The sequence below is a fragment of the Pelophylax lessonae genome (assembly GCF_965119305.1).
Source record: "Pelophylax lessonae genome assembly, chromosome: 4".
NCBI lineage: Eukaryota > Metazoa > Chordata > Amphibia > Anura > Ranidae > Pelophylax > Pelophylax lessonae.
The window spans coordinates 626,137,925-626,282,103 of record NC_138771.1 but is presented as its reverse complement, the minus strand read 5'-3'; the positions used below and the strand labels follow the sequence as shown (position 1 = coordinate 626,282,103).

The 144,179-nt window shown below is 44.8% G+C and overlaps 2 protein-coding genes across 2 annotated transcripts; one reads left to right on the top strand and one right to left on the bottom strand.

Annotated features, from left to right (window-relative positions):
• Nucleotides 1-5,309: 5,309 nt before the first annotated feature.
• LOC309552172 (butyrophilin-like protein 1) lies at nt 5,310-51,163 on the bottom strand. The gene is made up of 3 exons (XM_082252986.1): nt 51,065-51,163; nt 21,926-22,327; nt 5,310-5,556 (listed from the first exon to the last, which is right to left on the bottom strand). Exons 1-3 carry the CDS (start codon nt 51,114-51,116, stop codon nt 5,417-5,419), a joined length of 594 nt encoding a protein of 197 aa, XP_082109112.1. The 5' UTR covers nt 51,117-51,163; the 3' UTR covers nt 5,310-5,416.
• An 11,915-nt stretch (nt 51,164-63,078) lies between these two features.
• Nucleotides 63,079-143,885, top strand: CTC1 (CST telomere replication complex component 1). Its single transcript, XM_082256252.1, has 24 exons — nt 63,079-63,173; nt 63,247-63,389; nt 73,541-73,793; nt 76,287-76,492; nt 78,662-78,803; nt 79,966-80,256; nt 80,406-80,534; nt 85,266-85,492; nt 93,134-93,308; nt 95,554-95,706; nt 98,042-98,150; nt 100,320-100,401; nt 111,237-111,534; nt 119,306-119,395; nt 121,264-121,365; nt 121,446-121,504; nt 125,393-125,493; nt 125,565-125,727; nt 128,422-128,493; nt 131,366-131,513; nt 133,184-133,245; nt 140,036-140,198; nt 142,385-142,508; nt 143,661-143,885. The coding sequence occupies exons 1-24, from the start codon at nt 63,144-63,146 to the stop codon at nt 143,807-143,809; spliced, it is 3,471 nt and encodes a 1,156-aa protein (XP_082112378.1). The 5' UTR covers nt 63,079-63,143; the 3' UTR covers nt 143,810-143,885.
• Nucleotides 143,886-144,179: the final 294 nt, after the last annotated feature.

The window sequence follows — 144,179 nt, the reverse complement described above, 5'->3', positions numbered from 1 at the left end:
CCTCAGACCTTGTAACACTAATGAGTCACATGACACCGGGGAGGGAAAATGGCTAATTGGGCCTAATTTGAACATTTTTGCTTAGGGGTGTACTATTTTGTGTTGCCAGATGTTTTCCTGTCAACATATCTGAAGCCACATGATATTAACTTATGGTATGAAGTAGCTGAAATCAAAGTTGATATAATCAATTTAATTTTTTTTTATTTAATATTGACTGCAGCAGGTAGAAAAATAGAAATCACCCTAATTTTTATTCTTATTGGTATCGTTATCATTATTTGCAATGCTATCTGAAAAGGTAAGCAGGCCTAGATTTTGTTCCCACAATATGATTGGCCCTATCAATCATCCATCCTGGATAACTAATAACTGACAACTTTCTGCCTTGAGTTCCCCTTAGTCGTTTCCCATAGGTACTGAGAAAACATCAACAATTGTGAGATTCAAAAACTAAATTTTATAATTGTCACTATTTCACGGTTCTTCTTGTTAAAATAATTCATGAACCCAAACATCTCCTCCACATGGCCTTTACAAATAAACAATAAATCATCAATATATCTCTCAAACCAGATAAAAAAATTTTTGGATGTGGAGCTTCTCCCCCCCCAGCCCATAAACCAGGGAGGGGGAAAAACATGTCCCCATAAAAGCTTTACATCATTCGGGCTAATACTCGTCGATGAAGAGGAAGAAAGTGTAGGTCACCAGATAATGGGGAGAACTCAATATCAAGGCCATCATTCTGACAACTAAGACTTTGTTGCCGCAAGAAAGCCAGTTCTACATATCCCAAAGTCCAAAAATTTACAGCTTTCATACTTTACCCAGTTCTGCAAAACTCCAGTGTAATAAAACCACTTCATTCTCGTGCTTAAACGTTGGTTTATTGTAGAAAACGGTATGCACAGGTAAACAGATGACAACAAGGGAACCAAGATGTGCCTAATCGCAATATACCCTCAGCTGACCACCAATTAAATAACTGTGATTATGTAAACTTACAACTTTTTTTTAATGAAGCTGCAGCTATTAAAATCAGCTTAGTGGATACTTTATTGAAAAATATTAAATAAAAAGCACAAACTACAATTTAAAAGGTTTACATTTTTATTCACATCAACATTTGTACATAATTTATTTATACATCATTTTTACAGTTTGCATTTTAAGATACGGTAACTACCTAGTACAATAAATAACTTCAAACCAAATATTAAGATAAATTTAAAAAAAACAAGTAAAAAAAAAGTAAAAAAAGCATAATATTAATCTCTTGCCACCCACGTAACCCATATGTGATGTGGTTTGGAGAGTGGGCCCTAGTGCATACATGCTACACATATGAGTCCATGGGAATCAGGGTTTCTGTGAATAAACCAAAAAATCATCAACAATTTGAAAAAAAAAAAACAATTATTTTTACTTTCTGCTATAAAACATATCCAATAAAAAAAATGTAAAAAATCAAATTTCTTCATCAATTTAGGCCAATTTGTATTCTGCTCTATATTTTTGGTAAACAAAAATCCCAAAAAGGATATATTGACAAATCAGGAACACAAATGTCTCTCTTCTTCCAGTCAGTCCACCCCCCCCTACCCCCCACACAGTAAGAAAGCACACCAGGGAACACAGTTAACCCTTTGATTGCCCCTGATGTTAACCCCTTCCCTGCCACTGTCATTTATACAGTGACAGTGTTTTTTTAGCACTGATCACTGTATTGGTGTCACTGGTCCTCAAAAAGCGTCACTTAGGCTCCATGTACACGGGACGCTGGAAATGGCCGTTTAGGAGCAGTTGGGCGTTTTTTTCAGAAGCCCCTGAACCCATCTACATTTTATCTTATCTGTCCATGTACACCAGGTCGTTTACAGTCATTTGCAGGCAGTTGCGTTCAGGGACTGTTTTTAGAACGCAATTATTTGCGTTCGAACGTGTGTTTCCCGGCGTTTCAAACGCACAAACGCGTCCGAACGCGTCTAAACGCGTCCGAACGCGTCTGAACGCGATGACCCGCGTTTAGCGTTCGCGTTTTTCCATTTTAAAAGGGGAATAATTTTTTTGACCTCTAGGAACGCTTCTAAACGCAAACGCCCGCAAACGCTGCTAAACGCCTGCTAAACGCGGGTACAAACGCGACTGAACGGACGTTTCAAACGTCCTAAAAATTCCAGCATTCAAAGGGACTTTTAACAACGTCCCGTGTACATGGAGCCTTAGTGCAGGATTTGTCCGCCGCAATGTTGCAGTCCCGTTAAAAATCGCTGATCACCCCCATTTCTAGTAAAAACAATACAAAATAAAAAGTCCAAAAATCTATCCCATAGTTTGTAGACGCTATAAATTTTGTGCAAACCAATCAATATACCCTTTTTGGGATTTTTTTTTTACCAAAAATATATAGCAGAATACAAATTGGCCTAAATTGATGAAGACATTTTTTTTTTATTGGATATGTTATATAGTAGTAAAAAATATTGGGTTTTTTTTTTCAAAATTGTTGGTATTTTTTTTTGTTTATAGCACAAAAAATATACACCTCAGAGGTGAAATACCACCAAAATAAAAGCTCTATTTGTGGGGAAAAAAAGGACATCAATTTTGTATTTTTTTTTTTTTTTTTGGGTACAGCGTCGCCCGGCTGTGCAATTGTCAGTTAAAGCAACGCAGTGCCATATCCCAAAAAATGGCCTGGTCAGGAAGGGGGGAAAACCTTCCGGGGCTGAAGTGGTTAAAGCAGAGATTTAGGGTAGAAAGTCTCCAACACCTCAAGGATAAGTTTCAATGCTTTATTTCATTTATAAAACATTTGCATAGCTGTTCCTCCATCAAAATCTCATGTACATTTGTTCAGTGACAAAAGGGCAAAACTGAATGTTCTCAGGCTGTATTCTTTGCAGATTGAATGAGAATGGGGAAAATACCAGATTATGGCCACTAGTTGGAGCTGCCTATAATAGAAAATACAATAGGTGTGTATACCAGCTCCATCTAGGGGCCATAATGCTTTTTTCTCTATTTATTTTCCCTATTCATATGATTTATCTGCAGAGAATCTAGCCAGAGAACATTCAACTACAATGGATAAACAGCTATGCAATTTTTTTTTTTATAAATACACCACATAATGTCGCATAGGTTACCTTCATCAGGGTGGCTCAGTGACAAATGACATTCCAGTGCTTACAACATAAATAGCAAATAGCAATCTATAGCAAATAATACTCCTCCACCCCCAGTGACATCATAATGGCATCAAAACCAACTAAAACAAACAAAATATACATCTTAACATCAAATAAATACATTTAAATCATTAAAAAAATATAGGTCATCTACAGCATATCTGAGTCCATCCTCATCCAACTGTTCTGGAAATTGCAGAAAACTATTGGAATGGATTCTAGGAATGTCAGGATGCATGCGTGCACAATACAGTGAAAGCCTATGTGCGGTTGCAGCTCTACAAGACTTGTCTTTGTTAGCATAAATTGTTATCAGCTCCATGAAAAGTAGAATAATGCTCCAGCTGCGATTTTTTTTTTTTCCGGGACTGCGACATTGCGGCGTACAGATCGGACCCTTGACTGACATTTTTTACACTTTTGGGGGTACCAGTGACATTACTACAGTAATCAGTGCTATAAATATTCACTGTTACTGTAATAATGACACTGGCAGGGAAGGGGTTAACCTTATTGGTGATCAGTGGGTTAAATGTATCCCTAGGGGCGTGATTCTAACTGTGGGGGGGGGGCGTGGCTTGTGATGTAACCACAGAGACATACGAACCTACATAGCAGGATCGTATGATCTCTGTTCTTACACCAGGGAGAATGACAGGCGGCTTTGTTTACATCAGTCGCCTGCCTTTCTCCCTCTCCAGCGGGAGATCGCAAGTGGCCGGCGGACATCGGAGCCGCCGGTCACTTGCGCAGGGATGTCAGGGAACGAGTGGGGGTGGGAGCGCGCCTCCGGCAGCGCGCTCGTCCCCTAGAGGCTCGTGGGTGAGTGACGTACCCCTACATCACTTTGCCCAGGAGGGGCTGACTGCCGCAGTTTATAGTCATGTGGCGGTCGGCAAGTGGTTAAATCTGCTCGCCTGGCTCACCTCTATTATTGAAAAAATGCAAAATCTCAAGATAAAAACCTCACTGTCTTTTGGTAAACCAGTGCTTAATCATAACAATGGTTAAGCACTGGTTTGCGTGAAATGCATCAACCCTCCTACCTGTCTGTGCTCTTGTGCTTAAATGTTTTTATCTTGAGTTTTTTTATTTTTTCAATAAAGGTATTGGTGATTGCAGTGGAGTGTGTGGGCATTCTACCTTTTATATATGCAGCACCCTCCTAGATAGGTGCTAGGTAGGTATTGTATATTTGCTCTGCCTGCTTATCAGGAGAGTGGCAGGTAAAATCTAGTGACTCTTTCTGCTTATCAAGGAGCAGGATTTCTAGTCAGGCCTGTAGCATGTGTCCATGTGTGATTCATCTGGTCTGAGGGAGTGTCCACACTGTGTCCAATTGGGGAGCCTGTTGGACAGTGGAGGAAACCCAGCCAGTGACACACAGGCTTTTGTGGCTGTCCCAGTGGTTTGGCACAGACAGTGGTGCATCCTGGGATAGCCTATAAAAGCCAAGGGCAAATGTGGCAGGGCATCTTTGGGCGGGAAGCCAAGTCCCAGAAGGAGAGTATGGCTGTTTCTCCTTCTGCAGCTGGGAAAGGTGGTCACAGGTAGTCGGCCTGGTGACCCTGGAGGTGTTGCTGAATGCAGAGGTCCGGTAGATGCTGACAAATTGAGTTTGTAGGCAATGGTGACTCTGGAAATAAAGTGCCTGTGAGTACAGAGGAACTTTCTCAGGGGTCTGCCAGGAAGGGGACCACTCCAGAAGCTAGGGTCAGCAGACAGGCGATGAAAGGGGGTGCCAGTTACAGGACCCTGAAGAGTATAACTAAAACAGGAACCTTTAAAACTATCTTCCCTTCAGTGGCAAGGTGAAGCAGCGGCCTTGCTGCACACTACAGCTAGTTGTCCTCAAGATTGTGCATAGTTCATAGTTGGAGTATTCCACTCATCCCTTCTCCCATCCCAGTTCTCAATAAAAACACAAGACCAACATCCCCTGGATTGATTATTCACTGAACCAAGGACTTTTCAATGCTGTTTGTCTGCTATAAGTTGCTAAGCGTAACCCAGCGGAATCTAGAAAGCGTAATTCTCAGCAGTCCTCTAGGGGGCAGTGCTACATATATATATAAAAAAAAAAGCTTGAAATAGACCATTGGTTGTGCATGGGGATTATGCAAAATGATCTTCCTCGGTTCCTCAAATAAATATTGATAATCTAGATCACATTTATGGGAAAAAAATCAAATTTGGGTTGAGATCCTTTGCTTTCCACACTTTCAGATGATGCAGTTTTTCTCCTTAAACTGGGATTTGTTATTTGGTCCGCAAGTCAACAGGCAGGGAATGATGGCCATTAATCCAATGATGAAAAAGAAAAGAAGCCACATTATCACAAATTTGGATGAAATGCGGTCATCTGTAAAACAAGACATCATAATACACATTAATAACCAGATCAGCTTTTTATTGCAAGTCTGTTGTTTAATGGAGGAAGGGATTAAGCATGGAAATAATACAGTGCACCCTCGGCAAAGTAAACTAAACCTAAAGCTTACAATGCACTAGTAGCAATTCATTAGAAAATGATCATTTTCAGAACATTAGTTTGATCTTCTAATGGTTGGTGGTGTCAAACTGATGTTTGTTTTTGGCCATAGGGAGGAGAAAATTAGAAGGAGCAAGATGAAACATTTTCTTCAAAAAACAAAATTCTAACACTTGTATTTGGTTTTCATTTGTGAAATTCCAATTTATTCCAAAATTGAATGGTAAAAGCAAACAACATTAGGAAAACTACTCTCCAATGAGATTCCTCTGTTGGCACTATGAAATGTGCTTGTAGCACCCTCCTAGGTAGGTGCTAGTGAGAGAGTATAGTTTTTTTGGCTCTGTCTGCCTATCAGATGAGCAGCAGGGAAATCTATATTGCTTTCTGCCTACCAGAGAGCAGGATCTGTGAGTTAGGTCTGCTCATGGTGCTCAGTGTGTGATTCATCTGGTCTAGGGAGTGTTTCACACTGGTCCAATAGGGAGGCCTATTGGACAGTGGAGGAAATCGGACCAATGGGTACACAAGCTTTGATACAATCCCAGTGATTGACATGGACTGATTGTCTCTGTGCATTGTGGGGTGTGGTATAAAAGCTGTGGGGTCTTTGGCTGGTGAGCAGAGTCCAGGAGGGAGAGTGGCGGCTGTCTCCTCCTCTGTAGCAGGGACACGCGGTCACAGGCAGTCGGCCTGAGAACCAGGAAGAAAGGAGCTGAACCCAGAGGTCCATGAGAGCTGCCTGAGGGGGTAGAAACACTGGAGACCCTCAGAAAACAGATTCATGAGTACAGGGGATCGTGTCTAGGGGCCTGACCTGAGGGGGGCCACCCTGGTGTAGGATATTCAGAGGACGGGTGTCAGCAGGTCAAGTGAATGGGAGTACTAGGTGTGTATCCCGAAGATAATTCATCCTAACAAGTAATCCTAAATTCATCTAAGTGGCAAGGTGTATCAGCAGCCTGGCTGCATCTTCAGACAGGAGTCCTTGCCTATTGTGAATAGTTCAAGTTTGAGTATCCCACTCTTCCCTTCTCCCATCCCTAAATTAAATAAAACCACAAAAACAACTACATACCCTAGACCAGTGATGACAAACCTTGGCACCCCGGATGTTTTGGAACTACATTTCCCATAATGCTCATGCACTATGGAGGGAAGTTGAGCATCATGGGAAATGTAGTTCCAAAACATCTGGGGTGCTAAGGTTTGCCATCACTGCCCTAGACTGTTCATTGACTGATCCCGAGAGTAAAGAGTTAAATTGTGCATGCTGCAGTTACTAACAGTAACCTAGGGGGACCCGAAAGTGTAGTATCCAACAGTCCTCAAGGGGGCAGTGCTACATACCAATTAGCTTTTTCATAGAAACATTTGCAATAAAATGTTAAGCTGGGTATACACTAAAAGAAATCAGAAGAAAAATTCCGTACGAGGAAGGATCCTTCGATTTTCGTATAGTGGGCACACAACTTTCGACATCTGATTCAGACTAGCGATTCAGAACTAGCAATTTTCATTTATTGTGTACTGTTTTCACACAAGAAAAATTGGATACAGAAGACTGCACATGAAACATAAAACAACAATAATCTATGCTACGTCAAATACAAAAAACCTTTGTAGTTTGAGAATTTTCATACAATTAGTACCATCTTTGGGTTGGACATGCTGTGAAACATTGAGGAAAACTAGATGATTGTTCGCCCAATTTTCTTATAGTGTGTACCCAACTATGGCAGCTTAACATCAAAGTGTAACTAAAGGCAACATTTTTTTTTAGTTTTGGATAGAGTAGAGAGGGATTAGAACCCTTTTTTTTTGGGGGGGGGGTTTTTGCTGTCTGTGCCCCCATTAGGGAAATTCACTCTATTTTTCCTGTTTATTGTTATCACCAAGAGTGAAAGTGAAAGAAAATCCCAAATTTTGGGTTGTCATCAGAACAGAAATAGTGGGGAAACCTTCCAATGGGTAAAGTGAAGAAAATCCCAAATTTTGGGTTGCCACCAGAACAGGAATAGAGGGGAAATAATAGAGGGGAAATCTTCCAATAGAGAATCTGAAGAAAATCCAAAACTTTTAATTTGTCACCAGGAAAAGAATATAGGAGAAATCGTCCAATAGGGAAAGTGAAGAAAATCACAAATGTCAATTTGAACAGGAAAACAGATAAAAATCGTCATAAAAGGGAAAAAGAAGGAAATCCCACATTTTTGGTTGTGACCAGAAAAGGAATAGAGGGGGAATCCTCTAATAGGGAGTGTGAAGAAAATCACGCATTTTGGGTTGTTACCAGAACAGGAATAGAGGGCAAAGCTTCCAATGGGGAAAGGGAAGAAAATCCCAAATTTAGATTTATCACCAGAAAAAGAATAGATGCAAAATCGTCCAATGGAGAAGGTGAGGAAAATCCCAAATTTTAATTTATCACGACAACAGGAAAAGAGGGGAAATCGTTCAATGGGGAAAAAGAAGACAATCCCAATTTTTTGTTGTCACCAGAAAAGGAATAAGGCGCAAATCCTCCAATGGGGAGTCTGAGAAAAATCCCACATTTTGGGTTGTTACCAGAACAGGAATAGAGGGGAAATCATCCAATAGGGAAAGTGAAGAAAATCACAAATTTTGGGTTGTCACCATAACAGGAGTAATGGGGAAATCTTCTAATGGGGAAAGTGAAGAAAGCCCCACATTTTGGGTTGTTACCAGAACAGGAATAGAGGGGAAATCATCCAATGGGGAAAGTGAAGGAAATCACAAATTTTGGGTTGTCACCATAACAGGAGTGAAGGGGAAATCTTCTAATGGGGAAGGTGAAGAAAAAAAACAAAATTTTGGGTTGTCAGCAGAACAGGAGTAAAAGGGAAATCTTCTAATGGGTAAAGTGAAGAAAACCCCACATTTTGGGTTGTCACCAGAAAAAGAATAGAAAGGAAATGGTCCACTGGGGAAAGTGAAGAAAATCCCAAATTTTGGATTGTCACCAGAACATGAATAGAGGGGAAATCTTACAACGAGGGTTGTCACTAGAATAAAAATAGAGAGGAAATACTGCAATGGGAAAGTGAAAAAAGTCACAATTTTAGGTTGTCACCTGAACAGGAATAGAAGGGGAATCATCCTCCAATGGGAAGCATGAAAAAATCCAAGCTTTTAAATTGTTACCAGAATAGGAGTAGAGGGGAGATCTTCCAATGGGGAGTGCAAAGAAACTTACAAATGTTGGGTTTTCACCAGAACAGGAATAAAAGGGAAATCCTCCAATGGGGAGCATGAAGAAAATCACAAATTTTGGATGGTCACCAGAACAGGAGTAAAAGGGAAATATTCCAATGGGGAAAGTGAAGAAAATGCCATAATCTGGGTTGTCATCAGAACAAGAATGAAAGGGAAATCCTCCAATGGGAAGCATGAAGAAAATCCCAAGTTTTGGGTTGTCACCAGAAAAAAAATAGTGAGGAAAGTGAAGAAAATCCCACATTTTAGATTGTCACCAGAACATGAATAGAGGGGAAATCTTACAATGAGGGTTGTCACTAGAATACAAATAGAGAGGAAATATTGCAATGGGAAAGTGAAAAAAGTCACAGTTTTTGGGTTGTCACCAAAACAGAAATAGAGGGGGAATCCTCCAATGGGAAGCATGAAAAAATCCAAACTGTTGGGTTGTTACAGAATAGGAGTAGAGGGGAAATCTTCCAATGGGGAGTGACATCCATGCAGGAGCATGGCCCTGAATGCACCCTGAATGTGAAAAATATTGTTTTTTTTTTTCAGACTTGTCGCTCTTCTTTTGTTTATAGCACAAAAAATAAAAATCACACAGGTGATGAAATACCACCAAAATAAAGCTCTATTTGTGGGAAAAAAGGACATCAATTTTATTTAGGTACAGCGTCGCACAACCGCGCAATTGTCCCTTAAATTAACGCTGTGCCGAATCGCAAAAAATGGCCTGGTCATTAAAGGGGAAAAACCTTTCGGGGCTGAAGTGGTTTAAAAGTTAGGAGAGTGTTGACCTTCCGGGGCTGAAGTGGTTTATAAGTTAGGAGGCTGCTGACTTTTGACCGGTTTGCGGACCACCCACCGCATATTTACTGCGGCAGGCTGGTCCTCCTGCGCGAAACAACGTAGGGCTACGTTGGTCGCGCGCCTGCAGCTAGGGGGCGCTCCTGTCCCCACTCGGCAGGGGGGAATCCCATGCACGGGGTCGGAGGCTCCTTCAATGTAGGATCACAGGTTTCTGTGATCATTTCACAAGCCCAACCCCATAGCGTTAGAAACACTCCCCTAGGATCACATTTAACCCCTTGATCGCCCACAGTGTTAACCCCTTCCCTGCCAGTGTCATTATTACAGTAATATATACAGAAAGGCTCTGGGTGTCACTGAGGGGAAATCTTCCAATGGGGAGTGCAAAGAAAATCCCAAATTTTGGGTATTCACCAGAACAGGAATAAAAGGATGGAAGGGGTGAAACCCCCAAACCCATACATAACATGCTTTAGCAATATGCGCTGACACACATTCCAATAAATGCGCACTCATACATGTGCATGAACATTATGTGTAACCTAATAACTTTTATGGGTGTGTTTTATAAAAAAAATCATTTTTTTAAAACAGCATGTAAATTAGTTCTGTGTGAATGGAAGCAAAATCAAATGTTATTAGACTATTTCCCATCTGGGGAGAATATTACTAATTATACAGAACTAAAAGAATTAGGCCACATTATGGCCACTAGATGGAGCTGACAATCCTAGTGAAAGTTGTCCTAAAGGCTGAAGGTACTTTACTTACATGCATTCTATGCATTAGGGTAAAAAAACCTTCTGTTTGCAGAGGCCCCACAATCCTTACCTGAGCCCCCTCCCATCCAGGGATGTTCATGAACGCGTCAGCTGTATGGGGGCTCTTCCCCCTCATTGGCTGAGACATCAGTGGGAGTCAATCACAGCCTGAGGAGAGAGCAGGGGTGTGGCCAAGCCATGGCTCCATGTGTCTTATGGACGCATAGAGTGCGAACATGCAGTGGTGCCCCCAGGGCAAGCAGCTTTCTCTGGGGGCACTGCACAAAGGGGAGGAGCCAGGAGCACTGGCTGGGGACCCGAAAAGAAGAGGATTGGAGCTGCTCTGAGCAAAACCGCTGCACAGAGCAGGTAAGTACTGTATACCATGTTTGTTTGTTTGTTTGTTTTTTTTTAAATAAACTTTGATATCACTTTAATCTTATGATTATAGCCCCATCTAGCAGCTATAATGTGGTATTTTCCTAAATTCAGTCTTGTTTATGAAGATAACTTAGGACCTAGTGAGAAAATAGCCTAATAATAATTGATTTTGCCCCCATTTGCGCAGAACAAAAGTACATGCAGTTTCACAGGATGATTTTCTTAAAAATACACCTCTTAAAGATTTGCCATCCCCTTTTGTTCTGGTGACCACTCTAAGGCCTCGTTCACATGGGGGATTTCATCTGTGCCCCATGCAGGGCTGTGTTTTACTGCCACGGGGATGCACAGGGCATGTGTTATATAGGTATCCAGGTTCCTGCCAGAGCCAGTGCTTAACTATTTCGCACCCTAGGCAAGACTAACACTCCCCGCAAACACGCACGTGCACTCCCCTCTGCCCGCACGCGTGCGCAGGGGGGGTGCGGCCGGGGTGACGTTAGGGCCGCGCAGGATCAGGGAGCAGACTCACCGGACTCAACAGCTATGTTCAGAATCCCGCCTCCCCAGCTGTACCACCTCCTCCGCTGATCCCATGCACACCTCCTTGGCTAACCTCATGCCCGCCTCCTCCACTGACCTCATGCCCGCCTCCTCCACTGACCTCATGCCCGCCTCCTCCGCTGACCTCATGCCCGCCTCCTCCACTGACCTCATGCCCGCCCCCTCCGCTGACCTCATGCCCGCCTTCTCTGCTGAACTCATGCCCGACTTCTCTGCTGACCTCATGCCCGCCTTCTCTGCTGACCTCATGCCTGCCTTCTCTGCTGACCTCATGCCCGCCTCCTCCACTGACCTAATGCCGGCCTTCTTTGCTGACCTCATGCCCACCTTCTTTGTTGACCTCATGCCAGCCCCCTCCTCTGACCTCATGCCCGCCTTCTCTGCTGACCTCATGCCCGCCTTCTCTGCTGACCTCACATGCCCACCTTTTTTGGTAACTTCATGCCGCCTCCTCTGCTGACCTTATTCCCACCTCCTCCACTAACCTCATGCCCGCCTCCTCCACTGACTTAATGCCCGTCTCCTCTGCTAACCTAATGCTCACCTTCTCTGCTGACCTCATGCCCACCTCCTCTGCCTCCCTGACTGTGCCTGCCTACTCCACCTCCTCTGCTGTGCCCTCCTCACAGGCTGTGCGGCTGCTGAGCTCCTATGCAGCAGCTGTGATGGATGTCCTCCATGGCTGCTGCTTTCTCTGCAGTCAGTCAGCACCCCAGCTGTGTGTAGGGCCCCTCGTGTTCCCAGGCCAGGCTAAGGGGGAAGTCAGCAGGCCGCGGCTGTCTAGTTCGCCTAGCGGGAGAACCCGTCCTGGTTCTAGCAATCCCATAGCTGGTAAATGGGTTGCAGCAGCTGCACAGATACAGTTTTCAATGTGACATCCATGCAGGAGCATGGCCCTGAATGCACCCTGAATGTGAAAAATATTGTTTTTTTTTTTCAGACTTGTCGCTCTTCTTTTGTTTATAGCACAAAAAATAAAAATCACACAGGTGATGAAATACCACCAAAATAAAGCTCTATTTGTGGGAAAAAAGGACATCAATTTTATTTAGGTACATCGTCGCACAACCGCGCAATTGTCCCTTAAATTAACGCTGTGCCGAATCGCAAAAAATGGCCTGATCATTAAAGGGGAAAAACCTTCCGGGGCTGAAGTGGTTTAAAAGTTAGGAGGCTGCTGACTTTTTACCGGTTTGCGGACCACCCACCGCATATTTACTGCGGCAGGCTGGTCCTCCTGCGCGAAACAACGTAGGGCTACGTCGGTCACGCGCCTGCAGCTAGGGGGCGCTCCTGTCCCCACTCGGCAGGGGGGAATCCCATGCATGGGGTCGGAGGCTCCTTCAATGTAGGATCACAGGTTTCTGTGATCATTTCACAAGCCCAACCCCATAGCATTAGAAACACTCCCCTAGGATCACATTTAATCCCTTGATCGCCCACAGTGTTAACCCCTTCCCTGCCAGTGTCATTATTACAGTAATATATACAGAAAGGCTCTGGGTGTCACTGTGGGGGATGAGGGTTCTAAAGAGAGTTAGGTTCCTGGAGGAAGAGAAGGTCAACTCTAGGAAGGGAGGTTTCTCCTGGAAGCTGGGGGCACTGTGAGAGACTGTATGGCCCTGAATGGGCTGGGGAATCAAGGGGAAACTGGAAGCTCTGTGACAAGCTAGCGGACACTGCAGGGCACTTGATGGTACTGTGGAAAGTTGGGGGGTACTCTGGGTGGTAAGCACTTTCAGGGGGTCTTGGGGCATTGTGGGAGCTTGGGGTACACTTTGGGTACTGAATCACTGTGGGAGGTTAGGGAATTTGCAGCTGGCTGGAAGCCCAGAAGAAGGGAGGCCCTGGCCAGGCCATGGGCCATGGCCCTGTCTTCGAGAACCACTGCTGTTAACCACTTGCGACCGCCGCAAGTACATATACTGCGGCGGTCAGCCCCCGCCAGGCAAAGTGACGTATGGGTACGTCACTAGCCTGTGAGCCAATAGCGGGCCCCCCGGAGGCGCGCTCCCGCCCCGGCTCGTTCCCTAACAAGTCCGCGCGTGTGACCGGCGGACCCGATGTCCGCCGGTCACTCGTGATCGTCCACCGTGAAGGGAGAAAGGCAGGTGGCTAATGTAAACAAAGCCGCCTGTCATTCTTCACTGTGTAACAGCAGAGATCTAACGGTCCTTCTATGTTAGAAGCACGCCCCTAGGGACACACTTAACCCCTCCTTCCCCAATAAAGTTAACCCCTTCCCTGCCAGTGTCATTTTTACAGTAACAGTGCATGTATGTATAGCACGGATTACTGTAGTAATGTCACTGGTAAGCCCAAAAGTGTCATAAATGTCAGTCAAGGGTCCGATCTGTCCGCTGCAATGTCGCAGTCCCGAAAAAAAAAATCGCAGATCGCCGCCATTACTCGTTAAAAAAAAAACAACAAAAATGACAAAAATCTTTCCCTTAGTTAGTAAACGCAATAACTTTTGCGCAAACCAATCAAAATACGCTTTTTGCAATTTTTTTTTTTTTACCAAACATATGTAGCAGAAAACAAATTGGCCAAAAACGTTAAAAAATTTTGATTTTTACATTTTTTTTTTGGTGGAATTTCATATAAAAAAATGTGAAAAATATTGTTATTTTTGCAAAATTGTCGCTCTTTTTTTGTTTATAGCGCATGATCAAAAAATCGCACAGGTGATCAAATACCACCAAAAGAAAGCTCTGTTTGTGGGGAAAAATGGACATTAAATTTGTTTAGGTACAGCGTCGTCCGTTAAAGTCACGCAGTGCCGAATCGCAAAATAGGGCCTGGTCAGGAAGGGGGTAAAATCTTCCGGGGCTTAAGTGGTTAAGTAACAGCTCTGAGTCTGACAGGGCTTCTGACATTGCATCTATGATGGTGGCACCTAGCAAGTCTCAGGGCTTCTGGATGTCTACACAAGGCTTTATCGGTTAAATAATGTGCATAAAATACATTGAATGCCCATAAAATATTGGGAATTTTTTTGTTGAGACGAATGGTCTGGTGACAAGGTCTTGTTAGGTGCCAAGCATAAGTCCTGTAGCACATGACAATCATCACATGATTTACAACAGAGATCATTTCCTAAGCAGTAAAAATCTGATTGTATAACATTCCGAGGCTACTCTGCTCACTAGTAAAAGGTAGCTAGGCATACGGAATGAGGAGTGTTCGGAAATTCCGTCAGTCATAAATGACTTTAACCTTTTCGCCTCTAGAGCACTTTTTTAATTTTTTGCACATGTAAAAAATCTGCATTTTTGCCCCTAAAGTTATTTAAAACTCACAGAATATTATATATTTCCTGAAAGCAGAGGACCTCTAGAATAAAAAGATAGGAGTTTAATTTTTTTTTTTTTTTTACATGATATTTGCCCAACTGTTTATTAAATGCATATTTTCAGGAACATTTTTTTAAAGAAATGAGTTTTAGTGCACATAAACACAATATAATATCCATTTTAGGTAAAAAATAGAAGATGGGGTTGCGCCAAGCAGAGGCGTAACTAGAACCTTCAGGGCCCCGATGCAAGAAACCATGAAGGGCCCCCCTGGCCGGGGCCCTTCCCTTCAAGCCCGGGGCTCTTCCCACTAATCCTGGGGCTCTTTAATCTCATTGCATGGCCTTTTATTATGGTCCCGCATCAGGATCCTTTCACAAGTTCTGCAGTGGGCCCCCTTCCTGCAATCTTGGGGCCTCCCCACAGTGGTGAAATGCCAGGGCCCGGTCGCAAGTGTGACCTTTGAGATCCTAGAAGTTCACCCACTGGTTTGCTACCGGGCCCCCTGGAGCATGGGGCCCGGTAGCGATTGCAACCCCTGCAACCCCTGTAGTTACGCCCCTGGCGCCAAGTAAATAGATACCAAACAAGTCTTAAAATTGCATTCACCTGTGATACCCAGAAATCTCCATACAGCTTATCAGTTTAGCGTTTAGCCCTGGCACCTGAAGTATTGCTCTCACTCTGATGTTCACAGCGATACCTCACATGTGTAATGCTGTCGCGGTTTAACCACTTGCCGTCTGCTCACATTGCTGCTACTGCAGCAATGTGGCTCGTTTTCGTCCAGCGACATAGACCTACGTTGCCGGACTCCTCCCCTTGTGGGCGGCGCACGCGCGCCGCCGGAGGCTCGCTCCCGCTGTGTTCAGTCACAGCGGGAGTCGGGCCAGGGGCCGCTGCTCTTCCCTGATCGTCGGGGAATCGAGTCTGGAGATCCGCCTGCTTGTGTAAACAGAGCGGGCGGATCTCCTAAGTGACAGACAGTGACAGATTACAAGATTCAGCATAGCTGAACCTGCGATCTGTCCCTGTGTCACACAGTCCCCTCCCCCCACACACGTCAGTAAGCACCAGGCATACATTAACCCCTCCCTCTCCAATAAAATTAACCCCTTCCCTGCCAGTGTCATTTTTACAGTAACAGTGCATATTTATAGCACTGATTACTGTAGTAATGTCACTGGTACCCCCAAAAATGTCAAAAATGTCAGTCAAGGGTCCGATCTGTATGCCGCAATGTCGCAGTCCCGCAAAAAAAATCGCAGATTGCCGCCATTACTCGTTAAAAAAAACCACCAAAAATGACAGAAATCTTTCCCTTAGTAAACGCAATAACTTTTGCGCAAACCAATCAAAATACACTTATTGTGATTTTTTTTACCAAACATAGGTAGCAGAAAACAAATTGGCAAAAAATTAAAAAAAAATGTTGATTTTTACATTTTTTGGGGGGAATATAAAAAAACATGAAAAATATTGTTATTTTTTCAAAATGTACGCTCTTTTTTTGTTTATAGCACAAAAAGTAAAAATCGCACAGGTGATCAAATACCACCAAAAGAAAGCTCTGTTTGTGGGAAAAAAAGGACGTAAATTTTGTTTGGGTACGGCTTTGCACTACCGCGCAATTATCAGTTAAAGTCGCACAGTGCCGAATCGCAAAAAGTGGCCTGGACGTAAGACAGCAAAATCCTCCGGTGGTAAAGTGGTTAAATACCCCTTTTCCCCCCCAGGCTTACGATTGCATTTGCGAGTCTGTGTGGCGTAATAGGCATTACATTTTTTTTAAATACATTTTATTATAATTATATTTTTTATATTTTTTAATGTATTTTTTATTTAACTTTATTGCTAGCACAAAGGGTTGACAAACCCTCATGTGATAGCAAAAGGCAGGTGAAAGGTACTCTTTATGGAGACACTGGGGGTCTAATAGAGCAGAGATCTGCATCGGTTATATGCTTTTAGGCTGTATCAGCCATATAATGACAGCTCTGAACCTGGAACCGATGAACTCGTCACCTCCGAATTAATTTAGAACCGAGGAGATCAAAGACTGGATGTTCTTTGGTCTCCTCCCACCTGTCCTTGGAAGCCCACTGATGTGGTCCCAGGCTCCCAGGGAGAGTGGGAGAGCCAGGGAACTATGCAGTTGGAGGGGGAACCATGCCACTTAAAGTGCGACTATACAGATTTTGGATCTTTCACTGTACAGCTGATAAAAACAAGCACAAGCTGGTGGCTGCTATTGCTTATGCTTAAAGTAGAACTGTAGGCAAAACTTTTTTATTTTTTATTTTAGATAGAGTAAGGAAGGGTTGTAGTGCATGTCAGATATTTTTCACCATCTGTGTCCCATTGCGGACATTTCCCTGCACTTCCTGTCCCATAGCCTAACAGGAAGTGAGAGGAAATCTCTGTAAATCAAGGGAATTTCTTGGGGACCCCTAGGCCACCCAAACTAGAATTGCATTTGGGTACAGCATCGCACGACCGCGCAATTGTCAGTTAAAGTAACACAGTGCCGAATCGCAAAAAATGGCCTGGTCATTAAGGGGGTAAAACCTTCCGGGGCTGAAGTGGTTAACTGACAATTGCATAGTCGTGTGACACTGTACCAAAAAAAAAAAAAATGTATGTCCTTTTTTCCATACAAATTAAGGGAGTTCTTTGGGGACCCCCAGATCACCAGACTTTGGGTCCCCATTGGAAGATTTCTCCCCTATTACTTTCCTGGGCAAATTTTAGGATTTTCCTTTACTTTCACTTTTAATGATAATGGTAAACAGGACAAATAGAGAGGGTGAATCTCCTTAATTGGGACACAGTCAGCAACAAAATCTGACAGGGGTTCTAATCCCTCTCCACTCTATGTAACAAAAAGTTTTGCTTTTAGTTAAAACTTTAACCCCTCACTCTTTGGGCGTATTATATACATCCAAAAAGCTGAACTAGTAAAAATTCCTTTTGAACAGGCAGCTATCAGGGCTTGCGGAAAAGTGATGCCATGTTTAAAATGTTCTGACATAACATTATGCAGCCAGCTAGTTTGTTGGCCTAGGGCAGTGATGGAGAACCTTGGCACCTCAGATGTTTTGTAACTGCATTTCCCATAATTTTTATTTTTTTTGTTCTTAGCCCGGGATTTGTGAACACACTCGAACTAACACCCGGTGCATAAAAAAGTGCACACACGCAAATGTGAAGAACACAAAAAGTGCACAGGGTGTGCGGAATGATCCTCCTCCGAAGAGGTTGGACCTATACCTTGATCCCCCGGGACGCAAGACTCCTGACAGGGACTGAGGTACTTCACTTTGGTTTGCCTGGCCGAAACCAGGCAAACCCCGTTCTCTGGGAGGACTGCCAAAACAGCCCACCCCAAGTACTAGGTGGGCCTCCCCCGAAGGGAGACCCCATGAGAGAGGGCGAACTAAGCCAGAAGGCCATATCCACCTCCTCCCAAGACTTTCAAGGTAGGCCCGAGGACCCACACCCTACTCATCATGAAAAAGTGAATAGGAAAGGTGACAAACTACAAATAAAAAAAAAAAAACACACAAGAGTGGGGAAGGGGAAACGGAGAAGTGCAGGTGGTGTCAAGGTGCAGGACCTTGACAGGCCTCTCGGCCAGGAATAAAAAATTCCTCTGGTCCTAACCAAAAGGTCCGTCCCAAGAGGCAGGTGTGAAAAAAGTGTGTGGTGCAGTGACCAAGGTGCCAAAAAAACTCAAGGTGAGCTGCCCCTCACCAGTGAGAATTACGGCATCCCTGGGCTGCCACCCCAGTGGCACGTACACCACGGGCTTCTTTCGGTCCCGGCCTCTGGCCGGACCAGCATAGCCCATCCCTACCAGGAGGCATCGGAACTTAGACGGCTTAAGGAGAGCCTGCCTTCAACTGGGGACAAGCCTTTTGCAAGGCCAGATCCAACCCAGGAGGAAAGGCCCTCCCACCACCATCACCATTCCTTACCAATTACATCCGGGAGCAGTACTAACCGACGTGCGTGCCTACATCGGCTTTCTCGCACCCTTCAAACTGATAGGGGCGGATCCCATTCAAATCAGGAGGCAATGGACCCATCTGGCTTTCTCTGACAGAACCTACTTCCCGGCCCCCTAGTTACGCCCAGGGAGCTCTGGTTCATTTCAGTTCCTGCTGATACTAACCTTTAAGGTCCATACCAACTGATAAGAACAGATACTACACTTGATCTTAGCCAAAAGGCCGAGAAGCGTTTCCCATAATGCTCAACTTCACTGCAGACTGCATTAGCATCATGAGAAATGTAGTTCCAAAACATTTGGGGTACCAAGGTTTGCCATCACTGGTCTATGGGGTATTATTCTTACTAAAGCCCCGTACACGCGCAACGATTATCGGCCGACCGATCGTCCGTCTTTTGTCCAGAGTGGTGTTTTGTTGGTTGGAATGTGCCTAGACTGCACACGAATTTTCTCGCCCAACAAAATTCTACTTCAGAAGTGATGTCATGTGTTGGTTTGCTTTCTTTGTGTTTTTTCTTCTCTGAGCATGCCCAGACTTGCTCATCAGATTTTTCCCTGTCGAAATCTGTACTGACTGCACGAAAATCGGCCGTGTTTTGACGGCCAACAAAAATTTTATAGTCTGCACACCAGATTTTTTTCGGAGTTGGTTGTCGGAAGCATCATACTAACAAGCCGAAAATCGACAGATCGGTCGTCGGACGAAAATTCCCTGCCAATTTTGGACGCGTGTGTACGGGGCTTTAGGGTGCAAGAGGTCCTGGGTTCAAAACCTGGTCAAGCCCTTATTTTAAACACAAATATGCTTCAAGTAGGCCTGTTGTAAAAGAAATGCAGAGGCAGGTTGCCTGGATTCTGTGCTTTAAGACTCTGTCCTGCAAACCAGTATATATAGGAACCAGGCAAACCAAAAGTTTTAACTTGCAAACTCAGATCCAGTTGGTGATTCAGAAAGTACCGAATCCACTGGATCCACATGAGAGTCAGGGAAAAAGCATTTGCAGAAGAAGAGGTCAGCAAAGGTTTATTTGTAAGGTTCATAATAACTTCTCAATCACAAAACAAAAGAGTCTGGAACTTTTATCTGGTGCTATGTCACAGGGAATAAAAAGACGTAGTATTGTTAAAACCATAATTTTATTTCTCAGTATAATCCATTGTTAAAAGCACCAATAACATTTGGATGCATTACATTCCGATCATGATTAAAGCATATGATCACTAGAAACACCTGATGTCCCTGCCCAGTTACATTGACATATCTACACAGCTGTGCCTGTCAGTGTACTTTCACACGTCCACATAATATTGAACAGCTACCTTGTGTAAGGGCGAGGTCACATCTCTCAACCATTATGACTTCTCAGTTGATAATGTAAAGATTATGTTTGAGCTTATGTGAGGTAGATCATCTGAAGCAGGGGTATTCAATTAAAATTCAAAGAGGTCAGGTCAATAAACTTTTCTTCCAGCAGAGACCTGAATCTCATGTGCAGACGAGTCAGCATATATGTAGTCATTCTATGGCATTTCAATAATTTTGTCAGTTTTCTGATGGGGTCTCCAATTAGAGTGCCCTATTATATCAAGTGTCCTCATCAGAGTGCATCTTTATATCAGGTGTGCTTATCAGAGTGCCTTCTTACCTCAGATGTCACCATCAGAGTGCCCCCTTGCATCAGGTGTCCCTCTCAAGTTCCCTTTGTATCAGGTGTCCCCATCAGAGTCCCCCTTGCATCAGGTGTCCCCATCAGAGTCCCCCTTGCATCAGGTGTCCCCATCAGAGTGACCCCTTACATTAGGTGTTCCCATCAGAGTCCCCCTTGCATCATGTGTCCCTATCAGAGTGCCCCCTTGCATTTGGTGTCCTCATCAGAGTGCTTCCTTACATCAAGTGTCCCCATCAGAGTGACCCCTTACATTAGGTGTTCCCATCAGACTCCCCCTTGCATCATGTGTCCACATCAGAGTGCCCCCTTGCATCATGTGTCCCCAGCAAAGTGCCCCCTTGCATCATGTGTCCCCATCGAGTGCCCCCTTCCATCATGTTTCCCCATAAGAGTGCCCCCTTGCATCATGTGTCCCCATCAGAGTGCCTCCTTGCATCAGATGTCCTCATCAGAGTGCTTCCTTACATCAAATGTCCCCATCAAAGTGCCCCCTTACTTCAGGTGTCCCCATCAGAGTCCCCCTCACATCAGGTGTCCCCATCATAGTGTTTCCTAACATCAAGTGTCCCATCAGAGTGCTTCCTTACATCAAGTGTCCCCATCAGAGTGCCCCCTTGCATCAGCTGTCCCCATCAGAGTGCCCCCTTACATCAGGTGTCCCCATCAAAGTGCACCCTTGCATCAGATGCCCCCATCAGAGTGCCCCCTTACATCACATGTACTCATCAGAGCACATCCTTATATCAGATGCCCCCATTAGAGTGCCCCCTTGCATCAGGTGTCCCCGTCAGAGTGACCCCTTACATCAGGTGTTCCCATCAGAGTCCCCCTTGCATCAGGTGTCCCCATCAGAGTGACCCCTTACATTAGGTGTTCCCATTAGAGTCCCCCTTGCATCATGTGTCCCTATCAGAATTTTCCCTTACATCAAGTGTATTAAATATAGTACTACATCAGATGCCCCCATCATAGTGCCCCCTTGCATCAGGTGTCCTCATCAGAGTGTCCCCATTACACCAGGTGCCCCTATAGCTTTGAGCACATACATCTGGCCAGTCCAGACCCACAAGATCTTCTGGCAGTTGGTGTTCCTTACACCTGCACTGAATGACTCACATGTAATAATGTGTCATCGTCATCACTGTTTAGTGTAGTAGTATTCTAAGCCAGTCAGTGTAATAGAATACCCCCATGATAGCCTGGATACAGAAGAAATTGGTTGAATGACATTGGCTTTTGCAGAAAAAAATGCTTTTTAATTTTTACTTTCTGGTCTATTAATTTTTCTTTGTCCAATAAAGCTCAAAAGAGTTAGAAATAATGCCCCCCAAGACATTAATCAGTGGCAGAATCACGAAAAGGCTCAGACCTTCTTGGTTATCTACAGGGGAAGGTGGCTAAAAAAGCGTATTCACAATTCCTTTCAGCCTGTGGAATGGAGAAACATCACTAATTAAAATAAAGAACCCACATAGAAGTAATGCAAATTCTAAGGTTCTGGAAGGTTTGAGAACTATCTTTTACCTTTTACAACCACTTGTTGGGTTGTCTCGTCAGAGATGGCCAGGGTCACCACGCAACACTTATGTTGGCTCCATGGTCCCAGTGGAAGTAAAGTGATCCAGCAGGTATATTTCCCACTGTCCTCTTCAGTCACTCTGTGGAGACTCAGCTTGGCATTTCCATCTTGAAACCAGGTCCGGCCAACCAAAGTGCGGCCCATGAAGTGCTCATTCTGCTTGTCCCCTTCTTCCTTCCCGTTCTGGAAGTGGACCACCAGGTCAATCTCGCTGTGCTCCTTTTGCCAGGAGACTTGAACACCTTCCTTGATTACCCCTTTTGGTGGGGAAAAAGAGCAAGGTAGGTAGGCAGTGCCCCCCAATTTGACGGTGATGTTCTGTTCTTCTTTTGGGCATTCCTTTAACCCTAAGAAAGTTAGAAAAAACAAAAAGTAATAAAGAGGTGATAATAAACAGAACATGTCACCTAAAGTGGAGTTCCGCTTTAAATACTCCTGACCCCCAGACATGCCACATTTGGCATGTCATTTTTTTTTTTTTGAGGGGGAGCGGGTACCTAGATTTGACAGGTACCCACTCCCACTTTCGCTTGGGCCACCTAGGCCTCTCAAGCGGAAGTTCTCCTCCTCCCCTCCCTGTAATCTTCTGAGACACGTCACAGATCCCAGAAGATTGCCCGGCCATTCACGACACGCAGCTTGACTAGCGCATGCGCAGTGCAAACCCTGGCTGTAAAGCCTCAAGCTGTCACAGCTGGGTGCCCACACTAGAGATGCCATCGCCGCTGAGAGGAGAGGAAGAGGAGCGAGGCTTTGGGCAGCCGCATCGCTGGATCGTGGGACAGGTGAGTGTGCGATTATTAAAGATCAGCAGCTACACTTTTTGTAGCTGCTGACTTTTAATAAACACAAAAACGTCTGGAACTCCGCTTTAAGACATTTTGTAATTATCATTAAGGTATATGTACTGTAAATCCCAAATCCTTTTTTCGGTATGGCATCATGTCTTACTGTATGCTGTAGAACTAAAGGAAAAACTTTTTGTTTTTGAGCACTGAGGACTCAATTCTGAAAGGGGTAGGACTGAGGATTCTGATGTGGAAGACCAGGAACTCTGATGTGAACAGGGGGCTCTGATGTGAACAGGGGGCTCTGATGTGAAAGAAGGGGGCTTCTGATGTGATGGAAGGACCCCATTTTACAGTGAGGTGCCTCAAGAGTTTACATACTTTTAAAGGGGTGTAGTAATGTTATGTAATGGTATCAGCCAAATGATCAGACCAGTGGTGATGTGCAATTTCTACTTTACTTAACAATGTAGAACATAGATTACACAGGAGATCATGTGGACAGGGATTTGCAGTACAAAACAGCAATATGAGGAAGGGAGAAACAGGCATAACACACATGAAAACAATTCTATTGCAGTTCTACTAATGGCCACTAGATGGCAGCAGAGTGCTCTGAGCTCAGTCTACTGATAGGATAAAGAGCAGAAGATTCTCACGTGTTCCATAGATTAATCGTTCATTCCGCAGACTGTGAGCTGAGGGGATTTCCTGCTGGCACAGACTTCACACAGGCGCTGCTGATGCTGACTTCGGTCAGGAGGCTCTGGGGGCCGTAGATAGGACCAACCGACTGCTTGGACAACTTCTCCACATGGACTGTAACAGAGTCCTCTCCAGTGACTGGGGCTTGGATAGATGCTGCGTGCTCTTGTGCTCACTGCTGGTGGCCCACACACCAGACTGATCGAGTGAGGACCAGCACCTGGGGACAGCTCACTTGCCCAGTCAGTGCTGTCCCATCAGGCAGGATCTCTCTGAGCACAGTAAGATGGGCGGAGCTGGCATTTATACTCCCTGGGCGTGTCCTGGAACTCAGGGGATGCTGGGAGCCCAGAGGATTGTGGGGAATTGAATTAAAGGGACTTGCACCTGCATCTGGATAAAGGAGCACCCCACTACAGTAACAATTAAAACATTGAAGTACTGGTCTAAATTACTTCTTTTGCCACGAATTGATATTTTCAGAGCTTCCTTTTTTTCATAAAATAACATACCTGACTTGCAGTTGGTTATGTGGCCTATGGTGTCCATTTCATGACATTGTCCTTCTACCTTTGATCTCTATCAGTCTTCATCCTGATGTCCTTCATCCCTCCTTGCAAAGCCATCTGCTCCCTGATAAACTGCTAGAACTAGATTCTCACAAAAATGTTTTGTAGACATCTATATTTAAAACACAGTTCCCCTTAGCTTCATAGTTTTCTTCTCTGCACTATGCACATCCTATAGACCAGTGATGATCAGCTTGCTGATAGTAAACCTCAGACATGAAATATGAACAAAACATATCTCCCTATAGTGTGTACTTGTCTCATTTAGGACCATTAACCACTTGCTGACCGCACGACTATTTACTGCGGCGGTCAGCCCCTACTGGGCAAAGCGATGTAGTACTACGTCGCTCGCCCACGAGCCTCTAGGGGGCGAGCGCACGCCCCTGGAGGCGCGCTCCCACCCCCGCTCATTCAGTAGCATCCCCGCGTGAGTGACCGGCGGCTCCGATGTCCGCCGGCCACTCGCGATCTCCCGCTGGAGAGGGAGAAAGGCAGGCGGCTGATGTAAACAAAGCCGCCTGTCATTCTCCCTGAAGTAACTGCAGAGATCATACGATCCTGCTATGTAGGATCGTATGTCTCTGGTTACATCACAAGCCACGCCCCCCCCCCCCCCCACAGTTAGAATCACTCCCCTAGGCTTACATTTAACCCCTTAATCATCAATAGGGTTAACCCCTTCCCTGCCAATGGCATTATTACAGTACCAATGCATATTTTTAGTACTGATTACTGTAGTAATGTCACTGGTACCCCCAAAAGTGTAAAAAATGTCAGTCAGGGGTCCGATCAGTCCGTCGCAATGTCACAGTCCTGCAAAAAATCGCAGATCGCCGCCATTACTAGTTAAAAAAATAAATAAATAAATAAAAATGACATAAATCTTTCCCGTAGTTAGTAGACGCAATAACTTTTGGGCAAACCAATCAAAATACGCTTATTGTGATTTTGTTTACCAAAAATATGTGGCAGAAAACAAATTGGCCTAAAATGTTAAAAAAAATTGATTTTTAAAAAAATTTTCGGGAATGTTATATAGCAGAATGTGAAAAATATTGTGTTTTTTTTTTTTTCAAAATTGTTGCATTTTTTTGTTTATAGAGCAAAAAATAAAAATCGCACAGGTGATCAAATACCACCAAAAGAAAGCTCTGTTTGTGGGAAAAAAGGACGTAAATTTTATTTGGGTACAGCGTCGCACGACCGCGCAATTGTCCATTAAAGTCACGCAGTGCCGAATCGCAAAATAGTTCACATGTATGTAGATACACTTTAACTACTTCAGCCCCAGAAGGTTTTACCCCCTTCCTGACCAGGCCCTATTTTGCGATTCGGCACTGCATTACTTTAAAGGACAATTGTGCAGTCGTGCAATGCTGTACCCAAATAAAATTGACGTCCTTTTTTTCCCACAATTAGAGCTTTCTTTTGGTGGTATTTGATCACCTGTGCGATTTTTATTTGTTGCGCTATTAACAAAAAAAGAGCAATAATTGTGAAAAAAAAAACAATATTTTTCACATTCTGCTACATAACATTCCCCCCAAAAAAAATGTAAAAATCAAAATTTTTTTAACATTTTGGGCCAATTTGTTTTCTGCTACATATTTTTGCCCAAAAAAATCGCAACAAGCGTATTTTGATTGGTGTGCGCAAAAGCTATCGCGTCTACTAACTACGGGAAGATTTTTGTAATTTTTATTGTTTTTTTTTTTTTTTTCTAGTAATGGCGGCGATCTGGCGGACAGATCGGAACCCTAACTGACATTTTTGATACTTTTGGGGGTACCAGCGACATTACTACAGTAATCAGTGCGAAAAATATGCACTGTTACTGTTATATTGACACTGGCAGGGAAGGGGTTAACCCTGGGGGTGATAAAAGGGGTTAATGTATGCCTGTATGCTTACTAACTGTGTGGGGGGTTCTGTGACGGGCATAGAGATTGCAGTTTCAGCTTAGCTGAAACTGCTGATCTGTCCCTGACTGTCTCACAGAAGATCTTGTCTCTTTTTACCAGATGATCGCGGGAGGAAGGCGGCAATCACCGCCTCTCCTTCCACGGCCTGCTGTGTCTAAACACATGCACTCCAGCCACATACGTATTATGTGACTGGACGCAGCCGAGCCGCTCTGCCGCAGTAATATTACTATGGGCTGTCGGCAAGCAGTTAAAGCACAACAAAATTCTCCTTTTGTTTTCAGCCAAGGAAGCTGCTATCTTGGCCTCTGTTTGATCTTCAACTGCCATGGTGCTGCACATGTGATCAGTTATGACACCCACCTTTTGATGGTTTGACAGTTTGGTTAAGAGCACAAGCAAATTAAACAGTTACATTCTCGGCATGTGTCGGGAATGTAACTTTATTTTTTAAAACGGTTTAATCAATGGGTTTAGTTTTGCTTTAAGCTCATAATAGGTTCCAAATCCTGCTAAACAAAACTTTTAGGAAGGCCACAGTTTTTCCAGAAGAGATTAGAAAAAGAAAGGTTAATGCAAAACAAAAGTACAAGAGTAGCCAAAAATTGTGGCTGAAGCAAGAATAGTTTTTGTTACAGTGCTGTAACTACAAATACTAAACTGTGTTTAATATTTGTAGTTATTGATATTTTTGCCCATAAAGGTAACTAAAAATCTAAAAATGTCTCTTTTGCCTAAAGTTCTCTCTACTATGGGTCTTCCAAGTTCTTAACATTTGACCAAAAATGCACAAGAGTAATCAAGTACTGTAGTTTACTAAGGCTCTGTGTCATTCTTTAGTGGCCCTTTCGGCATGTTTCCATGTGAACTTTATACATAGTGGATGCCTCGTCAAAAACTTCCACTGTTTTTTCAGTAGAGGACGTCTTGGTACCATGGAGAAGGTCCAAGCAAACATTGGAGTCCTTCAGTGGAGATCCAATTGTAAATGATCAAAGTTAACCCATGTGGTGGGCAGCAAAGAGTATACCAACTTTCTACATTATCCAAAAAATCCACAAACATGGTTCCAGACCCTCAGGTTAACCAATTGTTTTGAAAATTATTGGCCCACTTGAGCAGATATGCAAATAGTATGATTTAAGGTTAAAAAAGGACAGTTTACCAAATACCAATGTTTGCAAAGGATACTTGGGATGTTCTGCTTGGCATTAGTGTGCACAAAGTGGAGTTAATTTTGATTCGTAGGGATAGGCGTCAATTTATTTTACACACCTTTCTTCTATCAGTGTCAGAGTTTCATTTCATTCATTTCTAGGCAACACAGGGGTACAGAAAGGAACAGTGACTTAAGGTGAGGTCAGGTACTTTCCATAAAAATGCAGCATTGCAATCCCCTTCAAGGCAGTGTTGTAAGTTGAACAGGGCACATAAAAAATGAATGTATTCTATGTTCTGCCGTCACTAGAGATAATCAATTGCATACAAACGCAAGTCATTGTATTTGGTGTGAATGAGCCCTAAGTGTTAGGGGTTGGTTAAGTATTAAGAATTTAGGTATAGGAGACAAAAAAGCAATCATTAACCGCTTGCCGACCGCCGCACGGATATTTACTGCGGCGGTCAGCCCCTCACAGGCAAAGCGACGTAGGGCTACGTCGCTAGCCTGTGAGGCTCTGGGGAGCGAGCGCGCACCACCGGATGCGCGCTCCTGCTCGGTCACAGACCCCCCCGTGCGTGTGCACTCGCGATCATCCGTTACACCGGGAGAAAGGCAGGCGGCTAATGTAAACAAAGCCGCCTGTCATTCTCCCCTGTGTAAGAATAGTGATCATACGGTTCTGCTATTTAGGACCGTTGATCACTGTTCTTACACACACAGCCACAACCAATCACAGTTAGAATCACGCCCCTAGGGACACACTTAACCCCTCCCTCTCAAAAAAAGTTAACCCCTTTACTGCCAGTGTCATTTTTACAGTAACAGTGCATATGTATAGCACTGATTCCTGTAGTAATGTCACTGGTAACCCCAAAAGTGTCAAAAATGTCAGTCAAGGGTCCGATCTGTCCGCCGCAATGTCGCAGTCCCGCAAATAAAATCGCAGATCGCCGCTATTACGCGTTAAAAACAACAAAAATGACAACAATCTTTCCGTTAGTTAGTAAACGCAATAACTTTTGAGCAAACCAATCAAAATACGCTTTTTGCGATTTTTTTTTTTTTACCAAAAATATGTAGCATAAAACAAATCTGCCTAAAATGTTAAAAAAAATTAGATTTTTACATTTTTTTGGGGGAATTTCATATAAAAAATGTGAAAAATATTGTTATTTTTGCAAAATTGACGCTCTTTTTTTGTTTATAGCGCATGATCAAAAAATCGCATGGGTGATCAAATACCACCAAAAGAAAGTTTGTGGGAAAAAAAGGACGTCAAATTCGTTTAGGTACAGCATCGCATGACCGCGCAATTGTCCGTTAAAATCACGCAGTGCCGAATCGCAAAATACCCCCTGGTCAGGAAGGGGGTAAAATCTTCTGGGGCTTAAGTGGTTAAAATTTGATATAACGTTTAAAAATATCAATCTTTTTTAAGTCTGCAGTTTTCATTAACCCCTTGGAGTCGGCGGTGCCAGCCCCTTAAGGGGTTTTACATGCTGGGAGGCGGGGGCGGGGCTGAAGGTCATGTGACCCCGTTATTTGGCTAAAAAGAGAGTTAGGCCCCTTTCATACGAACAATCCAATCAGATCCGCCTGTCAGTTTTTTAGGCGGATCTGATCGGATCCTCCATGCATCCCTATGGGGCAGCGGATGTCAGCGGAGACACCTACGCTGACATCCGCTGCTATCTGATTCCGATCCTGTCCGTGAAATCCGGACAGATGGAAACCCTATTTTCCATCCATCCAGGGGATGTGCCTTCATTTTTATTATTTCAGACACATACTATGCATCAAAATGTAGGTCTGAGTCTGGTTATTGTGTGTGGTCTCACAATATAAAGCTCTTCGCTGTAGGATTTATCATTTTTAAACTACAACCATTTGAAGATGGCAACCGCCAGTGAAGTGAGCAAGTTGGAGCAGTTTTTTTTTTAACCGCTCTTCTCTGTTCTTGCTCTTTCCCCGGAAATTGTAAGTTTTCTAGTTGATATTGTTGCCCATAATGGTAACTGAAAATATGAAAATGTATTTGTTGCCTAACGTTCACAAAAAATGGGTCTTCCAAGGTCCTTGCACAAAAGTGCACAAGAGTAGCCAAGTTTGCTGAAAGATCCCTGTCATTACTTGGTGGACGCAGGACTGGCCCAAGACATTGTGCTGCCTGGGTCCAAGAATGAAATGCTGCCCCCCCCCCCCCCCCCAAAAAAAAAATGACGCTCACTAAAATGTTGACACGTCTATTCTTTAAATAAAACTAAAACTACACTTATCAGGAAGTCCGATTTCTATGCAACAGCACCTTGTCTATATGCAAAAGTATATGACCTACCATTATGTTCAATTCCAAACCACAAACTCCCTATCCCAGACCCAGACCCCTCTCCATCACAGAACCCCCAATCACAGACCATCCCATCACAGATTCCCCCCCCCCCCCCCTCCCCATCACAGACTCCCTTCCTCACAGACTATTCCATCACAGATCCCTCCCTATCCCATTTACTCCCCTATCACAGACCCCTCTTTATCACAGATCCCCCACCTATCACAGACCCCTCTTTATCACAGATCCCCCACCTATCACAGACCCCTCTTTATCACTGATCCCCCCCCTATCACAGACCCCTCTTTATCACAGATCCCCCCATCACAGACCCCTCTTTATCACAGATCCCCCCCCCCCTATCACAGACCCCTCTTTATCACAGATCCCCCCATCACAGACCCCTCTTTATCACAGATCCCCCCCCCATCACAGACCCCTCTTTATCACAGATCCCCCCCTATCACAGACCCCTCTTTATCACAGATCACCCACCTATCACAGACCCCTCTCTATCACAGACCCCCCCACCTATCACAGACCCCTCTCTATCACAGACCCCCCCCCCCCCACCTATCACAGACCCCTCTCTATCACAGACCCCTCTCTATCACAGACCCCCCCCCCCCCCCATCACAGATCATCACTTTGATCAGTGGCAGTGCTGGGGAGTTGATGGGTTCAGTGACAGTGGTGGTAGGGGGAGGGGATGGGATCAGGGGCAGTGCTGGGGGGTGGGGTGGCATAAGTGGCAGCTTTGGTGGTGGGGATTGTTTGGCAGTGCTGGGTGCTAGGATCAGTGACACTTACTTTCTGTTAGTTTTACACTCCTTTTGCCCTGTAAACATCTCTCAGGCCCCTCCTCTCAGCAGATACCCAGATACCTATTAGGAGATGGGGTCTTCTCACACAGCATCTGCAACCTTTTCCAGCTCCTCCCTTTTTACTGTATCGGGTGAACTGATTTGCGTTCCATCCTATGCGGTTCCCCCGGATAGGCTCACGACTTTCCGGGCAAGGAGACGCACCTGCCTGCCCCCCAAGCTGAGCCTTAGCCCTTCCAAGGCTTCTGACACTCTCCACAGCTCCCCGATCCTCTGCCTGCAGCTCTGGGTTTCATGCCAGCGGCTTCACTCAGTGAGACCGGACTGTCCCCTGTGGATTCCTGCTCCATGAGTCCCAGGGTCTCTCAGCCTCCCATGTCCCTCACTGCTGCCAGCCCCGCTACCTATACTTTTGACAGGACCGAGCGGTCCTCTGCACTTGTTCTGGGTGGGCTGGGCCAGTTCTCTCACCTGTCCTTCCTACTGTAGATGGAGCTGTCAGCGGCGTTTCCCGGCTCCCTGCACCCTGCAGGGCTCCTCCAGCTTCTCCCCCTTTACTGTACCTGGTCTGAATGCAGTTGAACAAATAACTAGGCGGACGCGGCGGAGAGGCTGTGTAAGCGGCCTACTGTGCGGTGCAGTGTTTCCCTGTCCCAACCAGAGCTAACAAGAGAAGTCAGTGGGACCCCCTGCCCTTGAGGCCATGCGCACCGCACACATGAATGATACGCTACTGCTACTTGGGCGTCAGTTTGCCGCCCCTCTTAACCACTTGCCGACCGCCGCACGACTATATACTGCGGCGGTCAGCCCCTCACAGGCAGAGTGACGTATCGGTACGTCACTAGCCTGGGAGGGTTCGGGGAGCGAGCAGGCGCCGCCGGCGGCGCGCTCCCGCTCCCGCGTGGTCACGTGTAAACAAGCTGCCTGTCAGTTCTCCCTGTGTAGAGACACTGATCATACGGATCTACTATGTAGAACCGTTGATCAGTGTAACTACACCTCAAGCCACAGCCAATCACAGTTAGAATCACGCCCCAAGGGACACACACAGCCCCTCCCTCTCAAATAAAGTTAACCCCTTCACTGCCAGTGTATTTTTACAGTAACAGTGCATACATATAGCACTGATTACTGTAGAAATGTCACTGGTAACCCCAAAAGTGTCAAAAATATCAGTCAAGGGTCCGATCTGTCCGCCGCAATGTCGCAGTACCGCAAAAAAAATCGCAGATCGCCGCCATTACGCGTTAAAAAAAAAAACAACAAAAATGACAAAAATCTTTCCCTTTGTTAGTAAACGCGATAACTTTTGCGCAAACCAATTAAAATACGCTTTTTGCGATTTTTTTTTACCAAACATATGTAGCATAAAACAAATTGGCCGAAAATGTTAAAAAATTTTGATTTTTACTTTTTTTTTGGGGGGAATTTCATATAAAAAAATGTGAAAAATATTGTTATTTTTGCAAAATTTACGCTCTTTTTTTGTTTATAGCGCGTGATCAAAAAATCGCACAGGTGATCAAATACCACCAAAAGAAAGCTCTGTTTGTGGGAAAAAAAGGACGTCAAATTCGTTTAGGTACAGCGTCGCACGACCGCGCAATTGTCCGTTAAAGTCACGCAGTGCCGAATCGCAAAATACCCCCTGGTCAGGAAGGGGGTAAAATCTTCCGGGGCTTAAGTGGTTAAGTACAAAAAATGTTGAATACTTTAGTACTTCTACTCAAGTCACTTTTTGATCGAGCACTTCCACTTCTACTCAAGTATGGGTTTTGAGTACTTTATACAACTCTGGTTATATACCAACTATCTACATTATCCAAAAAAATCTACAAACATTGTACCAGACCTTCAGGTTACCAAATGTTTTGACAATTATTGGACCACTGGAGGGAATATGGAAATAATAAGATTTAAGACTAAAAAAAGACAGTTTACCAATAACCAATTTTTGCAAAGGATACTTGGGATGTTCTGCTTAGCATTAGTGTGTTCAAAGTGGAGAGTTAATTGTTATTCGTAAGGATAGGTGTTGAATGACTTTACACACCTATCTTCTATGAAAAAAAAGTTACATCCTAATTTATTTCTAGGCAACAGAGGGGTGTGGAAACCAACAGTGACTTCAGGTGCGGACCAGTACTTTCCGTAAAAATGCAGAATGTCTCCATTTTACATACCACACCGCAACCTACTTCAAGGCAGTTTTGTAATTGGAACAGTGCACACAGAGAACAATTGGGTTCTATGTGCTCTGGCGGTAACCGGAGCTAATCAGGTGCATAAAAATGCAAGTCACTGTATTTGGTGTGAATAAGCTCTAAGGGGTTGAGGGATAGTTAAGTATTAAGAATGAAGGTACTGTAAGGCAGTGTTCACTTTGGCATTGGATTTTGATTTAGTTTTAGCTATAGTCTTTTAAATAAAATGCCATTTAGGGTCTTAGTCCTAATTTAGGTATTTGCAATTGTTTTAGTTTTAGTCATATTTTATATAACTAAAACCTCAAGTACATTTTAGTCGAATAAAAAAAATGTTAGTCAACTAAAATCAAATGTTTTTAGTTAAATTGTAATGCAATATTTAAGCATTTCTATAGAATTTCCAAACTCATTATATACTCCTTCAGTAAAAAAAAAATTGAATATCCTATTATTATTTATGGTATTAAGGTTTGAACAAACTCACAGATATAGATTTAGACACTCTGGATGGTCTGAGGAGGCCTGTAATGCTGCACAGTGCTCTGGACATGGATAGTCTGAGAAGGAGGCCTGTAATGGATTGCACACAGTGCTCTGGACAGTGGTCTGAGGAGGCCTATAATGCTGCACGGTGGTCTGGAGAGGCCTGTTATGCAAACAGTGCTCTGGACATGGATAGTGTCAGGGATCCACTGCTATACACAGGCGCACTGGTGCCGCAAACCGGCGAACGCCTATACGCATGCGTGTACGAAGAGGCGCCTTGAATAGCTAGAGGCTACCTCAGTGTGGTTCGAGGCTACCTCAGTATAGCTCGAGGCTACCAAATTGGCCTATTTAAACACAGCTGTCACTACAGGAAGTTGCTGTGTTATCTTCAGCTCTTCCTTGTGATCCTGTGTTCCTGTGTACCTGTTGTTCCTGATTATTTGACCCAGCTTCCTCTTGACCTTGCTACTTGCTGCCCCCCCTGACCTCTGGCTCGTCTGACTACTCTCTTGGTTAACCCTTGTCTGCTTCTCTGCTTCTGGACCAGAACCTGCGCTCCGCCTGGCTGGGTGATCCTGGGGACCGTGACCTGGTGCTAGCTTGCAGCGTAGTCCATCCCCACCATTAGGGGCCCTGGTGAAAACCAGCTAACACTTAGACTCCACACCTCAGGTGAACCTGTGTCCTTATCAGAGTACTTACCTTGGTGTCCATCCGGCATCCAGCTCTGCTACCACGGCCTTCTCATCAGGTGAGAGTTCTCCCTATTAGTCAGGCTCCACCTGCCATCCTGACAGATAGTCTGAGAAGGAGGCCTGTAATGGATTGCACACAGTGCTCTGGACAGTGGACTGAGGAGGCCTGTAATGCTGCACAGGGCTCTGGACTGTAGCTTTAATGCTACACAGTGCTCTGGACAGTGGTCTGAGGAGGCCTGTAAAGCAGGACGGTGGTCTGAGGAGGCCTGTAATGCTGCACAGTGCTCTGGATGGTGGTATGAGAGAGGCTTGTATTGCTGCACAGTGCTCTGGATGTTGGTATGAGAGAGGCCTGTAATGTTGCACAGTGCTCTGGATGGTTGTCTGAAGGGAGACCTGTAATGCACAGTGCTCTGGGACAGTGGACTGACTCTGAGAGGCCTGTAATGCTGCACAATGCTGGATGGTGGTCTCAGGTCTGAGAGATGTAACATAAAGAGCTGTGGATGCCAGTGGTCAGAGGAGGCCTGTAATGCTGCACAGGGCTCTGGACTGTAGCTTTAATGCTACACAGTGCTCTGGACAGTGGTCTGAGGAGGCCTGTAAAGCAGGACGGTGGTCTGAGGAGGCCTGTAATGCTGCACAGTGCTCTGGATGGTGGTATGAGAGAGGCTTGTATTGCTGCACAGTGCTCTGGATGGTGGTATGAGAGAGGCCTGTAATGCTGCACAGTGCTCTGGACATTGGTCTGAGGAGGCCTGTAATGCTGCACAGTGCTCTGGATGGTGGTCTGGAGAGGCCTGTTATGCACACAGTGCTCTGGACATGGATAGTCTGAGAAGGAGGCCTGTAATGGATTGCACACAGTGCTCTGGACAGTGGTCTGGGGAGGCCTGTAATGCTGCACAGTGCACTGGACTGTAGCTGTAATGGTACACAGTGCTCTGGACAGTGGTCTGAGGAGGCCTGTAACGCAGGACGGTGGTCTGATGAGGCCTGTAATGCTGCACAGTGCTCTGGATGGTGGTATAAGAGAGGCTTGTATTGGTGCACAGTGCTCTGGATGTTGGTATGAGAGAGGCCTGTAATGTTGCACAGTGCTCTGGATGGTTGTCTGAAGGGAGACCTGTAATGCACAGTGCTCTGGGACAGTGGACTGACTCTGAGAGGCCTGTAATGCTGCACAATGCTGGATGGTGGTCTCAGGTCTGAGAGATGTAACGTAAAGTGCTGTGGATGCCAGTGGTCAGAGGAGGCCTGTAATGCACACAGTGCTCTGGATGGATGGTGGTCTGAGGGGAGGCCTGTAATTCGAATGTACACACTCACAATGCTCCCTGCTCTGGATGGTCGTCGTCAAGAGTGGGACTCTCGTCGGGAGGCCTGTAATGTACAGTGCTGCTATTAATGGTCATCCGAGGACTCGGAGGTCTGTAATGCTGGCTGCACAACCTGCTAACTGCTGCTAAGTGAAGCACTCAAGTCGCTTGCTTGCTGGGAGCGAAGAAGACTGAGTTCAGTGGTAACTGGAAGTTCATGAGGGTAAACGACCCTGCCTCACAATTTCGTTTAGTTTTCGTTCGTTAATGAAAACATAATTGATTTTCGTCATAGTTTTCGTCAGTGGACAAAAATGTGGTGTACTTTTCGTTTCGTTTTCGTCATCATAAAAGGGCCACTGACGAAAATTTTGACGAAAATTTTGACGAAAATGTTTTTGTTGGCGAAACTAACACTGCTGTAAGGAATTGTTATAATAGATGTAAATGCAATTACTGATGTGTGTGTGTGTGTATATATATATATAATGCTGATATATCAGATATACATTTTATCAATGTCAATTTTTTTTAAATCTGCACCTTTCATTAAAAAAGATCCTGACATGTTCAAGCGCTTCCTGTTATGGGGTGACCACTTTCTCTCTCAATTGTGTTCCTGTTGTCATCCTGTCACATGCCCCCCTGATACAGACCGCAGCATCATATTTCACAGGCATGGTCCAACACTGTCACTATCCAGAAGCCAGTCCAGTGCAAAGATGTGCAGCCAATGCTGAAGAGAATGCATGTAGACAGAAAGTAGCTGAAACGGGTTGCCGGAGATCAGCAGTACTGAGATGCAAAAAAAAAGGATTTAGCCCCCGTTCACACTGGGGCGACCTGTGAGGCGACCTGGTCGCCTCACAGGTCGCCGCAGGTCGCCTCCCATAGGGAAGCTGCGGACCCGTTCTGATAGGAGCGAAACAAGTCGCTCCGACTCAGAAAAAGGGTCCGGAGCTTCTTTGGGGCGACCAGGAGGCGACCACCATAGACTTCAATGTTACGAAGTCCGTGGCGGCCGCTCCGAGGTAGCGGCGCGCTGCTCGCACCGCGACCTCGGAGGTCGCGGTGCGAAGTAGCGTCGCCCCAGTGTGAATGGGGGCTAAAGGTTAAAACTGTGTTTTACATCAAAAATAATATCAGTTGTTTATGATACACAGCGCTTTAGAAAAGAAAATGGCAGAGTTGGGTTTCAGATCTACTTCAAAATGGAACGTAACTCTCAAAAGCTAGTTAGTTCCTCTTAACCACTTTAGGACCGGAGGATTTTCCTGCTTTACGTCCAGGCCACTTTTTGCAACTTGGCACTGCGCAAATTTAACTGACAACGCCGTACCCAAACGAAATTTACGTCCTTTTCTTCCCACAAACAGAGCTTTCTTTTGGTGGTATTTGATCACCTCTGCGCTTTTCATTTTTTGCGATATTAATAAAAAAAGAGCGACAATTTTGAAAAAATAACAATATTTTTCTACTTTGACAGTTAAAAAATATCCAATATATTCAATTTTTGTCATATATTTAGGCCAAAATGTATTTAGCTACATGTCTTTGACAAAAAAATTCTCAATGAGTGTATTTTTAACCGCTTTAAGACCAGAAGATTTTACCCCATTCCGGACCAGGCCATATTTTGCGATTCGGCACTGCGTTACTTTAATGGAAAATTGCACGGTCGTGTGATGCTGTACCCGAATTAAATTTATGTCTTTTTTTTCCCACAAACAGAGCTTTCTTTTGGTGGTATTTGATCACCTGTGCAATGTTTCCCTTTTGCGCTATAAACAAAAATTGCGACAATAGCAATTTTTTCACATTTTTTTATATGGAATTCCCCCCCAAAAAAATGTAAAAATCTAAATTTTTTTACATTTTAGGCCAATTTGTTTTCTGCTACATATGTTTGGTAAAAAAAAATTGAAATAAGCGTATTTTGATTGGTTTGCGCAAAAGTTATCGCAGCTACTAACTACGGGAAAGATTTATGTCATTTTTATTGTTTTTTAACGAGTAATGGCGGCGATCTGCGATTTTTTTTTTGCGGGACTGCGACATTGAGGCGGACAGACCGGACCCTTGACTGACATTTTTTACACTTTTGGGGGGACCAGTGACTTTACTACAGTAATCAGTGCTATAAATATGCACTGTTACTGTAATAATGACACTGGCAGGGAAGGGGTTAACTTTATTGGTGATCAAGGGGTTAAATGTATGCCTGGTGCTTACTGACGTGTGTGGGGGGAGGGGACTGTGTGACACAGGCACAGATCGCAGGTTCAGCTATGCTGAATCCTGTAATCTGTGACTGTCTGTCACATAGATGTGTGTAAACAAAGCGGGCGGATTTCCTCACTTGATCCCCGACGATCTGGGAAAAGCGGCGGTGATCACCACCTCTCCTCCCCTAGCCCGACTCCCGCTGTGTCTGAATACAGCAGGAGCAAGCCTCCGGCGGCGCACGCACCTCCCACAAGGGGTGGAGTCCAGCTAAATAGGTCTATGTCGCTGGACGGAATCGAGCCACTTTGCCGCAGTACGCTCCATGTGAGTGGTCGGCAAGTGGTTAAATATTGTACAACATCCCCCCCCACACTGAATTCTGGCCCAAGTCAGAATGACATGTACTTGGTCCTGCAACCTCCTGGAATACTTTTTCATCACCTCTCCCAGGAGGCTGCAAGGTCAGGCACCCAGAGCAGCCAGGGAATGAGCCGAAAGGTGGACCAGGAGCATCATCAATGGCTAGCTGCCTGGAGGGTAAGGTGGTTGAGTACTGCTTTAAGTCTAAGAAGTGCTTTTGGATGAGTAGAGTTGTGACTCTTTTTTTTTTTTTGCAGCTATTTTTAGCTCTATCACTAAAAATAGCAGTGCTACAAACTAGCCTATTACCTGTTGAGGCCAGTTCTCAACTTTATTAACCCTTGAGGGGAATTTCTGGAATGCAAAGTGAAATGTACATAGTAAAATACTAAAGGAAAACAATATGTATTGGAATGGTGTAGAGCTTTCTTTTTACCCCCAAAAAAACAATAATATTGCACTTACAATTCAACACGTGTACTACTGTCCTTAAATGTGTAATACTGTCTCCCGATGCTACTCATGACCATTGGCTTACAAATCAAGTGGGGTCTTAAGCTGGCCAAATTTTAGGCAATTACTTGATTTCATCATCAACGCAGTAAGACCCAAATCACACTACCGCGACTTGTCAGGCGACTGTTAGGCGACTGGCTATAACAACATCAGTGTTGTTATAGCCAGTGGCACTAATCTTTCGAGAAAAAACCCGATAGGCTGGTTTTATCAATAGATCGACTTGTGTACAACCAGGTTGTCCATACATGGATCGAAATTTGGCCAGTCTCTGCTGAGTCTAATGATAGTGATTTCTTAATTATCATTAAGCTGTGCACCTGCAGGGCTCTAATGAGAAAAGCTTCTGGGCCTGCATCCCTTTAGATGTCAGCTCCTATTGGAAGAATCTCACCAAAAATGACATTTTTGTTGCAGGTAATGCCTGAAATCTGACTTGCATCTTAGGCAGACTTCTGTCAAAATCAGTGAACCAATCACACAAGTAGGAAATTATACTTCTGGTTGGCGTTCTGTACACATTAATTGTTGGTTTTGGTATTAATACCGCTTTTAAGTGAATAAATCTTGCGAAAAGCACAAATTAGTTTTGAATGGAAAAAAACATAGAGTCACACATAAATCACGGGACTCTAAAAACTTGGTATAAAAAGTGCGTACACATGCAGTAATTGGAGCTCGGTTATTTCAGATATTGTGAAATCATTGCATGACAAGCCTGGAACACATCCATCACAGAATGTTACCTTGCAGCATAGTAATGTATGGTATTTAAAAAACTGCTACAAACTCTACAACATGTAAATCTACATGTATCTTAAATTGTATGTATTTCATAATTAGAAAAAAATCACACATATAAAGTAGATGGAAATTCATACAATAACAATTTGCCTACCTAAATAGTTTTATACTTTTTTAGGAACATATAAAGATTTTACATTGTTCTTTGTGTATTACTATAGGCTGACAAACGTGCAGAAATGTAAAGGAATGCATTTCTTCTATTTTAAGTTTTGTTTTTTTTAATTCTGTAATTGTATCTGACAATTGCAGTATTAAATTAACGGCCACTGAAGTCTGGAGGTGGCGGTCTTCATTTGCAGGCTGAAGGCTTATTATGTCAAGGAACCCTCCAGTCTGCAGATAATTATTATGTCAGAGCTCATATGGCAATCACATAACCTCAACACTCTGGTAGGCTCTTGATCTTCAGAAGAGACCCAAGCTGTAAGTGACAGATGGTATAGAGAGCTACCAGAAGTGCAAGTGTCTGATGGCCCTCAAGAGAAGATTTCATTATTGTATCCCAGCATGGATTATCCCATGTGGAAATGTTCATTTAAAATCTGGGCAGGATAGGGTTTAAGCAAACCTGCCCATCACTCATTCAGGTTCATTACAAGATACCATTGGCAGCAGCATATCTACACATCATAGGACTGAGCAGTAAAATGTGATGGCCCTAACCAATTTGCCACTCTGTTAACAACCTTACTCCATAGAACTCAGCATTTTTCACTGGTGCCCAATGGCCTAAATCAAACATCTAATAATAGCCCCCTTTACCATATTACCCCTAACATAAGCCCCCATATTCCTTATTGGCCATGGCACTATATAGCACCTACTAATAATAATTGCTAACATAAGAGGCCTGTCTTTTGCTAAAACAGATGGCAGTCACACCATGCCCATACCTACCAGGCAAAAACTGCTTGAATAATTGAAAAATCCACAAGGGCTCAGACTTTCTATTCCTTATGACTCCCACTGTTACCAGTGTCATGCACCAATACCCATACCTTAATGTCTGTTGTGGCCTGCCTGGACTCAACTGGTTTAGCTGGGTGGATCTATGCGCAGAACGTAGTCTTTGCTTTTTAAGCTAGCTTTGATTTTTTTCTTCAAGCAGAGGGAATGGAGCAATGAAAAGAACGGGAGGTGAGCTTTTTTGCAAACCCTACATAAGTCCAAACAGGGATACCCTTGCCCCTAGGCCCCCAAGCAGCCACAGTAGCAATGGACCATTTGTATCATCATATGGAGTTGAGGTATTTTGAGCCTTGAATGCGCTGCTGCCTTCTGGTAACCTTTTATGGAGTGCAAATAGGAGTTCTGGTTTGCCTCACCTTATGGACCTGGTAAGGAGATGATCTGAGCAGAGACCTAGTATTACAATGTCATAGTAACAGGTTTACTTTATAGCCAAACCCCCATTATTGCTGATACCTACCTTCCTGATGTTCCCTGGCCACACCGTTTGCCCGCTGGAGAAAAAGCCCTAATCTGAGCTGTGCCGCCCCCCCCCCCCCCTGACAACCCCAATCCCCCCTTAATTCTCCACCCAAATTAGGGTATCCTATTTTTTTTTATCTCATGTCCTTTAGTTGGGATACTTATTGTGCTGAGTCCTCTTCCTGTTTGGTCTTTTCCCAGTGGTGGACAGCACTAGATGATGCAGAAAGCCAACGTGATGACATCAGCACCACTCTGTATCAATACACTGTGAGTGCAGGGCATTATACTTGGGGAGGCAGGCCCATGATATGTTAAGCAATGCCATGAGTCTAGAAAGAAAAAACATATACAGTAGGTAATAGGACTTTAAAGGTAGCCACCGTTAATCCCATAAGGAGAAATCAGTACTCGATTAAATATAAAAATACAAAATTTATTTCGACAAAATAATCAAAAAATATCATAAAAACCACAACATGAATTGTATGCATGAAGTGCTAAACAGCATGCTCCTGTAGCAAAAGAACCCCAAAATTGCCCATCGTTTGCCAGGGTCTGGTGTCTGTGATTCACAGAAACTAACGGAGTGGAAATCTCCATTGTTTCCCTGTCAGAGGGGCTTTTGCCATAGGATTGGATCGGCTAGGTAGAGGAGCCGTGGCTCCCGAATAGCAAGAAGGAAACTGATACAGAGTGGACATTTTCAATATAAGAATATTTCTATCACCATCATCACACTCTCATATTAAAAGTGAGAAGATACCGTATTTATCGGCGTATAACACGCACCTCAAATTTAGGAGGGAAATTTTAGGAAAAAAGGTTAAATTTGAAATAAACAGCATTGAACTCAGAATTTTTTTTTTTAATCAAATGCAGTCTTACCAGTGCCCATGAATGCAGCCTCATCAGCGCAGGGTTCATTCAGCCTCGCCAGCGCAGTGTCCATCAATGCAGCCTCGCCAGCGCAGTGTCCATCAATGCAGCCTCGCCAGCGCAGTGTCCATCAATGCAGCCTCGCCAGCGCAGTGTCCATCAATGCAGCCTCGCCAGCGCAGTGCCCATCAATGCAGCCTCGCCAGCGCAGTGTACAGCAATGCAGCCTCGCCAGCGCAGTGTCCATCAATGCAGCCTCGCCAGCGCAGTGTCCATCAATGCAGCCTTGCCAGCGCAGTGTACAGCAATGCAGCCTCGCCAGTGCAGTGTCCATCAATGCAGCCTCGCCAGGGCAGTGTCCATCAATGCAGCCTCGCCAGCGCAGTGTACAGCAATGCAGCCTCGCCAGCGCAGTGTCCCCCAGTGCAGCCTCGCCAGCGCAGTGTCCCCCAGTGCAGCCACGCCAGTGCAGTGTCCCCCAGTGCAACCTTGCCAGCGCAGTGTCCCCCAGTGCAGCCTTGCCAGCACAGTGTCCCCCAGTGCAGCCTCACCAGCGCAGTGTCCCCCAGTGCAGCCTCGCCAGTGCAGTGTCCCCCAGTGCAGCCTCGCCAGCGCAGTGTCCCCCAGTGCAGCCTCGCCAGTGTCGTGTCCCCCAGGGCAGCCTCGCCAGCGCAGTGTCCATCAATGCAGGGCAAAGTAACAGCAGCCTCGCCAGTGCCATTGCAGAGAGCGGTGACATTGTATTGTAAAAAGGCCGCGTTGAGAGGCAGAGAGGGGCGGGCCAGACCGAGGAGAAGCGAGGACGAGCAGCCGCTGTCATCAGTAGTCCCGGCGCCTAGGATAGACGTTACACATCCCGTGTCCCGGCATTGGATCACTGTGGTGTCTATCATAGGAGGTGGGACTTCCTATGACAGCAACCGCTCTTCCTTCCTTCTACTCGGCCCGGCCTGCCCCCCTCCTCTGCCTCTCAGCGCTGCCTAGACTGTTTTTTTTTTTTAATAGATCGGCGTATAACACGCACTGGTGTTTTGCCCTCCATTTTTAGGAGAAAAAAGTGCGTGTTATACGCCGATAAATACGGGTATTTGATGCCTCGTGGATACTATCCAAACACCAATAGGATCTCCCGAGGAAGCTGTTTAGCGAAATGCATAGCGATCCATTGGTAGCTACACACTAAAATCCACATTGGCCCGGACACGGGAGGTCGTTAGTTTCTGTGAATCACAGACACCAGACCGTTTGCAAACGATGGGCAATTTATGGGTTCTTTTGCTACAGGAGCGTGATGTTTAACACTTCATGCATACCATTCATGTTTATTCATGTTGTGGTTTTTATGATATTTTTTGATTATGTTGTCAAAATAAATTTTGTATTTTTATATTTGAGTACTGATTTCTCCTTATGGGATTAACGGTGGCTACCTTTAAAGTCCTATTACCTACATGTTTTTTCTTTCTACGTATACTTACATTAATTGGATGTGGTGCCACAACAAACAGAGTCATATCTCAATTTTGTATACAATGCCATGAGTCATTCAACCCTGAAGACTGAGAACATCTTGTAGCAAAGAGGAGATACTGTGGGGGGGCAGGCCAGCATTTTGGCTGAAGGTTATTAAGATATTCAAATTTTGCTTAAAAATACCCGATTTGTCTGAGTATGAGGGAAGCATGTAATACGTCTTTCTACCATGGCCAAATGTCAGGCCCGAGCACTGTCACCTGGTGGTAGAAGGAATCAGGGGAGGACTGGCAAGGGGGGCAGGGTGGCAATTGCCCCCCGGGCCACTCTGAAAAATGGTAAAAACTAGTAAAAAGGCCGCACTCAGGGCTGGATTATTGTAGGGGCCAGACACTGTATACAGCTTTCAGTCCAAAACCAGGTGGGCATGGATGGTGAGCTGATTCCATGGTTCAATAGGCCACTTGACTGTACTTGCCCCCCAGGCCTAAGGCTGCCAGCCCTCCCCTGGAAGGAATGCCCTCAGCCCTAAAAAATCTCAGACTCAGGCATCGAGCATGCACAGGGCATTTTTATTTAGCACTGAAAAAAAGTTAGAGTAGCGCAAAGAAGGCCGTATAGAAAGAAGAAAGAAGGTAATGCTAACATTTTACAAGGAGGTGAGCTGTGAGCTAGATAGGGGGAGACCTGTGGATGTGGTGTATCTGGATTTCGCTAAGGCATTCGACACTGTTCCCCACAAATGCCTAATCTACAAGCTAAGGTCTGCAGGCATTGACCCTTAACTACTTGCCGACCGCCGCCCGACTATATACGGCGGCGGTCAGCCCCTCACAGGCAAAGTGAAGTACCGGTACGTCACTAGCCTGTGAGCCATTAGGGGGCGAGCGCGCGCCGCCGGAGACGCGCTCCCGCCCCCGCTCGTTCCCTAAGCAGCCCGCGCGTGTTACCGGCGGACCCGATGTCCGCCGGTCACTCGCGATCATCGGATACAGCGGGAGAAAGCCAGGCGGCTAATGTAAACACAGCCGCCTGTCATTCTCCCCTGTGTAAAAGCACTGATCATACGGTCCTGCTATGTAGGACCGTTGATCTCTGCTGTTACACACACAGCCACATCCAATCACAGTTAGAAGCATGCCCCTAGGGACACACTTAACCCCTCCCTCTCCTATAAAGTTAACCCCTTTCCTCCCAGTGTCATTTTTACAGTAACAGTGCATATGTATAGCACTGATTACTGTAGTAATGTCACTGGTACCCCCAAAAGTGTCAAAAATGTCAGTCAAGGGTCCGATCTGTCTGCCGCAATGTCACAGTCCCGCAAAAGAAAAATCACAGAATGCCGCCATTAGTCGTTAAAAAAAAAAAACAATAAAAATGACAAAAATCTTTCCCTTTGTTAGTAAACGCAATAACTTTTGCGCAAACGTATCAAAATACGCTTTTTGCGATTTTTTTTACCAAACATAGGTAGCAGAATACAAATTGGCCTAAAATGATAAAAAATGTTGATTTTTACATTTTTTTGGGGGGGGGGGAATTTCATATAAAAAAATGTGAAAAATATTGTAATTTTTGCAAAATTGACGCTCTTTATTTGTTTATAGCGCATGATCAAAAAATCGCACAGGTGATCAAATACCACCAAAAGAAAGCTCTGTTTGTGGGAAAAAAAGGACGTCAATTTCATTTGGGTACAGCATTGCACGACCGCGCAATTGTCCGTTAAAGTCAGGCAGTGCTGAATCGCAAAATACCCCCTGGTCAGGAAGGGGGTAAAATCTTCCGGGGCTTAAGTGGTTATGGTTTGTTCTTGGATAGAAAACTGGTTACATGTGCGTGTCCAAAGGGTGGTGATAAATAACGCATACTCAGACTGGTCTGGAGTGGTAAGTGGGGTCCCCCAGGGCTCAGTCCTGGGACCAATTTTGTTGAATTTATTCATCAATAACATAGAGGACGGAATCAGTAGCTCAATCTCAGTTTTCGCGGATAACACAAAGATAATTAGGGGCAATAACTTCTCATCAAGATATAGAAATCTTACAGAATGACCTGAACAAAATAACAGAGTGGGCAACTACGTGGCAAATGAGATTTAATGTAGAGAAGTGTAAGGTTTTACGCTTGGGGGCAAAAAACATAAACGCAAATTATGCTCTGGGGGGGGACTTCTGGGGGAATCCAGAATGGAGAAGGATTTGGGGGTTCTAGTGGAAGATAGACTAAGTAATAGCATGCAATGTCAAGCTGCAGCTGTCAAAGCCGGCAGAATATTAGCATGCATAAGGAAGGGGATATACTCCAGAAATAAAGCTATAATCCTGCCACCTTTTAAAACCATTGTCCGGCCACACCTGGAGTATTCTGTCCAGCTCTGGTAGCCAATCCTCAGAAAGGATGTGCTGGAATTGGAAAGAGTCCAAAGAAGGGCAACTAAACTAATAAGGGGATTGGAGGACCTTAATTTTGAGGAGCAATTACAAGCGCTTAATTTATTCTCCTTGGAGAGGAGACGCCTGAGAGGGGACATGATAGCGATTTACAAATACCTCAATGGCGATCCTAGCATAGGTAGAAAACGATTTAGTCCAAAGGAGTGCAAGAAGACATGTGGCCACACAATGAGATTAGAGGAGAGGAGGTTTAACCTTAAGCTGCGTAAGGGGTTCTTTACTGCAAGGGTGGTGAGAATGTGGAACTCTCTTCCACAATTGGTGGTAGCTGCGGGGAGTATGTCTACTTTTAAAAGACTCTTGGACATGCATCTCACAGATGCAGATCACAACATTCAGGGTTATGGGAAATGATCAGGCCACTGACATACACACACACACCTGTACAGGTTGAACTGAAGGGACTGATGTCTTTATTCAACCTCACCTACTATGTATGTAACTATGTAAAAGAAGGTAGCCGGGGTAGGCCATTGAGATCTGTTTGTACTAAACAAGTAGGTTAAAAAAACTTATGGCTGTGTTTCTTAGCGAACACAATGTACTGGAATAGGGAAAACAGTAATCACACACTCAGGTGGAACTGGATGGACTGGTGGCCTTACTCATGAACATACTTTTCATAAATATATATATACTATGCAACTCTGTAATTATTTAAACAAATATAAAGGAAAAATGCCGTATTGTATAGTGTAGCTATCTAATGGAGAAGTGCCATATACTGTATAAACATGGAAAAGGGGGCCTCCACACTGAGAAACTAGGTTTTGGAGCAATAATGCACGTCCCAGGGCTTTCGGAGCTCAAACACATCAAACTTACACAGGGAAGAGTTTAAAATAGAAGTATGGGATCTTTTTCCCCCCTATCATACTTACCTAAGTGGATGCAGCATTGGTCCCCCACCGGCTCTAAGGGTGAGAAATATCCTGTGATCGTCTTCTACTGGGTAAGGGTACCTTCCATAACTCATTTCTTCACATTTCTTCTATAACGTTACACCACTGCCTGTACTTTACCTACTGGAAATTGTGCTCCATCAACTGGTATATATTTATATACCTCAAACCCTTATTACTCATATTTGTATTAATCTTGCAATTTCCTTCATTGCATTTTAATGTTAGCTTTTACTAAGATTCTGGTAAAAAATAATTGATCAGAAAATTATTTTAGGGGTTCCTCTGGGGTAAAAGGGCTGAGAAAGGCTGCTATGGACCAGTGTTTCTCAACATTTTTTCTGTCATCCTTTAAAATCCTGTTAAAGCGGTAGTATCCCGCTTTTTGACACTTTTACCTACAGGTAAGCCTATAATAAGGCTTACCTGTAGGTACAAATAATATCTCCTAAACCGGGACGGTTTAGGAGATATTTACAGTGCATGCAGCCGCTTGCGCGAGCGGCGCATGCGCTCTGAAGGTCCGGGGGACCTTCAATTAAGTTGCCGGGAGCTTGCCGGAAAAATCACTCCCACGCGCATGCGCGGGAGTGATGTCATCGCGGCTCCGGCCAATCATCGCGCCGGAGCCGTCTCTTCCGGCCAATCAGCGCGCCGGAGCCGCCGAACCCGGAAGAGACGACGAGGGACCATGGCAGCGCCCGCAGCGATGTCCGGGGGTCCGTGTCGGGGCTTCGTTTTAAGGTAAGTTACACATAATGGGCTAGTATGCGATGCATACTAGCTCATTATGCCTTTGTCTTGCAGGTTTTTTTTTTTTTTTATAGAGTTTACAACCGCTTTAAAGAAAAAGTTGACAAGGCGGAATCCTGTCAACACCACATCCCAGGGAATTGTCAAAGCTAAAAAGAGAGAGAAAGAACCGGGACTTTATAGGTGTTGAACTCCCCCGTCAAGTACTCATGAAATTACAACTGTATATGTAAAACGCTTTCTTTATTGAATAAAGTTAAAAACTCCAATCAATGGAGATATAGCATAGATTAAGATCAATATATAACACTAGACGTTTCTACAGTCGCAGATTTGCTTTGCTGAGTGTGACAGTTTTTTCCTCTGTTTAAATGATCCTTTTCCTGACAGCAACAGCTTTTTTCCTTTAAAGATTAATCATGGCTCTATTCGCTTTTTTCACCACAATAATTACAGTCAAAGGGTTTGCCAAGTATAAGTTTCCTCATTCAATTCCAAGTATAAGTTTCCTCATACAATGTCCTTTTAATATCTTTAAGTCTCTCCCTCATCAGCCTCCTTGTCCGACCTGTCACGCACTGTGCACTGCGTCCCTGTTGCTCTAGCAACCTCGGGGACATGCGCAGTTCTTACTGAGCCACTCTCCCTTGTGACTTTTTTTTTTTTAAATCACGTGAGAGCCACATGACTTTGTCAGCTCTGGGTCCCTGTTGCCCTAGCAACGTCGGGGACAAGCTGACTGAGCAGCTCTCGCTTATCTAGTTTTTTTTCTAACAACGCGAGAGCCGCATGACGTAGCCAGTTCTGCGCATAGCGTCCCTGTTGCCCTAGCAACATCGGGAACACACGCAGAGCTGACTGAGCGGCTCTCGCTTGACATCGCTCGCCCGCTGCCACTTGTAACGGCCGCTGCCGCTTAGAAGTAAGTCCACGCGAGCGCGCACCCGCCGCGAGCCCGCGCACACCCGCCGCTTCAACAATTTTGCCCGGCCGCCCGAAGTCTCTGCGCTCCAAGTCACAAAAGCTGTCCGTGGGGCACATGCGCAGTAGCGCAATCCCACGGACACAGGGACTGGACGCAGAGACACTTGTACTTTATATATTCGATTACAAGACATTGAAAAGAATGTAACCCATAACACGAGCCAATGAGAATAGCCAGGGAGAAGTCCTGTTTTCCAAATCATTGGCTATTCTCTTGTCCAAGCTGATGTATATCGTGGCGGTACCCCTAAATTTCCTTTTTGGGGAGCTCGTCTTATGGGTTACATTCTTTTCAATGTCTTGTAATGTTATATATTGATCCTAATCTATGCTATATCTCCATTGATTGGAGTTTTTAACTTTATTCAATAAAGAACTCGTGTTTTACATAAACAGTTGTAATTTCATGAGTACTTGACGGGGGAGTTCAACACCCTTTCTTTTTTGCCTTTAAAATCCTGCTCAACCTCAGGTCAACCCATTCCTAAATGTAAAAATTTAACTAATAGTTTTACATAACGCAACACCCACACACATAGGACATCCAACATTAGAGGTAATTTATTCTTCCACAGCAGACACATCTTTGCACACTAGTACTGACTGGTATTCCAATGTTTCTCTTCTCCCTCAGTTTTTTCCCTCATTTAGCTAATGTGCCCCAGTTTGACGATGAAGGGTGGTGAGGTCAAACAAGGATGCTGTGCAAGTCCTCCTTATTAACCAATGATATCATTGGTTGTAGGACGCCAGCGGCTGGAAGATTGTAATGGTGCACAATGAAAGCCTGTGGCTTTGCATAACTAAAAGGCAGCCTTCATCCACCCATTGGTTTGTATACAATTTCTGGGCAATTTTTAGGCTTTTTGCTAAGGCACCCCTAAAGGAACCTAAAGGTACCCCAGTTGAAAAAGGCTGCTATAGACAGTCAAATGTTTCCTTGTAACTCCTGGATTAGGAGCTCCAACATTTTTGAACATTTTCAACATGGTTCCCTCTTGACCCCACCCAACCTCCTTACTCTTTCCTTCCAAACTTTCCCACTCTCTTCCCTTCACTTTTTGGCTCTCCTGCTCTTCTCTCTCTATTCTCTTTCTTGTTCCGGTACCCAGGGCTTTTTTTTCTCAGAAAATAGGTGCAGGAACTCAACCACAACCACACTGTAGGTGGCTCAGACTCTCTCACTTGCAGGGAGATTATCCAGTGGGGGTGTCGGCATCTGCACGGCACCTGCACCCCCCTTGTCCCCATCCTGCACTCAGTAAGAGCCACTCAGGAGATCAGATCTGTGGGAGCCATTAGGAGACAAGCTGTCACTTGTAAACACAGAAGCTGGATTTCTGGGTTTACAAGTGATAGTGGTGAGCAGGGAGCAGAGGGACTGAGCCAGAGGTGGTGGAACTGAGTTCCACCAAGTTCCAGCTGAAAAAAAGTCCTGCCTGTACCTATGGAAACAAGCCTCTCCTCTACTCTTTTTATTTCTCTTTTGCATTTTTCTGTAGGTTGCCTCTACTGGGGCAACCTTTTTTTCCTTTCTTCTTTTAACAGATGCCAATACTTTCAGACCCATTATCGAGAGCCATGCTTGATGGCTCCTAAAGCAGACAAAGATATATTCACAATAACCTGTAAAATTGTTCTCCTGGGCATGGGTGGTACCTTCCCTTCCTTATTCTTTCAACGGTGGATTCCACGCATTTCTTCTATAACTTCCCACCAGTGCCAGTACTTCAACCATTGGAAAACATATTCCACCAACTTTGGCTGCTCCTGATGACGTCATTTGATGACGAAACGCGTAGAGCGTAGTCACGTCAGTTCCGCACTATCGAGTGAGACGCAGATCCGGTCGTTGGGATGCACAGCGTTCTGGAAACCACCGCTACACGAGGGTTTTTCGGTCCCTAATACCTGCATGTACAATTTATTGCTTTTAAATGTGAGTACTCTATGTCTTCTTATATAATAAATGGATAGTTTACAGTACTTCACTGTATGGAGTTTCTTTTTTACATTGTCTGGAACCTGCCTATGCTTATGGATACATTACATATGTGAGGAAATATCGTCCATTATATATTATTGGAAAGTGCAAGTGTGTCTAGCCCAAGGAGTGTGGAGTACGCGATCTGGATTATTGAGGGGCCCATTCCAATATCTTATACACTGGTTACCCCTGTAGGGGTTCCGCCATCTGGTGAGTGTGGGAAGTCATAAGAGAGGAGCACTGGTTTCCTCACCCAGCACCCGCGTTTTTCACAGACCACCTCGGGATTCACCTTTTCTTATCCCCCTGGAATTCACCCACTTGTATATGGACTTTTTTTATCAATTTTAAAGGATGTCATTTTATATTTATATCTTATGAATTTTTTACACATTTATATATTTATCACTTGTGTATAATTTTTAGCCCACAATTTGTATTTATTGTCTCACGTATTCACTTTTTATAGGATAATATTTTTGAGTACACACCAATATATTATGTATTGGCAAATTTTTTGTTATTACACCACTGTTTAGTGTCTTCACTTATTCACAGTTGCCAACCACCTATTAATTTTTTCACTATATATTTAATATTTTTTCACTTTATATTTAAGATCACAATTGTTTATAATATCAAATTAAATTTTTCATTTTAGATTTATGGTCATACACCTAATACAGTTTATGTAATATTATGGAACCAAGCGTCACACCAATTTGCATTTTTTACTATATCCACGTATATTTTATGTATTTATTCATATTTATTATTGAGATTTCACCATTTATTATTACATATTGGTTTTAGATATCGGTTCACTATATTTATTTATTTCCTATATGATATAAAACATCTTATTTACCACTTGTTATTGATTGTGACATTACATCTGGCAGCGCCGCCGCCACTTTACCTCCCCGTTTAATACATATTCCACCAACTGGTTTATATTTCATCCTCAGATCCTTATCGCTCATACGTGTATTAATCTTGCATTGTCCTTCATTAAACCCAAGTATCCAACCTGTATTTTAATGTTATCTCTACTCAATAAAAAGAACATTTTCTACATGGACCCCTTACATCAGACTGGTGCTCAGATCACCATACAGGTCAATGATCAGCTGTGGATATTCTCCAGAAAATAAGAAAGAGCACAACTGGGTTTCTTTCAGACTTTAGTTTCAGTTTACTGAATAGTGGGAAAGGGAAACTATGGAACAGAATGAGAAGAATAAGCTGAGATAGGTTTGTGTTGGACTGCATAGACATAGAAAGTTTACCTTGTAACCCCTGGATCAAGAGTATCAGCACTGACAGCATTAAAGGGTCCATCCTCCCAGCACATAAGGGTCCTCTATAGATTGCACTCTGTCTCAGTCCTCCCAACTCTTCTTCCAGCTTCTTAGACAGTGACAGTGACAGTGACTGCCTTCAGTTTCATTATGACTCATCAGCTGTAATGTAATCTCATATTACCAGTGTAGGATCCTGTGACTGGGACTTCCCTTTACCTAGCAGCTGGCTCGTTGGTCTAGGGGTATGATTCTCGCTTTGGGTGCGAGAGGTCCCGGGTTCAAATCCCGGACGAGCCCTATTTTTATTAATTATCATCACATAATAGATTGTACTGGACTTTACATTGCATAGTCCAAGCTCCTGTATATACTATTTATTGTAACAGCACTGTGTTTTGTAAATGGAATACAATGTGTTCTATTACAGCAGTGTAAACCCTCCATGCAAAATAATGACTTCATATGCAGTACAATGTATCACCAGGCAGTACAATGTATCACCATGCAGTACAATGTATCACCATGCAGTACAATGTATCACCATGCAGTACAATGTATCACCATGCAGTACAATGTATCACCATGCAGTACAATGTATCACCAGGCAGTACAATGTATCACCATGCAGTACAATGTATCACCATGCAGTACAATGTATCACCAGGCAGTACAATGTATCACCAGGCAGTACAATGTATCACCATGCAGTACAATGTATCACCAGGCAGTACAATGTATGACCAGGCAGTACAATGTATCACCATGCAGTACAATGTATCACCAGGCAGTACAATGTATCACCAGGCAGTACAATGTATCACCATGCAGTACAATGTATCACCAGGCAGTACAATGTATCACCAGGCAGTACAATGTATGACCAGGCAGTACAATGTATCACCATGCAGTACAATGTATCACCATGCAGTACAATGTATCACCAGGCAGTACAATGTATCACCAGGCAGTACAATGTATCACCATGCAGTACAATGTATCACCATGCAGTACAATGTATGACCAGGCAGTACAATGTATCACCATGCAGTACAATGTATCACCATGCAGTACAATGTATGACCATGCAGTACAATGTATGACCAGGCAGTACAATGTATCACCATGCAGTACAATGTATGACCAGGCAGTACAATGTATCACCATGCAGTACAATGTATCACCAGGCAGTACAATGTATCACCATGCAGTACAATGTATCACCATGCAGTACAATGTATCACCAGGCAGTACAATGTATCACCAGGCAGTACAATGTATCACCATGCAGTACAATGTATGACCAGGCAGTACAATGTATGACCAGGCAGTACAATGTATCACCAGGCAGTACAATGTATCACCATGCAGTACAATGTATCACCAGGCAGTACAATGTATCACCATGCAGTACAATGTATCACCATGCAGTACAATGTATGACCAGGCAGTACAATGTATCACCATGCAGTACAATGTATCACCATGCAGTACAATGTATGACCAGGCAGTACAATGTATGACCAGGCAGTACAATGTATCACCAGGCAGTACAATGTATCACCAGGCAGTACAATGTATCACCATGCAGTACAATGTATCACCATGCAGTACAATGTATCACCAGGCAGTACAATGTATCACCATGCAGTACAATGTATCACCAGGCAGTACAATGTATCACCATGCAGTACAATGTATCACCAGGCAGTACTATGCAATATATCAACATACAGCACTGTACAATACAATGTAATATCATACAGTGCTATTTAATACAATGTATCAACATACAGAGCTATATTGGTACAATATACCATAACCAATATAATAAAGCACTATACTGTACGATGTAACAACATATAGTGCTATATGGTGTAATGTAACAAAACAGAGACCTATACAGTACTATGTAACAACATACAGCGTTATACAGTACAATGTATCAACATACAGCGTTATACAATACTATGTAACAACATACAGCGTTATACAATACTATGTAACAACATACAGCGTTATACAGTACAATGTATCAACATACAGCGTTATACAATACAATGTATCAACATACAGCGTTATACAATACTATGTAATAACATACAGAGTTATACAGTACAATGTAACAACATACAGCGCTATTCAATACTATGTGATATCATACAGCACTATACGATACAATGTATCAACATACGGAGTTATATGGTACAATGTAACAACATAAAGAGCTGTATAGTACAATGTATCAACATACTGTGCTACACAATACAATGTAACAACATAAAGAGCTATGCAACATAGTGTATCAACATACAGTGCTATATGGTACAATGTAACATACAGTGCTTTACAATACAATGTAACATCATACAGCGATATACGGTACAATGTAACATACAGTACTATACAATACAATGTAACATTCAGTGCTATACAATACAATGTAACAACATACAGCACTATACGGTACAATGTAACAACATTGAGTGTTTTACAGTACAATGTAACATACAATGCTATACAATACGTTCTAACAACATACAGCGCTTAATGGTACAATGTAACAACATGCAGCGCTATACGGTACAATGTAACAATATACAGTGTTATACGGTACAATGGTACAATATACAGCGTTGTACGTTACAATGTAACAATATACAGCGTTGTACGGTACAATGTAACAATATACAGTGTTATACGGTACAATGTAAGAAGAAGTTGTGCGGTGTCCTGTATGTTCTATGTAGTGGAATACACAGTGGGGTGTACAGATCCATACACTGATCCATCATGTGACATGTATGTTGTATGTAGTGGGATACACAGTGGGGTGTTCAGATCCATACACTGATACATCATGTGACATGTATGTTGTATGTAGTAGGATACACAGCTGGGTTATACAGATCCATACACTGATCCATCATGTGACATGTATGTAGTGGGATACACAGCTGGGTTATACAGATCCATACACTGATCCATCATGTGACATGTATGTTGTATGTAGTGGGATGCACAGCTGGGGTGTACAGATCCATACACTGATCCATCATGTGACATGTATGTTGTATGTAGTAGGATACACCGCTGGGTTATACAGATCCATACACTGATCCATCATGTGACATGTATGTTGTATGTAGTGGGATACACAGCTGGGTTATACAGATCCATACACTATCCATCATGTGACATGTATGTTGTATGTAGTGGGATGCACAGTGGGGTGTACAGATCCATACACTGATCCATCATGTGACATGTATGTTGTATGTATTGGGATACACAGTGGGGTGTACAGATCCATACACTGATCCATCATGTGACATGTATGTTGTATGTAGTGGGATACACAGTGGGGTGTACAGATCCATACACTGATCCATCATGTGACATGTATGTTGTATGTAGTGGGATATACAGTGGGGTATACAGATCCATACACTGATCCATCATGTGGCATGTATGTTGTATGTAGTGGAATACACAGTGGGGTGTACAGATCCATACACTGATCCATCATGTGACATGTATGTTGTATGTAGTGGGATACACAGCTGGGTTATACAGATCCATACACTATCCATCATGTGACATGTATGTTGTATGTGGTGGGATGCACAGTGGGGTGTACAGATCCATACACTGATCCATCATGTGACATGTATGTTGTATGTAGTAGGATGCACAGTGGGGTGTACAGATCCATACACTGATCCATCATGTGACATGTATGTTGTATGTAGTAGGATGCACAGTGGGGTATACAGATCCATACACTGATCCATCATGTGACATGTATGTTGTATGTAGTAGGATACACAGCTGGGTTATACAGATCCATACACTGATCCATCATGTGACATGTATGTTGTATGTAGTGGGATACACAATAGGGTATACAGATCCATACACTGATCCATCATGTGACATGTATGTTGTATGTAGTGGGATACACAGTGGGGTGTACAGATCCATACACTGATACATCATGTGACATGTAATAGATCAGTATTAGCATGGGGTGAATGGAAGGATGTGACGTCACTGTGTTGGTGTTCTATGAAGAGAAGGAGATGACTGATTATAGCTGCACACCGCACAGTGAATGGATATTTCTATGCATTGATCATAACACATAGGAAATGTCAGCAAATGTCCAGCAGGGGAATTGCGGACTGGGAGGAATGGATCTCTTTTATAATGAACTAAACTCTGTGAGAATAACAAAAGAAAAACATTTCTGGCAGCGGTGGGATTCGAACCCACGCCCCCGAAGAGACTGGAGCCTTAATCCAGCGCCTTAGACCGCTCGGCCACGCTACCTGATGATGCACACTGTATATACTGTATATACTGTATATACTGTATAGAAGAGAAAAGTACAAGTTTAAAATTTCTTTCCATGCAAAAAAAGAAAACCAAAAAGGGATTAAAACAAAATTGCACATTTGTGACATGATATTCCATTAATTAAGGGATTTAATTGTAAAGAAATGAACTGCCATTTATTTCTGGTCCTGGCTGGCAATGCCTATTAGCTGCTGATGAAGTGTATGTGTGTAAGTGTTGTTAGAGATTTTCATAGTGAACAAATGATAATATAGAGATTACTTTAACCTCTTCCAGAACGCCCGCTCGCTGCATACTGCGGATGGGCGGTCCCGTGCAGGCAAAGCAATATACTGGTACATCACTGCCTGCTTCCAGGTTTAGGGTCCCCATCGCCCCCTCCCCAGCTGTGAACAATCGGTGTTGATTCATGGCCAGGACCTGCTGATCAGCTGTGTCCAATCACAGCCCAGAGCTCTGTGTTGACAATCAACACAGGGCTCTGTACAAAGAGAATGATCTTTCTGTTTCTTATCTCTGCAAAGCAGGGATAAGAAACAAAAAGATCATTAGTAAAAAAGCAGCACACATTATACATTGTTAGGCACACATTTAACCCCATTGATTACCCAAGATGTTAACCCCATCCCAGCCAGTGTCATTAGTACAGTGACAGTGTATATTATTATCACTGATCACTGTATTGGTGTCACTGGAGATGTCAGTGGCAGTTAGTCAGTTCCCCCGCAGGGTCAGTTAGTGTCAGATTGCCCGCCGCACTATCGCAGCCCCATTATTAAGTGGCTGATCACAGCCATTAGTAGTATAAAAAAATAAAAATTCCAGTATAACCACTTGCCCTCCAGAAGGTTTACCCTCCTTCATAACCAGGCCATATTTTGCGTTACAGCACTGCGTTACTTTAAACACTTACTGACCGCCCCACACAGATTTACTGCGGCAGGGCAGCTCAGCTGCGCATAATCACGTAGATTTATGTGATTATGTGCATGCGGACTTGGCGGCGCACGTGCGCCACAGGAGACGCGCTCCCGCTGTGATTAGACACAGCGGGAGCCAGACCACGGGAGGAGGGGCCGCGATCACCGCAGGCCTCCTGCGATCTTCAGGGAAACTGACAGGAGAGCCGCCTGCCTATGTAAACAAGGCGGGCGGCTCTCCTGTCACGCAGGCACAGTGAGATTGTGTGTCCCAGCTAAGCTAAAACCCCGATCTCTGTCTGTGTGCCTGTCACAGAGCCCCCCCCCCCCCCACAGTTAGTAAGCACAACTTAGGATCACACTTAACCCCTTGATCACCCCCGGTATTAACCCCTTCCCTGCCAGTGTCATTTATACAGGAACAGTGCATATTATTTAGCACTGATCACTTTATTGGTGTCACTGGTCCCAAACAAGTGTCACAAAGTGTCAGATTTGTCCGCCGCAATGTCGCAGTCCTGCTAAAAATCGCTCAACGCCGCCATTACTAATAAAAACAACAAAAAAAAATAAAAAGTCCAAAAATCTATCCTATAGTTTGTAAATGCTAAAACTTTTGCGTAAACCAATTTATTTAGGCTTTTTGGGATTTTTTTTGTACCAAAAATATGTAGCAGAATACAAATTGGCCTAAACTGATAAAAAAAATTGGATTTTTAAAAAATTATTTATTGGGAATGTTTTATAGCAGAAAGTAAAAAATATTGTTGTTTTTTTTTTCAAAATTGACCCTTTTTTTGTTTATAGCGCAAAATCTAAAAACCGCAGAGGTGATCAAATACCACCAAAAGAAAGCTTTATTTGTGGGGAAAAAAAGGACATTAATTGTATTTGGGTACAGCGTCGCACGACCGCGCAATTGTTAGTTAAAACAACGCAGTGCCGAATCGCAAAAATTGGCCTGGTCATTAAGGGGGTAAAACCTTCCAGGGCTGAAGTGGTTAACTGATAATTGCATAGTCGTGTGACACTGTACCAAAAAAAAAGGGGGGGGCAGTGTGTACAAGAAGAGGTTGTAGCGCTAAGGGGGGGGGGCAGTGTGTACAGGAAAGGGAGTGTAGGGTCAAAGGAGGGCAGTGTGTACAGGAAGGGCGTTTAGGATTAAAGGGGGGATTATGTGCAGGAAGGGGGGCAATGTATACATTTTTTTTTTTTTTTGGGGGGGGTTGCAAGTAGCTGGTCTTGCCTAGGGCGCAAAATAGTCTAGCACCGGCCCTGCATACAAATTAAGGGACTTCTTTGGACACCCCCAGATCATCAGACCTAGTGTCCCCATTGGAAGATTTCTCCCCTATATCTTTTCTGCGGACAACCCAAAATTTGGGATTTTCTTTTACTTTCATTTTAACTGATAATGGTAAACAGGACAAATAGAGGGGGCGGGAATATAGGCAGCAATAAAAACTGACATGTGTTGTAATCCTTCTCCCCTCCATCCAAAACACAAAAAAATGTGTTGGCTTTAGTTATACTTTAATAAAATAACCACTTCCCTTCCGGAAGATTTACCCCCCTTCATAGGCCATTTTTTGCGATACGGCACTGCGTTACTTTAATTGCACGGTCGCACGACACTATCCCCAAATACAATTGATGTATTTTTTTCCCACAAATAGAGCTTTCTTTTGGTTGTATTTGATCACCTCTGCAGTTTTTATTTTTTGCGATATAAACAAAAAAAGAGCGACAATTTTAAAAAAAACAATAATTTTTACTTTCTGCTATAAAACACATCCAAAAAAAAAAAAATGTAAAAAATAAAATTTCCTCATCAATTTAGGCCAATATGTTTTCTGCTACATATTTTTGGTTAAAAAAAAAAAATCACAATAATCATATATTGATGGGTTTGGCGCAAAAGTTATCGCATCTACAAACTATGGGATATTTTTTCTTCTTTTTTCTTTTTTACTAGTAATGGCGACGATCAGCGACTTATAGTTGGTTTAAGAAATTGGACACCTAACTGACACTTTTTGGGGACCAGTGACTTTATTACAGTGATCAGTGCTAAAAATATGCACTGTCACTGTACTAATGACACTGGCTGGGAAGGGGTTTAACATCAGGGGCGATCAAAGGGTTAACTGTGTGCCTAGCTAATGTTTCAGTGTAGTGGGGGAGGTGCTTTTGTTTTGGATCAGACCAATCCTCTGGTTGAGTATCTGCCCCCTTCTTGATTTGGCCGATATAACCTGGTGCATGCATGAGAAGAACCACAATGAAGCGTCTTCAGAAAAGCTAGTGCAGAACCAGATTATATAGGCCAAATCAGGAAGGGGGCAGATACTCAACCAGACGATTGGTCCGATCCAAAACTGATCCAAAACAGCTGACGCCCCACGTTGGGCGCCAGCTGTTTTGGATCAGACCAATCGTCTAGTTGAGTATCTGCCCCTTCCTGATTTGGCCTATATAATCTGGTGTATGCATGAGAAGAACCACACTGAAGCGTCTTCAGGAAAGCTAGTGCAGAACCAGGTTATATAGGCCAAAAGGGGCAAATACTCAACCAGACGATTGGTCTGATCTGAAACACCTGGCGCCCCACGCAGTGGTGTATTTTGGTTTTGTGCTGCCCTAGGCAAGACTAAAATTGGGCGCCCCCCCCTCCTATACATTTGCCCCACTCCTTCCTTTTTAATGGATGTGACTCCCTCCAAAATTGAAGGGCCTCAAGTCCCAGCATGAACCCCTGAGATCTCACGAGAGGGGGGGGGTGAGAGGGGGTGGGAGAAAGAGAGGGGGTGGGTGAGGGAGGGAGAGAGAGAGAGGAAGGATGAGAGAGAGGGGGGTGGGTGAGGAAGGGAGAGAGAGAGGAGGGGTTGAGAGAGATAGAGAGAGGGGGGGTGAGAGAGAGGGGGGGTGTGAGAGAGAGAGGGGGGGTGAGAGAGAGAGGGGGGTGAGAGAGAGGGGGGGTGAGAGAGAGAGGGGGGTGGGAGAGAGAGGGGGGGGTGAGAGAGAGAGAGGGGGTGAGAGAGAGAGAGAGAGAGGGGGATGAGAGAGGAGATTAAAGACAGAAAGAAAGAGGGGGATGAGAGAGAGAAAGAGAGGGGGATGTGAAGGAGAGAGAGAGGGGGGAGAGAGATGAGGGGTGAGAGAGAGAGAGAGAAAGGGGGGTGAGAGAGAGAAAGGGGGGGGTGAGAGAGAGAAAGGGGGGGGTGAGAGAGAGAAAGGGGGAGAGAGAGGAAAGGTGAGAGAGGGGGTGAGAGAGGCAGCTCTAACAACTAGTGGCCAATAGAGTCTAAGGATGGAGGGGGGCTTTTTTGACGCCCCCCTGCAAAGTGCCGCCCTAGGCCTGGGCCTTGTTGGCCTAGGCCAAAATACAGCACTGGCCCCACGTTGGGCGCCAGTTGCTTTGGATCAGACCAATCGTCTGGTTGAGTATCTGCCCCCTTCCTGATTTGGCCGATATAACCTGGTGTATGCATGAGAAGAACCACAATGAAGCGTCTTCAGGTAAGTGATACTTCCTTTATTGCTACTGGATACGTGGGGTTATATAGGAGAGCAGGTAGTGTCGTGGGCAAATGCGTCATAAGCATAGCGTTATCTGATTACTTGTAGCTTCTGATTGGTCATGTCCATGTAAGGTAAACTTCCTCCAGCCGCTCGATCGTTACCCGGGTGAGCGGGAGGGGACGCCCCCCCCTCCCGCCGCCTTCCGTGGCTTTGCTCGGGGCTTCCGTCCTTACTCAAAATGGCCGCTAGCAGCTCCCCCTCCCATCGAGTGGAGCTCATGTAACTAAGATGGCGCCTCCATCCAGGACTACACCCAAGATGATGATAGATAGATAGATAGATAGATAGATAGATAGATAGATAGATAGATAGACAGACAGACAGACAGACAGACAGACAGACAGACAGACAGACAGACAGATAGACAGATAGACAGATAGATAGATAGATAGATAGATAGATAGATAGATAGATAGATAGATAGATAGATAGATAGATAGATAGATAGATAGATAGATAGATAGATAGATAGATAGATAGATAGATAGATAGATAGATAGATAGAGTGGAGAAATTCATTTTTTGAATCCCAGCAGATTTTATAAGTTTGCCCACTGACAAAGAAATGAAGGGTCTATAATTTTTCTCATAGGTGTATCTTAAATGATAGAGACGGGAATATGAACCAAAAATTCAGGAAAAAGACAAACACGATACAAATGTTATAAATTGAGATGCAGTTTAGTGAGTAAAATAAGTATTTGATCCCCTACCAACCAACAATAATTCTGGCTCCCACAGACTGCGTTATGTGTATAAAAGTTTCACAGAATCTCTTTCTTCCACTCATACCTCACCATCATGGGAAAGACCAAAGAGCTGTCAAAGGACATCTGAGACAAGATTGTAGACCTGCACAAGGTTGGAATGGGCTACAAGACCATCAGCAAGAAGCTTGGTGAGAAGGAGACAACTGTTGGAGCGATTATTCGCAAATGGAAGAAATACAAAATAACCATCAATTGCCCTCAGTCTGGAGCTCCATGCAGGAGTTCACCTCATGGGGTAAGGATGATCATGAGAAAATTGAGGGATCAGCCCAAAACTACACAGGACGAGCTTGTGAATGATCTCAAGGCAGTTGGGACCACAGTCTTCAAAACAAACCATTGGTAACACCACACACCGCCATGGATTGACATCTCGCAGTGCCCGCAATGTCTCCCTCCTCAAGAAGGCACATGTATAGGCCTGGTGTATAGGCCTGTCTGAAGAATGAACATCTAAATGATTCAGAGAAGAAATGAGAGAAAGTGTTGTGGTCAGATGAGACCACAATTGAGCTCTTTGGCATTAACTCGACCCACTGTGTTTGGAGGGAAAAAAATGCTGACTATGACCCTAAGAACACCATCCCTACAGTCAAGCATGGAGGTGAAAACATGATGCTTTGGGGCTGTTTATCGCATCCGGGAACACATTACCCTGTTTTGACCTGCAGATACCATCTTTCAATCATCTGCCACAATTTGTTGTCTGATATACCTACTGCTTGGAATAAAACCTACGTGGATGGAAAGAAATGGTGTCTGGTGAGTTCAGCTATTTGATAACGATTGTATCTGCTTATAAAGGCCAGGAATAGGTCTCAGCAAGGGATAAGTCACTATTAAAACAATTGGAGTCAGAATACTATTAAGTCCAATTAATTATCTGTAGACTTCCAAGACAGGATTGTATTGAGGCATAGATCTCGGGAAGGGTACAGAAAATTTCTGTATAAATGAAGGAAGTTTGGAACTACCAGGACTCTTCCTAGAGTGGGCTGAATGGCCAAACTGAGCGATCGGGGGAAAGGGGCTTTAGTCAGGGAGGTGACCAAGAATCCGATGGTCACTCTGACAGAGCTCCAGTGTTTCTCAGTGGAGAGAGGAGAACCTTCCAGAGGAACAACCTTCTCTTCAGCACTCCACCAATCAGGTCTGTATTGTAGAATGGCCAGATGGAAGCCACTTCTCGGTAAAAGGCACATGACAGACTGCCTGGAGTTTGCCAAAAGACGTCTGTAGAATTCTCAGATCACAAGAAACAAAATTCTCTGGTCTGATGAAACCAAGATTGAACTCTTTGGCCTGAATGGCAAGTGTCATGTCTGGAGAAAACCAGACACTGCTCATCACCTGGCCAATACCATCCCTACAGTAAAGCATATTGGTGGCAGCATGATGCTGCGGGGATGTTTTTCAGTGGTAGGAACTGGGAGACTAGTCAGGATCGAGGGAAAGATAAATGCAGTAATGTACAGACAAATCTTTGATGAAAACCTGCTCCAGAGCGCTCTGGACCTCAGACTGGGGCAAAGGTTCATCTTCCAACAGGATAACCACCCTAAGCACACAGCCAAGATAACAAAGGAGTGGCTACGGGACAACTCTATGAATGTCCTTGACTTGCCCAACCAGAGCCCAGATTTGAACCTGATTGAACATCTCTGGAGAGATCTGAAAATGGCTGTGCACCTATCCTCCGCATCCGAACTGATGAAGATTGAGAGGTCCTGCAAAGAAGAATGGAAGAAACTGTCCAAAAATAGGTGTGCCAAGCTTGTAGTATCATACTCCAAAAGACTTGGGGCTGTGATTGGTGCCAAAGGTGCTTCAACAAAGGCTGTGAATACTTTTATGTACGTGGGATTTTTTTTTTTTTTTTTATTTTTAATACATTTGCAAAGATTTCAAACAAACTTCTTTCACATTGTCATTATGGGGTATTGTTTGTAGAATTTTTAGGAAAATAATGAATTTAATCTATTTTAGAATAAGGCTGTAACATAACAAAATGTGGAAAAGGTGAAGCGCTGTGAATACTTTCCAGATGCACTATATATATTTTGCAATAAAATAAACTTTTTGCAATGTACAATGAACTGCACAGTGCCTGGGTGCTGGGACCAGCGAATTATTGAATTACTGCTCAGCCTTAACCTCTGCATCCAACCTTCATCTACAGCGCTCTCACCTGTGCACACCAGGTGGCGCTAAATACTATGTTTAAAAACGAAATAAATGTGTAGTTAGATAGCTAAGGTTTCTGACCGGAACGTTTGTAATGTGACCAGCAGGTGGCGATAAAGAACGGGAACAGTTCCTTCCGCCAGTACAATGAAGCTGCTCAGTGACGTCACTTCCGTGTTTATTTGCCATTACTTCCTCGAAGTTGAAAGCATGGATGGGTGAGAGGAGAAGAGGTGCAGGGCTGCTGTTGCTATGGAAGCAGACAGGCCCCCAGGGGCCCAGGTGGGTGTGAGTCCTGCAGACTGGGGTGGGAATGATAAGAGTGTCTCTATATTGAGGATGTTTTGTGTTACAGGTCAGTGGTTGGTTGCAGACTGCTCACAGACATGTCCAGGAATACCTGCAGGAGGAAAAAGCAGGGACAGGGGCCCCTGGGCTGTGTGATGATGTCATCAGGTGCATTCAGAATTTCTGCCCCCAGTTACCACTCAGTTACAGGTACAAACAAATGTGTATTTACCTAGAATGGGTCCGGATACTGCCAAAATATCTTCATTAGACCCTCTGTCAGGTTTTTATTGCTGTCCCCACCAGGGAGACTTTCCCTCACTTCCTGTTAGTACAGGAAGTGGGGGATAGTCTCCAATGACATACAGACCGAAATGGGATAGAGCTTCTGTTTTTATTGGAGTCTGTGTTTACCTATGCAAGGAACAAGAACAACTGCTCCTTTCATTTCTCGGGTGTCTGAGATAGAAAATGAAAGAAAATTCAACCAACGGGGCCACAGACATAAAATATGACAGTCTCAGACTATGTAGCGTGCCCGCAGCCTTGAACTATCCCATGTTGGGTGCTCCCAGTCTCGGGCCATCTAGCGTGGCGTGCCGCCAGTCTCGGGCCATCCAGCGTGGCGTGCCGCCAGTCTCGGGCCATCCAGCGTGGCGTGCCGCCAGTCTCGGGCCGTCCAGCGTGGCGTGCCGCCAGTCTCGGGCCGTCCAGCGTGGCGTGCCGCCAGTCTCGGGCCGTCCAGCGTGGCGTGCCGCCAGTCTCGGGCCGTCCAGCGTGGCGTTCTGCAAGTCTCGGGCCGTCCAGCGTGGCGTTCCGCCAGTCTCGGGCCGTCCAGCGTGGCGTTCTGCAAGTCTCGGGCCGTCCAGCGTGGCGTGCCGCCAGTCTCGGGCCATCCAGCGTGGCGTGCCGCCAGTCTCGGGCCGTCCAGCGTGGCGTTCCGCCAGTCTCGGGCCGTCCAGCGTGGCGTTCCGCCAGTCTCGGGCCGTCCAGCGTGGCGTTCCGCCAGTCTCGGGCCGTCCAGCGTGGCGTTCCGCCAGTCTCGGGCCGTCCAGCGTGGCGTTCCGCCAGTCTCGGGCCGTCCAGCGTGGCGTTCCGCCAGTCTCGGGCCGTCCAGCGCGGCGTTCCGCCAGTCTCGGGCCGTCCAGCGTGGCGTTCTGCAAGTCTCGGGCCGTCCAGCGTGGCGTTCCGCCAGTCTCGGGCCGTCCAGCGTGGCGTTCCGCCAGTCTCGGGCCGTCCAGCGTGGCGTTCCCGCCAGTCTCGTGTGGCGTGCCCTCAATCTTGGACTGCCCCCTGCAGCACGTGGCCAGTCTCCGGTAGCGTGCCCCCAGTCTCTGCCGATCTCTGGTGGCGTGCCCCCAGTCTCTGCCGATCTCTGGTGGCGTGCCCCCAGTCTCTGCCGGCGTGCCCAGTCTCAGACAATCCCATGTAGCATGCCCCCAGTCTTGGACCATCCCCTGCAGTGAATCCCCAGTCTCGGACCAGCATGGCGTGCCGCCAGCCTTGGGCCGTCCCGCGTGCCACCAGTCTCAGACTATCCCCAGCAGCACATCCCCAGACTTGGACCTGGACCGTCTCCTATAGTGAGTCCTCCATCTCAGGCCAGCCTATGTAGCGCATTCTCAGTTTTGGATTACTAACTTTAACAAATCCCCTTCAGCAGTATACTTGTTACTTCTGCACCAATAGAAGCTGTGCCAAAACCAGTCTCCTAAAACTACCTGCACCATACTGAACCTGTGTTGGATTGTTGATATAAAAGAGATGTTAGCGAGGGGTTGGTTATAAAGGGAACCAGTCAGGTTCTCGCTGTTCTGACTTGTTGAAGACTTCACTACCGCTTTATTAATGGGATGTTTTTATGAAAATGTCTCATAAAAACATCCCACCATGAACCATTTTTAAAAAGCGCGAACCATTTTTAAAATGTTACTGCAAATTTCCCGTTACAACAAATGTGCAGGGTGTCTACAGTGCATCCAAAAAGTATTCACAGCACTTCACTTTTTCCACATTTTGTTATGTTACAGCCTTATTCCGAAATGGATTAAATTCATTATCTTCCTCATAATTCTACAAACCATACTCCATAATGACAGTGTGAAAGAAGTTTGTTTGAAATCCTTTCCAAATTTATTAAAAATAAAATATGAAAAAAATGTAAATGTACATAAATATTGACAGCCTTTGCTCAGTACTTTGTTGAAGCACCTTTGTGCCAATTGGTGCCCAATTACAGCCTCAAGTCTTTTGGAGTATGATGCCACAAGCTTGGCACACCTATTTTTGGGCAGGTTTTCCCATTCTTCTTTGCAGGACCTCTCAAGCTCCAACAGGTTGAATGTTCAATGCTGGGCTACTCATGGACATTCACAGAGTTGTCCCATAGCCATGTCTTTGTTATCTTGGCTGCGTGCTTATGGGCCATACACACTATAAGATTTTCTGAATACTTTTTCCTTTAGATTTACCAAAACCAGATAATATGAGGTCAAACCTAAACACTTTCAATTTGTATGCAATCTGGCAGGCCCTTGTACTACATAGAAAAGGTAATTCTGAAGGAAAAAGTCTTCAGAAAATCTTATAGTGTGTATGGCCCTTTAGGGTCTGTGTCCTGTTAGAAGATAAACCTTCCCCCAGTCTGAGATTCAGAAAGTTCTGGAACAGGTTTTCAGCAAGGATGTCTCTGTACATTGCTGCATTCATTTTTCCCTTGATCCTGACTAGTCTCCCAGTTCCTGCCACTGAAAACATCCCCACAGCCTGATGCTGCCACCACCATGCTTCACTGTAGGGATGGTATTGGCCTAGGTCAGTGATGATGAACCTTGGCACCCAAGATGTTTTGGAACTACATTTCCCATGATGCTCAACTACACTGCAGAGTGCATGAGCATCATGGAAAATGTAGTTCCAAAACATGGGATGCCAAGGTTTGCCATTACTGGTCTAGGTGATGAGCGGTGCCTGGTTTCCTCCAGACATGACACTTGCCATTCAGGCCAAAGAGTTTAATCTTTGTTTCATCAGACCAGAGAATTTTGTTTCTCATGGTCTGATAGTCCTTCAGGTGCCTTTTGACAAACTCCAGGTGGGCTGTTGTATGCCTTTTACTTCCGTCTGGCCACTCTACCATACAGGCCTGATTGGTGGAGTGCTGCAGAGATGGTGGTTCTTCCAGAAATTTCCCCTCTCTCTACAGAGAAACGCTGGAGCTCTGTCAGAGTGACCATCGGGTTTTTAGTCACCTCCCTGACAAAGGCCCTTTTCTCCCCTGATCGCTCAGTTTGGCCGGGCAGCCTGCTCTAGGAAGAGTCCTGGTGGTTCCAATCTTCTTCCATTTATGGATGATGGAGGCCACTGTGCTCATTGGGACCTTTTTAATGCTGCAGAATTTTTTTCTGTACCCTTCCTTAGATCTGTGCCTCAATACAATCCTGTCTCGGAGGTCTACAGATAATTCCTTGGATTTTATCGCTTGGTTTGTGCTCTGACATGCACTGTTAACTGTGGGACCCTTATATAGACAGGTGTGTGCCTTTCCAAATCATGTCCAATCAACTGAATTTACCACAGGTGGACTCCAATCAAGTTGTAGAAACATTTCAAGGATGATCAGTGGAAACAGAATGCATCTGAGCTCAGTTTTAGTGTCACGGCAAAGGCTGTAAATACTTATGTACATGGGATTTTTTTTTTTTTTTTTTTATAAATTTGCAAAGATTTCAAACAAACTTCTTTCATGTTGTCATTATGGGGGATTGTTTGTAGAATTTGAGGAAAATAATGAATTTATTCTATTTTGGAATAAAGCTGTTACATAACAACAGAATGTGGAAAAGTGAAGAGCTGTGAATACTTTCCGGGTGCACTGTATGTATGACCATGCAGACCAGCAGGCACCAGTTAGACCCAGTGCAGTTAGTAGTCAGCACTCACAAAGTGTGACTACCTCTAGGTGGATCACTTTTCAGAGGGTATTTGACAGGTAGTGGGGAGGTATTATGTTGCCTCTTCGCTTTCTGTTTTGACTCCTTAAAACCCACACCATCGAGCTAAAGCCAGGTGCATTGCACCTGAGTGCAGGTTGGTTGTGCTGAATGTGACCGGGGGTTAGAAGAGGTAAGTATTGGAACTTTAGTACCACTTTAAAGGGAAGCAGTTGAGAAGGGGTAGTAAAGATGCAGCTCAACCACATGTTTTTTCCGTTACCCCACCCCAACCGCAGGGTTAAACAGCTAAAAGCGTTGATGAGACATGCCCCTTCTCTTCCTCCGCTGTACAGATCTATGTAAGGACACCTGTGCTAAGAGGTGTGACTGTTACTCAACACTGCCAGCACAGGGCACTGCGATGGGAGAGCACAACTCAGCATTTTCACTGAGAGGAATAGACACCTGAAGGAAAAATGTAGTCGATAATTAATCATAACATGCAAGGGTAGAAGACTATACAGAGATAGAAAGTTATGATAAAATATAAAGGTTGGAGGTGAATTTTATTTTAAATGATACATTTCCGAGAAATCTCTCTTTTACAATAAGCTGATGAAGCTGTGTAACCTCACCAGCCTACGGGAATGGCATTGCAAGTTGTAAAAGGTAGCTAGACTGATTGTATGATGGGAGGGGTGTGTACACAAGGCGTGTTTGGTCTGAAGTTTGGTCTGAAGTCTGAAGTCATGAACTCCATATAGTGCTGTGGTGGCACAATTTCCTGTCTAACTGGCTCTCCTATTACCTATTTAGTCCAGCTGGCTCGTTGGTCTAGGGGTATGATTCTCGCTTTGGGTGCGAGAGGTCCCGGGTTCAAATCCCGGACGAGCCCTATTTTTATACTCCCATCTTTTCTGATGCATACTATAAATGTATTTGGAGCATCCCATGTAGCGTGCCCCCAGTCTCGGAGCATCCCGTGTATCGTGCCCCCAGTCTCAGGGTATCCCGTGTAGTGTGCCCCTAGTCTTGGAGCATCCCGTGTATCGTGCCCCCAGTTTCTGGTCAACCTCTGTAACGTGCCTCCCGTCTCAGGGCATCCCGTGCATCGTGCCCCCAGTTTCTGGTCAACCTCTGTAACGTGCCTCCAGTCTCGGAGCATCCCGTGTATCGTGCCTCCAGTCTCGGAGCATCCCGTGTATCGTGCCCCCAGTCTCGGAGCATCCCGTGTATCGTGCCTCCAGTCTCGGAGCATCCCGTGTATCGTGCCTCCAGTCTCGGAGCATCCCTTGTATCATGCCCCCAGTCTCTGGTCATCCCGTGTATCGTTTCCCCAGTCTCTGGTTATCCTGTGTAGCGTGCCTTCGGTCTCTGGTCATCCTGTGTAGCGTGCCCGCAGTCTTAGAAGTGATGTCATCGCATGCCAGCCAATGAAGATGGTCACATCCTAGAACCTGGAAGAAGCCAGGTAGAATATGCCGGCGCAGGATGTCTAGCGGACTTTAGTACCACTTTAAGGGGGAGCAGTTGGAGGGGTGGGGGCGAAGTGAAAATGTTTCTAAAAAAAAAAAAAAAAAGTATGATAAAATATAAGGGTTGGAGGTGAATTTTATTTTAAGTGATACATTTCCGAGAAATCTCTCTTTTACAATAAGCTTATGAAGCTGTGTAACATCACCAGCCTACGGGAATGGCATTGCAAGTTGTAAAAGGTAGCTAGACTGATTGTATGATGGGAGGGGTGTGTACACAAGGCGTGTTTGGTCTGAAGTTTGGTCTGAAGTCTGAAGTCATGAGCTCCATATAGTGCTGTGGTGGCACAATTTCCTGTCTAACTGGCTCTCCTATTACTTGTTCAGTCCAGCTGGCTCGTTGGTCTAGGGGTATGATTCTCGCTTTGGGTGCGAGAGGTCCCGGGTTCAAATCCCGGACGAGCCCTATTTTTATACTCCCATCTTTTCTGATGCATACTATAAATGTATTTGGAGCATCCCATGTAGCGTGCCCCCAGTCTCGGAGCATCCCGTGTAGCGTGCCCCCAGTCTCAGGGTATCCCGTGTAGTGTGCCCCTAGTCTTGGAGCATCCCGTGTATCTTGCCCCCAGTTTCTGGTCATCCTCTGTAACGTGCCTCCCGTCTCAGGGCATCCCGTGCATCGTGCCCCCAGTTTCTGGTCATCCTCTGTAACGTGCCTCCAGTCTCGGAGCATCCTGTGTATCGTGCCTCCAGTCTCGGAGCATCCCGTGTATCGTGCCTCCAGTCTCGGAGCATCCCGTGTATCGTGCCTCCAGTCTCGGAGCATCCCGTGTATTGTGCCTCCAGTCTCGGAGCATCCCGTGTATCGTGCCTCCAGTCTCGGAGCATCCCGTGTATCGTGCCTCCAGTCTCGGAGCATCCCGTGTATTGTGCCTCCAGTCTCGGAGCATCCCGTGTATCGTGCCTCCAGTCTCGGAGCATCCCGTGTATCGTGCCTCCAGTCTCGGAGCATCCCGTGTATCGTGCCTCCAGTCTCGGAGCATCCCGTGTATTGTGCCTCCAGTCTCGGAGCATCCCGTGTATCGTGCCTCCAGTCTCGGAGCATCCCGTGTATCGTGCCTCCAGTCTCGGAGCATCCCGTGTATCGTGCCTCCAGTCTCGGAGCATCCCGTGTATCGTGCCTCCAGTCTCGGAGCATCCCGTGTATTGTGCCTCCAGTCTCGGAGCATCCCGTGTATCGTGCCCCCAGTCTCTGGTCATCCCGTGTATTGTGCCTCCAGTCTCGGAGCATCCCGTGTATCGTGCCCCCAGTCTCTGGTCATCCCGTGTATCGTGCCCCCAGTCTCTGGTCATCCCGTGTATCGTGCCCCCAGTCTCTGGTCATCCCGTGTATCGTGCCCCCAGTCTCTGGTCATCCCGTGTATCGTGCCCCCAGTCTCTGGTCATCCCGTGTATCGTGCCCCCAGTCTCTGGTCATCCCGTGTATCGTTCCCCCAGTCTCTGGTTATCCTGTGTAGCGTGCCTTCGGTCTCTGGTCATCCTGTGTAGCGTGCCCGCAGTCTTAGAAGTGATGTCATCGCATGCCAGCCAATGAAGATGGTCACATCCTAGAACCTGGAAGAAGCCAGGTAGAAGATGCCGGCGCAGGATGTCTAGCGGACTTTAGTACCACTTTAAGGGGGAGCAGTTGGAGGGGTGGGGGCGAAGTGAAAATGTTTCTAAAAAAAAAAAAAAAGTATGATAAAATATAAGGGTTGGAGGTGAATTTTATTTTAAGTGATACATTTCCGAGAAATGTCTCCTACTTTTACAATAAGCTGATGAGGCTGTGCAACATCACCAGGCTACAGGAATCGCATTGCAAGTTGTAAAAGGTAGCTATACTAATTCTATGATGGGAGAGGTGTGTATGCAAGGCGTGTTTGGAAAGTCCATACATCATGAACTCCATATGGTGTTGTGGTGACACAATTTCCTGTCTAACAGGCTCTCCTATTACTTTTAAAGTACAGCTGGCTCGTTGGTCTAGGGGTATGATTCTCGCTTTGGGTGCGAGAGGTCCCGGGTTCAAATCCCGGACGAGCCCTACTTTTGATTTCATATCTTTTCTAGTGCACAAACTAAATGTGTTTTAAACGGACCTCTGAGACTATCACAGTGCAGGTGCATTTATACGGAGACTTGATTACACACAGGTGGATTCTATTTATCATCATTAGTCATTTAGGTCAACATTGGATCATTCAGAGATCCTCACTGAACTTCTGGAGAGAGTTTGCTGCACTGAAAGTAAAGGGACTGAATAATTTTGCACTCCCAATTTTTCAGTTTTTTATTTGTTAAAAAAGTTTGAAATATCCAATAAATTTCGTTTCACTTCATGATTGTGTCCTACTTGTTGATTCTTCACAAAAAATTACAGTTTTATATATTTATGTTTGAAGCCTGAAATGTGGCAAAAGGTCGCAATGTTCAAGGGGGCCGAATACTTTCGCAAAGCACTGTATGAGCTTCATGAAAGGACAGTACAGTTTTTTCCTTTTTAACCAAAAGCTGCTGAAATGACTTTGGGCGGGGTGTGAAGGAAGTAAGGTAAAAGTAGGGCTCGTCCGGGATTTGAACCCGGGACCTCTCGCACCCAAAGCGAGAATCATACCCCTAGACCAACGAGCCAGCTGATGTGTCCTATCAGAAGCATTTTAGATGAGGGAATTGTGCCTATGGAATGTATTTATTATACTCCTGCAAAGTCCCGCAGGGTGCAAAGATTTTCCACACAGAGTATAATAAAACATGTTCTCTACTGCTGCATACTCTCCTTCTTAGTATCAGTTTACCAAGCCTTCTGCAATAGCAAAGTTCACACCACAGTGACTGTAACCTGATATGTAAAGCTCAGCATAGTCTCCGAGCAGATGGGACTGCTTTATTAAGAGTCGAGGACTGTAATATGCATGCCATTGACATGTTCATCCTACATTGCACAGCGCAAGCCATTATAAAAGCTTTGCTCGGCCCTCTACTTGTTTAACTCTGTTAGCCTCAGTGCAATGTTTTCACCCCCGGCCTTTTGGGACAAGTCATTGGATGCACAAATCTCTTGTAGTACGAATGCTGGAGACCTATGCGCCCCTGTTGTCACCCTCTGTTTCCTCTTCCCAGCCAGCCTATTGAGACGGCTCCTACTGACTTTCAATTAAGAGAGCGATAGTCTGAAAGCAAACAGCTTCCACTAATCTCCTTTGAATGCCCACAGTACTTTTTCAATGTTTTTTTTTTTTTTCTTTACCGCTTCTTCTTACAATACAAGGATTTTTTATCTACTGACCCACTGACAACATGCACTGCCTATTAGGGTTGCACTGATATTGATCCTGGTATCAGTGCCGATATCAAGTAGTTTCACGAGTACTAGTGAAAATGCTCCAATACCCAAAACCGATACCTTTGCATTGCATTCTGAGCCCTTACAAAATGAATGGGTTCAAACCGCACTGCAAAGAATCACATGCAGTTTGAACAGGAATGTGGGGCGATTCCTGTCTGAATCGCATGCGTTTCCCGCACCATTTCTGTGTAAACCAAGGCTAAAGTCACTATTAGGGAGGGCCCTGTGGGCATTCAAAAGAGGTAAATTGGTGGAAGCTGTTTGCTTTCAGACTATCTCTTTTGAATGCCCACAGTGCCCTGTGTTACCGGGGTATATAGCAACTACATATGTCCATGTATAAGAGATCAGGGTTTTTTTTTGTGTTCTTGGGTGCAGCCATATTTGCTCCATACACAGGCTCTGCTTTGTGCTTTTCAATGGTTTTTTTTCTTTACTGCACCTTCTCACAATGCAAGGATGTTGGTCTACTGACCCACTGACCACATGCACTGCCTATTAGGGCTACACAGATACCGGTATCCGTGCCGATACTGAGTAGTTTCACGAGTACTAGTGAAAATGTTCCAATACCCAAAACCGATACCTTTGCGCTGCGATTTGATCCCATACAAAATGAATGAGCTCAAACACACTGAAGAATCGCATGCAAGTGGAACAGAAATGCAGTGCAATTCCTGTCCAAATCGCATGCACTATTCCTGTGTAAACCCAGGCTAAAGTCACAATGAGGCAGGGCACTGTGGGCATTCAAAAGAGATAGATTAGTGGAAGCTGTTTGCTTTCAGACTATCTCTTTTGAATGCCCACATTGCCCTGTGTTACCGGGGTATATAGCAACTACACATGTATAAGAGATCAGCTTCAACTTTGGGTGATTTGGGGGTTTTTGTGTTCATGGGTGCGAGCCATATTTGCTCCATATACATGCTCTGTGCTTTTCAATGGTTTTTTCTTTACTGTGCCTTCTCCCAATGCAAGGATGTTGGTCTACTGACTCACTGACAACATGCACTGCCTATTGGGGTTGCACTGATACTGATAACGGTATGAGTGCCGATACCGAGTAGTTTCACAAGCACTAGTGAAAACGCTCCAATATCCAAAACTGATACCTTTGCGGTGTGATTTGAGCCCATACAAAATGAATGGGCTCAAATTGCACTAAAAAGAATCGCATGCAATGGGAACAGGAATGCAGTGCAACTCCTGTCCGAGTCGCAAGCAGTTTCCTGCGCCCAAGCTGGTCATAGTGACCTGGGTTCACACAGGAATGGTGCGGGAAACCACATACGATTCTAACAGGAATCTCACCGCATTCCTGTTCAAATCGCATGCGATTCTTTGCAGTGCGATTTGAGCCTATTCCTTTTGCATGGGCTCAAATCGCACCGCAAAGGACTCTGTATTGGCGAGTACGTGACTGAAAGTATCGGTACTCGTACTCTCTGGTAAAAAAAAAAAAAAACTATGGGTGCAACCCTATTGCCTATATAGCTAAAATAAAAATTATGGGAAAAAACAAAAAGTAGCCTATGGGATTTTCTTTTTCTATTGCAGTTTCACAACAATCTCTCAGCTCGTGTCCCTGCAGAAATCTCCATGTGTGTCCGCCCTGGGCTGGGACACCGAACGCTTTCAGCAATGGAGACACCAGGGTTTGCAGCAGACAAAAGTAAGCCAACCTCCAGTGGTCCTCTCCAGAGCTCGCCTCCTCCTGGTGGGGTACATCTCAAATTACCGGACAGGAGACAGCCCGGTGCATGATGGGAACTTGTACGTCAGGGACGCCAGTGGATGTATACCTTGTGAGGTAAGTCATGTTATGGAGTCAAGGACTGGGCCCCTTGGGGCTCCTCAAAGTACTGGCCTTATATTATGATCCCAGAGCAGAAAACTTGCAGCTCTTTCCTGGAAAATAGATGGAGGGGAACTTTTGGGGCCCTGTCTGTTGTATGTCACCCTGTCACCACTCCTATTTCTAAGAAGGAAAAAAAAAAAAGACCTTCTACCACCATAAAAATGTTTACTTACTTGCCTGCATCCCAGGACATGCTAATAGTCGTAATATGGGGATAAGAAGCACATAGTCTTTGGGGTGGTTCATACTTGCCAACTATCCCGTTTTTGCAGGGACAGTCCCAGCCAGAGATGTATAGTAACTTAAGTAGAACTACTTCACTACTGTACTTAAGTACCGAAAGGCGGTATCTGTACTTTCCTAGAGTAGAATTTTTTTCTCCTACTTCCACTTTTACTTCACTACATTTTTTCAATGATTTCAATACTTCTACTCCGATATTTTTTTTTTTTTTGTGCTGCATAGTTACTCGTTACAATTATAAAAATGACCACTGCCAGAACAGTAGATGTCAGGTTTCATGAAGCTCAAAACATGTGTATTATCAGCGCATACGAAAATAAAAGCTACTGTATGTATAAATAAAAGCTGCATTTGAAATAATAAAAAACAATATGATGTTCAAACTTTTGACTTCTTTCTTTAATAACTACATAACACAGTACTTGTACTTTTACTTTCAGTACTTGAGTAGCATTTTTTTTTTCAAAACTACTGGTACTTTTACTTTTAGTACTTGAGTAGCAAATTTTTTAAAAAAACTACTTGCAATACTTAAGTACAAAAAATGTTGAATACTTTAGTACTTCTACTCAAGTCACTTTTTGATCGAGCACTTCCACTTCTACTCAAGTCACTTTTTGATCGAGCACTTGTACTTTTACTCAAGTATGGGTTTCGAGTACTTTATACAACTCTGGTCCCGGCAAATAGGAGCCTGTCCCGGGTAATTTTACATTGTCCCGGCAATGTACTTATTTACACTTTGCACTTTATTTATATTTCCATTTTTTGGATGGTCACACCTGAGCACATTTGACACTTTAGAATTGCAGAGAATTGTGATGAGAATTTTAAACTTTAGGCAGAAGTAGTGCAGCTGAATGGAAGAATTATTCCAACTCTGCTACTTTGGCCTCAAGTTTAAAATTCCCTTCTAATCTGATGATAAGTAGGCGGATATTATGTGGAGTAGGCGGGGCTTCAGGGAAGTGGGTGTGGTAAATAATTTATAGTTGTGCTGCAAAGTGTCCCTGGACATTTTTTTCAAATGTTGGCAACTATGGTGGTCTGGTGATTGTACTAGATCCCCATTTTAAAAACTTTCCTTTTTGGTGACTGTTCTGAACATTTTATAGACATATTAATTAGTGGTTCCAAATAATCAAGGAGATCTACGTGATAATGTGCACGCGCGCCGCCGGAGCCGCGCTCCTGCTGTGATTAGACACAGCGGGAGGCTGGCTTTTGAAATGACCATAGAGACCTGTGATCCTATATAGAAGGATCACAGGCACTCTGTGATCATTCCAGAGAGTGTTTACAACAGCTGACCGTTCTTCTCTCTCAGGAAGGAGCGATCGCAGGCGACAATGGGAGCCGCCTTCCCCGTGCATCGGAGTCCCCGCTGGGGAGTGGGGGCGGGAATGTGCCGGCGCGCGCGCTCACCCCCTAGCTGCAGGCGCGCGACCGACGTAGATCTACGTCGGTTCGTGCAGGAGGCGGTTAACAATTGCAACTTTGTGAGTATAATACTTACCATGTTTTTATACAATAAATTATCGGTCTCAGGATAATGCAGTAGGTCGGTGCGCCCTCTGTATGTGTTTTTTATTGTTGAAGTGTTTTAGACTTCCCAAAATCTTTGAGGGCAGCAAGATCGGGATTATCCGCTTCCAAGTGTAAATGGAGATCTAAATATATCCGACTGGAGGGGCCATTTTCCTGAGCGCAGGAGACATTGTGTTTGTGACTATCTCAACACTTTAGTTTCTGCAACAGCCTATACTCACTTAGCCTTTGGTCCCTTACCGCCTGAAGGGAATACCCTGTAAATCATATATGGGGGAGCTTGTAACTAAATCCCCTTCTTCTCAGATGATCCAGCTGCCCTGGGACAGGGGGAGATCCCTCAGCCCTGTGTAAGCTCCAAGTGTAGGATTGGTTCTCCTTGCTTCCAGCAGTTAAAAAGCAGTAGAGCAAAGTGAAGGTGGGTGAAGGCTTCTGCGGGAGTAAACCTATTGCTTTGCCATCTAGTCTACTGTAAGCCTGACTGCACTATTAATGGTTTCTTCTACCATTGCATTATTAATGGTGCTTGTTGCACAATGTTATATCTGCTGTAATTTTGTGTCTTTTATTACTCTTGATAAATGCAGACTGTTACATTATGTTGGATGGGTACCTGTGGGTTTAAATCACAGTATGTTTGTTTTTTCCCTCCAGATGTCCAAGTTTGATTTAAACCTATTGGGGTCACTGGTCCTCTTCCCTTGCTGGTCCTACATTCCCATCCAACATGGAGAAGGCTATGTGGAGGTCCTGTCTTCCCCTATCTCAGTCACCACCCCAGTGATGAAACCAGAAGTGCCGGACCAGGCCAATGCTACAGCTCTTAACCCTGACAAAGCCTCACAGCTTTTGTGTAGCAGGTTAATGAATATTTTCTTCTCCGCCTTTTCTTTTTTGTCAGTTTCCTCTTAGTTCAGCTACTCCAGCCTATTTCTCTCATTTTTTTTTTTTTTTTGTTGGCTTCCCCAGCCTTCTATTTTTCCAGTTCTCCTCTCTCCCTCTCCCTTTTAATTCTGCCTTTCACATCCTGATTCTAGTCTCTCTGTCATCGTCCCGTTTTGATTGTGGCATTCCCATCCACCTCTTATTCCAGCCTCTACTTCCTCCTTGTCTTCTTCTATCTCCCCATCCTCATTGTTTTCCTTAGTTCTCTCCATCCTCCTTGTCGATATCTTCTTCTATCCTCCCCATCCCCCTTTTCGTTGTCATCATCGTCTTCTAACCTCCCCATCCTCCTTGTCGTCTTTTTCTATCCTCCCTATCCCCCTTGTCGTCTTCTATCCTCCTGATCTTCCTTGTCTTCTTCTATTCTCCATGTCGTCTTCTATCCTCCCCATCCTCCTCGCCTGCTTCTATCCTCCCCATTCTCCTCGCCTGCTTCTATCCTCCCCATTCTCCTCGCCTGCTTCTATCCTCCCCATTCTCCTCGCCTGCTTCTAACCTCCCCATTCTCCTCTCCTCCTTCTATCCTTCCCATTCTCCTCGCCTCCTTCTATCCTCCCCATCCTCCTCGCCTGCTTCTATCCTCCCCATCCTCCTCGCCTGCTTCTATCCTCCCCATCCTCCTCGCCTGCTTCTATCCTCCCCATTCTCCTCGCCTGCTTCTAACCTCCCCATTCTCCTCGCCTGCTTCTATCCTTCCCATTCTCCTCGCCTCCTTCTATCCTTCCCATTCTCCTCGCCTCCTTCTATCCTCCCCATCCTCCTCGCCTCCTTCTATCCTCCCCATCCTCCTCGCCTCCTTCTATCCTCCCCATCCTCCTCGCCTCCTTCTATCCTCCCCATCCTCCTCGCCTGCTTCTATCCTCCCCATCCTCCTCGCCTGCTTCTATCCTCCCCATCCTCCTCGCCTGCTTCTATCCTCCCCATCCTCCTCGCCTGCTTCTATCCTCCCCATCCTCCTCGCCTGCTTCTATCCTCCCCATCCTCCTCGCCTGCTTCTATCCTCCCCATCCGCCTCGCCTGCTTCTATCCTCCCCATCCGCCTCGCCTGCTTCTATCCTCGCCATCCGCCTCGCCTGCTTCTATCCTCGCCATCCGCCTCGCCTGCTTCTATCCTCGCCATCCGCCTCGCCTGCTTCTATCCTCGCCATCCGCCTCGCCTGCTTCTATCCTCGCCATCCGCCTCGCCTGTTTCTATCCTCGCCATCCGCCTCGCCTGTTTCTATCCTCGCCATCCGCCTCGCCTCCTTCTATCCTCCCCATCCTCCTTGCCTCCTTCTATCCTCCCCATCCTCCTCGCCTCCTTCTATCCTCCCCATCCTCCTCGCCTCCTTCTATCCTCCTCGCCTCCTTCTATCCTCCTCGCCTCCTTCTATCCTCCTCGCCTCCTTCTATCCTCCCCATCCTCCTCGCCTCCTTCTATCCTCCCCATCCTCCTCGCCTCCTTCTATCCTCCCCATCCTCCTCGCCTCCTTCTATCCTCCCCATCCTCCTCGCCTCCTTCTATCCTCCCCATCCTCCTCGCCTCCCTCTATCCTCCCCATCCTCCTCGCCTCCCTCTATCCTCCCCATTCTCCCCGCCTCCTTCTATCCTCCCCATTCTCCTCGCCTCCTTCTATCCTCCCCATTCTCCTCGCCTCCTTCTATCCTCCCCATCCTCCTCGCCTCCTTCTATCCTCCCCATCCTCCTTCCCTGATTTCTTCTTTTCAGATTCTTACTTTCTCATTTTATTACATTCAGCCTCATCTATAACTCTCACTTTACAGGCATCTCTTTGTGATCGTATAACTGTGTTGAAGACCTACGGTACATTATAGTCAATAAATTACCTTAGTTTTATTTCTTCAAAACAACTTATGAGGATCTGCTATAGATTAATGGCTATTTTTTTGTAAAAACCTATCAAGAGTATCAGTTTATGGATGCCGCTGATTATATAAGGATGTCCAAAGTATAAGCAGATAGTTTTGTTATATTATTGCTATCATTTAGCCCTATATTTACATTGTATGATTGTATATAGTTCTTTTTTATATCAGCAGTGATTCCAGGTTTTAACTTTCTGTACCTTTTCTTCCTCTCCCAGGTCCCATCCTCGAGGATTTCGAGTTTCAGTGACTGGCCAGCTGGTATCGATCACATCACTCATCAATATACGGGACACAACCTTCTTCTTTTTCTTTCTTCAGGATAGAGATACAACAAAATCTGTTCCAGTCATAGTGAAGGTGTGTATGTGTGTATTCTTCAATGTGTAATAGATCGCAAACATGCATGAAGTCACTCTTTTCTGTCTGCATCATCCTGCAGGAGGAGGACAGACTCCTAGCCCCCTTCTGTCTGTATCACCCTGCAGGAGGAGGACAGACTCATAGCCCCCTTCTGTCTGTATCACCCTGCAGGAGGAGGACAGACCCAACCCCCCCCCCCGTCTGTTTCACACTGCAGGAGGAGGACAGACTCATAGCTCCCTTCTGTCTGTATCACCCTGCAGGAGGAGGACAGACTCATAGCCCCCTTCTGTCTGTCTCACCCTGCAGGAGGAGTACAGACTCGTAGCCCCCTTCTGTCTGTATCACCCTGCAGGAGGAGGACAGACTCGTAGCCCCCTTCTGTCTGTATCACCCTGCAGGAGGAGGACAGACTCATAGCCCCCTTCTGTCTGTATCACCCTGCAGGAGGAGGACAGACTCATAGCCCCCTTCTGTCTGTATCACCCTGCAGGAGGAGGACAGACTCGTAGCCCCCTTCTGTCTGTATCACCCTGCAGGAGGAGGACAGACTCATAGCCCCCTTCTGTCTGTATCACCCTGCAGGAGGAGGACAGACTCGTAGCTCCCTTCTGTCTGTATCACCCTGCAGGAGGAGGACAGACTCATAGCCCCCTTCTGTCTGGATCACCCTGCAGGAGTAGGACAGACTCATAGCTCCCTTCTGTCTGTATCACCCTGCAGGAGGAGTACAGACTCGTAGCCCCCTTCTGTCTGTATCACCCTGCAGGAGGAGGACAGACTCATAGCCCCCTTCTGTCTGTATCACCCTGCAGGAGGAGGACAGACTCGTAGCCCCCTTCTGTCTGTATCACCCTGCAGGAGGAGGACAGACTCGTAGCCCCCTTCTGTCTGTATCACCCTGCAGGAGGAGGACAGACTCATAGCCCCCTTCTGTCTGTATCACCCTGCAGGAGGAGGACAGACTCGTAGCTCCCTTCTGTCTGTATCACCCTGCAGGAGGAGGACAGACTCGTAGCTCCCTTTTGTCTGTATCACCCTGCAGGAGGAGGACAGACTCATAGCCCCTGTCTGTCTGGATCACCCTGCAGGAGGAGGACAGACTCATAGCTCCCTTCTGTCTGTATCACCCTTCTTCTTTCTCTTCCTGTCTTTGCAGGTGCCACAAAAGCTGTGTTGGTATCACGCTTTACACATCGGTAATACATATGAAGTGACATCACTCTCCGTATCCTCTCTCCGTGGATCTGTGCAGCTGATTTTTGCCATTACCTCCTCTTCCTGTCTTATCCCCAGTCCTGCACTTTCTCCGCCATGTTCCTCCAGCCTTACTAAAGAGAATTCAGAAGAGCTTAGGGATACCTCCAGTGGTGGGGAAGAGCAGCACTCTAACCCACAGGGAAAAATTAGGGAAAAGCAGCAAAAGATGTCAAAGACCCTAACCTATGAGGTGAGCAAATTCATATCCTAACCTCTTTTACTGTGTGTCTGTCTTCTCTGGTAAAGTGATTTGTTCACTTTTGCATGGTGACAATAGAAAGATATCACTAAGATCATTGAATTATACACATCACAATATAATGTGTTCTTTATCCTCAGGGTGTTGTTACACGTGTCCAGGATGCCAGTGCTGGTCTATATGAGCTGGATGGGACGGTGATCCTGTGCACTGCTTACACACAGCTTCATAATGGAGGAAGAGGATTTAGAGAGGGGGCGAGAGTTGAGGTAAGGCGATGAAGAGGAGGCCTGCTGACCCTTTAGAGCGGACTGAAAAAATTCCATATGCCCCGTCACCAGCATGTCTCAAATATTGCAGCTGATGGCCAGTCTTTGGAAATGTTCCTGTTGCTATCAGAAGCATGCTTTTCTGTATGACTGCCTGTAGCTACTTAACCACTTAAGCCCCGGAGGATTTGGCTGCTCAATGACCAGGCCCTATTTTGCGATTCGGCACTGCGTGACTGTAACGGACAATTGTGCGGTCGTACGACACTGCACCCAAATTAAATTGACGTCCTTCTTTTCCCCACAAACAGAGCTTTCTTTTGGTGGTATTTGATCACCTGTGCGATTTTTACTTTTTGCGCTATAAACAAAAAAAAAGAGCGACAATTTTGAAAAAATAACAATATTTTTCACATTTTTTTATTTTTTTATATGAAATTCTCAAAAAAAAAAAATGTAAAAATCATTTTTTTTTAACATTTTAGGCAAATTTGTTTTCTGCTACATATTTTTGGTAAAAAAAAAATCGCAATAAGCGTATTTTGATTGGTTTGCACAAAAGTTATTGCGTTTACTAACTACGGGAAAGATTTATGTCATTTTTATTGTTTTTTTAAATTAGTAATGGCGGCGATCTACGATTTTTGTGCGGGACTGCGACATTGCGGTGGACAGATCAGACCCTTGACTGACATTTTTGACACTTTTGGGAGTACCGGTGACATTACTTCAGTAATCAGTGCTATAAATATGTACTGTTACTGTAATAATGACACTGGTAGGGAAGGGGTTAACTTTATTGGTGATCAAGGGGTTAAGTGTGTCCCTAGGGGCGTGAGTCTAACTGTCAGGGGGCGTGGCTTGTTAGATAATCACAGAGACATAAGATCCTACGTAGCAGGATCACATAGCCTCTGTCATGTTCTAAGGGAGAATGACAGACGGCTGTGTTTACATCAGCCGTCTGTCTTTCTCCCTCTGCTGAGGGAGATCACGAGTGGCCGGCGGACATCGGAGCCGCCGGTCACACGCGCGGGGAAGGCAGGGAACGAGCGGGGGTGGTAGTGCGCCCGCCCCCTACAGGCTCATGGGTGAGCGACGTAGACCTAGGAGCGGCTGACTGCCGCAGTAAATAGTCGTGCGGCGGTCGGCAAGTGGTTAAATATATTAATTTTCCATCTCTTTTAATGTACATTATTCATCTATACAAGCATAGACCTCTGCAATGTTCCAAGAGCAGTCATTCTTCTCTATCCTATTGGCGGAGGAGCCTACAGTGCAGTTGCCGCCTCCAGCAGTGCAACAAACCTTAGGGTCAGTTTAGTCAGTGTGTAGATGAAGCTGGATCCTAGACAGATAAATATTTATTATCTATTTATGAATCAATGAAGTATCCACATTTTAAACCCCCACACACACACAGAGCACTCTACCCTCCTCATCCAATCATTCCAAACCGGAACTCTGTGCACAACCAAGGATCCTGATAGCCAATTCCCACTTTCCCACACTCAAAAGGTTTTGTAGATGCAGATCATAAATGTATATTCTGTCTCTCAATCATTGTGCGCAGCCTATTGCATTAGGGTGTGCACCCCAGAGCATAGACACACATGCGTGTATATCAGCCTTAGCCAGGGAGGTGACCAAGAACCCGATGGTCACTCGGGTGACCTTCTTGGGAGAACCTTCCATAAGAACAACCTTCTCTGTAGGACTCCACCAATCGGGCCTGTATGGTAGAGTGGCCAGACGGAAGCCATTCCTCAGTAAAGGGCATGTGATAGCCTGTCTGGAGTTTGCCAAAAGGCCCCTGAAGGACTTTCAAACCAAGAGAAACAAAGATTAAACTCTCTGGCCTGAATGGCAAGCGTCATGTCTGGAGGAAATCGGGCACCACTCATCACCTGGCCAATACCATCCCTACAGTGAAGCATGGTGGTGGCAGCATCATGCTGTGGGGATGTTTTTCAGTGGGAGGAACTGGGAGACTGGTCAGGATCGAGGGAAAGATGAATGCAGCAATGTACAGAGACATCCTTGCTGAAAACCTGCTCCAGAGCGCTCTAGACAAACGCTCAAACAAACTTCTTTCACATTGTCAATATGGGGTATTGTTTGTAGAATTTTAAGGAAAATAATGAATTTATTCCATTTTGGAATAAGGCTGTAACATAATAAAATGTGGAAAAAAAGTGAAACGCTGTGAATACTTTACAGATGAACTGTATACTATGATCTGGACCAATGAGAACCTTCAGACACCCAGGTTCAGTGTTAAGCCAGCCACACATTATAGTCTTGCCCAGGTTAGGTTAAATTGTAAAAGGACATATTATCTTTTATAATTAAAATGTTAGAAAGTTGGTTGAATGAAAAGATGTATTCCTGAAGTATGAGAAGGTCTTCTGATCCATCAAGTCCTCCCTAATAAAACTTAGGATCAATGTCAAATAATATGTCATCCAATTTCTTTGAATACTTTTGATCTTGTGGAAGCAAGCCTAGGCAGCTATTGGATTTCTGTACAATTTTATCGTGGTGCAATAGATTGTAAAATCTCAATGTGAGCCATGTTCTGTACAATTTTAAAGAGGTTGTAAACTCGTTTGTTTTTCTTTTTTATACCCTGCAAGAGAAAGACATAATGAGCTAGTATGCATCGCATACTAGCTCATTATGAAATACTTACCTTAGAACGAGCCCCCGCCGTGCCGCTCACTCACCTCTATGACAGGCGACATGTCCAGTCGCCCGTCTTCCGGGATCGCGGCATCCGGCCATCTGATTGGCCGGAGCCGCGGTGACGTCACTCCCGCGCACGCGCGCGGGAGCCGACAGTCTCGGCACGGGACTCTGAAGGAACGGCACGATCGGCCGTTCCTTCAGAGCGCATGCGCCAGTGACGTCACTGGCGGCATGTAAGGTAAATATCTCCTAAACGGTACAAGTTTAGGAGATATTTACAGTACCTATAGGTAAGCCTTATCATAGGCTTACCTATAGGTACAACTTGCAGAGGAGGGTTTACTTCCTCTTTAATAAAGATAATTCCTAAAGGTTTTTTACCCTAATGCATTCTATACATTAAGTTAAAAAACCTTTTGTGTCACAGGTCCCCCCCCCCCCCTTTACTTACCTGAGCCCGGATCTCGATTCAGCGCTGTGCATTCTTTCCACCATTGGATCCACCTGCAGTCCATCAAATTCTGTGACGAGAGCAGGGGCTGAGCCACGCTGTCTGAATCCATTGATGCAGACAGGGCGGCTCGGAAGCGAGCCCACGTGAGTGCCCCCATAGAAAGCGCCTTCCTATGGGGGGCACTCGCTGAAGAGAAGGAGCCAGGCACAACATCGGGGAACCCCAGAAGAGCAGCATCGGGGCTGCTCTGTGCAAAGTTATTACACAGAGCAGGAAAGTATAACACGTTTATTTTATTTAACCGCTTCTGGACCGCCCGCCGAAGTTTTACTGCGACAGGGCGGACCTTCTGCGCGAAACGATATAGACCTACGTCGGTCGCACGCCTGCCGCTAGGGGGCAGCGCGGGGACCCCAATGCACGGGGGCGGCGGCTCTGATTGCCGCCTGACATCCGCGATCGCTGAGAGAGAAGGACAGTTGGCTGTTGTAAACACATCTGACCGTTCTTCTCCCTGAAATGATCACAGAGTGCCTGTGATCCTTCTATATAGGATCACAGGTCTCTATGGTCATTTTAGAAGCCACAACCCCCCCCCCCCCCAGTTAGAATCCCTCCCCTAGGCTCACATACTGGTACCCCCAAAAGTGTCAAAAATGTCAGTCAGGGGTCTAATCTGTCCGCCGCAATGTCGCAGTCCACTGCCATTACTAGCAAAAAAAACAATAAAAATGACATAAATCTTTCCTGTAGTTAGTAGGTGCGATATCTTTTGCGCAAACCAATAAAAATGCGCTTATTGTGATTTTTTGGTAAAACAAAAAAAAAAAATGTAGCAGAAAACAAATTGGTCTAAAATGTTAACAAACGTTTTTATTTTTTTTTATTTATTTTATTTTTTTGAGAATGTCATATAGCAGAATGTGAAAAATAAAAATCTCACAGGTCATCGAATACCACCAAAAGAAAGCTCTATTTGTGGGGGAAAAAAAGGACATCAATTTTATTTGGCTACAGTGTCGCACGACCGTGCACTTGTCCGTTAAAGTCACGCAGTGCCGAATCGCAAAATAGGGCCTGGTCAGGAAGGGGGTAAAATCTTCCGGGGCTGAAGTGGTTAATGGATGCATTAAGGTAAAAAACCTTGAGGATTTAGAACCACTGTAATCGTTGGGTATTACATTTTCCTTTGTGTATTTATCTGTGGATAGTCTGTGCCCCACTTTAAAGATTTTATGTTGTCCTGTGCAATCATCTCTCTGCTGCAGTAATATCGCCATGCCAATCATAGAAGGTGCGTCAGTATCTCATATTTAGCTTAAACTGTCACCCAACGCTGCCTTTACAGCACTGAAATCCCAAGCAGTGTTGTCACCCCTGCCTGAGTTCTCTCCTGCTGGACTACAGAAAACCTCCACCTCTCCTCATCTCTTTAACATAAAGTGGGGGGGGGGGTGTTTTGTAGTCCGACAGCTAAGAACTCTCAAGGAAAGTTGACAATCCTACGTTCAAAGTAAGAGGGAATGCATTGGCTATCACTACTATATCAGAAATGTTTATTGTCTGTTTGTCCTTCCCATCTGTATCAGGTATGTGACGTTCACCTCCAGCAGTCTCCGAGCCCCCTCTTCCCTACCATCGTCCTCTCCACCTGTCTAAGAAGCAGAGTCCGAGTCTTTGAGTTCTCTCATCTAAGCTCTCCGTGTTCTGTGTATTCCGGTTCTGGGAATCTCTACCTTCACCTCCTCTTCCACCACCGACTGAGACTTCCAGAGTACCTCTGGGTTTGTGATGTCATAATGAAGCTGCAGGAGAAGTAAGTGGTGGGGAAAGCCATGTCTTGAAGTTATTTAAAGGGAACCTAACCTGGTAGCACCTTGTGATTCCTGCAAATACCTTTTGTTGTTCTGTAAGCACTTGCCAACCGGCCATTAGTAATGTTACTGCTGACCGGCGGCTTGTGCAGGCACCACGACATACCCATACGTCGCTCTGTTAATGCGCATTGTCATATCCCCTGGGGCACACAGCAGAGCGATCTGTGGATTGCAGTGTTCTCTATCGGGCTCCTCTGATCAACCGATATCGTTTTTTTTTATTACCGATATTTTGGTCATCACATATCCGTATCGGCCGATATGTGCCGATATTTTTGGACATTTAGTCCCGATTCACATTTGTGCGATGCGGGAACGCTGCGAATATGCAGCGTGATCCCGCATCGCATCCGCACCTCTGGCAGTTCACACTGCATATGCGATAGCAGGGGGTGTCAATTAAAAGTTAACAACACCCCCAATTACGATCGCACATTACAGTGCGATCTGCAAGTTCGCACAGAATCGGATTGCACTAGTGTGAACCACTATGCGATCCGATTCTGCTGCGGCTAAAAAAAAAGCCTCATGTGCGAGTTTATTGCGGATGTGGTGCGAATTCAGCCATAAAAAGTGTATGGCTGAAATTTGCACCGCACAGAGATCGCATGTAATTTAGGAGCAGTGCGCTCCGAATTACATGCGCACATCTCCGCAAATGCACAAATGTGAAAAGGCCCTTTAAAAATTTTTTTTTTTTTTTTTTTATATATAGGTACTCTTGTGGAGGGATCTGGGGGTCTAAAAGACCCCAAACCCCTCCTCTGCACTTAAAAGCATTCAAAACGCCAAGTTTGGCTGTTTTGAATGCTGTCATTTTTTTGAATTTGGCGCCGAGTACCCGGAAGTGATGTCATGATGACATCAATTCCGGGTTTCAACACGGAGACCAGATCAGAGCCAAATGTGGCTTTGATCGGGTCTCCGGCGGCCGTGAAGGTAGGATGCCCGGGTCTCCTGGTGGGACGGGCGAGCCGCAGAAGGCGGTAGGGGCGGGACGTCCCCTCCCGCTCCTTGTAATGACAGCTGAGCGGCTTCTTAGCTGCATGAGTTGTCATTACAAGATAGCCGACCGTTGGCTATGGACAGTGGTACCGGGGTGATGCCGCTAGCGACAGGCATCACTCCGGTACAGCACTTTCCCGAAATATCGGCAATATTATATCGGTAACCTCCGGGGCCGATTCCGATATATCGGGGAAAGTGCAGATCGGCCCTCGATATATCGGCTTTGCCGATAATCGGTCGATCCCTAACAGATACCATGTAGATGCTGGTGATGACATGTCATCTAGTAAAGAACAGTCATGAATGGAATGCATTTATGACATCGATGTTCACTATTGTGAGTAATCTGTGATTGGTCACCAGTAATCACATGGTACCTGGGCCAATCACCAGGATTTTTGTTTTAGCAAACATGTAGCAGAATACATTTTGTCCGAAATGTATGAAGAAATTAGATTTTTTAAATTTTTTTTATTGGATCTGTTTTATAGCAAAGTAAAAAATATATTTTATTTATTTTTTCTCAAAATTTTTTTTTTTTGTTTATAGCGCAAAAAAATAAAAAATAACGAAAAGGTGATCAAATATCACCAAAAGAAAACTGTATTTGTGTAAAAAAAAAAAAAAAATATATATACATTTAAATTGGGTAGAGTGTTGCATGACTTCGCAATTTCCAGTGCATTGCTGAATAGCAAAAAAATGGCCTGGTCGTGAAGGAGGTAAAACCTTCCGGAGCTCAAGTTCTCCTATTGACCATTATGGGTATTGTAATTTGTTGCCGTTTCTTGGAGTTATCCAGTTTTGAGTCCTGATTTATGGGGTCTCTTCTTAGCCCCCGGTCACACCAAATCCGACTTTAAAATTGTGCTACTTCACTTGAAAACTGTGTCAGTGCGACTTTAGGTGCTACTTGGCTGACATCTGTGCGACTTCATACACTGATGTCTATGCAAGTCGCACCTCCATTTTGTAAAAATAATGCAGGAACTTCTTTTTTTAAATCAGTGCGGCACTGGAAAGTCGGTGTGGCACTAATTTGAACGGTTCCATTACTGCCAATAGGTTGCGACTTGTCATGCGATTTGGACCTGTCAAATCGCATGACAAGTCGCACCAGTGTGACCAATGTCTTAAAGTGGAGCTCCACCCAAAAGGGGAACCTCGCTTGTTTGCTTCCCCCCCCCCCCCATCCGCTGCCACATTCATCACCTTTTGGGGGGAGGGGGGAGCAAATACCTGTCAAAACCTGGTACCTGCTCCCACTTTGGTTAAGATCGCCGCAAATGTGTGGCGATCTATGCAATTTCCGGCCCCTCCTCCTCCTTGCTGCCTTCTGGGAGACACACAGGTCCCAGAAGACAGCAGAGACCATTCAGACTTGCGCATGCGCGGTAGAAAAGGCTGCAAAGCCCCAAGGCTTCACTTCCTGTTTCCCTTAGTGTAGATGCCTGGGCCTGCGCCCGGAGCCAAAGGATGGATCGGCTTCGAGTGCCGACATCGTGGGATCCCTGGACAGGTGTCAATGTATTAAGTCAGCAGCTACAGTATTTGTAGCTGCTGACTTTGACTCCCCCCCCCCCCTCCCCCCTCCAGGTGGAAACTCCGCTTTATCACATTCTCATCTTTTATATTTAACTGAAAATTAAAATGGGGGGGGGGGGGGGAGTCAAAGTCAGCAGCTACAGATACTGTAGCTGCTGACTTAATACATTGACACCTGTCCAGGGATCCCACGATGTCGGCACTCAAAGCCAATCCATCCATTGGCTCCGGCATCTTCACTAAGGGAAACAGGAAATGAAGCCTTGGGGCTTTGCAGCCTTTTCTACCGCGCATGCGCAAGTCTGAATGGTCTCTGCTGTCTTCTGGGACCTGTGTCTCCCAGAAGGCAGCGAGGAGGAGGGGCTGGAAATTGTGTAGCTCGCCACACAATTGCGGCAATCTTACCTGGAAGTGGGAGCAGGTACCTGCTTTTGACAGGTATGCGCGCCCCCCTCCTCCTAAAAGGTGACGAATGTGGCAGCGGAGAGGGGGGGCAGAGGAAGCAAACCAGCAGATTGGATTTTTTTGTGTTTTGTTTGTACTAAAGTTGATTTTAGTGTATTTTGTTTTTTTTTTACTAAAAACATAGATTTGATAGACAGTTGCGCAAATATTGTGCAGCATAAATTGCAGCTGCCACCATCCTATTCTGTATGTCAGAAAATCTCCATGATTTTGGGTGTTTTCAATCCCAAAAATGCACATTGTGCCATGCATGAAAAAAATGAGAAGAAAGGGTTAAGACAGCGTTCAGTTTGCTGCAATCCATTTCTTTAACACTCAGCATTTCCCTGTGTGAGATGTCTGGGCGGACGGCCAAGGAGACTGCAGAGCGTGACACAGCAGCTGGAAGGGTGCCCGAGCCGGCGCGTGGCAGCGAAACATTTGTAGATTGGAGTCGTTGTTGAAGGGTTTTATCTACGCTGCGGCCATTTACAGAAGGAACGGGGCTTCCTTCCTGGGAGATATTCGAGCTGTAAAAGCTATGCACCCGTGCAGTGCGAAGAAATTGCTGTGCCTTAGGACTATAGGTGTGACCAATCATCATGGTCGCGTATCTGTGCATCGCGTGTAGCGCAGCCCTTTTATTTTAATAGGCTGCCCGGGGAAAAGCAGAAAAGAAGTCCCGTACTCTTTTCCAAAAACGCGCCGCACCGAACCGCATGGTGCTACAATTTGGCATTAGCACAAGCCTGCAGATGTGTGGGGGTTTCATTAACCACTTTCAGCTCCGGAAGGTTTTACCCCCTTCATAACCAGGCCATTTTTTGCTATTTAGCACTGCGGTACTTTAACTGGTAACTGCGCGGTCATGCAACGCTATACACAAATTTACATGATTTTTTTTTTACACAAATGGAGCTTTCTTTTGCTGGTATTTGATCACCATTGGGTGTTTTTTATTTTTTATTATACTGTATAGTCAAAAAAGGCTGAAAATGTAAAAAAAAAAAAAAAAAAAATATATAATATATATATATATATATATATATATATATATATATATATATATATATATTTTTTTTTTTTTTTACTTTCTGCTATAAAACATATCAAATAAAATTTAAATTTCTTCATAAATTTAATACAAAATGTATTATGCTACACACCTTTGTTTTAAAAAAAATCGCAATAAGTTTATATTAATTGGTTTGCGTGTAAGGTATAGAGTCTACAAATTATGGCATATAAACTGGAATTTTTTTTTTTTTCTTTTAATATACTAATGGAGGTGGTCAGGGACTTATAGTGGGACTGCGATAGTGCGGCGGGCAATCTGACACTTATTGATACTGAGTGGGAACTGACTGCCACTGACATCACCAGTGACACTAATCACACACATACTATACATTGTCACTGTACTAATGACACTAGCTGGGAAGGGATTAACATCTAGGGCAATCAAGGGGTTAAATATGTGCCTAACTATGTGTAATGTGTGCTGCTTTTTACTTAAGATCTCTTTGTTTTTTAGAAACAGAGAGACTGTTCCCTCTGTACAGAGCCCTGTGTTGATTGTCAACACAGGGCTCTGGGCTGTGATTGGACACAGCCGATCAGCAGGTCCTGGCCATAAATCATTGGCTGGGACCTGTCAACAGACTTCTACTGTGTACAATCACTGTGGGTGTAGGGAGGGGGCGAGCGAGCGCCCTAAACCTGGGAACAGGAAGCGACATACCAGTATGCTGCTATGCCTGTACGGAACGCCCAACCGCAGTTCATTGCGCGGGGTGGGGGGGGCGGGGTCTGCAAGTGGTTAACAATTAACACCACCACTGTGCGTCTGCTAAAGGGCAGTGCGTTTCTTTGCAAGTCGGGAAGGCGTGCAAGTTTGTGCACGTTTTCATCATACATGTGAATCTAGCTTTGGAGTCATAGTGTTGTTTTTTGTCATGCATGTGTTGTGCCAAGACAGGCCATTCAACATGACAGACCAAAAATTACTCCGGCACCAAATTTGACTAGCGCAGTACACCACAGTGGCAGGGTAGGGTATTACTGCGCATTACAGTGCACTGGGAAGGTGCATAGGAGATAGGAGTGCTTTTTCTAACGAAGGGCACCGCAGTACACCAACACATGTATTCTGTATTATGGCAGTGCACTGGTGTAAATGGGCCCTTTAAAAGTGAACGTCGTGACTTATTTTGAATGACTAAATCATTTTTAGACTATGCCAAATAAAAGCCTTTGCACACACATTTTAACCCTTTCACTGCTAGAGACAGTTGTACAATTTTTTTTTTGCACATGTAAAAAAAAAAAAAAAAAATAATAATTTTAGGTCTGAAGATTAGTTGAAACCCCCAATCATCATATAATGTATAAAAGAAAAAGCTTTGAAAAATGAAATGGCGGTAGTGCCAATTTTTTTTTTTTTTTTAATTATATTTTTTTTGGTTTATCAAGAGCTTATTTGTTTAAGGAAATGATACATTAAAGTTAATATAAAAAATAAATATATATTATAAAATTAAAATAAATATAAAAGATGAGGTTGTGCCGAGTAAATAGATACTGCTTGTGCCTGAAAAATGGCGACAAAGTTTGGTACCCTATTTTCCATAGGCAACGCTTTAAAAGGCCCCTCAGGTCATCAGTTCAGAGCTAGCTGTAAATATTGGCCCTACAATTATTACTCACTCCAACATGCACAGCTTTATGTAACATTTGTAGCACAAGCAATGTCTTCGTACGTAGGTGCCCCAGATAGGTGTGTTTTACATTTGTGTTTGTACGTGTGGGCAGGGTTTTTTTGTGGGGGTATTTTTTCTTGGGGGGGGGGGGGGGTTGTTCTTTTGTGATTCAGGATTGGTTTCTTTGGCTGTGGTGTAGCTTTTTTTTATTTTTTGATATTTTCTTTTTTTTTCACTAAAACTTTATATCAGAAAGGGGACAAAAAAGTCTCCTATGTGATATAATAAGGTTCTTTAGACCCCTGATGTTTCACCTGCCCTCCATTGAAGCTGTGACCCTAATTGAAGGTAATGGGGCGCAGATTCTGTAGCCCCAGTTCCAGGGGTCACAGAAAGCTATCAGGCAGCTGTTCTTTCATCAGAAATCTGACAGTGGGCTTGTGGAGTGAATATATACACGCACAAAAACAGTTTTACTTACCTGATCCTTCGCTTTTCTAACAGGCGGTGCTCCTCCACAATCTGGGGGTGGACTTGTCCTTTGGTGTCCTTAACTATGGACCCTGCTCTGTCTTTTTAACATCAGGACCCTAGACCAGTGGCGAATGGGGGTGCAGAGGCTGAGAGAACCAACCTAGCTGCAAGGGGGAGCAGAGGATCTTGTAGGTAGTTCTCCTTCTTTCTTCTCCTTCTTTCTTCCTCCTTCTTTCTTCCTCCTTCTTTCTTCTTCTTCCTCCTTCTTTCTTCTTCTTCCTCCTTCTTTCTTCTTCTTCCTCCTTCTTTCTTCTTCTTCCTCCTTCTTTCTTCTTCTTCCTCCTTCTTTCTTCTTCTTCCTCCTTCTTTCTTCTTCTTCCTCCTTCTTTCTTCTTCTTCCTCCTTCTTTCTTCTTCTTCCTCCTTCTTTCTTCCTCCTTCTTTCTCCTTCTTTCTTCCTCCTTCTTTCTCCTTCTTTCTTCTTTCTTTCTCCTTCTTTCTTCTTTCTTTCTCCTTCTTTCTTCTTTCTTTCTCCTTCTTTCTTCTTTCTTTCTCCTTCTTTCTTCTTTCTTTCTTCTTCTTTCTTTCTCCTTTTCTCTTTTTCTTTCTTCTTCCCCCATGGCATTAATGAGCATTCAACCTTTGCAGTGCTTGCACAGCCCCTCTACAAGAGATCCACTTTTTTATTCGCTCCCTTTTGATTTGTTAAATATACTATTGAAAACATTTTGTTATCTCTGCTTTTATTAACAGCTTGGCGCCGGCCCCTTAAAGGGCTTTACAGGCTGGGAGGTGGGGTGGGGCTTAAAGTCATGTGACCGCCATAATTGGCTGTCACGACGGTCATATGATCAGAAATCATGTCAGGCGCGGGTAAATGTGGCGGGAGCAAGCAGGGCGCATGCTCTCGGCACAACACTGTTTGCACTAATGCACACAAATATGCAGCAATTCAGGACGAAGGCCCGGCTGCTGCGAGGCTGTGTATTTGCACGTGGCTGGCGCCAAGCATTTAAGTTCAGAAAATACCTGTTGATCCTGCCAGAAATCTTGTAAACTGATAACTTCCAGTGTTCTTTGCCTGTGGTATGTTATAAATTACTCTGTTCCCAGCTGTCTCTGAGGCCTACAGAACCCTGTCCCTGTAGATTAAGAGAGCGGGAGGTGTTTTTAGTCCTGTCCTAGGATGACTCTGCTTCCTCCAGTAAAATGAAGGAGCGTTGTCACCCTAATTACAGGAAATGCATTACTGGCAGGATCATCAAGTAAAAATAAAGAAAACTAAGCCTGAAAAAAAAAAAAGGAATGCAGCCACCGCATCTATGGTCTGGTTGGTAAGATGTAATATATTATGTTTTTGATGTTGTTTTTTTGATGAGCTTTAAATGTTTCTTTGCACTGTATGTTTCAGACTGCGGCCTCAATTCATCAGGCAGCGCTGCCTCACCCGACACACGGGGTCCTCTTCCCAGACCATCACAGAGAAGCTACTGAACTCTTCGCTGTTCTCCTTGTCGGATGGGAGGCAGGAAAGGGACCTGTATGAGGAGATGGTGGCCAAACCACACAACTGTCCATTACGAGAGGTGGGAGCATCTCAAAGGGAGGACAGAAGAGCATTAGATAGATCTGATAGAGGAAGAAGAGTTGTTGAGTGTTTATGATGCTAAGAAGGCCACAGAATATAAACTTGCTGGCTTATGTTAACCTCTTCCTGCCCATCCTCTGCACCCCACAAACACACAGCACTATGAAGTTAACCCTCTCCTACCTTTAGGGGTGTACAGCAGAGTGGATAGTGGGAGGTAGTGCAGTACTGGGCGGAGGGGGGGAGTGGGAGCTGCTGGTTGGTGACCGCCCACCGTCCTAGCAACCAATTGCCTGCAGGTTAACATTAAAGGTTAACTGCAGCAGCTCCCATCCTCTGTTCAGTTCTGTGCTGCCTCTCACTGCCTGCTCTGCTGCTACGATGAGAACAGCAAATGCTAGGGGGAAGGATTGGCAAAGCCGTTGTTTGCGATCTATCGATCGGCTGCCCGCGGCTGTACACTGAGCTGTGTGGGAGTTGAGTCATCCCAGCCTATCCAATACAAGAAACCAGCAAGAAGATGCCAGCGAGGGAGCTCACTGCAGCAGAGGTTAGAATAGGTCCGCTTTTCCACTCCTCCTACTGGTTTATATTGGGAAATGGTGTTGGGGACTATCTCTGGACTTGGATTGGGGACCCTAATGTAAAGGGGGACACTGATGGGGTACCCTAATGTAAATGATGCGAACATGTGCTGCACAGTTTTTTTTTTTTTTTTTCATTCAATGCATGAAAAAAAGCTGACAGATCGCCGTACCAACACAAGCAATGTTGGTACAGCGATATCCCCTGCTGTGCTATTGTGTCCTGACAGGGGGACTCCACCCACTAGGACAAACTGATCAGTGCTCACAGCCTTTGTCTGCAAGCACTGATTCTTGTTGGACTTATGAACAAGTTGGACTTTCGAACGAGTTAGGCTTACAGAGTAGGGGGCTTACTGTATTGATGTCATTATACAAGTGATGAGGGCACTTGACATATTCCACAGGCCTTGCATCGACTTCTTAAGGAGATATAAGGAGGTATTGGTTGGAAACAATATAGACATCCAATTAAAATACACCCAACAACGATTCCTGTCTGCCATCTGCCCTGATCTCCTGCCTGTGTTTGGTTACAATCTCAACTCTCAATTTTATATTTCACAGCCAGCTGTTAATTGTCACTAGTCATAGTGTATCCGGGGATAAGGGCATCAGAGTTGTGCCTCAGCCAAGCCTGGGGGGGGGGGTTTGTGGTCAACAGGGTCGGGGAACAAGGGATGAGCAGGAGGAGCAGTCGCCCTAGGCGCAGCAATGAGAGGGGGCACCCCCCTCACCACACGCACTCTCAAGTGGCAGGCAACCATAAACCAAGCAATTGGTCGGGCATTGCACACTCTATGCCAACCATGGCCAGCCAGGGCAGAGGGGAAAGATCGGGCACAAGGGCAGTAACCCCCATTCTACAGCACTCCTGAGCAGCAGGAGAGGGGTACGTGGTTCCACATCCTCACCCTGGGCGCTGGACAACTTGTCCCGGCACTGCTGGTGAATGGAGGGTGGCTCCTTTAGGGGCCTGCATTCATCTGGTAACTTATAGGGTCCACCACAACTGGGAAAGAACTGAATAACTGTGTAAAGTGGTATAGCTGGGAGAATATTTTATACACCCCATCGGCTTCTTGTCCTTCCTGAAGAAAAAGGACGAGGCAAGCGGTCACTTGTTGGGGCTTTGCTTGGCCAACAAAGACTGTAAAACTAGAGGAAGAGGTTTCTAAAACTTCTAAAAATAGGAAATATTTCCTCTTCTCTACCCCTATGAAAACTTTCGTACATAACTGCAAATCTTATTAGTAGTACTGTCTCAGGAAGACCGAGCAACAAAAGGAACATGCTCTACCGTATATTACCTAGAGACTGGAAACCAGTCCTCAAGCCCAAATGCCTGTGAATTGTAGCAATAATCCTCTAATACAATAAAGCCCGCTACTCTCTAACATCCATTGCAACAATTCTTTATTGGCTACATGGCAGGGTACAGCAGTAACATGCTAACACGTTTTTCGGCCACAGCCTTACTCATGAATGCTGTGAGTAAGGCTTTGGCTGAAATGCGTAGTGTGTTACTGCTATACCCTACCATTTAGCCAATAAATAATTGTTGCAATGGATGTTAGAGTAGCAGGCTTTATTGTCTCAGGAAGACCTCCTTTTTTTATGGATATATGCTAATGTCCCCTTTTTGGATCTTTTTTTCAGTACTCCCCCCTGCCTCCGCCCTGGTGTCTCCCACCACTGTCTCTCTTCTCATCTCTAGCCTGTAAGTCTCTGTATCTGCAGAGGAAGGAGTCAAATAGCCGTCTTGACTGGTGTCATTACTCTCTGCCATCAGAGGACCTCTCTCCTCCTCATGTAAGTACCTGCCTTTTTAAAGGGTTACTTCACTTATATGGAAAAAAAGGAATAGAAAAAATAATATAGCATAAACAATTGCTACACGAGCCATTTTGTCATTTAATGTAATTAAAAATGATCTTTCTTTTTCAAGTTGCAGCTGCTGTTTTGCAGAGATAAGAAACACAGAGATCTTCCCTCTGTACAGAGCTTTGTGTTGATTGTCAACACAGATTATATGTAAAGTAAAGGCAGTTTGGGACTTTAAATGAGACACAAGCCGGGTAAAGCACTGCGTCTCCATCCCTGTGATGGAAATTAAGGAAAAACGGTTGGGACATTAAATGAGGTGGGTGACAACAACCGGCCCTAAATAAACAATACTTACCGACCAGTCTGCTAACAAACCAAATAAACCTGTCTGTCTAACAAAGTACGTCAAAAACAGGGGTTAAGTCAACACACATTTGCAAACGCATGTGTAAGTCCCAAACTGCCTTTACTTTACATATAATCAGGGATGGAGGTGCGTGCTCCTCAGCCGGTCATTCTTAGATTTGACCCCATGGCTATCACATAGCCAGTATATTGTATTTACTTTACTCATTTTGCAATACATATTGAAGGTCAGTCATAGATGGGGGCAGGTTGGGGGAGGCTTGGGCTACCTCCATGCCCACCTGTCCCTTGTCTATCCATTAGCTAGCATGTGCTCCCACTGTGGAGACACCCATAGATTAGTAGTGTTAGGACTGCAGGTAATACAGGGTGCCGTGAAGGGGCCTTGCAGCTTACACATGTGTTTGCAAATGTGTGTTAACGAAACCCCTGTTTTTAACGTACTTTGTTAGACAGGTTGATTCGGTTTGTTAGCAGACTGGTCGGTGAGCATGGTTTATTTAGGGCCGGTTGTTCTCACGCACCTCCATTTAAAGTCCCAATCTTTTTTCCTTTAAGATTGTCAACACAGAGCTCTGGGCTGTGATTGGACACAGCCGATCAGTGGGTCTCAGCCGGGAATCATTGGCCGAAACTTGCTGACAGGCTCCCACTGTGTACAATCACAGCGAGTGCCAGTGGGGGGCGCATGCACGCACCCTAAACCCGGAAGCAGGCAGCAACATATGGGTACATCACTTTGCCTGTGCGGGCCGCTCATCTGCAGTACATTGCAGGCGGTCTGCAAGTGGCTAAATTTTTTTTTTTTTTTGGGGGGGGGGGGGGGTTTGTAGTTTGTGGTTTGTGTTTTTTTTAAATAGGGTTGTTAAGGGTTAGAACCTCTGTCAGGTTTTTATTGCCATTCATTTTCTCTAGCGAAGGGAGGGAAAGTCTCAAATTTTAAGCTTTTACTGAGCAGGAGTAGACAGGAAATCTTCTTCCAATGGGGACACTTGTTCCAGCAACATTGCTCTAAGAAGGAATTTTTCCTACTTTGGAGAGATCTCTTCTCACTTCTTGTTTTGTCTGTTCTTAGGATATACACACCTCTGGCAGTTAGGACGGTTACTCTGATGGTTCCTGGTTTGTCATTACTCTTTCTGGGTCATCTTGTTACTCCCTGGACAGAGGAGACGATGCAGATTAATTGTCCAATGGGGAAGCTTAGTTTGGCATCTAAAGTGATTGTAAAGTCTCATTTTTTTTTTCTTTAAATAACAAACCCGTTATATTTACCTGGTCTGTGCAGTTGGTTTTGCACAGGACAGCCCGGATCCTCCTCTTCTCAGGTCCCTCTTCAATGCTCTTGGCCCCTCCTTCCTGTTGAGTGCCCCCACAGTAAGCAGCTTGCTATGGGGGCACCTGAGCCAAGTCACAGCTCCCTGTGTCCATTCAGACACGGAGCCCCGCCCCTGGCCCCTCTGTATCCTGATTGGCTGAATAATTTTGATTGACAGCAGTGGGAGTCAATCGTGCCACGCTGCTATCTCAGCAAATGAGGAGGGAAGTCCCAGGCAGCTTAGACACTTCTGCAACATCGCTGGATAAAGATGGGCTCGGGTAAGTATTAGGAGGGCTGCTGCACACAGAATGTGTTTTTATCCTAATGCATAGAATGCAATAAGATGAAAAAACCTTCTGCCTTAACAATCCCTTTTGAGCTTTCTATGACACCTCCTCCAGGTAATGATTTGCCTTATTAGGAACTGTAGGTGTCATCTGTCTGGTTGTGCGGCATTCAATGTTTGCCTGGAGTTCACTGGAGTTTCATTTAAAGGGGAAATCCATTTGATTGAGTTTGGGAGCAAAATTTGGTTTTGCATGTCATCCATTCATTTTAATGACATTTGGCTTTTGCCACCATATCTTTCTTTGTCTCTCTCTATTTCAATCTTTGCTTCTTTCCCATTTGCAGGTCCTCCTCGGTATTCTTCATGCTTCCTCCTCAGGATTCCTCCAGTTAAGGGACCAGTCCTCTTCCCTCACCTGCCTGATTCTGCCGAACTCTCCCATTGCTTGGATAGGTAAATCAAGAAAATGTATTTGTAAAACTTGCCTTACACAGTGTTGTCACATGGACAGTGCTGTCAATTAGAATGGCATTGTTTGCAGGGTAGGCACAAGGTCTGTTAAGGTGTTATGTTCTGATCTTCATGTTTGCTGCATTATTGCAGTTAAAGCAGAGTTCCGGGCTTTGGGGGTCAATTTTAGCTAAAAATACCCTCGGGACACTCAGGGCTAGTACATTCCATAATGGATAGCCTCTGAACTGTCCCGGGTCGCACTTACCTTTTAAGAAGAAATACTTACCTTGAAAAGTTCTTCTCCAGCGCTGCTATCTCAGTTGTGGGCAGCTGAAGCCGCAGCGTCCCTCTTCGTGTCCTCTTCCGTGACGTCGCAGTCCCACAATGCACTGCACCGGCCCCGCTCGTCACTTCCGGTGCAGGCCTGGGCATGCCCAGAAGCTGTTTAGCAGGGAATGAGGCGCCGCACCGGAAGTGACGAGCGGGGCCGGTGCAGGCGCATTGATTCCTTGGAGCGATGACGTTCAGCTCCCAGGAGTCATTGCAAACTGGAAGAGACGGTGCGGGCGGAAGGAAGTGGAAGGAAGGGGAGTATATTTTCTTCTACAATAAGGTAAGTGACCAAAAAAAAAAATGGCAGTATCCATTTCTTTTTCAGGTTGCACTCAGCAAGCGGATGGCTCAAAATTGATTTTTTCGATTTTGAGGCCGGAACTCCGCTTTAAAATACAACAAAAGTCTCATGTATGACAGTCTAAATAGGTAACAAATCCAGGCACTATTTGATGCACAAGCTTCAAAAGATAAACCTAAAACTTCCTTTACCTTAAGGGGTTTCTATAACTGAGGCAGTGCTGTCAATCCAGAAAGCAGTGGGCAGGGCAAGGTGTGGCCAGATGATGAGTGACAAGTTGCAGGAATTGACAAGGCTACTATGCCCACTCCTACACCATTATTATTATTATTATTATTATTATTATTATACAGGATTTGAGTATAGCACTTTACAATATGAGGGAAGACAATACATATACAATACAGGAGGAATTGGAGGGTCCTGCTCGTTAGAGCTTACAATCTAGAAGGGAGGGTCAAGAGAAACAAAAGGCAATAACTGTGGGGGATGGGCTGATGGAGAAAATGGACATCTCATCCCATTGTTGTAGAAGCAAGCATAGCCTACATGAGAATGGGAACCTTGGTCCGAATTAAGGAGCAGTGCAGCATCATTGCCACCCTATCACAGGAAGCTGCATTAGGTGGACTACACTGGCAGGATCAACAGGTATTTGTGGGACTTTGAATAGGGACTAAGAGAAAACTGTGAGTGCAGATAGACCTTTAATTCCTACAGCACATATTTGTTATTGTAAGGCATTATTTCTACTTTACAAAGGGGTAAAATGTAAAGACATATGTCATGATTTCAGCACCTTGTTTGTCTGGAGATTGCCGATATAAAATGAGGATGTTGTGGTCTGTATGCATTGTACACATGTGCCCACAGACTCCTCAAGAGGCCAATCTGAATGTGGACCCAACTTGGCCCAAAACATATCTAAGGTGACAACTGTGCTAAAATTCAGTGACCTTATGGCATTTGCAGGAAACCTGCATTAGTCCTTGGATAAATCCCTGTGAAGCTCTTTGAATCTTAGGCCCAGGCTCAGGGCCGTCTTTAACGCAGGGCAAAAGGGGCAGCTGCCCTGGGCCCAGTCATTGTTGTGGGGCCCAAAGCAGCTGCCCCTTGATCCTGCACGGCCTGTAAATAGCTGATAGATGGATTTCGGGAGGCCCAAGAAAATGTTTGCCCAGGGTTCAATCAATATTTAGGATGGCCCTGCCCAGGCTGTACGCAAAGTTTTGACTTCTGCCCAAGTCTAGATTGAGCTGTACCCCCTGTAATTGAAATGCCTGGGCCCCGTTGTCCACTGAAGTTTTAGCATTTGACATTTGTATGAGAGAGGTGGGCATGAGCCCCCTGTTATTCAGAACTCCGGCGGCCATTAGAGGCAAGGTATTCAAAACTTGAACTTGGATTTATGGTGTAAGCACACAGCTGGTCAGTATGAGGGAAAATGAGTCATGGATGGATCTCATGTCTCCATCAGTCTCAGCAGGGTTTCATATCTGAGCCTGACCCTGATTTCTTTATCTACTCTTTCTCAGGCTGTGTCCTTGAGGTGCGTCAGTATCAGTTGGTGGTGGAAACTCTTCAATGCAAAGACAACAGCATAGAACAACGTAACAGGTAACGGCTCCCTATAATTTTTGGTAGGATGGCTGTCTAGCAGAGGGGCCATGATAAATGCCACCTCAACCTTAAAGCAGTCTTCTGCAATAAAATTCACTTACCTGCTTGAAATCTTCTTTAGAATGAACATTGAGCTACGCATGTACATGCAGATCTATGTAGAGGAATCGGGACATCCTTCTACCAGCTACTAATGATTCCCCTAGTGATAACTAAAAATCTATATAGATGAATGAATCAGGACCTCCTGCTGGTGATCCCTCTAGTAATAAAAAGATCCATATAGAGGAATCAGGATCTCCTTCCTCCTGCTGGTGATCCCTCTAGTCATAACTAAAGATCTATATAGAGGAATCAGGATCTCCTTCCTCCTGCTGGTGACCCCTCTAGTGATATAAAGATCTATATAGAGGAATCAGGACCTCCTTTCTCCTGCTGGTGACCCCTCTAGTGATAACTAAAGATCTATATAGAGGATTCAGGATCTCCTTCCTCCTGCTGGTGACCCCTCTAGTGATAACTAAAGATCTATATAGAGGAATCAGGACCTCCTTCCTCCTGCTGGTGACCCCTCTAGTGATAACTAAAGATCTATATAGAGGAATCAGGACCTCCTTTCTCCTGCTGGTGATCCCTCTAGTGATAACTAAAGATCTATATAGAGGATTCAGGATCTCCTTCCTCCTGCTGGTGATCCCTCTAGTGATAACTAAAGATCTATATAGAGGATTCAGGATCTCCTTCCTGCTGCTGGTGACCCCTCTAGTGATAACTAAAGATCTATATAGAGGAATCAGGACCTCCTTCCTCCTGCTGGTGATCCCTCTAGTGATAACTAAAGATCTATATAGAGGATTCAGGATCTCCTTCCTCCTGCTGGTGATCCCTCTAGTGATAACTAAAGATCTATATAGAGGATTCAGGATCTCCTTCCTGCTGCTGGTGACCCCTCTAGTGATAACTAAAGATCTATATAGAGGAATCAGGACCTTCTTCCTCCTGCTGGTGATCCCTCTAGTGATAACTAAAGATCTATATAGAGGAATCAGGACCTCCTTCCTCCTGCTGGTGATCCCTCTAGTGATAACTAAAGATCTATATAGAGGAATCAGGATCTCCTTCCTCCTGCTGGGGATTCCTCTAGTAATAAATAAAGATCTATATAGAGGAATCCCCGGATCTCCTTACTCTTGCTGATGATCCCTCTAGTGATGCATCCCAGAATTCTGTTTGCTCCTTTTGCAATCGTCTGAAATAAGTACCCCCAAATCTTACAAATGTAGTATAGACATTACTTCCTGAGAAGGCTCGGGCAGCAGATGGGTGGAGTAGTTGTAGTTGAAATACCAATGGTCCCTCAACAACCACAAACGTTTAGATTGAGTGAGTGAGTGTCCCTGCTGGTACCTTTTTATTTTACATATATTACTCTTGTTTTAGGACCTGGTTTTCAAAGACATGAGCTGGTCGTATGATCCCAGCTGAAAGGAGGAGGGTTGGTGACTGGGCAGCTGTGCCTAAATTCATTCCTCCATGGCCTTTAAGTTAGAATCTGACTAAATGCCTGGGTATAATCACCTGACTAGTCAGCATGGAAGCCGGGTGCCGTGTGAAGCCCTGGTATTTTGTATAAGCCGGGTGAGGTGGTTGCTCTAATGATTCATTACAGTGGGGGTCCTGCTGTGATGATCTGGGAAACCTAGAAAGAATCTCCCCGCTGATGACACATTAGGACTTGTTTGCATTGTGTGTCATTTATTATCGGAGTCAGTCATGTACAAATGTGGGCGGATGAGAATCCTCTTCATTTATCTTGTGTAATTCTTACACCGTTCATTAGAAGTATTTATTCAGAGCAGCAACAAGTGGGATAAGTCTGCTTATAGCTAAATGTATCTAGGGAACACAAAGCCCACTCTGGTAAATTCTTATAGATTTTGATTGAACTTTTTTTTTTTTTTTTTAACCAGTGCTGGAACGGAAGGATTTGCCCCCTTAACCTTCTTAGTGGTATTCCCGAGCGTGGCTCTGGGTTCAATTTCAGAGCCAAAAGTGGTAACCCCCGAGCCACATACTTACCTTGTCACCGGGATCCAGCGATGTGTCCCGGCGGTGTCTAGTGGCTGTTCTTCCTCCCGATCCTCTCCGTGCCCCGGCTTCCGTCTCCTGCGAATATATATATATATATATATATATATATATATATATATATATATATATATATATATATATATATATATATAAATGTGTGTATATATAATGTATACAGTTGGTTTGGGCTGCTCATTCACAAGAATTACATGCAAAATAATAGTACCGCTTTCACTGCCGGGTTCCTGACCGGCAATGGCAGCGGCAGCACCCGACAGCCGATGGAAACAACGGCTGCGGTGCCGACATCGCTGGACTCCAGGACAGGTAAGTGTCCTAATATTACAGTATGTGTAGCTGCTGAATTTTAATTTTTTTTTTTTTTTGGGGGGGGGGCTCCGCTTTAAGTTATATAGGACTTTAACTGTGACCTCAGAGAGAACCGTACAAAGCAAGGGGCATAGAAAGGGGGTTCTCACACAGGGGGTTAAGACGTCTCAAGGAAGAGCTTGGAAAAAGAACCTATAGCATGACCTGCTCAGAAGGAGAATGCAGAATATTAGAGAGAATCTGTTGGCATACAATAAATCTAAGATACCCTTTATTAGAAGACATTGTCTTATTTGTCTTTCCAGTAAGTGGTGATCAGAGACTTCACCCTCCAGCAGAGTCCCAGATCTGCCTGCTTTTGGACACTTGGGGGATTGATTCACTAAAACTGGTGAGTGCAAAATCTGGTGAAGCTCTACATAGAAACAAATCCGCTTCCAGCTTTTATTGTCAAAGCTTAAAGGGTAACTCCACTTTCGTAGGAAAAAAAAAATCATCAATTAAAGAAAAAACAATATAGTGTATACAAATCATATTGTAATTGAATGTTATTAACCACTTCCATACCAGGCCTATTTCGGACACTTTGTGTTTACAAGTTAAAACCAGTATTTTTTCCTAGAAAACTACTTGGAACCCCCAAACATTATATATATTTTTTTAGCAAAGACTCTTGAGAATAAAATGGCGGTCATTGCAATATTTTTTGTCACGCGGTATTTAAAACGCTGCGGTCTTTAAAACACCTTTTTTTTTTGGGAAAAATTACATTTCACTGCATTTAAAAAATACTAAACAGTAAAGTTAGCCCATTTTTTTTGTATATTGTGAAAGATGATGTCATGCCGAGTAAATAGATACCCAACATGTTACGGTTTAAAATTGCGCCCCCCTGTGGGATGGCGACAAACTACGGTCAATAGAGATCTCAATAGGCGACACTTTAAATTTATTTAACGGTTACCAGTTTAGAGTTAGAGTGTAGCTCTTTTTTTTAAATTATTGCTCACGCTCTGGCGATCGCGCGATACCTCACATGTGTGGTTTGAACAGCGATTTCATTTGCGGCTCGACTTCCGTATACGTTTTTTTTTGTGCGCGAGCTAACGGTGATCAGGGCGGCTAAATTTTTTTTTTTTTTTTCCATTTATTTTATTTATTTTTTTAACTTTATTACAGTTTTTAAAAAAAAAAAAAAAATCTGATCACTTTTATTGCTGTCACAAGCAATGTAAACATCCCTTGTGACAGCAATATGCACTTCCCTGTATACAAAACACCGAAAACGGCGTTTTTGCATACAGCCGTTTTTCAAATTTGGCGCCGTTTTGCAGCACACTAACCCGGAAGTGACGTCATGGACGCCGCCTCCGGGTTACGTCATCGGAGACCCGATCGATGCCGTTTCCGGCATTCATCAGGACTCCATCCAGCCGGCGGAAGCGCCGGCTGGGTGCTCGGGGCTCCCGGTGGGACGGGAGCCCCGGTAAAAGCCGCGGAAGGCGGCGGGAGGGGGGGGACGTCCCCTCCCACCCCCCAGGGTAACGATCGACGGAAAGCAGACCGTCGGCTTCAAACAACGGTACCGGGATGATGCCTCTAGCTAGAGGCATCATCCCAGTATACCCCCGCAAAGTTTATGACGTCGTCCTAGGGGGAAGTGGTTAAAAATTACCTTTCCTTTTCAATCTGCAGCTGTTGTAATTTTCTGAAAATGCAATGCAATATGGCTACCTGGAGGTGTTCTGTACACAGAATGTATACTGACCACACCCCAGAGACATCATTTCCTGCTTGTGTGATTGGCTCACCAATTTTCCCAGAAGTCTGCACTAAGCTACAAGTCAGATTTCTGGCATCCCCTGCAGCAAAAATGTCATTTTTGGTGAGATACTCCCAATAGGAACATGTCTAAAGGGATGCAGGCCCAGCAGATTTCCTCATTAGAGCTCTGCAGTTGCCACAGCTGATTGATAATTATGAAACCACTCCCATTAGACCCACTCAGCACAGAGGCACAAACCATGATTTCTTTAGAATAACAAAAGGTAGGAATCTGCAACAAAGGTTGTTATAATCCTTGTAACGTACAGAGATCACCCAGAGGGGATGTTTTTTTTTTTCAACAAAAGTGGAGTTCTGCTTTTATTTGAACAAACTGAAGTTAGAAGCTGATTGGATACCGTGCACAGCTGCACCAGATTTTGCACTCTCCAGTTTTAGTAAAATTTGGGTGTGCTGGATAGCATGTCCCCCATTGGCTGCTGCTGTTCTTGCCACCGTTAGTACTGTCCTGTAGTAATGTAGGGGTCACGTTGCCATCTTTTACAGGATTTTATTTTATGTTGTATGCAAATAGGGTCTTTTCAATCATCATGTTAGTCCTGTCAAGTGCATGTCAAGCCTAAACTTTCTTTAAAGTTTTGGGTAAAAAAAAAAAAATAAAAAAAAAAATAAATAAATATATATATATGTATATAATGTGTGTGTGTGTGTATGTATGTATGTATGTATGTGTGTGTGTGTGTGTGTGTATGTATGTATATATATATATATATGTGTATGTATGTGTGTGTGTGTGTGTGTATATATGTGTATATATAATGTGTGTGTGTGTGTGTATATATATATATATATATATATATATATATATATATATATATATATATATATTATATGTATGTGTGTGTGTATATATATATATATATATATATATATATATATATATATATATATATATATATATATATATCACTGCACATCGATTTTACCAGTTCCCTAATGCCTTATAGCAGTTTTACTGCTACAGGGTGGCCACGCTATGCATTTGTGTGTATTTCAATGTGATCCTGCACTTCCGGGTATTGGGCGCGAGTGCGCGCCACCGGTGGCTCGCTCCCACCAGTGTTACCAACCTCCTGCAGCATTTTTTACTGACAAAACATGTACAATTTACTGGCGGATCACATTTTTTACTGACAGTCTGAAAAGATGACAAAACTTCTATTAAAAACTAAGACCACTGATATTTACACAGTTTAAACACAATATGGAATCACTGACAATACCCCTAACAAGTGATTTCCCGGGTTTACATTTAAAAAGTCAACCTAACAAATTATCAGCCCCTGATATTTACAGACAGTTGTAAAAAAATCACTGAAATTTACTGATGGTTGGCAACCCTGGCTCCCGCTGTGATTGTACACAGCGGGAGCTGATCAGCAGGTCCCGGTTATCTGAAGTCTGCTGGCACCCGCTGATTGTTCAGGACACAGGCAGAACAGCGATCTGTCTATGTAAACAAGGCAGATCGCCATTCTGTCAGTAAGGAAGGCATGGATACTGTGTTCCTGCAAAGCAAGGATATGGATTTATGCCCTGCCTCAGTAAAAGCACCTCCCACACTACACTAATAGACTAGCTAGGCACACAGTTAACCCTTTGATCGCCCCTGATGTTAACCTCTTCCCTGCCAGTGTCATTAGTACAGTGACAGTGCATATCTTTAGCATTGATCACCATAGCGTCACTGGTCCCCAAAAAAGTGTCGGTGTCCAATTTGTGCACCGCAATATTGCAGTCCTGATATAAGCCGCTGATCGCTGCCATTACTAGCAAAAAAAATATACATAAATATACCCAATAGTTGGTAGACGCTATAACTTTTGCGCAAATCAGTCATACGCTTTTTGGGATTTTTTTTCTTACCAAAAATATGTAGCAGAATACATATTGGCCTAAACTGATTAAAAAAAAATTTTTTTATTTTTTAATTTTTGTCGTTTTTTTGTTTATGGTGCAAAAAATAAAAACGGCAGAGGTGATCGAATACCACCAAAATTAAGTTCTATTTGTGGGGAAAAAAATGACATACATTTTTTTTTGGGTACAACGTAGCGCAATTGTCAGTTAAAGTAACGCAGTGCGGTATAGCAAAAAATGGCCTGGGCAGGAGGGGGTAAATCTTCTGAGCTTAAGTAGTTAAAGAGTAACTCCACTTTTGTTAAGGGAAAAAATATCCCCCCCTGGGTGATCTCTGTACATTGCAAGGATTATAACAAACTTTGTTACAGATTCCTACCTTTTTTTTATTCTGAAGAAATAGCTGTTTGTTTCTCCGTGTCATTGTGCAAAGTGGATCTAATAGGAGTGATTTTATAATTATAATAATTATAAATCAGCTTCAGAGTTCTAATGAGGACATTGGCAGGGTCTGCATGCCTTTAGACGTGATTTCCCTTTTGGAGGTATTTCTAAAAATTAAAAAAAATTTTTTTGTTACAGGGAATGCCCAAAATCTGACTTGTATCTTAGTGCAGACTTCTGGGAAAATCATTGAGCCAAACATACAAGCAAGAAATGACATATCTGGGAGGCGTACTGTACACTATCTGTGTACAGAACGCCTCCAAGTAGCCATTTTGCATTTAATTTTACAGAAAATTACAGCGCTGCAGATTAAACAGTAAAGGTCATTTGTAATAACATTTACACTGTATCCAGAAAGTATTCACAGCGCTTCACTTTTTCCACATTTTATTTTGTTCCTGCCTTATTCTAAAATGGATTAAATTCATTATATTCCTCAAAATTCTACAAGCAATACCCCATAATGATAACACGAAAGAAATTTGTCTGAAATCTTTGCAAATCGCTGTATGCACAAGTACTTTTCAATAAAAACTTTATGGAAAAAAAAATAAATAAATAAAAAATGAAAAAATTCACATGTACAGAAATATTCACAGCCTTTGCCATTACACTCAAAATTGAGCTCAGGTGCATTCTGTTTCCACTGATTATCCTTGAGATGTTTCTGCAACTTGATTGGAGTCCATCTTTGGTAAATTCATTTGATTTGGACATGATTTGGAAAGGCACACACACGTTGGAGCACAGACCAAGCCATGAAGTGCAAGTAATTGTCTGTAGACCTCAGAGACAGGATTGTATCGAGGCACAGATCTAGGGAAGGGTACAGAAAAATGTCTGCAGCTTTGAAGGTCCTAATGAGCACAGTGGCCTCCATCTGTAAATGAGAGAAGTTTGGAACCACCAGGACTCTTACTAGAGCAGGCCACCTGGCCAAACTGAGCGATCGGGGGGGAAGGCCTTAGTCAGGGAGTTGACCAAAACCCTGATGTTCCCTCTGACAGAGCTCCAGCGTTTCTCTGTGGAGAACCTTCCAGAAGAGCAACCATCTTTGCAGCACTCCACCAATCAGGCCTGTATGGTAGAGTGGCCAGATGGAAGCCACTCCTCAGTAAAAGGTACATGACAGCCCACCTGGAGTTTGCCAAAAGGCACCTGAAGGACTCTCAGACCATGAGAAACCAAATTCTCTAGTCTGATTACACAAAGATTGAACTCTTTGGCCTGAATAGCAAGCAACATGTCTGGACTCTGGAGGAAAACAGGCACCGCTCATCACCTGGCCAATACCATCCGTACAGTAAAGCATGGTGGTGGCAGCATCATGCTGTGGGGATGTTTTTCAGTGGTAGGAACTGGGAGACTAGTCAGGTTTGAGGGAAAGATGAATGCAGCAATGTACAGAGACATCCTTGATGAAAAACCTGCTCCAGAGCCCTCTGGACCTCAGACTGGGGTGAAGGTTCATCTTACAACAGATAACGACCCTAAGCACACAGCCAAGATAACAAAGCAGAGAATATGGGACAACTCTGTGAATGTCCTTTATGCCCCATACACACATGCAGATTATCTGCAGACTTTTGTCTGCAGACTTACCAAAACCATATAATATGAGGTCAAACCTAAACACTTTCAATTTGTATGCAATCCGGCAGGCCCTTGTACTACATAGAAAAGGTAAGTCTGCAGACAAAAGTCTGCAGATAATCTGCATGTGTGTATGGGGCATTAGTGGCCCAACCAGAGCTCAGACTTGAACCTAAATGAACATCTCTGGAGAGATCTGAAAATGGCTGTGCACCGACGCTCCGCATCCAACTTGGTGGAGCATGAGAGGTCCTGCAAAGAAGAATGGGAGAAACTGCCCAAAAATAGGTGTGCCAAGCTTGTAGCATCATACTCAAAAAGACTTGAGGCTGTAATTGGTGCCAAAGGTGCTTCAACAAAGTATTGAGCAAAGGCTGTGAATACTTATGTACATGGGATTTTTTTTTTTTTTTTTCGTTTTTTATTTTTAATAAATTTGCAAAGATTTCAAACAAACTTCTTTCACGTTGTCTTTCTGGGGTATTGTGTGTAGAATTTTGAGGAAAATAATACATTTTAATCCATTTTGGAATAAGGCTGTAACATAAGAAACTGGAAAACGTGAAGCGCTGTAAATACTTTCTGGATGCGCTGTAATTACAATATGACTGGTGTAGCAATAATATGCTATATTGTGTCTTTTAATAATTTGCTAGTTTTTTTTTTCCCCCACGAAAGTGGAGTTACCCTTTTATCTTCTGTGTAGTCCGCTGCAGTCAAATTCCACAGAGCTCTTTGTGTGTGCTGGGTGGGCCAGCTTGCTGAATCCTAAGCTGTATAATGTCCTTTGTCTTTCTGCTTGGTGTATTATTCGAATAAAACTTCAAGGCAAGCTTACCATATATACTCGAGTATAAGTCGACCCGAATATAAGCCAATGCCCCTAATTTTACCACAAAAAAGTGGGAAAACGTATTGACTCGAGTATAAGCCTAGGGTGGGAAATGCAGCCGCTACTGGACCCAACTGGATCACCACAAGACACAAAACGGGGGCTGTGGGCATGGTGCAGGAGATGGCACAGGTCATAGTATAGGCATTGCACAGGTCATGGTAAGGGCATGGCACAGGTCATGGCACAGGTGATGGTATAGGCATGGCACAGGTGATGGTACAGGCATGGCACAGTATGTACAGGCATGGCACTGGAGATGCAGTGCTGCGGGCATGGTACAGGAGAATGCCCTGTACCATGCCCACAGCACTGCATGAGGAAATGCAGGGGCTGCGGAGGAGTCTCACTTACCTGCTGTGAGGCGCCTTCGATTTAAAAATCGCGCCGCCCGGCGCCAATACGTCACCGCAAATGCACCGCCGATGCTCGGGAAAGCCCGAACACATTCGGCTATTCCCGGGCATGCGGCACATGTGCAGTGACACATCGGCGCCGAGCGGCGCTATTTTTAAAAAGACAGTGAAGCCAGTGACTCGAGTATAAGCCGAGGGGGGCATTTTCAGCATGAAAAAACATGCTGAAAAACTCGACTTATACTCGAGTATATATGGTATATCTTATTAGTGTTAGTCTTAAAGGACTAAGAGCTGCAGCTTTGATTCATCAAGATTTCTGCAGGTGAGGGATGGAACAGAGGAGGGGAATGTGTTTGTGAACCCTTTTATTGCATCACATGCTGGGGTTCCCAGATCACCTGACTACTAACAATAGGGAGTTGTGTGGCACAAGCTTGGATGAAACACTGAACTCCTGAGCAGGTTGGTTGTTCTTCTGTACTCCGCTCTATGAAACATTATCTTGAAATTCAACTGAAACATACCTTTAAAATGATATAAGCGAACATTATAGGACATGTACGTTAACAGGCAGATGTTCTGAAACAGATGACTTTTGTGATAGAAATCTAGGTGCTTCGGGTGCTATATTTTTAATTTTAATTTAATTTTTTTTTTTTTTCAAATTGCTCGTTCCCTATATAGTAGAGAGAGGGAAACTCCTGAACGCCACACACCAGCAAAACCCAACAAGTCATAGAGTAAAAGCCGCCGTCCAGCCCATGCACTGATGCATTTCACCCCGCCCACAGGGCTTAGTCATGGAGGTTTTCTTGCTAGTTTCCTGGATGTTCTTCTCATCCTGTGGTTTCACTAGTGTCACTGACCTGGAAAAAGTGCTCAGCCAGTAAAATCTGATGTCTAGTCTACATTCTTGTACCTTGTTTATGACTCCCTGGGTAGTAAAGTCCATAAGATGAACATGAGGGGCAGGGGACGACTTCTGGAAAAAGGCTTTTGTCATGACAAGTTTGATTTAATGTCCCCCTCCCCACCAACACATACTCTCCTTTCTTTTACTATCTGATACTCTGGTCAGCTGCTGGGAGAGGAGAAAATACTCAGTACTTATGAGTATGGGGGGGGGGGGGGGTAACTTCCTCCATGTGAAAGCGCTGGTGCTTGTTGGTTGGCCCAGTGCTGTCACATGTGGGTTGGTTAAGTATTTAACCCTGGGTAAGCACCAAGTGGTGTGACCTGAAACTTCTGCTGAGTTGTCTTTCTTCTAAATGGCTCAGAGGGGGGGAAATGTGCCGCTGGTGGGGCTGGAATTAAAGTGAACCTGTGTTTGTTTTTTTCCCCTGTGTTCGGAGAGAACAGGTTCACCTTAATGTAGACTAACTGGTCCATCGCTGTCTGTCTCTCTTCTCCCTCAGGACCTATGCTGTGTTCCTTGCCGAAGACGTGACCATTCTTCACTCGCCTCAAACCTGTCCCTCCTGCTCAGTCCTCAGATCTGCTGGGCCATCTCCTAGTAAGGCGCGGCGGGTGGATAATTCCTGGGCACGGCGCCTCCTGCTGATCGAAAGCATAGAGGGTATGCTGGGTAAGCCAGGCCATGGAAAGGGGCTTCAGTTTCAGGCTAAAGCTTCATGGAGGAATGTACAAGAATCGGCCTGCAAGGGACAAGATGGAGGACAAAGTACAAAAGATGGAGACAAGCCACCCAGCAAGGTAAATTACACACAGGATTGTGTACAAAGATTATAATAAAAACTGACATGAAATCTAAAAAGCAGGGGAGATCAAACTACACACTCAGAATGACTTAGAGGTGGGTCATACCTTTTTTTTAGATAGATAGATAGATAGAGAGATAGATAGATAGATAAGAGAGATAGATAGATAGATAGATAGATAGATAGATAGATAGATAGATAGATAGATAGATAGATAGATAGATAGATAGATAGATAGATAGATAGATAGATAGATAGATAGATAGATAGATAGATAGATAGATAGATAGATAGATAGATAGATAGATAGATAGATAGATAGATAGATAGATAGATAGATAGATATGAGAGAGAGATGTGTGTATATATATATATATATATATAGAGAGAGAGATGTATCGATATAGAGAGAGAGATGTATCGATATATAGAGAGAGAGAGAGAGATATATATATATATATAGATATAGATAGAGAGAGAGATATATCTATATATATATATATATATATATATATATATATATATATAGATATATCTATATATATAGATATATCTATATATATATAGATATATCTATATATATATATATATAGATATATCTATATATATATATATATATAGATATATCTATATATATATATATATATATAGATATATCTATATATATATATATATATATAGATATATCTATATATATATATATATAGATAGATATATATAGATGTAGACAGAGAGATATATATATATATATATATATATATATATATATATGAGCTGCCAAAAAGCATGCTGCTTTCTAATTTGAAAGCAAATATAAGATTATTAAAAAAAATAAAAAGTAAAAGCATGTACAGTATAAACCCCAATTTATATAAAAAAAATACATTTTATGTATAGATATATAAATTAGAATATCATCAAAAAGTTAATTTATTTCAGTAATTCAATTAAAAAATTGAAACTCCGTATCTGAGAAAATTAGAATATTCCATAAGGCCAATCAAAAAAAAAAAAAAGGATTTTTAATACATAAATGTTGTTTTACTGAAAAGTATGTCCATGTACAGTACTGTATAGTATTCACTCAATACTTGGTTGGGGCTCCTTTTGCATGAATTACTGCATCAATTGGGCGTGGCATGGAGGCGATCAGCCTGTGGCACTGCTGAGGTGTTATGGAAGCCCAGGTTGCTTTGATAGCGGCCTTCAGCTCTTTTGCATTGTTGGTTTCTCTCATCTTCCTCTTGACAATACCCCACAGGTTCTCTATGGGGTTTTAGGTCAGGTGAGTTTGCTGGCCAATCAAGCACAGGGATATCATGATCATTAAACCAGGTATTGGTACTTCTGGCAGTGTGGGTAGGTGCCAAGTCCGACTGGAAAATGAAATCCGCATCTCCATAAAGCTGGTCAGCAGAGGGAAGCATGAAGTGCTCTGGATTTTCCTGGTAGAGGGCCTCGCTGACTTTGGACTTGATAAAACACAGTGGACAAACACCAGCAGATGACATGACTCCCAAATCATCACTGACTGTGGAAAACTTCACACTGAACCTCATGCAACTTGGATTCTGTGCCTCTCCACTCTTCCTCCAGACTCTGGGACCTTCGTTTCCAAACGAAATGCAAAATTTACTTTCATCTGAAAAGAGGACTTTGGACCACTGAGCATCATGCTGCTGTTGCTTGTTCACCTTTTTCTACAACAATTTTTCCTTCCAGTTAACTTTACATTAACCACTTGCCGACAGCCGCACGACTATTTACTGCGGCAGTCAGCCCCGTACAGGCAAAGTGACATAGTACTACGTTGCTCACCTGAGAGCCTCTAGGGGGAGAGCGCGCGGCGCCAGAGGCGGGCTCCCGCCCCCGCTCGTTCCCGGACATGTCCGCGCGTGTCGCGCCGGCCACTTGCGATCTCCCGCTGGAGAGGGAGAAAGGCAGGCGGCTGATGTAAACAAAGCCGCCTGTCATTCTCCCTGGTGTAACTGCAGAGATCATACGATCCTGCTATGTAGGATCGTATGTCTCTGTGGTTACATCACTAGCCACACCCCTTTACAGTTAGAAGCACACCCCTAGGGACACACAACCCCTGCATCACCAATAAAGTTAACCCCTTCCCTGCCAGTGTCATTTTTACAGTAACAGTGCATATGTATAGCACTAAATACTGTAGTAATGTCACTGGTACCCCCAAAAGTCTCAAAAATGTCAGTCAAGGATCCGATCTGTCCGCCGCAATGTCGCAGTCCCGCAAAAGAACTCGCAGATCACCGCCATTACTTGTTAAAATTAAAAAAAACAATAAAAATTACAATATTTCCCTTAGTTATTAAACGCAATAACTTTTGCACAAACCAATCAAAATATGCTTATTGCGATTTTTTTTTTTTTTTTTTTTTTTTTTTTTTTTTTTTTTACCAAACATATGTAGCAGAAAACAAATTGGCCTAAAATGTTAAAAACTTTTGATTTTTAAATTTTTTTGGGGGGAATTTCATATAAAAATGTGAAAAATATTATTTTTTCAAAATTGTCGCTTTTTTTGTTTGTAGCGCAAAAAGTAAAAATCGCACGGGTGATCAAATACCACCAAAAGAAAGCTCTGGTTGTGGGAAAAAAATGGACATCTATTTCATTTGGGTACAGCGCCGCACGACTGCGCAATTGTCCGTTAAAGTCACACATTGCCGAATCGCAAAATAGGCTCTGGTCTTTGAGCAGCCAAATCCTCCGGGGCTTAAGTGGTTAATATGCTTGGATACAGCACTCTGTGAACAGCCAGCTTCTTTAGCAATGACCTTTTGTGATTTAACTTTCTTTTTTGAGGGTGTCAATGACTGTCTTCTGGACAACTTTTAGGTCAGCAGTTTTCCCCACAATTGTGTAACCTACTGAACTAGACTGAGAGACCATTTAGAGCAGGGATCCTCAAACTATGGCCCTCCAGCTGTTGCGGAACTACACATCCCATGAGGCATTGTAAAACTCTGACATTCACAGACATGACTAGGCATGATGGGAATTGTAGTTCCTGAACAACTGGAGGGCCATAGTTTTGAAGACCCCTGATTTAGAGGCTCAGGAAACTTTTACAGGCGTTTTGAGTTAGTTAGCGGATTAGAGTGTGACACCATGGGGTTTATTTACTGAAGCTAGAGAGTGCAAAATTAGTCACGCTTCTACAGAGAAACCAATCAGCTTCTAACCTCAGCTTGTTTAACCACTTGCCGACCGCCGCACGACTATCTACGTGGGCGGTCAGCCCCTCACAGGCAAAGTGACGTAGGTCTACGTCGCTCGCCTGTGAGGGTTTAGGGAGCGAGCGCGCGCCGCCGGAGGCGCGCTCCCGCTCCCGCGTGGTCACGGACCCCCCCGCGCGCGTGACCGGCGGACCCGATGTCCGCCGGCCACTCTGCGATCGGCGGGGGAGAGGGAGAAAGTCAGGCAGCTTGTGTAAACAAGCTGCCTGTCATTCTCCTCTCTGTATGAGAGCTGATCACATGGATCTACTATGTAGATCCATTGATCACTCTGCATACAGTTGAAGCCACAGCCAATCACAGTTAGAATCACGCCCCTAGGGACACACACAGCCCCTCCCTCTCAAATAAAGTTAACCCCTTCACTACCAGTGCATTTTTACAGTAACAGTGCATATGTATAGCACTGATTACTGTAGAAATGTCACTGGTAACCCCAAAAGTGTCAAAAATGTCAGTCAAGGGTCCGATCTGTCCGCCGCAATGTCGCAGTACCGCAAAAAAAATCGCAGATCGCCGCCATTACGCGTTAAAAAAAAAAACAACAAAAATGACAAAAATCTTTCCCTTTGTTAGTAAACGCAATAACTTTTGCGCAAACCAATCAAAATACGCTTTTTGCGATTTTTTTTACCAAACATAGGTAGCATAAAACAAATTGGCCGAAAATATTAAAAAATTTTGATTTTTACATTTTTTTTTGGGGGAATTTCATATAAAAAAAAGGGAAAAATATTGCTATTTTTGCAAAATTTACGCTCTTTTTTTGTTTATAGCGCGTGATCAAAAAATCGCACAGGTGATCAAATACCACCAAAAGAAAGCTCTGTTTGTGGGAAAAAAAGGACGCCAAATTCGTTTCGGTACAGCGTCGCACGACCGCGCAATTGTCCGTTAAAGTCACGCAGTGCCGAATCGCAAAATGCCCTCTGGTCGTTTAGCAGCCAAATCCTCCGGGGCTTAAGTGGTTAAGGTTTGGCAATAAAACCTGGAAGCTGATTGGTTTCTCTGCAGAACTGTGACTGATTTTGCACTCTCTAGCTTTAGTAAATAAACCCCCAGGAGTCTATAATGTTGAACTTTTTCACAATATGCAAATTTTCTAAGATACTGAATTTTGGGTTTTCACTATCTAAGCCATAATCATCAAAATTATAAGAAAGAAATGCTTGAAATATATCACTCTGTGTGTAACGCATCTATATAATATAGGAGTTTCACTTTTTGAATTGAATTACTGAAATAAATTAACTTTTTGACGATTTTCTTCTTCTTGGAGATGCACCTGTGTATATAATACTTGTTCTTCAAGTTGTGCCAATTATCAGAGAAACAGTAGAGTTGCCATTGTGGGTCTGCTGAAGTTCTGACACAAAGACTCAATGAAAAGACCTAGGTCCAAACAAAGTCAGAAAAAAGTCAGAATCTTTAACTTCTTCCCATCCGCTATAGCCGAAAGATGGCTACAGCTCAGACCTTAATTCTCGGGAGGGCGTCCATATACATCCCCCCGTGCATGAGCTGCCTGTGTGATCCCTGTGGAGCATTTGTGGCTGGCTCTGTGATCAGCGAGTCCCATGAGACTTGGCTGATCACAGATCAGAATAAGGGGCCAGTCCCGGCCCCTTACCACGTGATCAGCTGTCAGCCAATGACAGCTGATCATGTGATGTAAACAGCAGCCGGTGATCAGCTTTTTTTTTTTTTTCTCCTCACGCGGTCACCGTGAGGAGAAAAAAAAAAGTCGATCGCCGGCTGCTGTCAGAGGGACATCGGTCCCAAAGAGGAGAGAAGCATCTGTGCCCACCAGCGCCACCTATTAATGACCACCAGTGACACCTGTCAGTGCTAATCAGTGCTGCCTATCAGTGTCCTATCATTGCCCATCAGTGCCACCTATCAGTTCCACCTACAAGTGCCCTTCGGTACCACCTGCCAGTGTCCTTCAGTGCTGCCCATCAGTGCCCATCAGTGCAGCCTATCAGTGCCCATCAGCACACATCAAGGAAGGAGAAAAATTACCTGTTTGCAAAATTTTATAACAAATTATAAAAACTGTTTTTTTTTTTTGTTTTTTTCAAAATGTTAGTTCTTTTTTGTTCAGCAAAAAATAAAACCCCAGTAGTGATTAAATACCACCAAATGAAATATCTATTTGTTTGAAAAAAATGATAAAAATTTCATTTGGGTTCAGTGTTGCATGACCGCGCAATTGTCATTCAAAGTGCGACAGCACTGAAAGCTGAGAATTGGCTGGGGCAGGAGGGGGTTTAAGTGCCCGGGAGGCAAGTGGTGAAACTCCATATTTGTTTGTGGTCTGTGACTCTCAACCCAAAGCATCAGCATGGCAATTAACATTCTCAGGAAAGGTCCTTTCATGACAGGTTCTCGTTCATTAACTTTCATGAAAAGAGGCGTTTGAAGCGTAAAGGGCATGGCCAAATTAGCAGCCTTATTATGCATCCGTTTACTTGACAATAACTCTGTAGAAATCTAAATCGTATTTTATTTTTTAAATGGAAAAAAATGAAAAGGTAAACCAATACCTTACACTTTAAAGACAGAAACAGTGCCATCCGTTGGCTGAAAAAGTCTAAAAAACTTCCAGTGACCACCACGATCTGACACTATGCAGATCGTTTCTTAGAGGCTCTGTGAGTGTCAGTAATATGTGGTGGTAGAACTAGGAACTAGAGATCGACCGATTATCTGCAAAGCCGATATATTGAGGGCTGATATGCACTTTCCCCGATATATGGGAACCGGCCCCAGAGGTTACCGATATTTTGGGAAAGTGCTTGTACAGGAGTGATGCCTGCAGCTAGAGTCATCCCCCCGGTACCGGCTTCCATAACCGATGGTCGGCTGTCTTGTAATGACAACCGATGCGGCTGAGAATCCGCTCGGCTGTCATTACAAAGAGCGGGAGAGGAGGTCCCCCTGCCGCCTTCCGCGGCTCACCCGGGTCTCCCGTCCCACCGGGAGACCCTGGGCAACCATCCTGCATGGCCACCGAAGACCCAAACAAAGCCGCATTCGGCTCTAATTAGGTCTCCATGCAAAAACACGGAAGTGATGTCATGAGTGACATTTACTTCCAGGTACGGTCTGGCGCCAGATTTAAAAAAATGACAGCATTTAAAACAGCCAAACTTAGCGTTTTTGAATGCTTTACTGCAGAGGAGGGATTTGGGGTCTTTTAGAGCCCCAGATCCCTCCACAAGAGTACCTGTAAAGTAAAACAAAAATAAAAAAAATTTAAATGTACAAAAATGTCGGCCGATACCGATATATGCATTGACCAAAATATCGTTATGGGTATCAGCAACGAAAAACCGATATAGGTCGATCACTACTAGGAACACACGCTTCTGTACGCTCCTGCTCTACTTCTAGAATATGGGGACATAGCAATAAAAACCCAACAGAAGTTCTCAAAAGAAAACCAACAGAGGTTCTAACTATTTCACTCTCCATCCAGAATTTAAAATCTATTTTAGCTAGATATCCACAATAATGTTATTTAAAGGTACTCTTTCATTCCAATAGGCTTTCAGCTAGGATTTTCTAGCCAAATAAAAATCTAATTTCTATTTTGTAAGCATGCTAATGTTGGCTTACTCTGCACAGAGCTTTCGGTACTATTTCAGCCATCCCCAGCACATCCCAGGTTTGGTGCAATGAGCCTTTTATCTTTGGAATTAAACTGGTTATATTTTTATAGGGGAGCTGACACTGCAATTATTTTCTTACTTGAACTCTTGTAACAGGTGGCAACCCCCCCACCCTCCCCACCTTACGATGTCAGAAAAGGTTACTACAGTGGCCAAACTCTCCATTTACAAAATGTAAGCAAGTTAGAATAATTAAAATGGGGTACACGCTATATAAGAAAATCTGGCGAACGATCGTCTGATTTTCCCCGTTGTTTCACAGCAAATCGAAACCTATAAACGAAAAAAAAATTCGTACAAAAATTTTCGTATGACAAAGGCTTTTTTTTTTTTGGTTTCAGATCATGCGCAGTTTTTCAGATTTTTTTTCCTGTACGAAAATCGTTCGAAACATGACACGTTAAACAAAAATCATTCGTTCTGTTCCCATAGTTTGTCCCTTCAGGAATTTTCATATGAAAAGCTGGAATCGGCTGTCAAAAGTTGTGTACATACTATACGAAAATTGTACGAAAGTTCTTTGGATGAAAATTCTCGCCGGATTTTCTTCTAGTGTGTGCAAGCCTTAAGTCTTATAAAATCTGTTCATAGCATGTAATTGACCTAAAGAGGTTCATCTATCGTTTATCATTATTTCTGAACATACGTTGTAATTTCCACATAACGTGTAACTGTTTTTACTACACAAGCAGTTGCAGATTGTAATATTTACAGATTCTTGTTCTGCCTTTTAGTTGGAATACCTTAAACATTGTCCTTATTGAGAAGTATTACAATACTAATATAACCATCTGGTAATGTCTTCTTCATTTTCTCTCATCTGCAGGTCCTGCTGCTCTTCTCTTCCTCCTCTGTTCGATGGTTTCCTTTACTCCGGCCTAACACACAATATCAGATTATTGCCAGCAGAGAAACGGTGAGGAAAACTGGTGATGGCTACCAAAAAAGGGCCCAAACAAATCTGTATCACCCTGCAGGAGGAGGACAGACTCAGCCCCCTTCTGTCTGTATCGCCCTGCAGGAGGAGGACAGACTCATAGCCCCCTTCTGTCTGTATCGCCCTGCAGGAGGAGGACAGACTCATAGCCCCCTTCTGTCTGTATCACCCTGCAGGAGGAGGACAGACTCATAGCTCCCTTCTGTCTGTATCACCCTGCAGGAGGAGGACAGACTCATACCCCCCCCCCTTCTGTCTGTATCACCCTGCAGGAGGAGGACAGACTCATAGCGCCCTTCTGTCTGTATCACCCTGCAGGAGGAGGACAGACTCATAGCCCCCTTCTGTCTGTATCACCCTGCAGGAGGAGGACAGACTCATAGCCCCCTTCTGTCTGTATCACCCTGCAGGAGGAGGACAGACTCATACCCCCCCCTTCTGTCTGTATCACCCTGCAGGAGGAGGACAGACTCATAGCTCCCTTCTGTCTGTATCACCCTGCAGGAGGAGGACAGACTCATAGCCCCCTTCTGTCTGTATCACCCTGCAGGAGGAGGACAGACTCGTAGCCCCCTTCTGTCTGTATCACCCTGCAGGAGGAGGACAGACTCATAGCCCCCTTCTGTCTGTATCACCCTGCAGGAGGAGGACAGACTCATAGCCCCCTTCTGTCTGTATCACCCTGCAGGAGGAGGACAGACTCCTAGCCCCCTTCTGTCTGTATCACCCTGCAGGAGGAGGACAGACTCCTAGCCCCCTTCTGTCTGTATCACCCTGCAGGAGGAGAACAGACTCATAGCCCCCTTCTGTCTCTATCACCCTGCAGGAGGAGGACAGACTCCTAGCTCCCTTCTGTCTGTATCACCCTGCAGGAGGAGGACAGACTCATAGCTCCCTTCTGTCTGTATCACCCTGCAGGAGGAGGACAGACTCATACCCCCCCCCCCCCCTTCTGTCTGTATCACCCTGCAGGAGGAGGACAGACTCGTAGCCCCCTTCTGTCTGTATCACCCTGCAGGAGGAGGACAGACTCCTAGCTCCCTTCTGTCTGTATCACCCTGCAGGAGGAGGACAGACTCATAGCTCCCTTCTGTCTGTATCACCCTGCAGGAGGAGGACAGACTCATAGCCCCCTTCTGTCTGTATCACCCTGCAGGAGGAGGACAGACTCATACCCCCCCCCCCTTCTGTCTGTATCACCCTGCAGGAGGAGGACAGACTCATAGCTCCCTTCTGTCTGTATCACCCTGCAGGAGGAGGACAGACTCATAGCCCCCTTCTGTCTGTATCACCCTGCAGGAGGAGGACTGACTCCTAGCTCCCTTCTGTCTGTATCACCCTGCAGGAGGAGGACAGACTCCTAGCCCCCTTCTGTCTGTATCACCCTGCAGGAGGAGAACAGACTCATAGCTCCCTTCTGTCTGTATCACCCTGTGGAAGGAGAACAGACGCATAGCCCCCATCTGTCTGTATCACCCTGCAGGAGGAGGACAGACTCATAGCTCCCTTCTGTCTGTATCACCCTGCGGAAGGAGAACAGACGCATAGCCCCCATCTGTCTGTATCACCCTGCAGGAGGAGGACAGACTCATAGCTCCCTTCTGTCTGTATCACCCTGTAGGAGGAGGACAGACTCATAGCCCCCTTCTGTCTGTATCACCCTGCAGGAGGAGAACAGACTCATAGCTCCCTTCTGTCTGTATCACCCTGCAGGAGGAGGACAGACTCATAGCTCCCTTCTGTCTGTATCACCCTGCAGGAGGAGGACAGACTCATAGCTCCCTTCTGTCTGTATCACCCTGTAGGAGGAGATCAGACTCAGTTTCTTGTTCTTTCGTATTCTGCAGGATGCTGGAATATTTGATTCGTTGTCTGAGTGTGGTGTAGATACGTTGCGTGGTGTGCGGTGTCTGAAGGTCCCCAGTGATTGGATGCTGGAAGATGTGGAGGTACATTTCAGATTATATAGTGAATAAGCTGTGTATTTAATATCTGCAACATAGGTGATATTTTCTTCTTGTATCCACAGAGATCTGAACATTCATACAATGTTGAAAGCTTCTCCATAGAGGAGGCAGTGAAGAGCAGGTAACCCGATATATTCAATTTGTGTCAATCAAAAAGGTATTTAGTTATTCAAACCAGATTTTTCACTCTGTTTTAGTAAATCTCCCCCAGTGTATTTTGCCCAAGCTGAAAATAGGCTTTATAGCAGAACTCCATGTTGGGGAACCTAACCCTCCCACCCCCATCCTCCCGGGTGTTCGCAGTTCATTCTCAAATATTTGAATTATACTTTTTTGGATCCTAAAGTTTTTTCTTTCGTTCATTGAGGGACACGCCTCCTGATCTTCTTGACCATTGGGTTATACTGCCCCCTACAGGAGTAGGACACTAGGCAGAAAAAGAACTTGACTATGTGCAGTCCCAGGAGGTATACTCCCCCTCTCTGCTAGAGGTACTGCCTAGTTAGGAGTAAGGACCTAGTTCCTTGCTGGGATCTCTGGTCCTGGCAATTTTTTTTTTTCTTTTTTAGATAGGTTTTTTTCTCCTGGTGTTTTCCTGTGAGATCTACAATCAACTGCCAGACTGGGCGACAGGCTGGATAATCTAGATCCAGTGGTCACCCCAGTCTGGCCAGCGAGCGTGCGCAGACCTCAGCTCCGCGCTGGGTTGGCCGCAACTTAGCCCCACCGGGCGGTGACTGGCCCGCTTGTTAAACACCTCGCGAGGTCACATACGACCGGGTCTCGGCCTGCGTCGCAGCATTTCTCCTGGCCAACAGCCCCCCATTTCGATGGCGAGAAGGTTCTGTCTGGAGCAGTGCCTGCCTGGTTCCTGGTATGGTTAGTAGCTGTCCGCCCTCTCCCCCTGGAGGGTTTTGGGGTGGTAGCGGGCCCCTACCTGGGACAGTCATACCTCCGGGTTCCCCTCCTTCCCGTAAGGCCCCCTCCCTGAGTCTGATGGTCCTGTGGGTCATCTATTCCCCCCCCCTCATCTTCCCCCCAATCCCCCCTCCACCTTCACTGGGATTGTATGGTGGTCAGGCTGGGGATAGGGTGTTGTACTGGCGATGGAGGGCAGTGGGAGTTGCTCCGTCAGCAATCGGTATGTGGGGGGGGCTATATCTGTTGGGGGCTTCTTCCATAGCGCCCGCTTCCTGATCTGTGTCTTACCTGGGCCCTAGGAATCCCTCCTGGGTCCCTGGGAGCTTCATGGAGCCGCCATTTTTTTGTATCCTATGTGCTGTATAGGCTGGTGGCCATGTTTTTGTAGCAGTGGCGGTCATTTCTTTCTTAATCCGGCATTGAAATCAATGGCGGCCTTTACTGTGGAGCCTTCTGGACAGCATTTTTAGCTGTGGAGCCCCTCCTTATCCCCTGGTGCTGACTCCTGGGCTTCTTTCCTTCCTGGATGCCGTATGTGGAGTGCTTTGATCCTGGTGCTGCCAGTGACTACCTGGTGTGGTGGTGTCCTCTTCCTCTCTCTGCTGCAGGATCGTGGCGTGATCTGTTACTGGTGACCAAGGGTGTTACCAGCGCGGTGGGGGGTGTCCCTTGGCGGTTTCTTTTTGCACTTTAGGGAGAACCCTTAACCCTCATGGAGTCTTTTGAGCATATTTCCCCATCTGACCCCTTCTCAGATGTGGCTTGAATGTTGGTCTGTGGACCAGACCTCTAAAAAAGCCTTTAACTGATCTTCCCTTTCAATTGCCTGTTTGGAGCTACCCTGGATGACATCATTAAGAGTCTCACAAGGGGGAAGAGTACCTTTCTTCTGCAGGCTAGTAAGGGTAAGGAACCTCGTCGCAGACGTGGTCTGTCCTCGGCTCACAGGAGGTTTTTTCGTCCCTCAGGGTCAGCTGACAAGGGTTCAAAGCCTTTCAAGACCTCTTCGGGAGGATCCAAGCGACTTAGGTCTGGCAAGTCCAAAGTGGGTTTTTCCAGACCCGCAGACAAGGCTCCTCCTGCATAAAGGTGCGCTCTCACCCGTGCCTGGGGTGGGGGGATATCTTTGCTGGTTTCCGGATCCGTGGACTTCCCTGGTACAAGACAAGTGAGTCCACTAAGTGATACGGTCCAGCTACAAGTTTGAGTTTCGTTCTTGCCCTCCAGAAAGGTTCTTTCCTTCCAATGCATGTCTGTCCCTGGACAGATTGCAAGCCCTCTTTAAGGCGGTGCAAGACCTGTTGTTTCAGGGGTGATTGTTCCGGTTCCAACTTCGGAATGTTTTCAGGGGTTTTATTCAAACCTATTCACCGTTCCGAAGAAAGAAGGCAAGGTGCATCCAATTCTAGATCTCAAGGCTCTGAACTGCTTTGTGCAGGTACAGAAGTTCAGAATGGAGGTTTTTTCGCATGGTGGTGGCATCCCTGCATCAGGGGAATTTCCTTACCTCTATTGACCTCAAGGACGTTTACTTACACAATCCAATATGTGTCTATCACCAATGATTCCTCCTCTTTGCCGTGGGAGAGGAGCATTATCAGTTTGTAGCATTACCCTTTGGTCTCGCCTCTGCTCCTCGGGTCTTCACAAAGGTGTTGGCCCTGGTGCTGGCATTGTTACGCCAGTGAGGGATCACAGTACTGGGCTACCTGGACGACCTTCTCTTGCAAGCAGAGTCTCCTACTGCTCTGATGGACAACATGGACATCACTATTCGGACTCTGAGGGAGTTTGGCTGGATTTCTTCCACAAAACTGGACTATGTGGGTCTGACTCTGGATTCGGCTCTAGCCAGAGTGTTCCTTCCTCTGGACAAACTGCAGAAGTTGCATGCTGCGATTCATCTCTTGTTGTCCAGCAGGTGGTCGTCTCTCTGGACTTGCTTGAGGTGCTGGGCCTGATGGTTTCTACCTTTGATGCAGTCCCGTTTTGCACAGTTCCATACGAGGTCTATGCAAAGGGAGATCTTGGCTAAATGGGACAAGTGCCCAAAGTCTCTGGACAATCAAATCCAGCTGAGCCGAAAAACGAAAGGGTCTCTGATCTGATGGCTTCACTCTCCAGCTCTTCCCCATGACAAATCTTTTCTCCCCCTTTATTAGACAGTGGTTATCATGGATGCCAATCTGTCCGGGTGGGGAGGTGTCCTGGGTCGGAACTCTGCTTAGGGAGTTTGGACACTGGAAAAGTCCAGACTCCCGATCAATGTCCTGGAACTCCGAGCGATCAGGCTGTGCCTGAATCACTGGCTAGACACACGGTACACAAAATCACTGGCTAGGCACAAGTACACAAAAACACTGGCTAGGCACACAGTACACAAAAACACTGGCTAGGCACAAAGTACACAAAAACACTCGCTAGGCACACAGTACACAAAAACACTGGCTAGGCACACAGTACACAAAAACACTGGCTAGGCACACAGTTAACCCTTTGATCGCCCTAGAGTTTAACACTTTCCCAGCCAGTGTCATTAGTACAGTGATGGTGTATATTTTTTAGCACTGATCACTGAATTAGAGTCACTGGTTCCCACAAAGAGGCAGAATGTGCACCGCAATATCGCTGTCCTGCTATAAGTCGCTGATCGCCACAATCACTAGTATAAAACGAATAAAAATTCCAGATGTAGCAGAAAACATATTGGCCTAAATTGATAAAAAAAAAAAAATAGATTTTCTCTTTTTTTTTACATTTCTTATTGGATATGTTTTATAGCAAAAAGTAATAGTTTTTTTTTTTTTGTTTTTGTTTTTTTTTGTTTTTTTAATTGTTTGTCTTTTTTGTTTATAACGCAAAAAAAAAAAGTGATTAAATACCACCAAAAGAAAGCTCTATTTGTGGGGAAAAAAATTACATACGTTTTGTTTGAGTGCAGCGTCGCACAAACATACAATTGTTAAAGTAAAGGAGTGCCGAATCCCAAAAAATGTCCTGGTCATAAAGGGGGGTAAATCTTCCAGGGGTCAAGTGGATACATTTTATTGCCCCGTATTTACACAGATTTTCTGGTGTTTTCTTTCAGTGGTAGTGGATGTTTGGTGTCTGTGAGTGGCCTGGTGTCCTCTCGTTCCATGTGTGACATGAAGAGCGCGCACACCCAGCAGCGGCGAGTGCGCCCACACGGTAAGCAATTATACCTTTTCCTGCAGCAGCAGAATCCATGTGGCGGCTGACCCTCAATCTTCTCTCAACAGACAACTTCCTGCCACCCGGCGTCTCCATCAAGGTGATCCTGACTCAACCCGCCAGCCTAACATCAGTATCGGTCTATTTGGATGTGACGCTGGGCTCGTACCCGCTGGGGCTGCTTCCAGGGGCCACCGTGCTAATGCAAGGGCTGGAGAGGAAAGTGTCCAGGTATCCTATAACATGGCTTTGCTAGCTAGCCGGGCTTTGCATGTTTTTCTTCTCCCATCCCCCCTTCTGTACTCAGCATTCCCATAATACCTCTGGATCCCGATCATTTGGGTGGCCGGGCATTGACAAATTTTCCATAAACCTGTCACAAGAAAATTGCGAGGCTGTCATTGGTGTCTTTGCATTTGTTCCAAACGTGATTTTATGTCTAACTGGCTTTCATAAGACTGATGAAGACCAGCTGGCTCGTTGGTCTAGGGGTATGATTCTCGCTTTGGGTGCGAGAGGTCCCGGGTTCAAATCCCGGACGAGCCCTGTTTTTTAAACAGAAACATCTGTAGTTTATTTTTTAACAATTCGTTTTAAAGCTCTTGTCATGCGACTTTGGACATAAGAGTCGCATGACAAGTCGAAAACCCATCCTTTTAAATCACTTTAAGACCGGAATGATTTGCCCCCTAATGACCGGGCCGTATTTTGCAATTCGGCTTTGCGTTATTTTGACGGACAATTGCGCGGTCGGGCGACACTGTACCCAAATAAAATTGGTGTCCTTTTTTTTTTCCCATAAACAGAGCTTTCTTTTGGTGGTATTTGATCACCTCTGCGATTTTTATTTTTTGCGCTATGAACAAAAAAAGAGTGACAATTTTGAAAAAAAAAAAAACAATATTTTTCACATTCTGCTATATGACATTCTCAAAAAAAAAAAATTAGAAAATCAAAATTTAACATTTTAAGCCAATTTGTTTTCTGCTACATATTTTTGGTAAAAAAAAATCACGATAAGCGTATTTTGATTGGTTTGCGCAAAAGTTATTGTGTCTACTAACTACGGTAAAGATTTGTTATTTTTATTGTTTTTTTTTTTTACTAGTAATGACGGCGATCTGCGATTTTTTTGCGGGACTGCGACATTGCGGCGTACAGATCGGGACCCCTAACTGACATTTTTGACACTTTTGTGGACATTTCTACTGTAATCAGTGCTAAAAATATGCACTGTTACTGTAATAATGGCACTGGCAGGGAAGGGGTTAACCCTATGGGTGATCAATGGGTTAAATGTAAGCCTAGGGGAGTGATTCTAACTGTGGGGGGCGTGGCTTCTGAAATGAACATAGAGACATGTGATCCTATATAGAAGGATCACAGGGGCTCTATGATCATTTCAGGGAGAAGAACGGTCTGCTGTGTTTACAACAGCCGACCGTCCTCTCTCAGCGGGGAGCGATTTGAGAGTGTCAGGTGACAATCGGAGCCGCCTGACCCGTGCATCGGCTTCCCCGCTGCAGGGTGGGGGCGGGAGCGTGCCGCCGGAGGCGCGCGCTCGCCCCCTAGCTTCCCACGCACGACTGATGTAGGTCAATATCGGTTTGCGCAGGAGAGCCACCCTGCTGCAGTAAATAGGCGGCGGGTGGTTGGGAAGTGGTTAATGGCACCTGTTCAAGTTGGTGCGAAGTACAAAAGACAAATGACTCCTGCGCTTGAGGGGTTATCCTGAAACGGGTATCCTGAGAACGTGATTCAGGTTGAATGGACGTAGTCCCGGCTGTGCTGCCACTCTCAACAGGTCGTGGTAACCCAAACAGACTCTAAAAAAGGAACAGACAGAGGGCGCACCAGCCTAGCGCATTATCTTTAAAACAATTTATTAAAATAAAATGGCATACACATTGTACTCACAAAACAAGTAGGAACACTGGCAAACGTGCAATCAAGGACCACCAAGACTCTCCACTGGGCTTCCTCTACTGATGCAGGCCGTGGTGGGATGTGGACCTCCAAAGAACCTCTCACGTGTTTCGGGGTGTCCCCCCTACATCAGAGCTCTGATGAAGGGGGGACACCCTGAAATGCGTAAGCGGTTCTTCGGAGGCCCACATCCCACCACGGCCGATGAAGGGGGGACACCCCGAAATGCGTAAGCGGTTCTTCGGAGGTCCACATCCCACCACGGCCGATGAAGGGGGGACACCCTGAAATGTGTAAGCGGTTCTTTGGAGGCCCACATCCCACCACGGCCGATGAAGGGGGGACACCCCGAAATGCGTAAGCAGTTCTTCGGAGGTCCACATCCCACCACGGCCGATGGAAGGGGGGGCACCCTGAAATGTGTAAGCGGTTCTTTGGAGGTCCACATCCCACCACGGCCGATGGAAGGGGGGGGCACCCTGAAATGTGTAAGCGGTTCTTTGGAGGTCCACATCCCACCACGGCCTGCATCAGTAGAGGAAGCCCAGTGGAGAGTCTTGGTGGTCCTTGATTGCACATGTTTGCCCGTGTTCCAACTTGTTTTGTGAGTACAATGTGTATGCCATTTTATTTCAATAAATTGTTTTAAAGATAATGTGCTAGGCTGGTGCGCCCTCTGTCCGTTCCTTTTTCAAGTCGGTGCGACTTTGAAAAGGTGCCTGCACTACTTTGATGCGACTTTGAGCCCTTGTTCACACCGAATGCGGGTTTGAAATCACACTACTTCAGCACGATTTCAAAGCTGCCGGTTAGTGCGATTTCATGTGCGGCTTGTGCAAATCTTTGTGATTTCATGCACAGATGTCAATGAAAGTCGCACATAAAAGTGCCAAAAAAAGTGCAGGAAACGGTGCAAGTCGGAATCGCACCGTTCTGTTTATATATGTTTTCATGTCCTGCTGCTGATACCTGTGTTTGTTCTTCTTGTCATCTATCTAGGTCTGGAAAAACATATCTCCGCAGTGTTTCCACCACCTACATCAGGGTCCTGAGCCCTCCGACAGAAATCAGGTCTGTGCCAGGTCTTTATTAAATTAATATCAGCCTTTATGTAATAATAAACTTCAGCCGTTTGCAGACTGAACGATTTTTAGCTGGTCGAAAGCAAATTGGCCACTGACTGATAGAATAAACTGGTCATTTGTACATTTCTACTATGAACCTGTTTATTCTTGAGTAATTTTGTCATTATTTAAGATCACCGAGTAATGCAAGTCGTTGTGTTTTTTTTTTTTTGTTTTTTTTACAAACAACACTTACTTTTGGTGTTTTTGGTGATGATATTATTGCGAAAGTAGCTGTTTTTATCAAATCTACAAGCATAAATGTAAAAAAAAAAAAACATAAATAATCCCTTTTTCTACTTTAATCACTGAATATAAAAAAAAAAGTATTGTTACTTTAAATGGTGTAGATATAAAATTTAATTGTATCAATTTATTATAATAAGATTTGTCCTATTTAAATGACACTCGAACTATAATTCTAGTACAAAGCACTGCTGTTATTTACAAATTAAATTAAGGATTTTTTTTTTTTCAGTTGCGTGCTTGTTTTTAATGCAATAAATAAGCATACAATATGAGTAAAAATGAAAAAAAAATGTATTGGTTATAAAAATAGATAAAACAAATAAACAGCAAGAAAATCGTGGTTAAATCAGAGTTCCACCCGGAAAATTTTTTTTTAGATAAAAAATACCCCGGGACAGTCAGGGCTAGTGCATTTCAGCACAGATAGCCTCTGAACTGTCCCGGGTCGCACTTACCTTTTAGAAGAAATACTTACCTTGAAAATGTCTTCTCCAGCGCTGCCATCTCAGGTGTGGGCAGCTGAAGCCAGGGCGTCCTCTTCGGTGACGTCGGAGTCCCAGAATGCCCAGCACCGGCCCTGCTTGTCACTTCCGGGGCAGGCGCGTCATCCCTGCACAGCTTTTGGGCATGCCCAGAAGCTGTTTAGCAGGGAATGAGGCGCCCGCACCAGAACTGACGAGCGGGGCCGGTGCAGGCGCATTGACTCCTGGGAGCGATGACGTTCATATCCCAGGAGTCAATGCAAAGGAAGAAGTGACGGCACTGGCCGCAGCCGCAGAGGGAGGAAGAGGAAGGAAGGCGAGTATATTTTCTTTAAAAACAAGGTAAGATAATAAAAAAAAATTTTAATTATCCAATTCGTTTTCAGGTACATTTAAAGCAAGCGGGTGGTGCAAAGTTGGTTTTGAGGGTGGAACTCCGCTTTAAGGGAAAAAAGTAGTTCATTAGGGCTGATTAGGGTATACTAAAGATTAAAAAGGGGTTAAAATAACACATTTTATTTAAAAGAAATGTATATATTTTTTTAGGTTGCTTTAACTTTATGTAAATTGAAACGCGCCTCTTCCATCTGCAGATGAATGAATTAGTAGATACACATAGTAACATTGTTACTTTCGTATCTCTATTTCATGTCTGAACAATGTTTGTAAACACTGTGTTAGAAGGTCCTTTTTGACAGCAGCTGCTGTATTTACACAGCAAAACCAGCCATTTTGACAGCCAGGAAATGTCACCAAGCATAAAGGTGGGAGCAGCAGAAGGGCAGGGCATACTACACATGCCCTATGTACATTGGGGGGCATGTGTACCATGCAAAATGTACACAATTGGTTAAAGAGGTACTAAAGGCCGATGTCGGCTGATGTCACAGAGTCACTCCAGGCTTCATTTTGTCGGGATCCACTCAGATGCTTGATTGACAGCTGGCTCTGACTTCCAACACGCAGTTGAGTGCCAAAGCTGGCTGCTCCTGCTCCCCCCCCCCCCCCGCCCATCAGCCCCGCGCTCCACTAAGTCCTGGAGAGGCACAGCAAAGAGTGGTGACTGAGAACTGAGCCATAAGCGGTCATGTGATCGCTCCTTTTTGTGGGCTTAGAGCCAGCAGGGGACAGCTGCAGCAGCATGGAGGGGAGTATCTATGTTTTTAATTTGTGAACCCCAAGCTTCTCCTTAAAAGTGTAAATAAAGTCAAAACATTTTTTTTTCAGTTTTGGATAGTGTGGAGAGGGATTAGAACACCTATATCAGTGATGGCAAACCTTGGCACCCCCGATGTTTTTTGGAACTACATTTCCCATGATGCTCCTCTACACTGAAGAGTGCATGAACATCATGGGAAGGAAATGTTGTTTCTAAAACATGCAAAGAGTACTACCCATACAGTTCACCAATAATCGAGCTCCTGGGTGCCCAATCAACAACCCTTTACCTGAGTACATATGTAGAAAGATGATCCGCACATCGGTAGTTGCTCTTAAAAAAAATCTTCATCTTTATTCAGGAACCACAGAACACAACTGCTGATAAGATCAGTTGACGTGTTTCAGCCTATAAGGCCTTAGTCATAACTGAGTTTCTAAAACATCTGGGGTGCCGTGCCAAGGTTCGCCATCACTGACCTATATGGTTTTTAACTGCTCTCTGTGCCCCTGTTAGGGAGGGTTACTGTTACCATCAAAAGTTTAAAGAATCCTAAAATTTGGGTTCCCTGCAGAAAAGTAATAGAGGGGAAATCTTCCAATGGGGACACTAGTTCTGGTGACTTGGGGGGGGGGGGGGGGGCTGCAAGGAATGACCTTCATTTGCAGGGATTTCCTCTCACTTCCTGTTTGGCTAAGGGACAGAATGTAAAGGAAAATCTCCCTAATGGAACACAGATGGCAAATAAACCCTCCTTTACCCTATCCAAAATGAAAAAAAATAAGTTTTGCCTATAGTTCTACTTTAAGTCTCACTTTATGATTAGGTGCTTGAAATATCCGACATCTAGGCTTTCTTGGTGTTCATTTTTTTTTGTCCTACCTTAAATCTTGACTGTGCTTCTTTGTCCCCCCTCATGCTGTATACAGTGACAGCGGTCACCCAGCTGCACCTCTTGTGCTATTCAGACAGCTTTCTGGTTTGCCTTCACCCCAGCGTGCCGTGTGCTCAGTGACCTGGGTCCTCAGTGTCACCTTGTCCTGGGACTGCTCCATGTGTTGCAGCACATTCTCCCAGGTAAGCATATTCCATATCTTCCCGTTACAGCGCCTGCATTCTTTTCAGTCCAATCATTCTATATTCTAATTGTAGCTAGAGAAAAATTGTGCTGTGTCCATTCTAGATGACTTCCAATCGATGGCCCAGACCATGGTCAATAAACTAGTTTTGTAGTGTGTGTGTGTGTATGTGTGTGTGTATGTGTGTATATATATATATATATATATATATATATATATATGTGTGTGTATATATATATATATATATATATATATATATATATATATATATATATATGTATATATATATATAATATAATATATACACACACACACACACAGACCCATACAACCTCATACACTCATATATATATAGAAGTGTATGGGTCTGTGTATATGTATATATATGTGTGTATGTATGTGTGTGTGTGTGTGTGTGTATATATATATAATATCCCTGGTGATTGGCTACAGTGCTCATCTATGAGATGCATTTATTAAAGGAACCCAGTGCCGGAAATGATGTCGGCATTGGTCTCTGGGACTCCAGCCATGTTCGCGGGACCCCGGGATTTACTTGCAAACCAGGGACAGTCTCTGCAAATCCGGGATGCTTGGGGGGTATGTTAAAATGGTTTAAATTGTAAAAGGCTAGCACTTAGGATTAAAATTACTTTTATAGTGCAATATGGTGAGCTGCTGCTGGTATAAAAAGGGAAGTGCCTTAAAAAGTGTTCCGTGAAGCAGCGCATGTTAAAATGGTTGTAAACCTCAGACATTAAATATGAACCAAGCATATCCCTCTATAGTTAGTATTTGTCCCAGTCCAGCACTAAATGTCATTTCTGTCTGCTGCTTCGTTCACTTCTGACAAGTGTTCCTGACACCAAGAGAAAAAAGGTGACGGGAGGGACCTTCACACAGCCTGTAATTGACAGCCTCAGCTCTGTTCCTGTGTGCTGTGTGAAAAAGGGGAGGGGGGGGGGGTGTCCCTTCTCTCTAATCCAGGGATTCCAAAACTACGGTCCTGCAGCTGTTGCAGAACTACACATCCCATGAGGCATTGTAAAACTCTGACATTCACAGACATGACTAGGCATGATGGGAATTGTAGTTCCTAAACAACTGCAGGGCTGTAGTTTGGGAATCCCTGCTCTCAGACCTCTACTCACTGAGCTCTGCAGAGTGTGACTTCAGCTCCCCTCCCTCTTTTTTTTCTGAATTCTCACACAAGCTTTATAAATCCTGCACTTTGGAGGAATGTAGAAGAGAGGGCTGCAGATAAACAGGTACAACCTATATAGAAGGATTTGCTTCTACTCTATCAGCTGAGGCCAGACACTTAACTGAGTATATGTAAGGATTTGCAACCACTGACATTTTTGTAACATCAGTGATTCATTATCTTACACATGGCCATCCATTATCTTACACATGACCATCCATTATCTTACACATGGCCATCCAATATCTTACACATGACCATCATAAATTGGGATTGTACAGTCAGATTGTAATGGATGTGGGCAGCTTAAAGGCAACCTGTGCTTTGCACATACTCAACTCCCTTCATTCTCCTACCTCTCCTCATGGTAGTACAGTGTCTGATTCTTCCAGTGATTTGTATGGTACCATTGTACCGTTTCGTGCACCTAAACCTGACCGCTACCATCTGTTCTCTGTCTCCAGGGATCGTGTGAGCGCTCGCCCTACTGCGCCTCTCAGTCCGGAGTCTTCCGAGCAAATGCTTGGTAAGTGTAACACTAATTTCTCCCAGCACTTTTTTCTGATAGAGAAATTGACTTGCTTTTGAAGGTACGAGTTTGTCGTGTTTCTCAGTACCACAGCCTTCATTATGTAACCCATTCTTAAAATGTAGGCCGTGGTGCTGAGACTGTAGGTGTTCCCGGAGTTCTTTACCCTCCTTTCACCACTTGGGGGTCGATTCACAGAGTGGATATTATCTGCTTTCTGTTTTATGTTCCCATGTTTCTCAGAACCACAGCCTGCGTTATGCAACCCATTCTTAAAATGTAGGCCATGCTGCTTAGCCTGCAGGTGTTCCTGGAGCTCTCTCAGTCTAATGCCGCAGAGAGCGCTCTGTCATTGGAGGCCTCACTGCTGCTTTGTAAATGTTCCTTTGGTTATGGCAAAAACAAAAGCAAAATGCAATTGATGTCCACTTGGCCATGATGTCCCTGCTTGGTCTCTTTCTTAAAGCTGAAGTCTAGCATAAAAGGTTTTGGGCATACAGCACCAATCACATAACTATCCACTCATGAAGAATATCCTGCCTGCTGCTGGGTAATGTAAAAATACCTCCCTTCAGTAAGGCCAGATCCACTCACAATGAGGATCTGCTGGAGCTGCAGGGGTTTAAGAGCAGTGGCTGCAACAGAAAAGGGGATTGTGGGGTGCACCCTCCCCTTTTTCCTCCATGTTCTGTGAATGGACAAGGGGAGAGGAGAATGACATGATCTCTCCTCGTCTATTCACAGAACACCTTGCATTCATTGCAAAGAATACAATACTTTCTCACAGTGGAGGAGGGGAGAGTAAGAGCCCGCCAGAGCTCTCTGCTGTATGTCATTTCCTGTTAGGGGGTGGCTACGTTGGGGGATGCGTCTCTGGTGGCGGGGGGAGCACCCTATTGATGAGACTTATACACACTCACGGATATTGGAATTAGGGATAGACCAATATGTTTTTTTCAGGGCTGATACCGATATTTTGGTCACAACGTATCGGTATCGGCCGATATTTTGTACATTTAAAGTTTTGAAAAAAAAGACAATTTTTTACACAAATCTGGTACTGAACATGTTAATTTTTGTTTAATGCCTAATGGCTGGCTTGCTGGCACCCTGTGGTGGGTGGCTGGCTGGCACCCTGTGGTGGATGGCTGGCTGGCACCCTGTGGCGGGTGGCTGGCTGGCACCCTGTGGTGGGTGGGTGGCTGGCTGGCACCCTGTGGTGGATGGCTGGCTGGCACCCTGTGGTGGATGGCTGGCTGGCACCCTGTGGTGGGTGGGTGGCTGGCTGGCACCCTGTGGTGGGTGGCTGGCTGGCACCCTGTGGTGGGTGGCTGGCTGGCACCCTGTGGTAGGTGGGTGGCTGGCACCCTGTGGTAGGTGGGTGGCTGGCACAGGGGCTGTGGGTGGCTGGCTGGTACAGGGCCTGTGGGCGGCTGGCTGGTACAGGGCCTGTGGGCGGCTGGCTGGTACAGTGCCTGTGGGTGGCTGTCTGGCACCCTGTCTGTGGGTGGCTGGCTGTCTGGCACCCTGTGGTGGGTGGCTGGCTGTCTGGCACCCTGTGGTGGGTGGCTGGTACAGGGCCTGTGGGTGGCTGGCTGGCTGGTACAGGGTCTGTGGGTGGCTGGCTGGCTCGCTGGTACTGTGGCTGGTTGGCTGGGACAGGGCCTGTGGATGTGGCTGGCTGGCACCGGGCTGCTGTGGGTGGGTGGGTGTATGGCTGTGATACACTCACGTGAGACTAGTCCCGACTCCAGACGAGGCTGTCCAAGGCAAGGGAGGCGGCCTAAGAAGGCAGAATGACGTCCCTAAAATATCGGCCAGTTCCGGCGCCAATACCGGCCCCCGATAATCGGTCTATCCCTGATTGGAATGATTTCCTACAAGTTCTGTCTGGGAATTGCAACCTGAACAGAGGCAGCCTTACCTTGCTGAATGGTCTCCAAGGGGATATATCCTCTTTGATTTTGGATAAGTTGATAGTAGAGAAGACCCGTTGATGAGTGTTAAACTGGATAATTTAACCTTTTAAAGGCTGGTGTTATATGAATTATGGGAGCACTCCCAGCTCTCAAATAATCTTTCCTTTCCCCTTTTTTTATTAATGTATATAATCCTGGATCCTGATGAAGCCCTCGAATAGGGCGAAACGAGTCGATATGCTGTCTTTCGAATCTCATCAGTATCAAGTTTATTAGATGTCCACTGGATCACAACATTGTTGTATTGTCCATATGAAATGCCTTTTAATCTTTTTTTAATTTTCTATCTACTAATAAAATGTTACAATTTTTTATACTTGAATTTTGTATAAACTGCTGCTTATATCATCATTAGGCACCTTAAAATCCCTATTTTGTCCCGATCGTTTTCTCCCTGCTGGAGAGCGGACGGGAAACCATACTATTTCAACGTTAAGCTAAGCTTTAACCAATGGCAGCGTTGTCACCTTCTCGTCAGCGGTTTCCACAAGCACTCCATCACGACACGTTGGTGCGGAGGAGAAGGCGTGAACAAGACTATTTTCTCCTCTGATAGACAAGCTAATAGCATTTCCTTCACCCACGGGCCCCACTCAGCAGTCGCCCACAGGTGTTCGGTGCAAGCTGGGTCCCAAATGTCCTATCTGGTAACTGCCATTAGCACACCCTCCATTTGCATGAAGGGCAATCCTGATTGAGAGTTGTAGTATATCCGTTGCCTGTACCTTACACTGGAATGACTTGCAAGCTGCAAGATAATCCCACCACCTCCTTTTCTGTGAGGGACAGAAAGTCTGGAGCAAATGGAACGTGCAAAATTCTGAGAAAGGCAAGTGATTTTTTTTTTTTTTTTTTTTATCATAGCAACTCTAAGTGCCGGTTCACACTACTCCGACTTGTCAGGCGACTTGGTCGCCTGACAAGTAGCTCCCAATGCTGTGCAATGGAACCGTTTTAATCAGAGCGACTCAAGTCGCTCCGACTTAGAAAAAGGTTCCTGCACTATTTTTTGGCGAAGTCGGAGCGACTTGCATTGACTTCTATTATGAGAAGTAGTTTGCAAGCCGCGATGAAGTCGCGCTGCACGGGCGACTTCAAAGTCGCCCGAAGTCGGGGGGCGACTTTGAGTCAGATTAGTGTGAACCGGCCCTTAAAGGCTTTTAACTTTCTCTTTGGAAGCTGAAGAGGCTGTTATTATGATATACCTATAGTTAAGCTACAAATGTAAATACATAAAAATTTGTGTATAGCTATATACTGTATGCAGGCGTGCGCAATTCCTATCACTGGGCAGGTTTTTTTGTTAACATGTAGCCCTGCCCTGGTCTTTATGGACCTTGCTTTGTGCTCTGGTCCAAATCATTTGGTGGAGGGGGGATTATGGTGTGGGGTTGTTTAACCACATCTGGATCGGAAGATTTCCCCCCTTAATGACCAGGCCATTTTTTTGTCATTCGGCACTGCATTACTTTAACGGACAATTGCGCGGTCCTGCGATGCTGTATCCAAATAAAATTGATGTCCTTTTTTCCCCACAAAAATAGAGCTTTCTTTTGGTGGTATTTGATCACCTGTGCGATTTTTTTTTTTTTTTTTTTTTTTTTTACAATTCTGAAAAAAAAAAAAATATTTTTCACTTTCTGCAATATAACATTCCCAAAAAAAATTTTAAATCAAATTTTCATCCTTTTAGGCCAATTTGTTTTCTGCTACATATTTTTGGTAAAAAAATTGCAATAAGCGTATTTTGATTGGTTTGCGCAAAAGTTATCACGTCTACAACTAGGGGAAAGATTTATGTATTTTTTAAAAAAAAATTTTACTAGTAATGGCGGCGATCTGCGATTTTTAGCGGGACTGCGACATTGCGGCGGTCAGGTTGGACCTCCTAACTGACATTTTTGACTCTTTTTGGGGGGACCAGTGACATTACTACAGTAATCAATGCTAGAAATATGCACTAATCAGTGCTAGAAATATGCAGTGTTACTGTAATAATGACACTGGCAGGGAAGGGGTTAACCCAGGGGCAATCAAAGGGTTAAGTGTGAGCCTAGGGAGTGTTTTCAAACTGGTGGTGGGGGGGGGGGGGTGGGCTTGTGAAATCAATGCAGAGACCTGTGATCCTAAATAGGAGGAACACAGGAGCTCTGTATTGATTCCTAAGAGAAAAATGGTCTGCTGTGTTTACAACAGCAGACCGCCGTTCTCTCTTTACGGGGAGAGATCGTGGGTGCCCGGCGGAAATCGCACCCGCCGGCCCCGTGGATCGGCTTTCCCGCTGGCAGGTGGGCGCACGCATGCCTCCAGGATCGCTCCCGTGGACCGCAATACAGGTATGGCGATTTGCAGGAACCTGCTACCGTAGAACTGCGGCGGCTGGTAGGCAAGTGGTTAAAGACATGGATGAGTGAGTTTGGGGTGGAGGAACTTGACTGGCCTGCACCTCAACCTGATAGAAAACCTTTAGGATAAATTAGAGCCAGGCCTTTTCGTCCACGTCAGTGCTTGACCTCACAAATTCGCTTCTGGAAGAATGGTCAAACATTCCCATAGACACACTCCTAAACCTTGTGGACAGCCTTCCCAGAAGAGTTGAAGCTGTTATAACTGGAAAGGGTGGGCCAACTCAATATTTAACCCTATGGACTAAGACTGGGATGCCATTAAAGTTCATGTGCGTGTAAAGATAAAATAGCTAGATTGGAGGTTATTCTAGTTCAGGTTTGGGGTCAAAGGTCAGGGTTGTAATGGTATCGTGCACTGGGACACCATTTTGTCAAGCAACCATCTTGTCTCAGAGAGCAGCCATCACAGGTAAACCAAAAAGCACTCATTTACCAGCCCCCACCTTATCCTAATTAACGTTAGTATGCAAGCTTCAAAGAGCTGTTATCTCAGTAGACAGGAAGCCTGGCAGATGTACAGGTCGGGTCATAAACGAGCAAGCCATTAAGACTGACCAGGCTGAGTCGTAAATACCACACTGCCCAGCTGGCCATTAGAACTGTAATACATTCACACACAAATTCATAATTGTAAACACAGCCAAGATATGTCTCTAGAAAGTATATATTTGGATGAGAAATAAAATACCAAACTAATTAAGATCATACATGATTACGATCGCTCCCATGGAAGACAAGCTAGCTGTCAGATGCCTTACGGTCAGAGGTTATTAGGAGATAACCTGTGTTTGGTGTCTATGAAAATAGACATCAATACTGCACAAGAATATATCAGTTTCAAGAAGGCAACTGGTAGACCTTGGAAGATATGAATTATGTTATAAATCTGTCAAAAAAGGGAGGTTCCCTGGCATTTGCTGAGCCTCAGGGCCGCCCATGGCCCCAGTGTTTATTGGTCAAGGACCTCTGGTGACACCCCCTGCAGGTCAGAGAAAAAGAGAGAAGCTGATGAGTTTCTCAGTTCTCATTTTAACATCAAGCAGTAACATCGCTCAAGGGAAGAACCGATCACACATGCTCAGCTTCTGGAACTCTGATAATACAAGGACATTGGCTGCAAGTATTTTCATTTCTAATTCTTTATCTATTCTTCTAAATTGCTGAATTGTGTCTCTATTTTTTTGTAATCCCTTTTTTTGTAAATATTTTTATTTGCACCAATTTTAACCTTTTTTATAATTAAACCTTATTTTGAAAAGTGTTAATTTTGTCTCTAAGCTCTTAACGCAAGCTAACCAAAGAACCTGCCTCTTGATGTGTAGAATAAATCCTCTGGACACTCCTGTCTGCTGTGACAGCGCATGTTACAGATGATTATTCTAAAGTCACAATTGGTATTTCTAAAATTACGAGCATAGAGGTGGTGGCAGAGAAAGGGTTAATTGCTTAATTAGCCCGGTGACAATCGATGCCTGCTGGCATCTAGATTGTGGTCCCGCAAGCTGGACAATCTGTGTGCCGGGTGCACCCGAGAGTGGCATTGTTACGCAAGTGAAGGCAGGGTGTGAGATATCCTGGTCTTTGGTCACGAGTTGGATGAGAAGGCCAGGGGTCTGATGCCCGCCACCGTCACAAGGGTCATTTTGTTTTAGACCGGTTTATAAAAAAAAAAATAGATTTTTTTTTTACATAGTGTCAATGTCTGTTTGTTTTAGGTAGGCTAAACAAAAAGCAAAACACGCGCTATTGTTTCTGAGCCGTACTACGGGTATGCAGCCATCATCAGGAGTAGGAGACCTTTATTTTGGGTTGTTCTTTGGTGGTGGGTTATGGTAATGACAAAAAATACATTTCAAAAAAATATTTATTTTACTATTTGGGGGGATATTCATTAAAATTTACCACCAAATAAATGCCCAACTTGTATAATTCACCTGGAGTCATTGCAAACTGAGATGAAAATGCTGTGCAGCGCAGGATGGAATATATACCAAGGAGCACAGTGTTCGGTGTGGTATGTCATGTACTGCACAGTGTTCAGTGTGCTATGTCATGTACTGCACAGTGTTTGGTGTGCTATGTCATGTACTGCACAGTGTTTGGTGTGCTATGTCATGTACTGCACAGTGTTCGGTGTGCTATGTCATGTACTGCACAGTGTTCGGTGTGCTTTGTCATGTACTGCACAGTGTTCGGTGCGCTATGTCATGTACTGCACAGTGTTCGGTGTGCTATGTCATGTACTGCACAGTGTTCAGTGTGCTATGTCATGTACTGCACAGCATAAAGAATCGAGGCCTCTTGTTACTGTGCTAAAGACGTGCAATGCATGTAAATATTTTCTGGGGTGTGTATTGTACTCAGCGCTGACTTGTTCATCATTCTAATTTTTATCTCCAGTGTGAAGGCAGAGGACGGCTCAGGGGAGGTCCAGCTGTACCTCCAGGATGACGCAGTCTGTCTGCTCCTGGCCATGCCCAGCAGCCTCTGGGAGGCGCTGCAGAGACAAGTTCTGGCTAGAGGGAAAATAACAGTGAGGACTCGGGGCAGAAGTGAACTGCCAGTAAGTTTCAGTCTTTTTCTTATTTCAAGGTGACTTTTATTAAATGTTTTACCATTTGTGCAGATGACTAAACTTCAGGGCGAGTCATTTTCTCCATGGAAACACCATCAGCTCTGCTCTATTGGCACTCAAGGACAGAAATATGTACAGAGATGTACAACCATTCAGTGTACCCACTGACTCTACATAATGTCAGATTTAAACTCAACCTGCACTGTAATGCCTTCTTCCCCACCTACACATAATCACGCAACCATAGATCCCCCGCCACTATGCTCCGGGAGCAAGGAAAATACTAGGTATGGAGGAGCATGTGACTCACTCTGCTTCTTCCCATGTGACAACTCTTGTGCTTGGTGATTAGCCTGGCACTTTCACATGAGAGCAGGTAGAGCATAGGTCTGGTCCCCCGCTGCCCACTGTGGTTTCACCCAAAAGTGTGGTATAAGTCTGGTCCCCCGCTGCTCACTGTGGTTCCATCCAAATGTTTGTCATAGGTCTCCACCAAAAGTTGTCATAGGTCTGGTCCCCCTCTGCCCTCTGTGGTTCCACGCAAAAGTTTTTCATAGGTCTGGTCCCCCCCTGCCTTCTGTGGTTCCACACAAAAGTTTGTCATAGGTCTGGTCCCCCCCTGCCCTCTGTGGTTCCACACAAAAGTTTGTCATAGGTCTGGTCCCCCCCTGCCCTCTGTGGTTACACACAAGTTTTTCATAGGTCTGGTCCCCCCTACCCTCTGTAGTTCCACCCAAAAGTTTGTCATAGGTCTGTTCCCCCGTTGCTCACTCACTGTGGTTCCATCCAAAAGTTTGTCATAGTTCTCCACCAAAAATTGTCATAGGTCTGGTCCCCCTCTACCCTCTGTGGTTCCACACAAAAGTTTGTTATAGGTCTGACCCCCCCCCCCCCCCGCCCTCTTTGGTTCCACCCAAAATTTTCTCATGGGCCTGGAGCCCCCGCTGCCCACTGTGGTTCCACCCAAAAGTTTGTCATAGGTCTGGTCCCCCCCCCTGCCCACTGTGGTTCCACCCAAAGGTTTGTCATAGGTCTGGTCTCCCGGTGCCCTCTGTGGTTCCACCCAAATGTTTGTCATAGGTCTGGTCCCCCCCCGCCCTCTGTGGTTCCACCCAAAAGTTTGTCATAGGCCTGGTCCCCTGCTGCCCACTGCGGTTCCACCCAAAAGTTTGTCATAGGTCTGGTCCCTCCCCCCTGCGGTTCCATCCAAAGGTTTGTCATAGGTCTGGTCTCTCCCCCCTGTGGTTCAATCCAAAGGTTTGTCATAGGTCTGGTCCCCGCCCTCTGTGGTTCCACCCAAAAGTTTGTCATAGGCCTGGTCCCCTGCTGCCCACTGTGGTTCCACCCAAAAGTTTGTCATAGGTCTGGTCTCTCCCCCCTGCCCTCTGTGGTTCCATCCAAAAGTTTGTCATAGGTCTGGTCCCCTGCTGTTCACTGTTCCACCCAAAAATTTGTCATAGATCTGGTCACCCCCCTCCCCCCGCCCTCTGTGGTTCCACCCAAAAGTTTGTCATAGGCCTGGTCCCCTGCTGCCCACTGCGGTTCCACCCAAAAGTTTGTCACAGGCCTGGTCCCCCGGTGCCCACTGTGGTTCCACCAAAAAGTTTGTCATAGGTTAGGTCCCCCCAAGCCCTCTGTGGTCCCACCCAAAAGTTTGTCATAGGCCTGGTCCCCCGCTGCCTTCTGTGGTTCCACCCTAAAGTTTGTCATATGTGTGGTCACCCTGCTGCCCACTGTGGTTCCTCCTGCAGATTCCAACGTCACCAGTTTTTGCAACAAAATGTAAAAATGGTTTGAAATTTAAAAATAACCATTTCATTAAAAAAAAAAAAAAAAAAAGTTTAATGATGATAAATCGGGAAGCTGTTCTTACCTGCACTTCCACAAACATCTCCTTTCCCTGGTCTCTATTGCTCTAAACCTCACATAGAAACTCACAATTATCTCCATAATTTTAAGGAGCAAAAAAAAAAAAAAAAAAGTTCAATAATCTTTGCAAGACCACCAAGAATCCCTCAAATATTACACATGCATTCATTTGAACAGATCTGTGTGATAATACCTTTAGGTAGCCCTGTATGGATAAAGCATAGGTTTGATGTAAAGTCCAACTCCTGTTCATAACCACCCCACCCTGGATAATTAATGTGTCCAAATTACCGCTTGTTCCCCAGAGTGAAGAGCACAGCGAAGATGCCCTGGTGGATCATGTGAGCTTCCTCATGTCCCGTCCAGCTGTGTCCCGTCCCCTAGTTGTGACATTCAGACAGACCGGCACTAGCAGAGCCCAGGCCTCAGGTAATGACTGCTGACTTGTACATTTGATCGGGTTAAGTTCAGGACTCTGCAGGCCAATCAAGTTCCTCCACCCCAAACTTGCTCATCCATGTCTTTATGGACCTTGCTTTGTGCACTGGTGCGCAGTCATGTTGGAACTGGAAGGGGGCCATCCCCAAACTGTTCCCACAAAGTTGGGAGCATGAAATTGTCCAAAATGTCTTGGTATTCTGACACCTTAAGAGTTCCCTTCACTGGAACTAAGAGGCCAAGCCCAAACCCTGAAAAACAACCCCACACCATTAACCCCCACCCCCCCCCCCCCCCCAACCCCAGCAAATGATCTGGAGCAGTGCACAAAGCAAGGTGTATAAAGATATGGATGAGAGAGTTTGGGGTGGAGGAAGTTGACTGGCCTGCACAGAGTCCTGACCTCAACCCAATAGAACACCTTCGGGATGAACTAGAGCTCAACCTGCGAGCCTTCTCGTCCTAAATCAGTGCCTGACCTCACAAATGCGCTTCTGGAAGAATGGACACACTCCTAAACCTTGTGGACAGCCTTCCCAGAAGAGCTGAAGCTGTTATAGCTGCAAAGGGTGGGCTGAATACAGCGGGAGCGAGCCTCCGGCGGCGCAAGCACCGCCCACAAGGGGAGGAGTCAAGCGACGTAGGTCTACGTCGTTGGACGGGAACGAGCCACTGTGCCGCAGTAGAGTGACCGGGGGTAAAGTGGTTAAAGCAGAACTTAACCTATCAATTTATTGGTTTTATTGGTTTAAAAAAAACGTACATTCCTGGCAAGGCGGGAAAGCTAACTGTCACATTTGCTTGTGCTCTCAACCAACTGTCAATCCACCAAATGGCTGGAGTCATAACTGATCACATGTGCAGCACCATGGCATCTGCAGATCAAACAGCAGCTAAGATGGGCAGCTTCCTTGGCTGAAAAGGATAGGAGGGTTTAGTTCCGCTTTAAATTTGAGGAAATAGATGGGGCCAGAAGAGTACAGCAAGGTGAATATAAGTGAGAAAGGTGGAACACCGGAATTTGATTTTTATAGTTTACAATTCTTTTCCTTAAATTTGGAGCCTTTTGCCCGTTCATTTTAATGCTGTCTTCTGCTTTTTTACTTGATAATGATTGCATACTTTGTTTCCCCTCCCCCACAGCGGCCCAGTTTACCAGATTCACCCGAGGGGACAGAGACTACGTAACGCGTGTGCCGTCACCTCCCACTCTGACCTGCATGCAGCTGCAGGAAGTGGAGCCCCGCGAATTGTGTCGCCTGATCAGAGAGCGCCAGTCACGTGCCAGTTAGACCCGCGTGCCTTCCAGATGTATATTTTCTTCTAGATTAATCAGGAATTCTGCAGAATGTATATTTTTGTTATAAAGCAATATTTATTCTTTGTTAAAGATGATCTAATATATTTATATGCCAAATTATATTGTCAGCATGTGCAATATATTTATTATATACCTTCATATGGGCTGCCATATTCCTTTATTAAATGGGAAGATAATCCAGTGGGAAAGGCCTAGCTACACTTCACTCTAAGAATGTTTTCCTGCAGGAGTTCAGTAAAAACAGTGGAGGAGTGACTTTTTTTTTCATTTTTTTTCCCCTAAATGTAACCTGTTCTTTCAAGTAAACCAGAAAAAAAAAAAAGAAATCGGGGCAGCCATTG

What these genes read in the sequence shown, in the direction of transcription:
- CTC1 (XM_082256252.1), top strand. Translation starts at nt 63,144, where the DNA reads ATGGAAGCAGACAGGCCCCCAGGGGCCCAG. An exon ending in GAGAGGGGGCGAGAGTTGAG is followed by an intron (nt 80,535 to 85,265) that starts GTAAGGCGATGA and finishes CATCTGTATCAG; the next exon opens with GTATGTGACGTTCACCTCCA. An exon ending in ACAACTGTCCATTACGAGAG is followed by an intron (nt 93,309 to 95,553) that starts GTGGGAGCATCT and finishes TCTTTTTTTCAG; the next exon opens with TACTCCCCCCTGCCTCCGCC.
- LOC309552172 (XM_082252986.1), bottom strand. Translation starts at nt 51,116, where the DNA reads ATGGACCCTTTAATGCTGTCAGTGCTGATACTCTTGATCCAGGGGTTA. An exon ending in CTTGATCCAGGGGTTACAAG is followed by an intron (nt 22,328 to 51,064) that starts GTAAACTTTCTA and finishes TAACTTTCTTAG; the next exon opens with GGTTAAAGGAATGCCCAAAA. An exon ending in CCAACAAGTGGTTGTAAAAG is followed by an intron (nt 5,557 to 21,925) that starts GTAAAAGATAGT and finishes CTTGTTTTACAG; the next exon opens with ATGACCGCATTTCATCCAAA.